Source organism: Paramisgurnus dabryanus, chromosome 2, assembly GCF_030506205.2.
Source record: "Paramisgurnus dabryanus chromosome 2, PD_genome_1.1, whole genome shotgun sequence".
NCBI classification, from domain to species: domain Eukaryota; kingdom Metazoa; phylum Chordata; class Actinopteri; order Cypriniformes; family Cobitidae; genus Paramisgurnus; species Paramisgurnus dabryanus.
The window spans coordinates 41,268,786-41,381,756 of NC_133338.1; the positions used below are offsets into that span (position 1 = coordinate 41,268,786).

The window sequence follows — 112,971 nt, forward strand, 5'->3', positions numbered from 1 at the left end:
CCTGATGCATATTTCACTTGCTCAATTAGATTTCTGCAGACTGAAGTGAAATTCGGGGAGTCCCCACCTCTCATGAAGCCGAGTCTACTGTTATGCAAATACTTGAGTTTAAACTATCGGTCTGTTTGCTTTTGAAATCTAATGCTGTTTTATATGAGGCAATTGTTTTATAGGGATTATTGGTTGAAAATAATATAAACACAAATTATTCTCATTTGTTGCTGCAAATGAGAATGTCACATTTGCAAAACAGACTGTGTATTTTTATTTCATTGTTATTTTCTTCCACAGTCTATGCAGTGTTGTAGATCGTATGATGTTGAAAGACTGTTCTTAGCTGCAGGGTAACCATGAGGAACCAAGCTGCAGGTCATAACATCAGCGTGTTGAAAAGTCAGAACAAGTGACCGAGCTTCAATCACCTGTCCAATTCCATAATCCACGACGGTTCTCACAGGCAAAATGACCAGTTAGTCGCTGAAGCCTTACTTTCTTATCACAAACTTTTGTTCCTTTTCATTCACAATGTCCTAAATCACTCTTGCTTATACTGTTAAATGAATTGTTTGAAATAATGGAATAAAGTAAAACAGAATTATGATACATACAGTAGTTGACTGTTATTAATAATACTGTATGTATTAATATAAAACATCAAAAATATTCTGCTAAATTTGATCAATTCTAAAAAAAGTAAAATTAAAAATATATGATAAATTAATATGTTTAAACTGAGCTTACTGTATGGTTCTTTAAAACCTTTAAGACTGTAATCTCTTTTAATAAAAGCGTCTGCCAAATTAGTAAATGTAAACTTTTACTGCAGAACAAAAAAACTGTACAGTGTTAGACAAACATTTTGCACAATGACTACTGGTGGTTTTGTCATTGTACAGTCACAATAATCTATTAACAGTATTTTATGCTATTCCATATCTGTGCACAGCAAAAGCACGCAGCCTGTCTACACTGTACACTGTAAAAAGTAACTTTACAGTAAAATTTTGAGTAAACACCTCAAAATTTTAGTTTTTTAACTAACATTTTTCATCTAAAGTTGAATAAACTAAAATTTTTTAGGTGTTACCAATTTAAGTAATTTTTTAAGTTTATCCAACTTTTCACTTTTTACAGTGTAAAAAAAATCATTGATGCACATTTTTAAGTTTAATCTATTAAAAAATATATATAATTAATTCATTTTCACTTTCTTGACTAGTGAGGAGTCTTGACTAGTGCTATAAATTAAACTTAATATAACTTAAGCTAATTCAACTTTATTTTTATACCTAGTGAAAAACGTTTAAATGAATTGTAAATTCAAGTTGATTAAAAATGTAAGTGCAACAAGAATTGTTTTCAAAGTGTACAAACAGCATGAATAAAACCAACAACTCTTCTAAGGAATGCATGTTGAGACATTTGCCCCCGGCTCTGTTGATACTGGAGACAAAAAGTAAACCGTTGAGTAACTGCTCCTTAATGTTGTCACTCACAAATATAGTATATGAGGGTTGGGAATGACGCCTTCCCAACTGTGATTAAGCAGTAGATATGCCGAGAGTTAGAATTTATGTGAGGTCAAATTAAGGACTTTTATGATATTTTGTTGATGACACATATGGATTTATCAAAAATTCAGACCGAGTTTTGAAAACTTAAGAATCAGTCTAGTGTGAATCTCCAAAAAGTGTGTGCCATGCAGTGAACCATCATTCTTCTGGTAAGACTGAATTCAAAGTGACAGATCCTGAGGGTTTTATGTGTGTTGTGAATGTGTGTCTTGATTCAAGATGAATTCTGAGCCCGGCAGGCACAGCTGTACCAAGCTTGAGACGATAATGGAGATAAAAGACAGAAATAATGAAAAGTGCTTGAAGAAATTCATATAGACAAAACATACAAAATAAAATTATGCTTTACTTTGTAAATATTAAGTAAGTAGTTAAGTTATTTACAAATATTAGCATTTTATAATTTGGATTTTTTTAGTCTTTCCAAATGCTGCATTTAATTTTGTAAAGTTGTAATAACAAAAGTCAAACAAGTTGATTTTTCTCATGCTTTCTTTTAATTTTTTTGCAGATGATCTGCAGAGACATATTGCATTTAGGTCTAAATATGTCAATTGAGTTTCTTGTTACTTTTTTTGAGGACCATTTTAAGAGTACATTTAGTATTATGCAACCTTTCTATCGCCTCTACAAAGTGTGGCCGATCCAGTAACTGACACACAACTGTATTTAGCCCCGGAACAAGAATTTAAAGCTTCATTTAGCAGCACCATTTTTTACTGTTTATACAGATATTAATCTCAAACAAACATAGCAGAACAGTTTGAGGTAGCTGTCTGCACTTGTTCTCCAAATATGTTTCCTGATCACAACCTCCATCTCAAAACCAAAGCAAAAATTGATTACCAAATTTTTATTTTAAAACTCATCTCATTTTAATGACCTCGGGCATTCACACTTGGTCTTTCTTGTGTCTAAAAGAGAACAACAATCTCATGACAACTTTTATGTAATTCACTCAAGTGCCTTCACAAGACTCATTTTGTATATATATTTAAGTGTGTGTGCTGCTTATAGACTTGAGCATATGAGTTTGCAGTTTCTGTGTGTGTCATTTATCACATCAGACTCTTATATTGCCTGGCCCCTCCACAGTCAGTAGTGGCAGATGGGGCTGGACTGCAAGGAAAAAGACTTCCTGCTGCGTGTCCATTCTCACAGTTGAGTTGTGGGGTGGCAGAAAGCACGTCGCCTGCAAACCCCTGCATCGCAGCACATGGCGAGGGACTAAGCGTACAAAGTCCAGATCCTCGCAGGGGCCCACTGACCAGGGGCCGGTTGTTCTTGTTGCATTCCTTCACCTCATCCTCCTTCTTCATGCTGTCTCCCTGCACTAGTTCTCCGTTTTAAGACTCCATTCATGCTCTAATCGCTTGTACAATGGACTCGGGCCAGGCCTCTTGCCGTCTTTGATTGAGCTAAGAAATCACATCCTGTCAAATGTAAATCAAAGAACAGCTCAGTCAGTAATAATATGTGGGCCATCTGTTCCTCAGAGAAGTAAAAAACTGCATCGGAATTAAAACAATCTCTTGGAAAATTCGTAACTACTTTTGCTTATCGGTATGAATTTGTACAAACTCTAGTTTGGAATTACTGTGAGATCAAGCATATCAGAAAGGTTACAAAAAATTGCGTTTGAGCAATGTTAATGCATTTATTACCAATATATTAAACTATAAGTGTACACTCTCAGAAAAAAGTAACATGAAAAGTTGTCACTTTTTAAAACGTGCACTTTTGTATGTAAAAGGCGCATATTGGTATCTCTAAGGTACCTCTACATTTCTGAACCTACATGGTACATTTTAGGACCTTATAAAAGGTACCGTCCCAGTAATAACTTTTGCACCTTTTTTGGTATATACTGTCACAAACTCCTAATGAGTCCAAACGTCAAAAAAATCAGTCTATTTACATGTTTTCTATTTTAGATGAGGGAAACATGCATGTACTATGGATGCGACAAAAAATGACAGGTTTTTGGGAGACAGCATACTTTGTAGGAAATATATAAATTAAATGTCACAAACCAGAAGCAATAATACCCAACAAATGGAGAAAGGATGGCTTTTCAAAAAACATTTAACAGTCATTTAATTTTCACACATGAAGAAGAAACAATGTTATTGATGTGACATTTCTCGAACACTCAACACACTTTCAGAAAAAGGTAAATGAAGGTACAAAAGTTGTCACTGAGATGGTACCTTTTCAAAAAGTACACTTTTGAACCTAAAAGGTACATATTTATACCTCTAAGGTACACTCTGGTACCTTAGAGGTACATACCGGTGTTGGTTCCCAAACATGATAAACGCTCTTTAAAACACAAATTAGTTTCCACCAAAATCAGTATTGTATCAAGTCAGTATTAAAAAGTAAATTCTTAATTTTACGCAAAATCCAATATCCGCGGTGTTATTCTGTCATCTTTTCTCCCTTTTCCCCAAAACGTGATAAACGCCAGTCATCCTTTTCTGCAGAAAGCAATAAATCCACTCAACAAATCACAGCACACCATTCCACGGATTGTAAACAACAATGGCGGCACGTTGAATACACACAGAATCCTAGTTTCATCATCTACTTTGTATTTCGTGATCAACAAACAAACAAAAACAAAATAATACTTGATGGCATTCATAAACCTGTGGTGGTTTTCTGTGGTGAGGAAGAAACGTAAGCCACTCGGCCGACGAAAAAATCTCGGCTGTTGCTTGTTCTCACATGACCCTTGTTCTCACATGACCGCATCAAGCTTCTGTCATGCTAACACATTGACCCCAGGGGATCTTATGAAAAACTTTCCGCGTTCACGTGCGCTCACCTCCTGTCTGTAAACAGCGAGAATGGCAAACTTTTCTGCTGAATTGACAACCTGCACAGGAACCACAAAAGGACAGACATATTTTATAACAACAACAGCAAAAACTGCCTGGATCAGCAAGAGCAAAAACCCAAATGAACATTGGTAACTTTACTGCTTTACCACGAGATGCAAACCGCTGCAGGAGGCAAAGGGTCTGAAAGGGTCGTTGCAGAGTTTATTTTGGTAAGGTAGGTACGCGATATGTTTGTATTGAGATGGATTTAGATATTCTACTTTGATGAAACGGTGCGTTGCTTATGAAATTTGTGTTCGTTTACAGATTAGCGTAACGATATAGTTAATACGCCTACACAACCGAAAGTGTGCTTTAACTAATTCTGACGTAAACCAGTTGTTTATGTTGGTTATTTTGGAAATGTTATTCACTTTGTACTGCAAAGTTTTCTCACTGGTGAATGAGACATGAGATGTGACCGTCTGATCTGTGCATGTTCATGTGTTTGACTTTGGATGGCGATTTGACTGGAGGGTGGGATCGTGATTTCATTGCTAGGCGCTACCGTTAGCATTGTGTATACAAGTAGTCAACTAAAATAATATAACATGGCAAAAATGAATGCACATTTATATATCGATTCAATAGATTTATAGCATTTTGAAAAAAAACTTGTCATGGATTTATTGCATTTTGCGGAAAAAATAATCAGTTTTTATAATAAATCTTTGAAAATCAAATTATGGATTTTTGAGTGTATAGAGAAACTTAACTATGGAAGATAAAAAATCTTTAAAAACTTTAACTGTCTAGACTTTGCAATGGTATTTAAACCACCAAATATCAGTATAGTTAAAAAAAAAACTTTGGGATAAAACTTTACTTTTCTTTAAAAGGTTGACATTATGGAATTGCCCATTTAATAGTAGCAGGAAAAACTTGCTGACTGAATGTAAAAAAATTGCTGACTGAATTTCTATTTATTTGGAGCTCAACTGTTAGATGGCGGTAGAAACAGCACAAAAGAGAAAAACTCACATATTAATGTATATTCACAGTAAGCTTTTTGAATAGAAGTGTTTTCGCCAAACGTATAAATGTATGCTGCATTCAAGCATAAAAGTGCCAAAAACAGACGTTCAAGGATGAGCATTCTCTCCTTTGATCTTCCACCCAAGTTCAGTTCAAAACAAACTCACACACAGGATCCACCCTTCTTTCCTTGGCCGACCTGACACTCTCTTCCTCTTCAAATGACACTCCTTCTTATGTTACTCTTTACATCTCTCCATTTTTGCCTAGTGTGGCCCAGACACCATGCGGTCTGGATGCTGTCTGCTTTGCGCCTTCTTTAAAGGCCCAGTGAATCTGCAGAATAACGGCTATTGTGTTTCCCTATTGATCCCTGACCGGCCATATTGAGGCCCAGCAGGATTTCAAAGGGACAAAAGCAGTGTACTGCATTGTCCTGTCCTCTAAATGAAGAAGTCCATCCTCCTACGGAGAACAGTCCCTGGAAATGTCAGCAGAGGGAAGTTCTATGGGGGATGAAGCCAAGGGGGAAATGGTTAATTATTAATACACCAATACAGCTCTTTAACCAGTGCCTTACTCCCTGCTAATTTCTTCAATGACAACGGAATCTCTATTGAGTTGCACAGATGTTTCTCCAACAACAGTAAAGTATTGAAAATGAATGGAGATTCTCTCAGTCTTCTGACGAAAACAGTATTGCTTATTAACCATAAGCTGTAAGTAGGCCTTGAAACGTCCTTTATTCATATAGTGACTCAGTATTTTACACTCAAGGTCTTAGTGCTCTTCTTACTTTAAATATGTTGTAGCCAATACAATAAAAGCTATGTAAACTTAATTAGGAACAGGATAGCAGGAAGGTTTACCCTTGTTTGGTGCTGTAAGCCCCTGGGGTAGAGAGCTCACTGCAGGTGAAGTTGTTAAGGAAGTCACATTCATTCACAAAACCCCTATGAAGCAATTGTAAAATGTACCACATCAGTGGTGTAATAGTTAAGTACACATATTTGTGTTGTTTAAGTCGATCCCAGAAGGTAGAGGCTGCTTTTTCATAGCTCCGAAAAGTGCAGACTTTGGTATTTCTGCAAAATCTGGCAAAACCTGAGACATTGTAAGACCTTTTACTTTGAGTTTCTACAGAAGACATGTGACACAAAACCATAAGTTGTAACACAAGCCAACAATACATTGTATGGGTAAATAATATTGATTTTTTAATGCCAAAAATCATTAAAGAAATTAAGTAAAGATCAGGGGCCGTATTCACAAAGAATTTTAAGGCTAAAAGTAGCTCCTAACTGGCGAATTTAGAAGCAACTCCTAAAAATAATAGGCGTGTCACTCCTAAATTTAGGACTCCTAATTTTTTTCACTAAGAGTAATTCACAAAGCATTTTAGCCCTAAAAGTAGCACCTAAGTCTGGGACAGCTTAAAAGAAGTCGAGAGGACTCCTAACTCACTAAGACCTATTCACAAAGGATCTTAAAATGTCTTAGGTTCTGGGGCCGTATTCACAAAGAATTTTAAGGCTAAAAGTAGCTCCTAACTGGCGAATTTAGGAGCAACTCCTAAAAATAATGGGCGTGTCACTCCTAAATTTAGGACTCCTAATTTTTTTCACTAAGAGTAATTCACAAAGCCTTTTAGCCCTAAAAGTAGCACCTAAGTCTGGGACAGCTTAAAAGAAGTCGAGAGGACTCCTAACTCCCTAAGACCTATTCACAAAGGATCTTAAAATGCCTTAGGTGCTGATCCTCCTTAACATGGACAGTTTCACCAACTCAAAAGCATTGCACATACTTAAAAGCACACTTTAATGTAAGCATATTGTTTATAACATTTGTTTCATAATTCATTACATTCATGGCAAGCAGGAAGTTTTTTAGAATTACATGAAACAATAATGAAATTAAATATTTAATATATTATAGGCACACCTGTTGCCATGCTAGTCTGTTTAAAGGCTGCAATCTCAACCCTCTACCGCGATTGTAATGTCTCGCATTCGTCCGGGGTCCGCGACATAAGCGGGAATGTTGCATTGATCTGCAACAAATCCTCTCCCCAGTGATGCGCGGGTTGATCCGAAATGAGCGGATGCATGCGGTCACCCGCGGTCACGAGTCATCCAAAAATATTTTTTATGATATTCGGGTCGCGTTCGGTCGGGTCGTTTGAAATAAAGATGGCAATTAACTATTAAACAATTACTACTTAAAAAAAATGCTGGCCAGGGAGCGGGTCGGTTACACTATTTATTTTTTTATTTTTTGCGGTCCGAGTTGCGGGCGGGTTAGTTGAAAACGATGGTCGGGTGCCAGTTGTTTTGTACATTGACCCGCGCATCACTTTCTCGCATGTCTCACGCTTAGTTTTGCTTGATATCTCAGTGCCGAATTTCCCTTTTATTACGTTTCTTTTTTCCAGCACCAACTGGGCCAGCAGCAAAACTGATCCTGCATCCATTTGGGCTTTCTTTTTCGTTTTGGCGAGTTCCACCATCATTTATTTATTACATTGGGCAGGCTTCTTTAATATGGGCAACATTTCCTTGCTTTAAGTAGTCTATTTAGGCTAATAGGATGTACATTAATCAAGCAAGTGTTAATGCAATGTCGTTTTATTATTAGGCAATTGGCGGTTTTCATTTGTATTAGGCTTGATTTAATTTAATTTAATTCACGACTTTTCTTTTATATATGCATTTCGATGGAATTACTATTATTATTATTTTGTAAAGGACAGACATATTTCGATATTGTAATTCCATGATTTGGTGCGTCTGTGTTATGTTCCGCATGACAGCCCCTGTCATCTAACAACCAATCACCGTGGTCATTGCGAGGCAGCTCGTGCATGAGAATTGACGTCATCCGTAGCAACGAAGACTCACTCTTAGTTTAGGAGTTATCATTTTTCCTTACTAAAAGTAGGTCTGAAAGGCGTTGTGAATAACTTTTAAGAGAAAACTCCTAGCTAAAATCTTTTAGTGCGATTTAGGAATACTCTTAGTGATAAGATAAAATGCTTTGTGAATACGGCCCCTGATCCTCCTTTACATGGACAGTTTCACCAACTCAAAAGCATTGCACATACTTAAAAGCACACTTTAATGTAAGCATATTGTTTATAACATTTGTTTCATAATTCATTACATTCATGGCAAGCAGAATTACATGAAACAATAATGAAATTAAATATTTAATATTATAGGCATACCTGTTGCCATGCTAGTCTGTTTAAAGGCTGCAATCTCGACCCTGTACAGCGATAGTAATGCATACCACCGCCTCTCGCAGTCGTCCGGGGTCCGCGACACAAGCGGGAATGCTGCATTGATCTGCAACAAATCCTCTCCCATCAGTAATGCGCGGGTTGATCCGAAATGAGCGGATGACTGAGGTCACCCGCGGATTTTTTGCGGTCCGACTTGCGGACGGGTTAGTTGAAAACGTTGGTCGGGTGCCGGTTGTTTTGTACATTGACCCGCGCATCATTGTCTTGCATGTCTCACGCTTAGTTTTGCTTGATATATCATTGCCGAATTTCCCTTTTATTACGTTTCTTTTTTCCAGCACCAACTGGAACAGCAGCAGTAACTGATCCTGCATCCAGTTGGGCTTTCTTTTCCGTTTTGGCGAGTTCATAATCCACCGTCATTTATTTATTACATTAGGATTCTTCAATATGGGCAACATTTACTTGCTTTAAGTAGTCTATTTAGGCTAATAGGATGTCAATTAATCAAGCAAGTGTTAATGTAATGTCGTTTTTAATTATTAGGCAATTGGCGGTTTTCATTTGGGTATTAGGCTACCTTGATTTAATTTAATTTCATTCACGACTTTTCTTTAATATATGCATTTTGATGGCATTACTATTATTATTTTGTGTAGGACACAGACATATTTCAATGTTGTAATTCCATTACATTTGGTGCGTCTGTGTTATGTTACGCATGACAGCTGTCATCTAACAACCAATCACCGTGGTCATTGCGAGGCAGCTCGTGCATGAGAACTGACGTCATCCGTAGCAACGAAGACTCACTCTTAGTTTAGGAGTTATCATTTTTCCTTACTAAAAGTAGGTCTGAAAGGCGTTGTGAATAACTTTTAAGAGAAAACTCCTAGCTAAAATCTTTTAGTGCGATTTAGGAGTACTCTTAGTGATAAGATAAAATGCTTTGTGAATACGGCCCCTGATGTTCCAAGATATTTTTTACATTTCCTATTATAAATACATCAAAGATGTATTTAGCATTAGTAACACAGTGGCAAGAAAAAGTATGTGAACCCCTAGGAATAAATTGGTTTTCTACTGTGATTTGGCATAAAATGTGATTTGATCCTCATCTAGGTTGCAACAATAGACAAACACAATGTGCATAAGCTGACAACTAGGGCTGGGTATCGATTCAGATTTTCCAGATTGATTCGATTTCGATTCACAAGCTATCAAATCGATTCGATTTCGATTCTCGATTCATTTTTCGATTCCGGTTCTTGGGCCGGATTTTATACTCAATTCTCGATTCAACTCAATGAATATAGATTTAATACAAATACTATATTAATAAAAAGAACAGTGAACTGCAGGTTACAAGTGGGTAATTAATAAAATCGATGAAGCACTTGAAACCGCCATTTTAAGCACTGAATGAATGAATGACAGGTTCGCCTCCTGCTCCTTGATAACATCACGAAAGGCAAAAAAGAGGGTGACATCTACTGAAGAAGACTAGTAATTCGATTAATGTTTATCTTTTGTTCAATGTTTGCAGAAATAAATATGAAAGAAAAAAAAATCGATTCTGCTCTTTGAGAATCGATTCTGAATCGACCAGGTTTTAAAAAACGATTAATCGAAAAATCGATTTTTTTGCCCAGCCCTACTGACAACACACAAATAATTAGTTTCTTTTTTGAAAACACCCATTAAACATTCACAGTGCTGGAGGAAAATGTAAGTGAACCCACAGACTAAATACTAATGAATGCTAATTTGTGTCAGAAGCTGGCAAACTGGAGTCCAATTAATAAAATGAGTTAAAGGTGTGGTTCAGTGAAACTTTGATTGATTAAAAGACATTCAAACATTTTAAGATTGTTGTTCTCAAGAAACTTCAGCTCGTATGAACCATGCCTCTCTAAAGATATCCAAACAAGAGTGGTTGCACTCCTTAAGGCTGAAATGGGATACAAAACAATCTCAAAATTTTTAGACATCCATCAGTCTACAGTTAGACAAATTATCTATAAATGGAGACAGTTTAATACTGTAGCTACCCTTCCTAGAAGTGGGCACACAGTCAAGATGACTCCAAAGGCACAACACAGAATACCCAATGAAGTAAAGAAGAACCAAGGAGTTACAGCTAAAGTCTTAAACACACCATTGGAACTAGCACACATCCCCGTTAATGAGTCTACCATACGTAAGTCCTTGAACAGGCATGGTCTATGGCAGAACACTATGGAGAAAACCACTGTTATACGATAAACATTTCTGTGAGCCTGAAGTTCACAAAAGAGCACCTTGGCAAACCCCAGTGATACTGGGAAAATATTTTATGGACTGATGAAACAAAAGTTTAATTGCTCGGGAAAAATACTATGGCGCAAAAAGGGCACAGCTGACCACCAGTAAGCATCATCCCCACAGCGAAGTATGGTGGAGAGAACATTATGATTTGGGCATGCTTTGCTGCCTCAGGGCCTGGACTACTTGTAATCATCTAAGGGAAAATTAATTCTCTAGTTTAACAAAATATCCTACAGTATAATGTCAGGGTGGCTGTCCGCCAGTTGAAGTTGGTTAATGCAGCAGGACAATGACCTTATGCATCAAAGTAAATCTACCACAGACAAAAAATGCGTCATTTGGAGTGGCATCGTCAAAGCCTAGACCTTAACCTGTGGAATGACCTCAAGAGAGTGGTTCAAACCAGACATCCTACAAATGTGTCGGAGTTGAAGCGGTTTTGTAAAGGGGCATGGGCAAAGATTCCTTCTTAACGATGTGGAGGTCTGATTCAGAACTACTGAGAGGGCTAGCTTCAAGTAATTACTGCCAAAGAAGGTTTAACAAACTATTAAATCCAAGGGTTCACTTACATTTTCCTCTAGTACTGTACATGTTTAAATGTCAATTGGATACATTTCAATTTTAAAAATGTACCCTTATGACTGGTTTTATAATCGTGGGTTACATATGTGAGATCTACTAGAATGAGAAATCACACCTTATATATACATATGTATGTATGTATTTATATTGGGTGCAGTTGTAATAAAGTGGACGTGAGCAAATACCTATAGTTGTGAAATGCTATCTCACCAGCGTCCTTCTCCTATGAGTGCTCATTCTGTGCTTCTCTAATGAACTTGCGCTTTCAATCAGCCTAATCCCTCTATTCAGCTGGAGGGTCATTTGGTGCAGATGCACTTCCAAGCCTTTCCAAAGTTTAATTAAACATTCCCCAGTTTCAGCCAGACTGCCCTTCTCCCCGCTGGCCCATTCAGAGCATTGTGAGAAGTAATGGCGTCCTTGTTTGGTTTAAACCGGTACCCCAGGCCCTGTGGCTCTTTGGTAAAGAGGATGCTGTGCTTCCTCATAGTCAGAGGTGGTGGGGAGGTTTAATGAGTCTGAGGCAATGATCTGCCCACGACAATGGAGTTTTATTTATGCTCTGGTGTCACATAACCACACGTGTGTCCTTCTGGAGGTTCAATTAAAACTGCACCCTTGCTAAGCTCCATTGGGCGCCATTTCAGTAACTTGTGCCCAAAATGAGAATGGAGTTAATGCAACTTAAATTACTTTACTTAACTTCTTAATTTACATGGAGAATGGCGATAAAAATGTTGTTAGAATGTACTGATAGAAACAGATCTTAATACTAAGATTTTCCCAAGCTGTATGTTACGCAAATACATACAATTCATTATAATCTTTAAGTAGTAGTTTTTCAAGTATGAATTTAAATGTCTGTAATCTCCTTGCCATCTGGCCATGTTAATTTAATGCCTGACTATTATGGAGATGATAGGACAAAAGTCAGGCTTTTGTTCAGATCACTGATGAGACCAAAATCTTTGTTTTTTCTTTTATCAACACAATTTCTTATCTCACTTCACCAGCCCTCTATAGTGCAGAACAGATACGGCTTTTCCCTGACCATTTGAAAAGCGCTGCTGCATGAGAGCTTCTTTGTGGGTCAGTTGATTCTCCCCTCATTGTTTGTTTGCTTCATTTTCTCTTTAACTAGATTTAATGCGTTTGCCTTAAGGTTTTTTGGGGGGGTGGCTGACACTTTGCAAAGGTTGAGTGAGACAACCCGACTGGGTCTCTTGGGGCTCTGGTTGACCGCACAGGTCTGCAACCATATGGAAAGGGTCTGACAATCAAATTACCTTTGTCTTCGTCACTTTCTCCCGGTAAATAAATAAAAATGGTCTTTTATGCAGACTGACTGTTAAGAGGTCGGCAGGCCAGTGCCGGGGTGAGATTCCATGGACGCTAATTAGCAAATTAAATAATTGGATCATCTTTCTCACATCTTTCAGATGCAAAGAGTGACGGTATGTCTAAAGGTTAAAGGGGCTTTTTGATCCGAACAGAATAATCCAATCATTTCTCTGCTGCATTCACATTTCTTAAATAGTCACCCAAACTATAAAACATTCGATCCTATAGAACCACTGAAAACAGATATAGCTATTTATGTTTGAATAATTACAAAAAAATAATAGAAAAATTTAAAAATAATAATAAAATGGGAATTAAATTTAAAAATGTCAAAAGCAAGTCAAAAACATTTGCAAATTCTCTGTCAGCTAGTAGCCCCAGCTCTGAGCATATAAATACCTCCTTTTTCCTTTTGGCCTTTGGATGAAAATGTGAAAGGTGAATAGTTAAAGGCCATGGGTGGCCAATTAGAAATGGTAAAGGGAAAGGTCTCTTTGTATAGTTGTCCCCCTACCTAACTCCCCCTTTACACTTTGTCTATGCATCTTTATAACACTCATACACCAATAACCCAATTACTACACAAAAAGAGAAGCAGGCAAAAAGCCTGCTGAATGTTTAGAAATGCAATGTAGTCTTTGACAGTGGAGGGCACAAAAACCTTATTATTGTCTTTTGGATTGCAGAAAAAGCGACATTTGGGAATACACTTAAACTTTTTTTCTAAATTTAGGATATATATTTTCCCCTCCCAGATATTCATGTATAGATTTATAGTTTATAGATTTTGAAATGTTCATGAAAAAATACCTCCACCTAAACACATTTGAAAACGTTAGTAATGATAAACTCCAAAAACATTGTTGTTGTCTGTGACATATTTAGTAAAATCTTTCAAAGTACATGAGTGATTTTGAAAAGTTTTTGAGACGAAACCCCGAATCTTTGTGTCAGCATGGCAGTGGGCTTGACTTTGGGGGGGCTCTTTGTTGGACTGGGGACAAAGCTTGCACAGAGCAAATCCCCTCAACTACAAAGAACATGATTAGCATGAGAAAACGTTTAGTTGAGGAACCATCGCCAACCAAGGGATGATGAAGGACTGTGGTTTTTAGCAGTTCTTGCAGGATGGCATCATGCATTGGAACTTAGAAATTCCAGATTGCAGCCACATAAGGTAAACAGAATAATGTGATATTTATGCACGCAAAAGCATGCACATGCACCATCCAACTCATGCATTCTCAGTCTGATAAGCTTTAAAAATATTTCAATGAAGAGTTTGGTTCCAACTCGAGATAACTCGAAGACTTGTATCAAAACATGTTTATTATCACGTTATCGTTTTTTTATTGTGTTTTATTGTGCTACTTAGCTGTATGTTATTAGTTAAGAAGCTGTATTTTATCAGTTATAAATTAAAACAAACCAACTGCATTTTGAGTGATTTAATTGAAATGCGCATTCATAAAACAAGATTAAAAAAACGGAGATTATCTCATTTTGGAACCAAACTCTTCATATATATATATATATATATATATATATATATATATATATATATTAAACAAAGAAACTTATGAGGGCATGTTTTTTATGATTAGTTCACCCAAAAATGAAAATTCTATCATCATTTACTCATTCTCATGTTGTTACAAACTGTATAAATTTCTTTGCTCTGATAAACACGGAGGAAGATATTCTGAGAAACGTTTGTAACCAAAACCAGAGGCCCCACTGACTTTCATAGTATAAAGTTTTTTCCTACTAGATAACTAACAATACCGCATTACAAACTCGCACAGCACATTGACAGACAGAACTGTGTACTACTACTATGCGAACATGACAGAACAAGTCTCTATTTTGGGTATATACAAAGTCACGCAGAATCTTGAATTAAATCTAAATACAAACCTGTTTTACTCAAAATCCTGTCAACTTCAAATAAAATTCCAGGATGTTGATTGCCCTGTTATGGTTTACAACAAAACTGACATTTATGATCAAGTTCAACAGATTACACTGTGAGTTGAAGTGTGGAAATGCTGAATGACACAACACAAGTATTTCAAATCTAAAGTTATATGCTATACGTGGAAGGTTATCTAGTATTTTCACAACATCAAAAGTTAATCCTTCTATTAAGTAACTTTAGGTTTAGTCTCTTGACCTGTCAGCCTCTGTTATTTTGTCTCCCTGAGGTGAAAAAGGAAGTGTCCCAGCAAGACAATTTTTCAGCCTATAACATGTTTTTCACACAGTCCTGTCGTCTTGGTGTGGTTGCCCAGCAAGTGCTCAGTCAGGAGTGGCTATTGGGGAGTACATTATCCCTAAAGTCCACTGTGGCTCCATAAAGGGGATTCCAAACACTGCTGAGAGTAGCCACTGCTCTAAGTCCCCGAGATGAGAATTGTGGCCCACAAGTCATGTCCCCATACCATAGTTCTGGGATTAAGTGGGTATAGGCCCTGCTGTTCCACCTCCTGGCCCGCTCTGTCCTCTAGTCAGGGACTAAGGGACTCCCTTTTGTCCCTGATGAAGCCCTTCTCAGCTGGGGGAGCAGAGATTCTTTGTGTGCCCATGGGCAGGAGAGAGAAGGGGCCACAACTAATGAGAGATGAGAATTACGCGTCTAAAGCCTCTCATCTTTGACAAGCCCTCTTGAATCTCCCTCTCTCATCAGGCCTTAGCGCTCCCGCAATAAGGAGATAATTACACCGCTGTTTGGAGAGAAAGGCACCTTAGGCTCAGCCGGAGGGAAGGAGGTCACAGGATGACCCTAGCGTGCAGCCAGTGTGACCCCTGACAGTAGGCCGCAAAGATTTGTCTATGGTTTACAGCACTCCGGAGGGCTGACTTCTTTCCCTAAGGACAGCATGCCGTAGATACCATTATTATCAATTGTGCCAGGTGGCTATGAGGTCAGCTGACCATTTCATTGTTTTAGAATTAGTTTTTTATTTTTGTGTGAATGGTTTGGCCCATTGGTGAAACCCAAAATGACATAAATTAGGAACAGCAGATAAAAAATGATCTAGACTGTAACTATAACAGTCTAAACTAATGCTGTGATCCTTGAATACACCGTCAAGACACTTGTTACATAGATTTTCAATATCATGATTTAAAACAAATTTACCTAAATTTGTAGTGCTTCCCAATAAAAAAACATTTAAAACAAATGATCACAATAAATAGATGTACTGTTACATTTGTGCATTTTGCAGACGCTTTTATCCAGCAATGTACGGTACATTCACGTTATACGTTTAAATAAATATCTGTGCATTTCAAAGACATTCCATTGTTTGGAACTCCCTAAAGTAATAAAAGGTTGACTTCCTATGAATTAAATGGCAGACAGCATGGATGGGGTGAAGCTCTCTGAGCTTCTGAACATCACAGATGCCCTGGCACCTCATTTATTATCATCAGGACCAATGGGCCTTGCTGCATTGTGTGTATAACTCCAACTGAGCCAGTGCACTTTGCCTAGCAACATGTATCCCTGCAGGCCATTCCAGTTCAATGCATGCCCTGGACTATGACCTCCATCACACACACGCACGCATGCACGGTGACACAGCATACAAATGTAACTCCTCAACACGCACTACAAATGTTATTCAATTCAGCTGGAAAAAACACAGCACTGGTCTGAACAATAAATCGAGAACACATTATTATCTTTATATAGCTTATTATAAAACAAATAGTTCCGGTTTTGAATGCTGGCTGTTCAGTATCACATTTCAGCCACAATAAAATATATAGTGAAGATTACGATACAAAACAGTTCACCTTTTGTCTATCACTGTAGACTGTACACCACCCAAATCATATTCTTCTGTAAGTGACAATATTTTTATTACTCGATTCAACCTTGTATTTCCACATTCATTTTAAAGATTAGTTATGAGCTTAAATTTTGTTTTTCCTTTTTCCCACTCAATCATTCTTATAAAAAACCTGACAACAAAAAGAAAAATTATTACTCTCTCCCCTACATTCACTCTCCCTTTCTTCTTTTTGCATTCATCACAACTGAAATCACTTTATCTTTTGCGTTCGCTCCACTTAATAATATTAGTTAATGAGAGGCGTCATGCTCTACAATACTGAATAATATAACCCCATCAACCCTGCTTTACCTCTGGTCCCTCACGGCCAGTTCTTTTCACATCGCTCGCTCTTTCCTAAAGGACAGCTGCAGCAGGACAAGACAACCATAGCAAATCCTGAAGAAAGCTTTATCAGAGCGGTCATGAAAGAGGCCAAACTAGATTTGCCTACCAGCCAATCATACAGCCTCTCGGTTTATACCCGCACACAAACGCTGAATTACAAACGCTCCCGCTAATGTGACTGTGTGCCACTATTCTATTTGCTCTCCTCCCTGCACAGCGGGGTTCTTGTATTGGGATGCAGCGTAATTTGAGGTTGTGGCCCCTGCTGTCGGAGTGGCACATGCCCGCTCAGGAAAGGGCGTGAGGCTGGCGGGATCCCCGCATTCCTCACGGCTCCTTCTGAATGGATGTCCACTTTAGCAACAGGGAACAAAAAAGGGGGAAATCGAAAAATCGGCTACTCGTGGGTTTGGAGTGATAAAAGATCAGTTTAACGTTGCCTTTAAACCAGTGAGGCAAATACAGCGTAATACTACAATAGTGTTTTTACTATTGTGTAATTTAACCACGAAGGGGGTATACCTAGAATAACAAAGCTGAATGATGCATCCTAATATGAATAGCCACCTTGCCTTGTTTGTGTCTAAAATTTCAATACTAATCATGAATTTGATAGAGTGCCAGAATAGCACCGACTCAAGAGGGACAGCAGCACAATAACCTTCACACCGCTGTATGAAAAGTACTTTTCATCTTAAAGCTGCTGAATTGTAAGACACTGTCAAAGGCTCCCCGAACTAAGACTCTTCAACATCAATGCATCACTCTGTGGACATTTTGGATGCCGTAAAAGAACGGCCACTCTGACTGTGAATGGACACCAGTTTATTGTTGTGGTATCAGCGCAATGGGGGGCAGGCCTTACCAACCCCTCAGAGAGCCTCACACAAGAGATGCTGCTGGTGACCAGAGAGAAGAGGGCTGGTGAGGGCGGGTCCGATGCCTCAGCCCAGACACTCCCTTTTTTCTCTGTTCCTCCCTGGTTACATTGTGCAGGGGGCCCAATGACGACAACACAAAAGCGGGCCGCGGGCCGGGTGGTTCGAATTCCATGCGAGTGGAGTGTGTGCCGCCCCGAACCCTTCTCTTGTTTTGGGGAGAGGGCGGCGGAGGACTGGGGGGTGTCAGTGTGACGGATGGGTTGCGGGTTGCTGGCGCTTTTGTGGATGGCGGTGTGTGTCTGAATGGGGACGTGCAGCCTCTGTCTCAGAGTTTCTAGAGCCTGAGGCTGGGTGTGTGGCGGGTGTAACGGGGGATTTGATTAAGGAATAGAGGAGAAAAAAAACTTTCAAGCTTTTGGATAGAGGCGAGAACACAATGAGCAAGACTGAGTGAGCATAGCTGCCTAATATTAGCGTGAGGCACCGCATTAACGGCCTGCTGTGATGGGAATATAAAGATACTGAGCAGTTTAAAAATAAAACTGAAATATGAATATCCACTAATATATGTTCAATAGAAGTAGCCATTTAGATTGTATTTTAGAAAACAATGTCGATAACAACTTGTCGAAAGTGTCTTACTTAAACTTTATCTTTCCAGAAAACACATACATGCAGTATATACACTGGAAAAATTAGAGACCACTCCAAATTTGCATTTAGTAAGCATTTCTATATGGTAGCCATTCAATTCCAGTGTCTGTTAAATTCCAACAAAAGCAAACCTCAGGAGTGGCATAAAGTCGCCCAACAGCAATGTGCTAAGAAGCATGAAAGCTGCGATCATTGTGTTATTTAAATTTAATATGATCATTGCATTATTTGAGGTCTGAAAACATTGTGTCTTTTTCACTATTTTGACATGTTTTTCAGCTTTCATTTTCAATAAAAAAAATATATTTCTGTTTGGAATTGGTAGGAATGTTATTTGGTATTTTCTCAGTACAGGAACAAAAAATGGAACAAATGATACTGTTACCTAAATAGTACATTTAATTAAACTAAAAATAAGTGGGCTCCTAATATTTACTACGTGTGTTCATGTGTGTACCTACTTAACTATAATTTGGGGACAAAAGTGTACAAAACCTGACAAACCTGGGCAAAACCTCCCTTTGGGGGTGTCCTTGTTTGTAAAAATGCAAAAATTGTAACTTTTTTCTTTTATTTGTAAAAAGCCCAGTTAAAGTCATTTCTTTGTGATTTATAGTAAAGTAAACCGTACATAATGTAAAGTACATTCTGTGTAAATATAACCTTGATATCTATATTGACAAGGCCATGGTAAATATTTAAAATGGAAATGAAATCAAAGATTGAAATCAAATTGTGATGCTCCTAATCTTAAAATTAGATCAGACTTTAGGTAGACAGGCAAGTCACATTTATATATAAGCGCTCAGTCAGTATTGTAAAATTACAGAAAATAATGTATTTTTGCATCATGGAAAATTTCTGTAATTTATTGTGCCCGTTATTTTACGGTATTTTTCCGGAAAAATACAGTAAAATAACGAGCACAATAACTTAGAGAAATTTTACATATTTTCTAACCATTTTCGCGTGGGTTTGGGGTTAGAACTGTAGTCTGTAACATAAAAAGACATCCTAACCCAAACCCAACTCTAACCACAATTTTTAAAAATCCAGAAAAAAATTGTATAAACCAATAGTTAAAGTGACATCTCAAACCCCAAATCTAACCCAAAACCCATGCTAAAATGGTTTAAAAATAAGAAAAGCAGCTATTTAACACGTTATGTGTCATTTTAACACATTATGTGTTGAAAATAACACAAATTGTGTTGTTCGAATAATAACTAAGATGTGTCTGTTTTGGGACAACGCATTTAGTTTGTTGATTGACTGATTGTGTTGTTTTTAACACATTCGTTCTTAGAGTGATGTTTAAAAAGGCCTTTACATTGGATATTCAAAATATATATAAAAAACGCATTTCAATCTTAGCTTTTAACCATATATCACATTCTACATTTTCAATGCATGGACAGAGAGCGGTAATGAGATAACATTCATCTGCCTGCATACGTAATGGAACAATTCACAGATGAATAACATAAGCTCCCCATTGCTTAATAAAGGAGTGCTTCTCTGGCCTTGTCCCTAGTGCAGAAGTCAATGGGAGAACACAACGGCATGCATACTAATAATGAACCCACATCCCTGGACCCTGGGACTTTTTGTTCTGGGATCCTTAGCCACTGTTTGAGCCTCTGTGGATGTCTCTCTCTGAGGGGAGATGAAACCATCAGAAGCCCGGTAGCTCTGCAGGGATGACAGCAACCAGAGCAGATCACCTCAGACTTCTGATAGTTTGATGGGCGGACGATTAGCATTTCCTGCTTGTAATCTTTTGTCCGACAAAGAAGGGAAGGTATGTTTGCTGTTTTGCCAAGTGAAAGTGTGCCACTCACTTGCTATTTCCCTGTGGGGGATCTTAACCAGCACAAAAAGTTCTGCCTAAGCTCACAGAGTTGGAAGAGAGCTACGTGTTTGTTGTTTTGATGTAAAGGAGATTTGATTAAGAGAAAGGGAAGTCTGCTTTTAACATAATAACAACAGAAACAACAGGATAAGTGACGCTTACCAAGTCAAAGCATTCCAAAGTGGAAAGTGCATGGCTTATAAGAGTCAAGTGTGCATTAGAGGCATCTTCAAACTCTATGACTTTTTCTTATTAATACAGAAAGATGTAAGGCAGAAGAAATAAAATTATGGGTCTGGAACATAAAATTAAATTATTTTAAGGTATGCATTGGAAATGTGTTAAATAAAGTGTTTACATCTGTGTCCCTATAAGACTGCTGACAGCCCACTGAACAGGATGCCTGTAGCATGGTAGGTTGATGGGCAGGTGATTTGCATTTCTTCCTTGTTCTCTTTTGTGAAGTAGTAAAGTATGTTTGCTGTTTGGAAGAGTGAAAATGTGGTCCATACTGACTGTCCCACAGTGGGGGGTCTTACCCATTACAATAAGCTCTGACTGAGCATATAGACTGCCCTGGCACACAGGGAAAACAAAATATTTGCATCACCTGGTGCTCTAAGGCATTTAATGCAGGAGGATCAGCACTCCTGCGGGAATTACTGAGGCATTCCCTTGTTAAGAGATTCCTAAGAGCAAGGTGCAATGGGTTATAAGCAAGAGGAGGGGGTATGGGGGATAAAAAGCACATGATAATACATTCCGATCTGATCTTTACACATTTATAACTATAACTAATTGTTTATAAATGTATAAAAAGCTTCACATTAGTTCTTACTAATAGATGATATACTGATAATGCTAAAGTCAATATGAACTTCTTTGTATTATATGAACTCACAGTTAAGATGGAATAAATGAAAAGGCAATAAATCAACACTGGTAATAATAATAATAATAATAATAATTTTGAGACATTAGTGAAGTTACTATAAAGGGATAGTTCACCCAAAAATGAAAATTCTGTCATTTACTCACCATCATGTTGTAAAAATCTGAGTTTATTTACTCTATTTAACACAAAATAAGATATTTTGATAAATGATGGTAACCACACAGTTGATGGTACCCATTGACTTCCTAGTAGGAAAAACAAACATGGAAGTCAATGGGTATACCATCAACTTACCATCTATGATCAAAATATCTTCTTGTGTTCATCACTTTCATATTCAGTGTAAAAATCCTTGCTGCCTTAATTTTTTTGTTGAATCAACTCAGATTCAAAAAGTAATTTCAACTTACTATTATTTATCTTGACAAGAGAGGATTTGCTACAACTTATAAAATGAAGTTGACTTTTTTCTATATTTATAAGTTGTAACAACTCGTCTATAATCAAGATAAATAATAGTAAGTTAAAATATAAGGCAGCAAAGACTTTTTTAAAAACAAATGGTGCTAAATAGCACTAAAATTGGTTCTTGGCTCGTAATCATAGAGGAACCATTTTAGTGCCATAGCACCTATAAAGAACCCAGTGGCGGCTTGTGACTGCTCATCCGAGGGGCGCTAATTCAAAATGAGTGTTCGGAGTGTCGCGTGTTGCTTGCATTTTCAAAATATGTGTTTGTTGCGTCATGTAAACCATGTGCATCACGTGTTTTGTCAAAATAAGTGCCTGCTGCACACGCATCAAAACCGTTTATGATAAAAGAGACGCTCACGTTCACAAAATACACGCAAGACACTTTCTTAACAGTAAAGTCTGATTATGCATGAGATTATGCGAGTATCTGGCAAACGCGAGCGTCTCTTTTATCATAAACCCTTTAGACGGATCTGCAGCAGGCAATTATTTTGAAAAGACACGTGATGCACACAGGATCTCTCAATGCGCAGAACACATATTTTGAAAAAAGGAACCACACACATGACGGGCTACATACATGTTGTGACGAACTTCGCATCGAGCGCCCTCGAAAAAAGAAGTCGCTGTCCGCCGCTGGAAGAACCATCCTGGGGTGATATAGCACCACTTTAGCACCACATGGTTCTACATAGCACAATATGGTTCTACACAGGTACTTCACTATGCTATACGGTGGTATATGGCACTTAAAATGGTTCCTCTATGATTACGAGCCAAGAACCACTTTTAGTGCTATTTACCACCGTTTGTTTTTAGAGTGTAGGTTTAGAACAACACAAGGCAGAGAAAAACATATTGACAGAACTATCCCTTTAACAGTTATTACACAGGGCTAAAATAAAATAAGGTAAAATACTTTAAGTTAGTTCCAAAACTTTTTGTAATTTTAAACTTTTATTAAGCTTATAAATAAAAAGAACCTAAGGATATTGCACTTGTCTCACTTGATAAATGCATTCTTTGATTAACCAATTTTACTGTATCGTGTTTTATTATTGTAGCAGCACTGTGTGACCTTTAACAGATTACTTAATTAAAAAGCTGTACAGAATAAAGTGTTTAAAAAAATGCTTAATGATCTCCTCCTTTACTTTTTAGCAGACTGGCACATGAGTGCAAGTCAGGTCACCAAGCCTCCACCATTTATGGAGACTAAATTATACAAGAGTGCCACCTGGTGGTTATATAGAACCAATTGCTAATCATTGGATTATGTGGCTTAAACAAATATAATAATCTTTAATTCCAAAGTGTTTTATGACAGAAATTATTACTATTATCTCTTAATATCTGTAAGAAATGTATATATTCCAAGCTATTTTTGTTGACAGAGCGAGATCATAAAACCATTAAAGCCATAACTGTATACTCCTGAAAGAAAAGAGATGACTTGATATTTTTCTGTACTATTAGAATGTAGGAGGAAGTTCTTGGGGCTGGTGTAGTTTAGTGAAAGAGCCATTTCTCTTCTGTACTGAATGTGCTTTGAGATCAGTGAAGAGAAACATGGGGAGGGAATGCTGTGCCATTCTTCCATTTATTTTATGGCTCTTCCGTTTTCTTCAGTGCGGTGGGAAAATGGGGCCTGGGGAGAGACTGGGAGAAAATGCCAATTACTTCAGGCATGCTACGAAGTACTTTGGCCTTGCTTCTGTTCCTCCATAGCAACGTATATGAATTGAATGTGTGTACGTGTGTGTTTTGCCACTGTACTACAAACAGTACGTCAGTGAACAAATTTCACTATGTGTCTTTACTCTAAAGTCACTTAGATTAAAGACGCAGATACATTTTGGCTAGTTTACAAGATTAACATTGCAAGATAGAAATGAAGAAAAAATGTAATACTTTCCCTGAACAAATGTCCAGCAGCGTGTTAAGATAATACAATTACATCATGCACCATTTCTTTTTTTACATGAGGTAGGCTCCTTTAAAGCTCTAAGAAGATGCCCAAACCCCTGATCAAAGAAAAAAGAAATTCTTTATATAGTAAATGGAAAATGGAAGAATAGTAGGTTTTGATTAGCATGACACAGGTTAAAATGTAAACCCTGCAGCAAAACTGCAGCTGAAAATGACTGATCACTATCCAGTTTCGGTGTATAAAAAAAGAGCAGTTTTACGAATTTGTCATAGGAGAAAGGTTATAGGACTTGACTGAAACAGTATGAGGGTGGGTGGATGATAAAAGATGTGATTGTGTCCATGAATCCATAATTTGGCAACACAGTTTTAGAGAAACAGCTCTTGACCTCTAAAAAAATAAAAAACACATTTTTAGAGATATGTATTCTTCAAGGTTGCATTTAAAATCTATTTGGTTCAAAAACCTGAGTGGGCACTTAATGTCTGATAAACAGAGCTATTAAATATGAAGTCCACATTTACGCCCACCTTCCTGTTCTGCATCTCCCACACCTGTTTGATAGATGGTGCATGATGATCTGTCTCAAACTTTGCACACTTTCACTTTTTCCAACTTGTCATTATTATAAATGGGGTCTATTTGGTTCCATCAGTGCTTGCAGAGCACAAGGAATAGAAAGCTTCTTCTGTGGATGCTGGGTACATTATTTGTGCTCCACAGTGAGGAAAATGGGTTAATATTTTAACCATATATGACAACCTCCTACAGGGAATGGCTTTCATTTTTGTTGCAATTGGAAAAAATGGCGCCTGCAACCTGCGCCATATATCACTGTTGAAAAAGCCGTGGCGGCAAGTAAACTTCAAACTTTAATTTGAATAAAAAAATAAGGCCCTGTCTCTAAGGCCATTAAATAATACTTAATATTACCACAGAATCAGTTTTCAGTAGTAATGTTTTTAAGCTTCACTTTCCAACTTTGAAAATGCCTTGTTTTAATCAAATAAAGCCCAAAACGGCATTCTTTGTTGCAGCTAGATTTAACACTATATGCAACACCAGGAAATGCACATGCAGTATTGTTAAAATATATAGCGAATGCACTGCAAGTCATATTAAAGTGCCTGCTAAATGTACAGGTAAATGTTTAAATTCATGTACATGTTTTATTACAATAGGCTTCTATTCATAATATATGTGTAAAAGCAAACACATTTAACTCAAGTTGTGATGTGTTACTGGTATAAAAACTGATTTATTAGACAGGTGCACGGTTCATCTGATCTAAACCTTCTCTTGTGCTTAACTTTTGATCTCTACTCAGTTATATTCAGTTAATCCTTTGATATACCGTACATTTTATGACTCCTAATACCAACATGACAGATACGAAGGTAATTGAAGGCGTCTGTTCAAGAAATGTATGTAAAAGGCTATGCTCTATGTTGGTGATCCAGATCCCTCAAGAGCTTAAAGATGCTGATGAAAGCTGCAAATGCCTTTAAAAAACCAAACCCTACTTAACACAGACTATGAAAGGACAAAGAGTGTCTGGGGGAAATGTAGAAAACCACACATCTGCCAGATACCAGTGTTTACTTTTACTCTCTCACCTTATTACCACAGAATGGTTATTTCTTTGACTCAAAAGCAAGATATTACATTTTAAATGCGAATTGTTGCCACTTTTGGTTTGGCACACAAGTCATGATTTTATTAATGAATGCTATAATGTTTAGTGACAGCCCTTCCAGCCTGCATCACATCTGATTTATGGGATAAGCTGGAAGCAGAGATAATTGGCAGGTTTGATAATATACTGTGTAAATGAAAGATTTCCATATCCTGCAAACAATATGCTTACTTTATTCAGCCACTAAATATAAAATAAAAGCAAGTGTTAATGTTTTGGAAGGAGGAACTGATAATAAATAAAAAACATGGAGATCATGTGATTTCACAATCTAAAATAATGCTTTCAGGTATTTTTCTCTTCATCTAATAGTGTTTATTGGTAAGAAAAATAGTGAATATATGACAAGAAAGGATTATTTTATTAGTATTACAATAAGCAGCCACAGTAAGTCTATTCAACCACTGCTAGGATCTCACAGCACACCACTTGCTTTGATACTGCATATTTTGATCAACACCACAGGATGGCCGGCATATCAAAAGGAAACAGAAGATAATATTATTCACTTTCTAATTACTTTCCACTATGTTACCTTTATACCAAGATATGGGGTCATATTTTAATATACAAACTAAAACTTTTTGCTGCATACAGTAGCCTATAAAATCACATGTGAAGGACATGACAACAAAGTAACACAATACAAGCTCACAAATGATATCTACGTGATCTCGGTGCATTGTTTAATATGTTTGTGTACTACATTAATCCTGTTCTGCAGTGTAAGCGAGTGCCCGTCAGACAGCGAGCCCAGTTCGCGTGCAAACGGTTCTCTCGTGCGGTACAGTTCAAAGAGCAACTTTGCGGCATTCCCGGAGCGCTTCATCTCAGCTATGCGTCGCGCTGTACTTCTCCTAAATATACACGACGAACTTAACAGTATTCTGTGGTAACTTTCCCACAGCTCGAGCACTCTGTACCCGTGAATAAGCCCTGCCTCGTTGTCAATGAAAACCAAATCTCCGTTCAAAGTCTTCAGAAGGTTATTAGTTGTCCTCTCCATTACGCGCGCGTCCCACTGGAGGCTGAAAATGTGACTTACGATGCGGTCGAAGTTGGCTGTTAAATAATCAAATAAAATCATATCAGTCCATTGCATCAGCTCTACAAGATTTGGTATTGTCATATTTGATACACTCTCGGGGGTGAGTTGTATTCCTTGTGGTTTTCGTAAAGGTAACGGAATAAACACTCCAGTAACGTTCGGTATGAACTTTGTGAGAGACACAATTGCATTTGGAGACCATTTCAGCGCCACGATGTTTTCCCTGACGCTTGCCCACTGCTCACCAGGTATGCTTAATTTGGAGAGAGCCAACGGCGGAAGATTGGAAATCCCAAGTAATGTCGCCAGATAATACGACAGGGTTTCGCCCAGAACTTGATCCGGGTCGATGCCGTATCGCACGCACGCTCTGGTACCATCAGCGAACGTGGCTAGACGGTTGGTGGGTCTGCCGCAACCCGCTTCAAGTAAAACTACACGCGCGTCCCGAACCTGCGCTCTCCAGTTCCGCTGATGCTCCTCATTGAAAACAGTAGTGGAAAGACGGTCCAGCCATGCACTCCAGAACACTCGGTGTTCAGTAACGTTATCCAGTTTGTTTGCAGAGGAAGATTTTAAACTTTTTTCAACGCGCAACCCTGCACTCATTGCCGTGTGCTTTTGGTTATTTGCACTCGAAAATAAAATTTCAGGACCTCCAGGCTGTTCAGTGCGTTGTTGGACATAAAACAATGAAAAATCCAACTTTATATGCCCTATACAGGTAAATAATCCAAGACATATACACACTGACGCGCACAGTTTTACCTTGCTCATGATTTCAAAACGCATTTTAGTCCGTTTCGATCGCTGGCCATCGCTTTCCATTTGCAACTTTTAAATTTATTATCGTTTCAATACAATCATAATTAATGCTGATAATGGTAATACGCTCCTCTTCTGGACTGCGTCTCCTGCCTCTCATCCTCAACACTTTCTGTGTTCACTACAGCTATAGTTGCGTAGATGCAAGTCATGTGACCGAACCATGAGACTTGTCAAATGCCCTTTCTAATTTACCAGAGGAAATAGCAAAGAGCAGAGAGTGATGTAAAATATTTGCACCAACATCTTTAACTCTTTTTGCGTGTTTTTCATATAATATTTACAAATTTCCGTGACACAATGCATTAATTAAAAAAAATCTACAAAATATTCCTGCCTGTGTAAATGAATGTCAAGTAGCTTGGTGCTGTTGTTGCAAGCACCCAGTGCCAGGATAGGTTGAAACAGCACATGGGGTATGTGATAATGAAATGAATAAATTATATTTGGTCTTGTCCTATAGTTAAGACTTCATGAATACAAAATTTTGTATCTTGTACTATATGCCCATTAAATGCATATTGATGACCCCCCACCCCAGAAATAGCCTGTGCTATTAAAAATCTACCATCTTCTCATCTCAACTTCATGTTTTAATATAAAATACATTTACGTTAACAAAAATATCACAATTGCACTTCTATATCAAGTTTTTGTAGGTAGTCACACTGACAAGGATGTTTGCACTTTTCTGAGAAATTACTTCGCAGTAATATTGACGGAAGTTTGCGTGAGAGGGGGAGTAGTCAGGAGTGATGATGTTACTTCGCGCCGAGGTCGAAGTGCAGCAAACTAAGTGCTTTTCCACCATATAGTTCTCATTTTTTATCCGCTTAAAAAATATCACCACGCTCATGTAACAGTCTTTAAATAGGGAAAACATGAAAGTGTTTGGTGGCATCTAAATTCATCTCTGTTTGGATCCTAAGGAATGATTGGGGCTAGGCTAAATGCTAACACAGTCACGACGCTCTGTACAAAGATTAAGTGCACGCATTGAAAAAAAGATAGGTATGTATTAATTCATCTAAGCTGAGGTAAGAACATAGTAAAATATTGAAAAACTGTGGTGTTTTCCTTTAATGCACTGCAGACATACAGCTGGTCAGCTTATGTTCCCTAAATGTCTGGCATTGAACATGAAAAACTGCAGGTGTTGTGTCTAAATCCTCCCCCAGCAACCATTCTGTCACTCATCACTTGAACGGTCACATAATGATTTTTTGAGCTCTGCACCTGCTTAGAAAACCAGCATATGTTGTGCTGTGAACACTGTGATCTGTGAAATTAGGCTGTCAGCGTTGTGGAACTAAGCTGGGGTGCGTTTCCCAAAAGCATCGTTGCTAACCTGTTAGCAACTTAGATGGTTGGCAATGGGAAATTGCATTGCAACCAACAAAGTTGCTAACATAGTTAGCAACGATGCTTTTGGAAAACGCACCCCAGAATGGTGATGTTATATTGTATTGCCAGGTTGGCTCAGAGATGTGTTGGCTTGAGAAGGTTTCCTAGGTTGAGTCGCATTTGGTGTTCTTTCATTCTAGCTTTCATTTAAAGACAACATTTCTTTGTGTAGATTCAGTGTATCATATACACAGCAAATGTACAGTAAAGTGATGGTCTAGATAATTAGGTTGTGCTGTATAAGAAACAAAGAGTGACGCAAGGATCCTGAAACCCCAGTGAACGTCTCTAGATAGATACTACTGCCCTTCAAAGAACCTTGAAGGATCTGAAGTGTAGTTCCCATGATGCCCATTACAGAGAGTATAGACAGAAGGTTCTGGTGACTCACCGCTGAAGGCAGCAGACAGGTTAGGCAGAATGAGGACGGCTAATCCAGAGGCAGCGCTTGCCAGCTGCAGGGATTCAGTGACGAAAATCAGTACAGCCTATGTGGGCGTTTCTGAAGCCAGACTGTTTGTCATCCAGCAGGTTCCTCTGTAATAGAAAAGATCTGATAAATAACCACTTCAAGTTGTTTCAGAAAACCAATAAAAGTACACATTACTGTAAAAGTTTTTTCTCTTCAGACTGGTGATAGTTAACAAGTTTGCATTCGAGCCGAGACTAACTCGTTTAGTTGTCCTTGGACCAAATGTTTTGGTATGGATCCAAGCGCGAATGCTGTGTTCACATATGTGTAAACAAACCAAAACAATGGAGAAAACGAATGAGGTACCGAAACAAATGCTCCGGTGTGAAAACGTATTATAATGAAAATCTCCATGGTAATATAAGTATATGAAGGTGGTTTTATGTAATGTTGGCAATCAATACAGAAAATATGCGTTACTTTGTAAATCCAATTACCCTTTGTCTGCATACCCTTTGGTTATATAAAAAAATCGTTCTTCCCTCATAAAATGTTGTTTATCTTTCCCTAGCTACAACTCCCTTGTTGTTAGCTCCTTAGAAATTTTTTTAAATACTCTTACAGTTTGCCAAATGAATAAATCTAAAATGAAGAACAGTGTGATAGATGGTAAATAATATAGTCAATGAACACCGTACAAAGCAATGAAGTTTCAGTTTAGATCAGTCATCATGGTCCATTGTAAAAGCATGTTTTAGGGACCATGGTCCAGAATGGCCATGAATGTTTTAGAGCAAAGCCCTTTCCCCTTCAGACTGCCCTCAAGCGCACAAATATGCTAAACAGAAAACACCATCATCAGCCGTGCTGCTGCTATTAATCAGTTGTTGACTAGTTCAAAAACAACCAGAGGCAGTTTAGGTTTTCACCACATTATTACAGTCCCAAGCTGTCATATTTCAAGTATAAATTCAATCATTCAGACCATGATTGATGGGGAACTGTATAAACTGTAGCTGTCCATGAACAGAAATAATATGTTTTTGGTCATCAAAATGATCCCTTAAATAGGTTCCTGTGTCTAATGATATTGGTTTTGTGCGTTAGAAATGTATTTGCGCATACACAAGGTTTTAAGCGCATTGTGAGGACAAATTAATCAAGAAGAATGAACCCCCTCAATGTGGTTTTGGCTCTGTTTTCACATCATTCTTTTCTACTGCTCTTTTTCTAGTGTTGATACTTTACATTTATGCACTGGGCAGACACTTTTATGCAAATCACCTTTCAGTGTATTCTTTCGAATTTTAATTAGTATGCGTGTTCCCTGAGAATCTAACCATGATCTTGGCAATGCTGATGCAATGTGCTACCATTTGAGCTACAGAAACACTGTACAACTATACAGAATAGTTTCTTAATAAGACTGACAGAACTGCATTCTGAAGACCTATAGGATTTCTTTTTAATCTACAAACAATCGTCAACAAACATGCACTTTAAAAAATATTTGTTGGTTCAACTTAAAAAGTATGTTACCTGTTGCCCTGAAGTTTTGAGCTAATTCAACTGTATTAGTTAAAGGTAGGGTAACAGATTTGATCCTGAAACATTTTTAGTTATGCTGTGTTAAGCTATCACTGTGTTAAGTTGTTTAAATGTATTTGTAGAAATTTATGTCATATATGAAAGGCGTAGGACCAAAAAATCTTCAACCAATCATAGATTTCGGTCCAAACGGACGTTTCCTTTTTTGTCCCTCATACGTAAGCGTAATTTGAATGCCCACCGCGCAGCTAGTCCACGCAGACACCATACGTCATCGGCACGTTCACGTGCGCTCACCTCCGGTCTGTAAACAGCGAGAATGGCAAACTTTTCTGCTGAATTGACAACGTACACAGGAGCAACAAAACGAAAGACATCTTTTATAACAACAACAGCAAAAACTGCCTGGATCAGCAAAGAGCAAAAACCCAAATTAACATCGGCAACTTTACTGCTTTACCACGAGATGCAAACAAGTGCAGGAGGCAAAGGGTCTGAAAGGGTGGTTACAGTGTTTATTTTGGTAAGGTAGGTACGCGATATGTTTGTATTGAGATGGATTCAGATATTCTACTTTGATTAAACATGTGTTGCTTATGAAAATTGTGTTTGTTTACGGATTAGCGTAACGATATAGTTAGCCTACTACGTCTACAAAACCTAAAGTGTGCTTTAACTAATACTGATGTAAACCAGTTGTTTATGTTGGTTATTTTGGAAATGTTATTCACTTTGTACTGCAATGTTTTCTCACTGGCGAATGAGACATGCGATGTGACCATCTGATCTTTGCATGTTCATGTGTTTGACTTTGGATGGCGATTTGACTGGAGGGTGGTCAAAATGTGAAACCCTACCTCGAACTCTTAAAAGATTGTGTAAAAAATGTGTCAACTAATATTCTTAAGTTGAATTAACTCCAGGAAACTTGCATTTTTAAGTTGAACCAAAAGTGTGGAATAATGTAAAAGTATGTGCTGTGTGTGCATAGACATGTGCACTACTTTTAGTGTGCAAAACTGTATAATTATTTTACTTTTTTTAAGGTTTTATATGAAAATTTGATACATCTTTTTCCACTCTATTTCCACAAAAAATGTTGTTAAGTCACTTGTTTTACCATCTAGATTATTAAAAGCCTGTTTTTCCATTTCATAATGCTTTCGTTAATCATCACAATCTAAAGTGGAGCGCTTCTCTACATTCAGACAGAATATGTGTATTTGGGAAACTCCGTCTCCAAGGCAATCCAAAACAAATGAGGGAAACATTTTCCCATTTACTCTGTACTGCACAACCATTCTTCCAAACTACAGAATACATTCAGTTAAATCTGCCCTCAAACGTAAAGCACTAAACATTCTTCTCGTATCAGAATTAAAGGTTTCAGCAAAAAGTCTATAATGTAGGTAAAGAAATGTAAAACAGAGGCATGGTTTAGGGATATCTCATTAAAAAGAGCTCTCATAATGAAAACACTGAAGAAATCTTTGAGTGAGTCATTTATTACATCTCTAAATTCTGTTATCTACCTAATCTAACCGATGAAACCACATTAAATACACAGACGTTTAAAAGTAATTATAAAGTACAGTGAGCAATTATAAAAGTCTTTGACTGTTTCAGAGTCCACTTTCAGTTTCAAGCTGTTGCAACAACTTGGTTTGTTTACAGATCAGTATAGACAAAAATATTTTGAAGTAACTTAGTAACAGTGTCTAGCAAAAATAAAAACATGACTTTAGTAAGAGAAGGGGTTAAAGATTTCCCCTTGCTCTGAAGCAAAGTTATTACAGCATACCAACATTTCTGAAGAACACAGTCAGAGCAGTGCAACAGACTGTAAATTAGACAGTGAAAAGAAAGACAGCAAGAAAATAGTTTAAGGAGGAAGAAAGGAAACTGTGTTAGAGAGAGGGAGAGAGAGAGCAAGGGGGAAAAGAGAGAGAGAGAGAGTGGGGGTTCTAATCATTGGCCTCATGTTGCATTAGCTCATTTGACACAACAGAAGTGTTGGCGGAAGAATGTTATTTCCCACAGGCCAGCTGGCCATGAACACAGGGATATGGATGTCCCCTAAGCGTGGATACCGCTCTTGTTTGCTCCCTATCATTCTTTATCTTCTTCAGCTTTTCAGCACCGGGGCATCTTGGCAAAATGGTAAGAGTGTTGCAAGAACTGTGTTCTACTGGAAAATTTGCTTTAAAGTGTAAATTGGCTGTTTCTCTCACACAGAGACTCCGTTATTGAGATGTACAGTCAGTGTAATTCAAATACCACAGTGACTGGAAAAATATTTATGTGACCGTTTAGTCTTTTAAAAGCTCAATGTTTAAAGCTTAATGTTGTAAAACATTATAATCTGCCATACAGATTCATTCTTTAAAAGTATGTAAGAATTTTTACTTTTAGAGACTTGTCAATCTCATCAAATGTTTATCTTGGGTGGCCAAGAACTGAAAATACAACTAATACAATTTATACTGTATGTGTTTGGGGTAAAGGGGTCATATTTACAATGCATTCAATGACCATCATTAGAAAAACTAGTAACATGAGCTTAAAGCACATAAACAGCTCTTTCTACATACCTTTATTCACACTAATGAGAAAAACAGACATTAGATACAGTCAGGTCTGCTACACTTAACTGAATGACTAAGAGTAAGAATCAGTAGGGCAAGTTAAAGTTATGCCATTGTTCCACACTTATCACCATCACACATCTCCTATCTACTACATGATGGGTCATAAGAGATCCCAGACTATAATTATAAGGTAAACAGATGTATGACAAACGCATTATAGAACCTGTTGTGACATGGCGAAGCACTTGAAGGTGGATGTGTAGCTGTCTAAACAACATGTCAAAATGTCAGATAAGAGAGGATTTTCTTCTGGCACAATATTCCCTCACATTCCATCACAGCAGCATTTGCAGACTGCTTTTAAAAATAATGATTTTCCATTACTGAGCTTAACTATACTTTAGTGACTTATTCTTCAAATGACCATCTGCAGAAATCTTGCACAAAGAACACGGCACACTAAACATCAGTCAAACAGGAATTCAAAAAAGGCATTACATTTGCTGAGCTGTTCTGCACTTGATGTAGTTTTTAGGTTTCAGGAGGATAAGTGCCCAGGCCGACAGTGGAACGCCATGTGCCGTACCTGCTGCGAGTATGAGCAGATTGCATGTAAGTGCCCATCTCAGGGAACGAAAGTGGGTTACACTGTACCATGCTGTCGAAATGCTCTGGATGAGTGTGACCCCTGCATCCTACACCAAGGTATGAAGGAACACATCTAACTAAATTTAAAACTCTAGAGATTTCAGCTTATATAAGGCATGAGGAGCTTCCGTTCTGACATATATTGTGTTTATGCGTTTTTCATACAAGCAGCACATGGTTTATACTCACCATGTGCTGCTTTCATAAACCTTGTCATAAAGAGTTTCTATATTTATTAAGGCTGCAGCATTTTTGACAACTGCAAGAGCTGCAATAATGGCACCTGGCAGGCCAAGGACGATTTCTATATTAGAGGGCAGTACTGCACAGCGTGTCGTCGAGGGTGGTCTGGTGGAGATTGCCTTAGTAAGACTTTTAATCTTTTCCAGAATCACACATGTATACATATTATATATACATAAAAATAAATGTTCACAATACAATACATTTAGATACACGTTCCATTCATTTTAGCATGTGGAGAAGTTATACATAGACCACATGGCCATGTAACAATGGAGAGTTATCCAATCAATGCAAAGTGTGAATGGACTCTACAAGTTAACCAAGGAGCAACGATTGAACTCAGGTATTTGTAGTAAATGTTGCTAAGATGATAACTAGTTAAAAAAAAGTATTTTGACCATTCTCACTTGAATTTAAAAACATTTTAATTCATCACACATTGCTATTATTATATGTTACATGGAAGTGCGTTTTAAGTGTTCTCAACATTACCATGTTTTCAGGTTTTCAATGATCAGCATGGAATCTGACCATAGCTGTAGCTATGACTACGTGGAGGTGCGAGACGGAGACAATCCAAAGTCACCTGTGATAGGCAGATACTGCGGGGACAAAAGCCCTCCACCCATCAGAAGCTCTGGAAGCTCTCTACATATTCGCTTTGTGTCCGACGGCTACAATAACTTTGATGGCTTTTTTGCTACTTTTCAGGAAGTATCAGGTAAATATATTAATATAAGGTCATGAACATTATACCGTACCCCTAACCAAGCAAGTGGAATTTTCATGTTTCAGTGGGTGTTAATTAGGTAACATTTACAGCCGCGTTTCAATTCGCTGTCGCGAACCTTTGATGTCATCCACAGAGCGGTTCGTACAGCACCAAGCTAACGTTATTCAAGTGACATGAGACATTCAAGTGTAAATTCTTGTCATGGGAGGGGCTTCTGCGACTCCGCTGAAACTCCGCTCACTTTCTGTAATCACGTCACTCCTACAGCAAGGTCCTGATTGGTTAATCCGCCAAAGTTCATATTTTTCAACTCTGGCTTTTCCCACGGCAACGCTCAATTCACGCGGAACATGGCATCCATGCGTTCTGCGCTGCAGGATGCCTTTTTGCGTCTTTGCATTGACTTAACATGTAAATCACTTGCCGCCTCTACCGTGTCCGGTGTGAACCCTGCATTAGCATTGCATTGTGACTGAATCTTTCAAACATGGTTAGGAACGTCACATTTCCGGCTGACGTCAGAGGTATTCAGGCCAATCACAATGTACAGATTAGCTGGCCAATCAGGGACACAGAGCTTTTCAAATCCGTGCATTTCGGGAAGAGAGTGAAATCTGGAGCTACAAAAATGTACGGTGTGTGAAAAATAACGTGTTTTTCTAACCATAAACCACACAAACACATTGTATTATACCAAATACCGGTACACAAAAATCATAGTCTTTTAGCAATCAAATAGGTGCACTTTAAATAAACCAGGCTTGATGACATGTGCAACCTGCATGAGCTCCGGAGGCAGCAGCCTTCGATTGATGGCTACTGTGCTTTTTCAGAAATGTTCTGGACCCCCTTAAGATCTCCCCTTTATTTTTAAATGCTTATCTAGTGCATTTTATTATTTCACTGCTTTTCTCAAGGCCAAACACCACCTCTGTGTGTAACACCAAAGAAACCAGCGAACGGAGATCTCTTCCTCCGGTACAAAGAAGGAGACATTGTCAGTTCAGTGCAGTATATTTGCTATAAACCCTTCAAGCTCAAGGGATCATCTCGGAGGGAGTGCATGCCCAGTGGCACATGGAGTGGAACTGCTCCTGTATGCATAAAAGGTAGGTTGATGTTAGCTGCTTACAGTCAGAGCCAGGTGTGCATGTATGCCTGGGAGTCATGCTTCTCTGAACACAGATTGTCTGCTACTTTTATTGTCTTCAAAATGCATGCAAAATGTATGTAACCTATGTTTGCTAACATTGTTGTAATTCTACATTTCTGGTTTAATTACAGAATTGATCATAAAAGACTGTCCAACTGTACCGCAACTCCACAATGGATACTTCACAGAATTTACAAGCTCTGATGGCAAAATTAAACATGTGAAATTTCATTGCAACAATACCTACATTCTCAGTGGCGATTCAAAAAGAACATGCCAGACGAATGGGACCTGGAGTGGCAGTCAGCCCCTGTGTGTCAGAGGTATCACCCTATGTCATTAACAAATTTCAAATCCAGTATTAGATGCTGCCAGCTATCATCAGACTGAGAATCTCACTGTTTTACAGCTTGTAAGGAACCTAAAGTTTCAAAACTTGTGCGGCAGAGGGTTGTAAAATACCAACTTCTTTCCAGGTAGACATTTTAAAATTCTTTACGTTTATTATGCTGGTTATACTGATTTAAGACCCTGATGTTATCTCTTTTTAATTGCAGGAAAACCCCGGTCCACAAGTTATACTCCGCATCAGCACAGGAAGGGACAGAAGCAGGCTTGCAAGAGAAAGAGCCCACTGTCATCCTAGACTTGCCACCAACCTTTCATAATCTCTATAGCAGTATAGATTATGAGTGTGTCTCAAAACTTTACAAGCATTCTGGTAGTGCTCGCCGCACGTGTCTTAAGTCTGGCAAGTGGAGCGGTCGGCATTTTTCTTGTTCACCAGGTGGGGGCAGCACCAACACATTTACATCAAGGAGACCATGTTATTCTATTCAATAACCAAATTTAGTTTGAAAAAGTTTTTCCCTTTTATTATACAATCTTTAATAACACTGAATTATTTTATACCAGCCGGCACTTTATATGAAATGAATGAAAAATTATTTTGGTATAATGTACTCTAACTTTCTTTCTGTTCCAGTATGTGGTAAATTATCACTTGCCAGTCCCCAAAATTTAACAGAGATTTACTGGCCGTGGCATGCTGCCATATATACTCGCCTACACCATGTCAGTCATCTTATAGGAAGGACCAAACGGCGGGGTGACACATTTGCCATAGATGAGGATGAGGAGCAAGAGCAGGTAAAGGAGGACCAGCAATGGCAGCTTGTCTGTAGTGGAGCTCTGGTGAACCAGCACTGGGTCGTGGTGGCTGCCCACTGTGTTTCGGAGCCTGGACGGACAGAACATCTCAGTATAGATGATCTAAGTGTAGTCATGGGAAAACATGACCTCAAAGAGAGCAAGACACTACAGCACATACAGGTAAGAGCCTACCACATTCTTAAAAACCAAGCCAGTTTAGACTGTCTGATAGCCAACATCTGTGCATGTAATATTTCAGTTACTAACAACTGATGTTTAAAAGAATTCTGAGTTCTTGGAAACCCCAAAGATACATTGATACTAAATATACGCATTGCAATTTTTAGGATTTTTTATTGCTAAACACAGTCAGTGATCAGTTCTAGCCCTTCATGTACTATACTGTTTCCACACAGATCTCCCAGATCTTGATCCATCCAAACTACGATCCACATCTCTTAGACTCCGACCTGGCCTTATTAAAGCTGGTGGACAAAGCTCGAGTCAGTGAATACGTGTCTCCTGTTTGCTTGCCACATCTGCAGGGTGGGGAGGTCACCACAAAACAGGCCTTCCTCACTGGCTGGCCCATAACAGGCCAACACAGGTCAGAATCAAACGCGGACTTGGACGTAGCTCGGACTGGGCTGATAGAATTTGGCGATGTGGTAAAATGCGAAAAACAGTACAGCAAACACGGGGTCACAATCAGTATTACTGATAACATGCTATGCGGACGGCAACATCCACTCAGTCCTTCCACAATCTGCCCTTCTGAAACTGGAGGAATCATCATTGCACCCTCTGCTGATACCCAGCTTAATTTAGAACTGCAGCCTCTTTATCCCAGGAGAGCAGGGGAAAATCATTCCCATCACGATTGGGAACTGCTCGGGCTAGTGAGCTTCGGGTATGATATACAGGGATGTGATTCAAGTTTGTTTACTGTCTACACACGAGTAGCCAACTTTAAGACTTGGATTGAGAAGAACATTACATAGAGCTTTATATCAAACAGAGATTTTATATCCTTGTTCCAGATCATGGAGATGATACAGTTTTCATGTGATGTTTTTCATCTATATGACAGGATTGATTTATTATTAAGCAATATTAGGGCGTATCAAATGGCACATAGCACAATACAACAAACAAATCAATGATAAAGTGTGAAACCTGAGATTTCCCAACTAGTTTATGCCCACGCGTGCATGTGAGGATATGTTTGTGCATGGTCAGATACAGAGGTAACGTTCCATATTAATTCAGTCACAAGGTTTGCAGGCCTTAGCTTGCCATTCGCCTTTCTTTAAGTCTCACTTCCCATTGCACTTATTTTTTACACAATCAATATACTTTTGTCTTTTGTGCAGACATGTAATCCGAGATAAAAACATTTTTTATGATTTTGGGGAATACAATGTGATATGCAGCATTTTATTAAACAAATTGTCGAGTTTGTAGCCCACATGGACCAACCACGTGTAAGGCCAAAAGTTTGATAGCTCATAGTTTCTCAGATAGCAATCGACTCCGGGGTCGATTGCTATCTGGGTTGTTTCTTGCAACAACCAATTGTAATGTACAAAAATAAAACATGGTGTAAACATATAAAAAAACTGTGTGTTTTTATTCTTCTCTTGCTTAACCAACAGCTGTATAGCAAATAAAAAGATATTGGATTTTTAGTTCGAAGAAATAATTTATTATATAAATGGGCCGTTTCTCGGACAGGGTTTAGATTAATACAGCTAGTTTTGCAAGCAAACCTTAGAAAAAGCAATATTTTTTGTGCATCCTGAGACAAAGCGCAAGTGTTTTCAAATGAAGGCAGGGCCGTTCACGTTATAACGATAAATATAACGTTAACAATTACGATAACTATATTACCTCCACATTATAACGATAACGTTATGCTAATTCGCTCACGCGCGGGGCATTCGCGCAAAAACGTACCTTTAATGTAACTTTAATTTGACATTTCTTGTAATAAAAACTGTTGCAATTGTTTATGTCACTGAATATGTACGTTATGCTGTTGTTGTTGCATTCACGCAGCGGGTAACTAAACATGCAGATGTCCTCAACACGCTGCGTTTCGTGTAAATCTAGTTTGTGTAATCTAAGTTAATATCTTACCTTTTGGCGTAGTCAGTGTGGTAGAAAGCATTAGTGAATTTTACGGCAACTGCGTCAGCGCTGGATACCTGAGGTAATTTTATGTTATAGACCTTCGCATTTAGCTTTTCCACTGTCATTTTAAGTGCGCGTGCACTTGAAGTTCAAATAAATTTGATTGGCTGTCAATGGTTTATCGTTCATCAGGTGGGGAAAAATCGCTCAGAAAGTGAACCCAACGATATCGTTCGTTGTATCTTTATCGTTATGGTGTTTACTTTTGTCTGTAATATAAAACGATTTTTAAAACTATTCCAAAATATTTTTATAGTTATCGTTATCCTTTTAGTCTGGTACTATAAGACCTTTCCTGGAAACTGCCCCAAATTTTCTTATTTAAGAACACACTATAAACCTGTTGAAAAGTTGAATTGGAGGAGTTGCCCTAAAAAAAGTAATTTGAACTAAAACAAGAGTACAATTAATTAAATATTTCTAGTTCAGTCAACTTAATTTTGATTTTACTTGAAATAATTTGTAGCATAATATCAGCTGCTCTATCCAACATAAGTCCAACATCCAACTGAGAAAATATTTTCTTTTTTTAATTGATTTATATTACTTTAAGTGGTATAAATGGTATCATAACACAAATTTGTCACTACTGTGGAGAGAATTACAATAAATTGTGCTGAACAGGGTTCATGTAAGGAAACACTAATAGAAAATATAACTAGTTTTAAAAAACATGCCTTACTAAAAACATCACTTGTAAGCATGCTGAGGCAACCAAAGGGCACTGATGTATTTAAGATATGTCAGTGCAAGTTGTTTTCAGTTTGGACAGCTCTTATTTAGTCTAGGACTAGTCTAATCCCTGTCCGGGAATCGACCCCTATTGTTAGGGTGGGGGAAAACAGGCAAATGGATCCCAGTGCGGATAACAAAAATGTTTATTTAACAGAAAATGAATGTAAACAGACAATGGCACGTCTGGGCGCAAAGGCCACTCCGAGGCAGACGGCTAGGGCGAGGAGCACACACAGACACTGGGGAGACAAGCCACACACGTTCGGGCTCCGGCCAGACAAACGAACGGTGGGAGAGAGTATAGTACAACAGTTAATTAATTCCACAACACCACAAAATGTTCCACTGCTTACTGACGGGGTAAATGATCCTCTGAGGGGAAACAGGGTGAGATGAACCAATGCCGCGGTGAATACACCAGCCAAGCTGGACCGCGGCTGCAGGCCCTGAATGGGTACGCTGGACAGCGCCCAACCAACTGGCAGTCGGAGCTGAGGAGGAGAGCAGAGCAGTGGACAACTTGGAAGATAGCACTGCAGTCCTTAAACAGGAAGATGGAGAAAGCAGTCTCTATAACAGTCAGCGATCACAGAAACAGTATCTAGAGAATGATTCCTGGGCAGCAGTGAGTACAGAATAAGGGAAACAATAAATGAACAAACTAGACGTATCAAAAGCACACAACAAGACTAAACTAGAAACTAGCAAAGCTAGTAACGGGCGAGTACATACACAGTACTGACATTGACAAACTGATATTGACAAACGAACTTGCAAAGACACACTAGACACACAGGGATTAAATACACAGATCAGACGAGAGGATAACAAGCAACAGGTGAGGAAGACGAGAGGAGGCAATCACACTGAACAGGAACACCTGTGAGGGAAGCACACGTGAACCTGTAAAACACATACAAACACAAGACAACCACAGTACCAACAAGACATAACCATAAATATATTTATATATATATAAACATATATAAATATATAAATATATATAAATATATATAAATATATATATATGCATGAACAGAACACTAGACTAAACAAGACATAAAAACAAAGACTGGAAAATGCAAGGGAGCGGGGAAAAAATAACACACAATGACAAGAGAATACAAGGGAGCGGGGAAAAGTCACAAGACATGGGAAAAACGTGGTCTGATATGACAATATCAAAACCACGTTCTCCCACACAAAACATTGTACTGTCAGGACCCTGCCATACACAACTAGATATAATTACCAAACCAGATTATGGCAGAGTCCTCACAGGACCCTCCCCTCAAGGGACGCCACCTGGCGGCCCTCAAGGAGAGACACAGGACAAGACAGACTGGACACTGGACAGCACCCACGAAAACATGACAAACACTAACAAGGGAAGACAAGACAGAACAACTAGAGGATTCGGGTGGGACAACAAGAACAACAAACAAGGGAGGGGGGGCGGGGGAACAACAACGTTCACAGGAGGAGGGATGGGACTGGGAACTGGGCGAGCCTTCTGACCCCGGGGAGTAGCTGAGGGTTGGGTACGTGGAGGCCGGGCAGGCCTAACAGGGTTCCGTGGGGAGGAAACAGCTTGGGGCAAGGCAGGAACAACTAGGTCAGGGTTTACAGGCTGAGGGGAAACAGGAACAGTGACAGGGGGCGCTGCGGCCGGCAGCGGAGACGAGGCAGGGACAATGACAGGGGGCGCCGCGTCTGGCGGCGGAGACGACATGGAGACAGTGACAATGACAGGGGGCGCTGCGTCCGGCAGCGAAGACGACATGGAGACTGTGACAGGGGGCGCAGCGGACGGCTGCGGAGGCGAGACAGGAATAGTCACAGGAGCCGCTGCAGACGGCAGCGGAGACGAGGCAGAGACAATGACGGGGGGTGCAGCGGGCGGCTGCAGAGACGACACAGGATCAATGACAGGGAGCGCAGCGGACGGCTGCGGAGACGACACAGGGTCACTGACAGGGAGCGCAGCCGGCGGCTGCGGAGACAACACAGGCTGGATAGACCCTGGCTGAGGCTGCACCGGCGAAGGCAGAGGCTGCTGCTTATCAGCGGACTGAGGGGTGGCAGCTGGCTGAAGAGCGGAGGAGCCCTTCTTCCTCTTCTTCTTCTTTGGGCGCGGTGCAGTGAGAGCGATGGCAGGAGGTGGTGTGGTGGGAACGATAGGCTCGGTAGAAGACCCTTCCGATGCAGATTCCCAGGACACTCTTCGCTCTCTTTTACCCCGAAGGCTGACTGGCGGGGCGGAGCTTACCGGACTCGATGTGGAGGGCGCAGAGAACTCCTGGGTCATCACCCCGACAACACAGCCCTCCGGGATGGAAGGCAAAGGGACAGGATGAGGTGTGTCAGTAGAATCCCCTGGCTCTTCACGGTTCATCAAGTACTCCACTGTATCCGGGAAGCCCAGGGGTTTCAGGGTCCTTTGCTCTGCCGTAGTGAGGGGCTTGTCGAGGCAGCTGTTGAAAATTACCTTTAACTCTGCCTCGTTGAAGCCGGAGTACTTGGCAGATCTCAAAAAGTCCATAGCGAAATCCTTCACATTGGCCCCCTTCTGCCGGAGGCCGAACAGGACATGCGCTTGGCAGCTTCTGTAGTCAGACCAGGATAGGTCCATTTCCGCGGGATCCAGTTATGGCAAGTTCGTACTGTTAGGGTGGGGGAAAACAGGCAAATGGATCCCAGTGCGGATAACAAAAATGTTTATTTAACAGAAAATGAATGTAAACAGACAATGGCACGTCTGGGCGCAAAGGCCACTCCGAGGCAGACGGCTAGGGCGAGGAGCACACACAGACACTGGGGAGACAAGCCACACACGTTCGGGCTCCGGCCAGACAAACGAACGGTGGGAGAGAGTATAGTACAACAGTTAATTAATTCCACAACACCACAAAATGTTCCACTGCTTACTGACGGGGTAAATGATCCTCTGAGGGGAAACAGGGTGAGATGAACCAATGCCGCGGTGAATACACCAGCCAAGCTGGACCGCGGCTGCAGGCCCTGAATGGGTACGCTGGACAGCGCCCAACCAACTGGCAGTCGGAGCTGAGGAGGAGAGCAGAGCAGTGGACAACTTGGAAGATAGCACTGCAGTCCTTAAACAGGAAGATGGAGAAAGCAGTCTCTATAACAGTCAGCGATCACAGAAACAGTATCTAGAGAATGATTCCTGGGCAGCAGTGAGTACAGAATAAGGGAAACAATAAATGAACAAACTAGACGTATCAAAAGCACACAACAAGACTAAACTAGAAACTAGCAAAGCTAGTAACGGGCGAGTACATACACAGTACTGACATTGACAAACTGATATTGACAAACGAACTTGCAAAGACACACTAGACACACAGGGATTAAATACACAGATCAGACGAGAGGATAACAAGCAACAGGTGAGGAAGACGAGAGGAGGCAATCACACTGAACAGGAACACCTGTGAGGGAAGCACACGTGAACCTGTAAAACACATACAAACACAAGACAACCACAGTACCAACAAGACATAACCATAAATATATTTATATATATATAAACATATATAAATATATAAATATATATAAATATATATAAATATATATATATGCATGAACAGAACACTAGACTAAACAAGACATAAAAACAAAGACTGGAAAATGCAAGGGAGCGGGGAAAAAATAACACACAATGACAAGAGAATACAAGGGAGCGGGGAAAAGTCACAAGACATGGGAAAAACGTGGTCTGATATGACAATATCAAAACCACGTTCTCCCACACAAAACATTGTACTGTCAGGACCCTGCCATACACAACTAGATATAATTACCAAACCAGATTATGGCAGAGTCCTCACACCTATGACATTTTATTAACAAATATTTAAGTAGTTAAAGTTCTTATCAGTTTTTATTCCGTGAAAAAGCATAAATAATCAAAATATTCAGGCATTTATGGGTATTCCTTACAATGTACTTATCATTTTAAGTTAATTTCACTTAAATTTTGTAGTTGAATTGTATAAGTTTTTCTAAATATATGTCAAAAATATAAATATTAAGCGATGTTTACTTTTTTAGGTAAAGAAAATATCTGGGTTAACAGTGCATGCTAAAAATGCTTAAAAAATGCTTATATAATTGTTTCCAAGACATATTGTACCCACTTGTGACAAATTCACTGTGAGACAAGTAGCTGCAGGTTCCCATATAAAAAAAATTGTGGACAATAACAAAGTGTAGCAACGTGATGCTGGGTATCAACTTTGAAACTGGAGTTGTGCTGACTCAAAACTCCTCTCAATGATGTTGTGAAACCCACTAATCTGCTACTACCTGGGCCCTGCAGGGTAAATAAAGGCTACTGACCTCATGCCCGTGGGTGCTCGTATGTGTTTCTGTTTGCTATTGTTACGAAGCATATTTACAGAAAGTGTGTGATAGTTAAAAGTGAAAGGGGGGTTATAAAACACTTCTCTCAAAGCTAAGCAAGTCTGGGCAAAGCTGCTTGGTTAAACCTGTTTGCTGATAGAACTTTCCTCTAAGATAATTCAGAGGAACAATAAAAGATTTTTTTTAAAGATTGATTTATTAACTTATCCAACAGATCTGACTTGAAAGGTTCTTTCTGTGCACCTGCATTCTGTACAACTGCATTTCATCGTGAAGGTGAGTCACCAATTTGATCTATTATATAATGGAGATATGAAGGCATTACCCACAGCTGTCTCCTTTTGAAAATAGCACAGCGGTCTGCTTGAATGTGCTTACAATTATGTTGATTCATGCCTCACTAATAGTTTTCAAAACGCACTTGTTGAGAATTTTGAAAACTGTGTAAGATAAGAAGGCCTTTTTCAGTTTTGATTATCAGTGAATAATTTGGAAATTATTTAATGCAGACATTTGATGTGATGACTAATGTGAAACATTTGCAGTGTAGTGGGAGGTGAAGGGAGTGGCTTCATTGAAATCCCACAAAATATAGGCTGCAGGATACATTAATGAATATATTTGACCCAGCGTGTGAAAAAAGTATTTTTTGTAATTTATCTACATAAAATCATAATACAAAGAACTTTAAAGGATATTCTGTGAAAATGGTCCCATTCTTTCTCTGTTTTTGAAGCTTTGATTGTGTTTACAGTGCGCAATATAACTTGTGTTCATGTTTCACATGTACAAAAACGCTGTTTTCACTGTCCTAAAAACGGGCTGTCTTCCTTGTTCTATAAAGTCCCTCCTTCAGAAATAAGTAACGAGTACTGATGTAGCTTGTTTAGTGTGTTGTGATTGGATAGCAGCTTAGCTTGGCGTTATCAAGTATGACAACGCTAAATTCCACTGTTTTTGAAATACGGTGTTTTTTTTTCACTTCCTGAAAAGTAACAGTTTTGGACATACGTAAGTTTCATCGGGCAGCGACGTTATGCTACTTTAGTAGGGATTTCACAGACAAGGTCACAAATGAAAATATTAAAATACTAAAAATTATTTAAAATCTATTAACTATTTTTCTGCATCATTTTAGGTTAAATTATTGTTGTGTGAGGAAATTTATATATATTTAAGGTAATGTGAATGGTTACTACCTTTTGTTTTTCACCATAATAATATTTATTCATTACCTGTATGTACTGTAACATAAGATGATCCTTTATCATTGAAGTGACTTCAGGAATGTTGCTCCCTGATCAACATCTGTTTCAGATGTCAAATAACTGACCTGTGGTGCTGAGACATTTATATTTTGCTACCAAAATATTTATTAAAACATCCTAAAGGCTTTCATTTTGCTATATAACATATAACATTTTTGAAGATAACATACACCCATCGCTTATAAGCCATCACATGTTTGTGTTACCTAATCACACACATTTCAGTCACATTTGCACACATACACCTCAGGTCTTTAGTTGAGTAATCTGTTATGGATTTGACACTATTTCACTGACTTGATCTGTTCAGAAACATTCAGAGAAATTAAATAATTTATTATCTAATTCTAACATCAGTTTTTTCAGCAAATGTTTCAGCAGATGCATGCACATGCATGCAAGGCCAAATGATCAAAGCCTTAGTTTTCCAATGCAATGTTATGCATACAAATATATTTTATATCTGTGCACATGCAGGGCTTTAAAGTGCCCAACTGTGTACATGAAGTACTCAACCGAGTGAGTGTGTGTATGTGTGTGTTTGAACTATGTCTATGTACTGTATGTGGGATTAGAAAGGCTTAGGACAGATTAGTTAATTATAGACACCTGTCTGCTAAGCATAGAGACCGGTCAGGTGGATGAGCTTGAAGAGTGTACTGGACAGCAGTCGACATCGTCCAGCATGACAGCAGATGTGATATCATGTGCCCGTGCACATTCCCTGCATGTGGCCACACATCACCTTCTCCCTTACAATCATAATATAGTGAGAGGGTAGCTAACCCACAGATCCGATGCAGGGATGTCTGTAATGTCTAAATATGACTTCTTGTCTATATTTAAATACACTGAAAAAAATGATTCATTCAATTTACTTCAATTTAATTTTTTTAAGGTCCCAATCAATTTAAGCTGCATTTAAAAAAAATATTAGAAAATATAAAAAAAGAAATACAAAACAAAACAAAAAACTTTTGTTTAAATGTTGCTTAAATAAATTGATTGCAACCGCTTACCTTAAAAAAATTAAGTAAATTGAATTAATACTTTTTTTCCGTGTATGGCCTAGAAATAACAGACCAGTTTTATTCATAAAAGCGATTGAATGGCTTTCATATCATTTAGTTGACTTGAACATTATTACAAACCTGAAGATCACAAAAACACTGTTATGTTGGCTCTCTGATCGGATTGGATGGATCTAGTAGATGAACGAAAGCCTAAAACTTAGAGGTCATTAGAAACCCCTGCCGTGCTATTGCATGCTTGCAACGGAAAGGTCAGCATACTGTAAGACAACATTCTCGTAAATGATGCAAAGTTTAGACCATAGAAACTCAGAAAATATAAGCTTTATTTATTGCATCACCCTTCTATGAGTTGGGTTTTGCAACTGAAATAACTACATAAAATATATAAATAAACACAGGGTATTTCGGTTGATAGAGCATTACATTAGCACCGTGGTTCTCAACGTTATTCCTGGAGGCCCACTGCTCTGCACATTTTGTATGTCTCCTTTATTTAACACACCTTATTCAAATCATCAGCTCATTAGTAGAGATCTCTATGAAATGAACTGATTGTGTCAGATGAGAGAAACATACAAAATGTGCAGAGCAGTAGGCCTCCAGGAACGGAGTTGAGAAGCACTGCATTAGCAGCACCAAAGCTCATGGGTTGATCCCAGGGAAAAATGTATACCGGCACTGTACACTGAAAAACATATGCATCATTTTTGTCAAATCAACATATATTTTTATGTTGCTTTAACTTTAAAAAAAATTGTTAAACAATTTCAACTTGATTTTATAAGTTATGTCAACTTTTCACGGCCAAAACCTAAAATAATAGGTTGAACTGACTTCCAAAACCAAGTTGTTTTAACTTCATGCTGCATTTTTTACAGTGTCGCCTTTAAAGCATCTGCCAAATGCGTAAATGTAAACTGAGATCTCAATTACAATGTTAAATTTACCCATGCATCTTCAGCTTTGTTGGACCATTTCTTTTGGGTGAATTCACTTGGGTGAATATTGCTGGCCAGCTTGTCTGAATCTGCATTTCTGCCATGTATCAGTCTTTGATTTCATTCACTCATTTCAGAGATCATTAGTGAAGATCAGATCCAGGGAATGAGTGGAGGGTGATCAATGAGACGGAGAGGACGAGGAGTCTCAAGCATATTAGCTGCTACTTAAACATAATCTGGGGGAAGACTCCTCCCTGCCATTGCACCGAGAAGCCATTGCCGGCACCTCTTTGCCCATTTCACGAGTACTAATGGTGGGATAAGACCAATTCAAAGAGAGTGGATTGTAACGGGAATCATCTATCCATCAATTTGATTACATACAGCTTTGCAAGCAAGTTTCGGTGATTGCATTAAAGTAATCACTACTGCTGTCCATCTTGTGCTTGGATTTTTTAAATTGCAATTCCTAATGACCTGGACTGGATTTCCTGATGGATAAACTTTAGATCAACAGTCTCAATTTCATCCGTAGCCATTCACACAGCCCATGGCTGCATAACAGACTATTCTGAAAAACTATTTTCTTTTATTAACTGCAATACAACAGGTAAGATGGATTGATCAAAAACCATGATATTGCAATGTTAGGATTTTTGTTTTGGAACTTTTGACTAGCTCTACTCTTATAGATACCTAGTTCATTTTAAACTTTATTGTTAAGTGTCATCTGCAAAGCTAAAAATCTTAAACTTCGCCCATATTTAATACATTATGGACACTGCAGGTATCAACATCTCTTGAATTTCCTTTGCATTTTTTTCAAACATTGCTACATTAATTCAATGACTTTATTTCTAAAGAGAACCAAGGGCAAAGTACCTCAGCCTGTAAATTACTGACACAATGTCAATGAATCCTTGCTGTTATATAGATAGGCTTTTATTGACAAATTTAATGTAGCCACCAATATGAGTGATGATGTATTTATGTATAGCCTAAGTGCAAAGTATCTGCAGCCTTGTATACAGTAGAATTACGTTGTTGTGTGCTGTTGGCAAAGCAAGAGTTTTGAACAATTTAAAAGGTGCAGAAATGCTGTTATTTACAATTGTCAACACTAGTTAACATCTTGACTACTGCAATGACTGCAGGGCTCAGATGGCTAAAATTAACCAGTTAGCAGGCTGAGCATCTTAGACAGCCTCTGATTTCCTTGGCATCATTTAGCTTTTTAATCTTGTTCAGATGAGCCTGATGCCAACACTAACAGTTCACAATGTACACACAATGTACACACACAATACAAGACATTATGTAATTGCAGTATACTTTCCTTTTGTTGGTTTTTCTGTTGGAACTTGTGGAGTAGTTGTGTTTATAGGTTTTGCTGTGTGTGTGTGTGTGTGTGTGTGTGTGTGTGTGTGTGTGTATATATATATATATATATATATATATATATATATATATATATATATATATATACACATATATATATATATATATATATATATATATATATATATATATATATATATATATATACATATATATATATATATATATATATATATACATATATATATATATATATATATATATATATATATATATATATATATATATATATATACATATATATATATATATATATGTATATATATATATATATACATATATATCATCATCATCATCATCATCGCCTGTCGTCTCGTCTGAGACATAGGCCACAAACAAAGTCTCTCCAGGCGTCTCGGTCCTTGGCCAGTCTTTCCAACTGTCCCCAATTGTGACCACTCTTTTTGGTATCTGCCTCCAGCTCCCTTCTCCAGGTTATTTTGGGACGACCTCTTTTTCTCTTGCCTTGTGGATTCCAGGTAAGGGATTGTCTGGTGATGCTGGAGGCTGGCTTTCTGAGGGTGTGGCCAATCCATTTCCATCTGCGTTGACAGATTAATTCTTCAATGGGTTCCTGTTGAGTGCGTCGCCAGAGCTCTTCATTGGTGATGATATTGGGCCAGCGGATTCTGAGGATCTTTCGGAGACATGAATTGATAAATGTCTGTAGCTTTTTTAAGCCAGCTGCTGTTTTTCGCCATGTTTCTGCTCCATACATTAAGACAGGCTTCACAGTGGTGTTGAATAACCTGACTTTAGTCTTGAGGGTCAAGTTACTACAGGACCAGATCTTTTTCAATTGGTTGAAAGCAACTCTTGCCTTGCCAATTCTTGCTTTTATGTCAGCATCAGTCCCTCCTTGTATGTTGATGATGCTTCCGAGATAAGTGAAGCTTTCCACTTCCTCCAGAATCGCCCCCTCTAATGTTATAGGGGAAGTGCTTGATGTATTAACTTTTAGGACTTTGCTCTTTTCTCTATGTATGTTCAGGCCGATGCATGCAGAGTAATGTGCTACAGAGCTGGTTTTCTCTTGCATTTGTTGCTGTGTATGTGAGAGTAGGGCCAGGTCATCTGCGAAATCCAGGTCATCAAGCTGTTTCCATAGTGTCCACTGAATGCCATTTCTCTTCTGCTCTGTAGACATTTTCATGATCCAGTCAATGGCCAACAAGAATAAGAAGGGTGAGAGCAAACAGCCCTGTCTGACACCAGTCTGTACTCCAAAGGCCTCAGTTGTTTGTTGGCCATGAACAATTCTGCAGGATAGTCCTTCATAGGAGGCCTTGATTATATCTGTTAATTTTTGTGGTACCCCGTAGTGTCTTAACAGTTTCCACAAAGTATCTCTGTCGACACTATCAAAGGCCTTCTCGTAATCTATGAAGTTGATGTATAGTGATGAGTTCCACTCCAGAGATTGTTCCACAATAATTCGCAGTGTTGCAATCTGATCGGTGCAAGATCTATCTTTTCTGAAGCCTATATATATATATATAGTACTGTTGCATGCATTTGCTTAATTACCACAAGGTTATGCAACCAAACAAGGTTATCTCTGTTGGGGAGGGAGGGCTGACTTCTAAGAGCCTTTTAATCCAGACTGCACTAAAGCTACTCATGTCATGTGATATGACTGCCTTTAGTATTTGACGGACAGCTAAAGATAATGACAGAATGGTCATGCACTATGGTATCTACACACAGAACTATAAGGTGCCATAAATACCTTGAGAGTACCATGCAACCTGTCCAGAATACATGGCATGTGCATTTTGTTTTATATCATTAATTCCTACCCAAGTACTCAAAATTCCAACAAGCCTTGAGCCTGTTGCTCAGTTAGCACTTTTCTATAGTTTACATTATAGTTATGGTTCATCAGCACTGACCTGTAAAATACATCTCGATAAAAACCTTAGATGTAAGGTTATGAAATGAATTAATTTAGCATCAAATGGTCATGGAAGGAGTCACAAACATACCTTGCTCTGTATACTTGTGCTCGATTAGAGGTTTTATATTAACATGTATGCTTCTTTTTTTGCACCAATGCTAACAGAATGCAGAAGCAGGTGGAGATCAGAATGCATGAGAATCATTTAGACCCTCCTCCAGCAAGTGAGAAATCTACGTGTGGAGGCATCTGTGACAAATTCATAAAGAACTTGCTACTAACACTCACAATTCTTGGCAAGTTACTGTACATGTTCTCACTCCTTACTTAGGCGTCAGATGAGATGCATTTAATTATTTGCATTTGTATAGAAAAAGATAGACTTCATAAATATTTAGAGTTTAAAATATGTTTTGGAGCACAACCCTACCTTATAGCCACCTTAAAAATGACCAAACAAAAGTATAAAATAAATACATTACTAGCAAGTGGAGTTGTTTTCTATAGCCATCATTTGAAGCTGCATAGCTATTCAAGAGTGAGCTAAATCGAAGACATATTTTATTTTACAATAATTACTTTTTTTCTGCCCTTGTATTGTAACTTTGCATGCAGTATTTACTTGCTGTAGAGTGTAGAAGGAAAATGATGCCATTTAATTGCACCACTAATCATAAGAGGTCAAAAATCTAATCATTTCTAGGCTGATAATGCCTAGGCATTTATTTTGACAAAACACACAATGCACATGGTTCACATGATCCAACAAACACATTTTGAAAACACAAGCAACACACAAGACACTCCGAACACATATTTTTAATTTGCGCCCCTCAGAAGAGCAGTCACCAGCCCCCACTGCTTGCCAAAAGGTTCTTTAAGATGAAAAAGGTTCTTCTGATTATAAAATTTATAAAATAAATGGTTCTTTAAAGAAGGAACCAAAAAAGGGTATTCGATGGCATCACTGTGCAAGAACCCTTTTAAGCACCTTTATTTTTAAGAGTGATTGTGCTGACAGCTCATACCCACTATCCACAAAGCAATGACCATTCACACTCCCAAAACCACATCTGTGTGACTTCACCTATGACTTTGTCAAAGTTCACAGTTACTGTATATTTGGCATTTTTAGTAAACTGTTCAATTGCTGTATTTAAATGTAATGATTCTCTGTGTGTACTTCAGGAGTGATTACAGGCTCAGTAGCTGGTATTTTACTGCGGTACGCATCTCCACTCCCCGCTGATATCATTATGATCATTGCCTTTCCTGGTGATATTCTTATGAGGATGTTGAAAATGGTGATTTTACCTCTAATCATCTCAAGTTTGATCACAGGTACTGTTATTACACTTTGCTAAACACCTTCAACCATCCTAGCAACACAATACAGCTATACTATCCTGTATGCATGCAGTCCCCTCCAAAAGTTTTGGGACATTAAAGACAAAATTGCTCTGTTTGCTATGAACACAAGAAATATCTAAGATTAATAAAAGGGAAAAGAATATCATATTTGATAATGTTTCGAAACACAAATGCTTTTCCCACAAAGAAAAGCAACCTTTTATCATGACTTATATGTTGTCACAGACTGAGAATGCAGAAAGTGATGGATCAAACTGATACTACACATTCTCTGCTTTTCATGTGTGAACAATAAATGTGTCAGGACAAAGCTTATCACTTAACACTTGGAGACAGTAGTCTATATGCTTATGTTAGAAATGAGAAATTCAAATCCAAACGTGTTGTTCCGGTGAGTTGGTAATTTGCAAATGTTAAAATAAGTTAAAAACAAAATGTGACATTCTGTACTTTTGTTTTTATATTCACATTTCAATGTTTAGACATTTCTTTACTCCACAGCAAACAGAGCAAGCTTGCCTTTATTGTCCAAATGCTGGTAAACCTTACAAAATATAGCAATGTGAGGAAATAGCAGAAAATCAAATGCATGTTAAGAAATGCTATTTTTTAATTTATAGGATTAGCAGGGTTGGATGCAAAGTCCAGTGGTCGTCTGGGAACAAGAGCCATGGTGTACTACATGTCTACCACTATCATCGCAGCCGTGTTGGGGGTGATCTTGGTTCTGCTCATCCACCCTGGAAACCCCAAACTAAAGGCAAACCTGGGAGAAGGGAAAAAGAACGACGAGGTGTCCAGTTTAGATGCCTTCTTCGATCTCATCAGAAATCTGTTTCCAGAGAATCTCGTTCAGGCTTGCTTTCAGCAGGTACTTCCTATGTTTATTTCGAGTGAGAAAAGTAATTTCAAACACTTTAACCGTAAATTGTATTTGTAAAGCACCCATTGCTTAATTTGCTCTTTTGGTTATGTAGATCCAGACTGTTACTAATAAGGTAGACATTACTCCTCCACATCCAACTCGGTTTGGACGAAATGTCACCAAGGGTGCAGCAAAATATGTGATCAAGAAATCTTTACAATTCAAGGGCGGCATGAATGTATTGGGTAATAACAGGCTTCGATTTTGCATGGAAATCCCGTTTGTATTTATATTTATACATGTTAACGTGCCATCCATATGTGTTTTTATAGGTCTCATTGGGTTCTTTGTGGCATTTGGGATTTGCATGGGAAAGATGGGAGAAAGAGCCAAGCTGATGCTCGACTTCTTCAACGTCCTCAATGAAATCGTTATGAGGCTTGTCGGCATGATCATGTGGTCAGCTTTTATGATTCATAATGACTAGAGTAGTTTACATGAGCTGTTATCTACCTTCAGTAATGTTGATAATCCGGACATTGGCTGATATTGACTGTAACATCAGTGTGTAAATGAAGTAAATTTACCATGAATGACAGTATGTCTTATCTTATGGCCTAGTCATTTCTACCTTTATTTACCTGATACATTTAATCTACGTCTTTGTTCTGTAACAGGTATTCCCCCGTTGGTATTGCATGTCTTATCTGTGGAAAGATTATTTCCATTAATGATCTGGAAGTGGTTGCCAAGCAGCTGGGAATGTACATGGTCACTGTCATCATTGGACTTATCATTCACGGTGGCATTTTCCTACCATTAATATATTTTGTAATTGTTCGGAAAAACCCGTTTTCGTTCTTTATTGGAATTTTCCAGGCCTGGGTCACTGCTTTAGGAACCGCGTCTAGGTAAATGATATAATATTTTCCTCTGATCGTTGCACTTTGTGTTTACTTTGAGTAGTTTTGTAGGATACACATTTAAGTAAGTTTAAGATAGGTAAGAGTGGCACTTGAATCATTCATTTAGGTTGGAAAATGGCTTATTATGACAAGAACGGGTCTGATGTTTGATATGCTTCTTTTGCAGTGCTGGGACATTACCTGTAACTTTTCGCTGTCTGGAGGAAAATCTAGGCATTGACAAGAGGGTAACTCGATTTGTACTACCTGTTGGAGCAACAATCAACATGGACGGTACCGCGCTTTACGAGGCCGTGGCGGCCATCTTTATTGCTCAGATGAATGGAATAGAGCTTGATCCTGGACAGATTGTTACCGTCAGGTAAACCCAAATGCTTACTGTACATAGAATACAGAAATGCATATTAATGTAAAAAATACAGATGTGTCGGATGTACCTGTTGTTTGGCTTATCGAATGATAATGGCAATTACACCCATTTATAGTTCTAAAAGAGGATGAAAATTACTATTATTTTGTTATTATGTATTACTCTTAAAGCTCGTAGTCAAATTAAATGTGTGTTTATTCTTTCACAGTCTTACAGCTACCCTCGCGAGTGTAGGAGCAGCCAGTATTCCCAGTGCTGGCCTCGTGACTATGCTACTAATCCTGACTGCTGTGGGATTACCAACTGAAGACATCAGTTTGCTAGTGGCAGTTGACTGGTTACTGTAAGTTAGGCCAACCTCTCCTTTTAATTGTTATTTTAACGCTGCATATGTTTTCTTAAGTAATTGTTGGCACAGGGGTATAAATTGTTTCTACTTTTACATTTTATGACACATTCATTTTTATCATGATAGTACAAGCCCTAATAGCATTTTGAGTATTTTAGCTTTAAGCAATGTGGCACCTGTCTTTGTTTCTCTTTTGCCTTATTAAACAGGGATCGGTTTCGAACATCAGTCAATGTTGTCGGTGATTCATACGGGGCTGGGATTGTGTACCACCTCTCCAAAGATGAGCTCGACATGTTCGATGCCCAGCAGATAAGGGCAGATGACTTTGAGATGGCCAAGACGCAATCCTTTTTTGAGAATAACACTAACCATGGTGTATATGCATCACACAACTCCTATCAGCAGGTCCCAGTAGATGACTGCAAGGTACATTTCAGACTCACAGACATAGAAACTTGTATGTAGATGCTTTTTCATTCCCTTACAAGCATGTACCATATTGATTTCTTTTTATACTTTTGTATTCTGGTCTTGATGGGGATGCAATAGATTATCTAAAAGGAAGGAATACATAAATGTGTTTTTATTTATTTGTGCTGGTGAAATTGCCGTTTTTGTACAGGTTTCAAAATCGTATCCATATCCTTCCAAATATTTAAATATGTAGACTATAAGTACTAAAGCTGTTTATGGCTGAAAATGAAACATGAGACAATGGATACAGTTTATTAAAATGCACCTCATTTTTTCAGGTGACAAAGGCTGCTAGTAGAACACATTGTAAAAACTGCATTTGTTGTAACTTTTTTTTTTCGATTTCCATACCTCTTTTTCACGGCAAATAAGTAGACGTTTCACCCTGTGTTTCATAAATGCATAGGTTTGTGTGATAGCAACCATGCAATTTTTGAACAACACCCTTTAGAAGATTAGCTTTGGGCAGAGATTTGTTTATATTTATAGTATACATAAATAGATATAAAGTATAATCAAAATGATTTTCTCTATCTGTATTCAGTCTTTCAGCATTCTTTAAGGAATCCCGCTGAAGCTTTTTTGTTGATCTGTCTTGTGGTGGGTACACTTCTGTGAATTTGGATATAAATTGTGCTGTTAAATATAAAAAAAACTTGGACTCTCTGCTCCAAACCATAAACAGTTTAGTTAGGAGCATTATGACTGTGCCTTGGCCCAACAGTTAGTTGTCCCTGATAATTGCTTTCAGGTAACCTTGACCTCAAATGGCTCCCCTGTCGAGTTCTCACTTGTTGAGGAGGAACCATGGATACGCGAGTAACACAGCACACAGATCCAGCTCCGCCTTATCCTGACTCCCACAAGCTTATCCTTTTGGGTGAAAACCAAATGCAAATATTATACTTATATACAAATTATGAGCAGTCAGACGTTACCACAAAACTTTCAAACGCACAAGCACTGACTTTTGTATTAAAATCTCACAAAGGGAATGTAGATAGGAGCAGTTCTATTGATGGTTTAGCTGGAGTGGATTGACAATAAAAATTATATGCAGGTAGGAGGGGTCTTGGCATAAAAGCACATTATTATTGGGTCTTGGGTTCGATGATCAGTCAGAAAAGCTTCTGCCTTAAGGCCTCTCTAAAACATGAAAGATCAAAATGGCTTATTGCATTCAGCCTGAGACCCCAGATAGACTTTACTTACTTGACTCTATACTATAGAATCACCGCTTGTGGAAGACGGAGAGAAGTGCAGGTTGTTTGCTCAAGACACTTGGTGACACAAGATTAACCCTTTGATGGCATCACTCCAGATCAGCCACTTATAAGAGCTTACCAAAGTACTTAGAGGTTCTGAAATAGTGGTTTCACTTCAAATGCTGCCATTTATTTTTAAACGCTGTTGGACGTAAATTCAACGTAAGCACTAACACAGCGTGATCAGGTATGGAGTGTATGACATTGACGCTGTTGTTTATCTACAGGGACATTTGGTTTATATAGAACCTCTTGAGGCTATACATTTCTATGGAAATCTATAAAATACAACAAAGCAGGTTTGCATTTATATATTTATAGGTGTACATGCATATGTCAGAGCACATCTAATCATTTTGTTCGTGTTTGAAAGAAGGGACTTTGCATGCTTTTACTGTACGTTTGTGTAGGTACTGTATGTGTTCAGTGTGCGTTATAATTTATTTATGTATTAAGTTACAATCTTGCCTTGAGGACACACTGCAGAACTATGCAGATGGAAAACTACATGACATTCTTGTATGACTATATTAACATTCAAAGCTATCAAATTTCTCCTGCATATTCCTGCAGATATTCCACTAAGTCCCTGATTTATTTGGTAGATTACCTGATCAACATTCCACTTTTTGCATCAGTATCTTTTTATTGAAGTGCCTCCTTGCACTTGTGTAAATAAATACATTTATGGTATATTGTCATATTTAAGATATATTTTTCATGCAAACTAAACAATAGTATAGATTTTCTATAGATAGAATTCAATTTAGTATATTGTTATTTTACTAATTTAAATTTAAGTAGCTATACAATATTTAAAATATATAATGTATATTATATGTGTTGTTAAAATGTATTTTTAAATGTTTTGCTGGGATAATGACATTATGTAACTGCTACTGCTCTGTATATAGGGCAAAAGGTACACACAGTATAGATCTATAATAAAGCCACGGTACAACAACTTGATACAGTTACTGACTTATAGTTATAAGCTATATTTAGATTAATTATCCACTGTAATATTTGAATTTGTGCAACACTTCTTGAGACATTGTACATCTTGAAATTGTGTTCACTTTTTAAATGGGTCTTTTTTCCATTTTCTATAAAACACTAAATGTAAATAGGCAATGCTTCTTGTCTTTGTGGTCTACTTCCTCTGTTTCATTTTCACTATTTTGTTAATTGAAATACATAAAAATAATTTTGCTATTTGTAGTGCTCACATTATTAAATGATGTGACTATATATAACTCAAATGTAATTTTTAATCAATCTTTACAAATACATGTGTTCACAAATGTTCTTAAAAAATATTAAATGACTGTTAAAAATGGAAAGATTTATAATAAAATATTTTACCATGACAATACAAACCGGATGTTTCTTGAAGAAAGGGGAAATTCTCTAAACCTTATTTAAAAATCAATCATATCTCACACAGTACATAGTACTTACAAGTGCAGGTTAAAAACCACCATAAATCTGCATGTTTTCTCACCACATTATTCAAAACCATCAGTAAATAAGAAACTAAGTATTGAAAATAACACCTTAGAAATGGACCGTGCCGTTAAAAGAAATGTTAAAAAGGATAAAAAATACTTAGGCGACATAACGAAAATTGCAATTGCACTAAAAATTGACTCTGGGCAGAAAAACATAACATCAGTGCAATTAAAAGGTACTGCAGAGTACACAGTATCAAGTTCTTTGATACTCAAGTTCAGTCAAAGCTTAGGCTTCCCATGTCCAGCATTTTCCTCCAATGGCTTCACCTGTTACATCAAATACTCTTTCTCATGCTCATCCAGACTGTTAGCTTTAATGTCCTGAGTTTTATCATTCTCCAGGTTTGTAATGTTCATCAATGTCACTATCTCCTGCTCTTTCTCTGACAGTGGCAAAGTTGCTGATTTACTGTAATGTTCAGGCGTGATGTTTTTGCTCTGTCTTGGCCCGTACCACCTACAAAAAGAAAGGAGTTACAGTAAACTCACTGATCTGAAGCCAGAGTAAAATGGCTGATGACAGACGTGTATTCAAAGAACAAAAAACTAAGCAAACTTACTTGTCCTTAGTGGCGATAGCAGCAAATATGCAGAGTATGGCACCAACAACCACACAGGTTGCAAAGATTACCAACCAGGCTGCAGAAGGAAAAAGTGATGACGATAAATTAATTAAAGATCAATTAACAAATTTATACAACATTTGACAAATGAAGAGCCATGAACTTGCCTGGTGTTCCCTTCCCTTGACGACCGGATGCTGTAGAAGGTGGATCAGGATTCCTTTCTCCTATATTTCCTTTGGGAGATACATTTCTTGTTAGAAGTTGCGTACTACATTAATCATGATGATGATAATTTAAAAATGGTTACACTATATTTCGATAGTTCACTTTAGACATTCTACGATTTATAAATAACTTTGCAACTACATGTCAACTAACGTAAAGGACTTGGTAGGATAGGGTTAGCAGAATAAGTTGACATGTAGTTGTAAAGTTACTTACACTTTAGACAGAAATCATCACAATAAAGTGTTACTAGATTTAAGCAGACAGTCTAGTCTAGCCTGATCTCACGCAAATTTATACATACTGGCTGATTCCCTACAAGGTGAATTGTACAAAAACATCTGATTATCAGAAAATGCAAAAATGAAACCACTCCCCAAATCACACCCTTAAGCCTAATGTCATGGGCGAAAGCAAATCGTAAAAAACATACGAAAGTGGTTGTACAAATTAGTCACCTTGTAAAATACATATGAATTGCCATAATAAAGTGTTACACATTACATTTGACTAGAAGTAGGCTATAAAATGAATAAATATTCAAATCATGATTAGTAGGGTATGTTTTGGGGGAGCTTAATGTGTAAAAATGGATCCTAATCTAGACACATATTTTTCATTGGTATCATGATGGTTTTTAATGCAAAATCATGTGGTTCTGTGGTAATAATATGTTCAGATCCTCACCTGCGCGAAATGTTGGATTGTTTTTCTGTTCTGGACCATCTTTAACTTCATTTAGTACCTCTTCATTAATGGTTTTGGTCACAGCTGTCTCTGTATTGGTCGGCGATGTTGTAAATTGAGTCTCAGAAACTATATTGGTCAGAGATGTTGTAAATTGAGTCTCAGAATCTATATTGGTCTGCGATGTTGTAAATTGAGTCTCAGAAACTATATTGGTCGGCGATGTTGTAAATTGAGTCTCAGAAACTATATTGGTCAGAGATGTTGTAAATTGAGTCTCAGAAACTATATTGGTCGGCGATGTTGTAAATTGAGGCTCGGAATCTTTTGATATTATCCCAGGAACTAATCCTGATCCACTGCCCTCTTCTTCAGGAAATACACTGGGAACAACAGAGCTTCTCCTAAAGCGGAACTTGTTTGTAAAACCTGTGGTGTCTTCTATGTCTGTCTTTGCCACAGGTTCCTCTGATGCAGGCATTGTTTCCTCTGGCACATTTCTAGTTTTCTTTTCCAATTCTACAATGAAGCCTTCAATAAGAGCTTCTTCAAGAACATCTTCATTTGTTTTTTCAACTTTGAAAAGAAAGAAATATCAAAGATTATTGCCAGAGATCACAAGTAATATATAAATTAATAAAATATGATTTATATACTGTTTCTAAATGTATTTCATTAAAGCAAAATATAGAAACAAAATGTTGAATTTTAAATGCTAAAAGAATATTTTACCCAAATATCTACAAATCTTTTATGTTTTTTAAATCTGTATGGTCTAAACTTTTTTATAACAGCAAAGATTTTTTAACAGTGTAGGTTTCACTTTATTAGCATAGAGCAGTGGTCTCCAACATGGTGCTCGTGGGTTACCCGCACGTAGGCTGTGAGTTGCCCGCCAAAGCACATTCTATCAAAAGCCTCAAGTTTTATATTTATTAATTAAATATATTTTATATAATATCTTATTTTATGTATGTATGTACATTTTAAACAAAAGTTAAAACATTAAAGGGACACTCCACTTTTTTAAAAATAGGCTCATTTTCCCAGCTCCCCTAGAGTTAAACATTTGATTTTTACCGTTTTGGACTCCATTCAACACTTTTAGCATAGCTTAGCATAATCCATTGATTCTGATTAGACCATTAGCATCAAGCTCAAAAATTACCAGAGTTTCAATATTTTGCCTATTTAAAACTAAACTCTTCAGTAGTTACATTGTGTACCAAGACTGACGAAAAATTAAAAGTTGCGGTTTTTCTAAGCTAGGAACAATACTCTCACTCCGGCGTAATAATCAAGGACTTTGCTGCCGTACCATGGCTGCAACAGGCGCAAAAATAGTACTTTTGGTAAATTTTAATAGCTGGGGACTATTTTCGGGCACTATGTAATATCATTAATAAAATATCGGAACTCTTTGGTCATTTTTAAGCACAATGCTAATGGTCTAATCAGATTCAATGGATTATGCTAAGCTACACTAATAGTGGTAACGCCAGACCCGGAGATCGGCTAAATGGATTCCAAAATGGTAAAAATCAAATGTTTAACTCTAAGGGAGCTGGAAAATTAGTCTATTTTCAAATACTCTCATTCCGGACTTTGATGCCTTACCATGGCTGCAGCAGGTGCAATGATATTACTCAATGCCCGAAAATAGTCCCTTTGGTAACTTTTAATAGCTGGGGACTATTTTTGGACACTGTATAATATCATTTATAAAATATTGAATTTCTTTGCTCATTTATGAGTGCGATGCTAATGGTCTAATCAGATTCAATGGATTATGCTAAGATATGCTAAAGTGGTACCGCCAGACCTGGAGATCGGCTTAATGGATTCCAAAATGGTAAAAATCAAATGTTTAACTCTAGAGGATCTGGAAAATGAGCCTATTTTCAAAAAAAGTGGAGTGTCCCTTTAAACAAAAATGTTTTGAGTAGACTATATATTAAATAGTAGCCATCCAGATTATTTTATCCATTGTGGTAACCCTTGCTCACATAAAGGTTGGAGACCACTGGCATAGAGTCAGTGTATAATCAGGTCAAGTCTAAACTGTCGGATGAGCAATAAAGCAAGAAATCACTTTCTTTAAAACAATAATCAAAGCTCTGCTACATAGTCGTTAGTTCAAAGGTGTCTCAACAATGTATGAGGTTACATTAAAGGTATGACTAATCTCCTGAATTAGGCGAGGTTGGATAATGAACAATGAAGTGTATGTCTCCATACTTGCTTGAGGATGATACACACCCCTCAACCTACGATGAGTCTTTCCCAGTAAAACTAAAGCACTGTGACGGTTGACTTTCCAGATAAGTAAACTTACTTGGAACCAGATATTCACTGGTAGATATTACTGACTTTACAGCATCTTGACAGTTCAGATAAAAAAATCATAAAATCTTCTTTGAACATTTTCTGGTTTCATCGGATTAAGAATTTTTACATGGCACCCTCTTCACACTCACCTGATGGGTTAAAACAGTACACATCAGAAAGATATGTTGCTGCTTCAGAATGAAAGGTCACATCCGTTGAACTGGAGTCACAGTTTGGACCATTAATGTGCGGCAGAAACGCCACCACTTTTCCGTCAATCCAACCATATCTAAACAAAGGTGAGTTCGTTTATAAATCAAGTACTCCCACGAGGCAATCTGAAATGTGATACTTTTATGTCTGAACATGACAGTTTTCTCCCTCTGGGCTAAGACTGTTATACAGTTTTGTTACCTGCATGTTCTCAACCCATTTTTATAAGCTTCATTGACCTGCTCCAGTGTTGCCAGTTTATAGCTTAAACTCTGACACAATTCCAAGGCCTGCTGGAAAGTCAAAGAATAATTGCTGGTCCTTTCAACATGGAGCACACCAGCAAAACTGTATCTGCCACCCTGCCCTGCCAAGAGAGAAATGAATGTGAATATTCATTAACAGGAATCTTTATGCATACAATTTTTCCATGTATGATAAAACCAAAGATTACGTGGAAAATGAGGGACCGATGTAGGCTCTGTCTGCGAAGGAAGAGCAATTCGCCAGCAACATATTATTATGTATCATTATATAAATATCTTAATAGGGTGATGATTCATTGCGTTTACAGACATAAGGACACATCTGTAACGCATCTTTTCAAATAACCTACTTTAATAGGTAGCCATTTTAAGTGCTCTATTCGTGGAACAAATGATTATGGTATACAGGGAATACGGATGTACGGTATACGGATCTAGATGAACATTAGAGGTGGACTGAATATAAAAGTTACTGAAATGAAAGTTATATTACGTTTTTTATAAAGAAGTCCATGTAAACATTGTAGGAAAATCCACATTATTAATCATATACAAATTTATTTCAGCCGCATTTAGAGATGTACATTGACTTTAACAAGGTTGGCTTTAATTCAAAACCATGACCAAATTTATATACAAATAATGTAGTGGATGCACAAAAGAAAAAGAAAACAGATATGATATTTTTGATATTCATTAACAGCCATTTGTAACCCTGTCTGTGAAATCCAAAAATATTGTAATCCAATAATGCGATTAGGAGCATCGAAGTTTGATATCACTCATTGATTTTACTTTTGTAGGATGATTTTAAGTAGAAAACAGAAATTCTTTTTAGATGGGTTTTTACAAACTGGTTCAAATGTACATTTACTCAATTTCAAATTCACAGCTTTTAACAATGTACGACCAAGCGTTTTCCTGCAACCAAAGTTATTTCTATACTATAAAATTGCCTTAACCTCATACAGGAGCCTTAACCAGGAATACAATCTGTAAGGTTACACATCAAATCTAAACACCAAATCTAATCTTGAGATTAAGAGGTAATATATTAAGCATCACTCACCATGAATTGGGCCTGTATGAAATAAAGCTGGTAAACCAGTAGTAACCATAAAAAGTAGCAAAGTCCGCATGGTTAGTATTGTGTATAGGGACCAAAAAAGGAAGCTGTATCTGATTGTTGGAGTCGATGTTGAGGCAATAAATGATTTGGTTCTCTTTGATTTTCTTAAATGTGCTTCACTGCTTTTATATACTCAGACTAAAGTCCTTGGTGACACACTCTTAAGTCTGAGCTATGATGGGTGGGGCTATAAAGCACCTTCACACCCTCTTTATTGTCTCTCATGCTTCCTTATTCTGTGTGTATTTTTGCAGCCAAAATTGACATTCTGTGTACATTTAAACACAATATGCCCTTTAAGATAAATCCACATACAGCGCTAGACTGTTACAAAACTCAGTTGATATACAAAACAGTTTGTGTTTGCTTTGTGTGCTTCCTGTAAGTGCATGCTGTTTGGTTTGGTGGCACTATTTGTACTGTGTCTATGACTTAACATCAGACCACTTGTTAGACCAACATGTGTTCCGGTAAGACACTGTGTAAAGTACAAACATAAACATATTGTGTTTTATTTCATATAATGTTTATTGTAATTATTTATCATTTGCTAAATGAAAAAGCTGCCTGGAGTGTAATGACTCATTGAGAATATTGCAGTGGCGTGGCTGACTCAGGTGTGTGAAAACTTTCCTCGCCCTCATGTGTGCCGATACATGTCCATTTCCTGTTTCAAGCGGGAAAAGGCAAGGTGGCCGCAGAGTTAGATTATCACAGATTACACTATTGCTTTTCATGTTGGATCTTGCTGAAACAAAGCAAAGAAGAAACAAAGTATTCTATTCATAATAGGTTACTTGTATCATTTATGACTCAATGAAGAATAGAATTGATTTGGGGGAAATAAACCTCATAAAAATAGTTCCCTAACAATAAGTAAAACGTACATTTTAAAATACATTTAAATTTTGAATACAATTTTGAACATGTATTTACATTGTTATCGTAAACTAAGTATATCGTAAACTATAAGAAAACTAGAAATAAGTTTGCAATAAGTTTCCAGTGTTTGGGGATATTCAAAGTTTAAATGGATAGTTCGGCCAAAAATGATATTAAACCCATGATTTACTCACCCCCAAGCTGTCCGAGATGCATATGTCCATAGTTTTTCAGACAAACACATTTTCAGATATTTTAGAAAATGTTTTAGATCTTTCAGTTAATTAAATGTGAAGTTACGGGGTCCACATACTTCAAGTCCAAAAAATTTGCATCCATCCTTCACAAAATAAATCCTAACAGCTCCAGGATGATAAAAAATGTCTTCTAAGGGTAATCCACGCAGTGTTGTTGTAGAAATATCCATATTTAAAACTTTATAAACGAAAATAACTACATTCCGGTAGCGCCGCCATCTTGGACTCATCTGTATTCAAGAGAGAGTATCAGCATAGTGTACGCACTTTTTTTAGTGACGTATGACAAATTTCGGAGGGCGGGGGCATAGAGCAGCAGCAGAGAAAGCTCTGTATGCTGCGTAAAGCTCTCATCTTGAATACGGACGCAACTAAGATGGCGGCATTACCGGAAGCGAGTTATTTTCATTTATAAAGTTTTAAATATGGATATTTCTACAACACCACCGCGTGGATTACCGTCAGAAGACCTTTTTTATCATCCTGGAGCCGTTTGAATTTATTTTGTGAAGGATGGATGCACATTTTTTGTGTACTTGAAGGACGTGGACCCCGTAACTTTTAACTGAAAGATCCTAAACATTTTCTAAAATATCTGAAAATGTGTTTGTCTGAAAAACTGAGGACATATGCATCTTGGACAGCTTGGGGGTGAGTAAATCATGGGTTTAATATCATTTTTGGCCGAACTATCCCTTTAATGAAATTGGTATTGAGCAGTGGTTGGTGAATGCTCTTCCGAGGGGCGCAAATTCAAAATTGTTCGGAGTGTTATGTTTTGCTCGTGTTTTCAAAATATGTGTTTGTTGCGTCATGTGAACCATATGCATCACGTGTTTTGTCAAAATAAGTGCCTGCTACACACGCTTTAAAACTGTTTATGATAAAAGAGACGCTCACGTTCACAAAATATACACAAGACATTCCCTTAACAGTAAACTCTGATTATGCATGAGATTATACGATTATCTGACAAACGCGAGCGCCTTTTTTATCATAACTCTTTTAGTGTCTGCAGCCAGCCCTTATTTTGACAAAATACATGATGCACATCACTCGACGCACCGAACACATATTTTGAAATGACGAAACACACACACGAAGGGCTACATACACGTTGTGACGAACTTCGCATCGTGCGCCCTCGAAAAAAGAAGTTACCGGCCGCCCGCCACTGGTATTGGGTATCATTCCTTACATGGAAAAATACTTTGGTATTTAGTGAACTGTAGTCAAATCTATGTATACTATAGTATTTTTAACCTTGCCGAAGTAAATGTAAAGTATTTTTTATCAAGTTTACTAGTTTATCAATTCACTATAGATTAAGGTGACCAGACGTCCCCGTTTTCCGGGGACAGTCCCGTTTTTTGGTGTTCTGTCCCCGACTGAAGCTGTCCCCGGAAATGTCCCTGTTTTACGGCATGTCCAAAACAACCAGCAAATACACTGAAAACCCCGATCAACATAGCGTTTGTAGTACCATACCGGAGCAATCATGTAATTATTTTCACCAGTAGAGGGGGCCGCAAGCTACCTATTACTTGCGCACACCATTGATTTAGTGATGAAGAATTTACTATGAGACACATGAGACACATTATCATCAATAGACCTTTCTCACAGTAACCGGAAATACGTAATCGTCGTGTAAGCGGAGTTCCTGTCAAGCGTCAACACCCTAGAAAAACATAAACCCGGGCAAGTTTAAAATGGATCAAAGAGTCTACAAAACTTCGTTAACGGATTTGCCAAATATTACATTTACGATTAATGGAGGAAAACTTTTTCCATGAAGAATTTGTCCATAAATTTCTAGGTAAGTAGAGAGCGAGTCTAACTGTTACTGAACTGTTAACTAAAAAGACACATTATAAGTCTCGCCGGATAGCCTGAATCCACTTCTGTATAACTTCACCATCAACAGGGAATTGATGGAACAGATACGGCTTTTTACATTGCCTTGACTGCGGAGGAAGTAGATTTCCGCGACGATTGCGTATTTCCGGTTATAAATACGGAAGTTGTGAGAAAGGTCTATCAAGTTATCATAACATATGAAAACAGTTATGGGGGCTTAAGATACTAACCCAGATAGCAAAAAATATCCGCATGGCTTCTATATGCCGCCAGCCCCAAGCTGTCGGCTATAGGTGCGTCCCGCTGGCGGGGATGAAACTTTTGCCGCTGAATACGTCACTCTCATTTGTTGCGAGATGCCGCCAGCATGCAGCCGGCGGACCGACTGCTTAATTTATGCAAAAGCGGCTGCTGCGGCGGTCCGCCGTCAGACCTGTTTGCGATTACGCCCTTATGACGCTTACTGCCGCCAGAGCACCGCCGGTGGTCCGCCGACTCATTGCTATATTTTGCTATCTGGGTAACTACTTATGTTAAATTAAAATAATAAACCAATGACGAACTGATCACAGTATGTTACGGAGCATTTGTTTTGTGTAGGCTAAATATGTTTACATTTTACACTATTCCTTCTGTTCTTCACGTTTACAATGTTATGAAATCAGATGAAGTAGTACCTTAGAAGTCATTTTTGATGGGGTATGTCTCTTTTGTAAAAAACGGGAAAAAATAGATTTTTAGGATACAGAAATTGTTCAATTAATTGAATTAGAAACACTGCAAAAATGACTTTCTTATTAGTAATTTTCTCTTGTTTTCAGTACAAATATAAAAAAATTCTTAAGTCAAGATGCATTTTCTTGATGTGCTTAAAACAAGCAAAAAATATCTACCACTACTTAATTCATTTTTTTTTTTTTTTTGCATGTTTTAAGCACAAATTCACTTACATTTATTTTTTTTGTCTTAAAGCTAGATTTTTCTTAGGGGATTTTGCTTATCAAGAAAATGCATTTTTTAAAGTTTTTTTTTTATATATATTTGTACTGAAAATAAGACAAAAATGCAATTAAGTAAGAAGTCCTTTTTTTGCAGTGAACCCACAACAATAAAAAGAAGAAAACTTTCCAAAAACATTTTGTCCCCGTTTTTTCATTCATGGATAACAACAAATGAGATTTTAATGATATTTTGACCATTTAACTAGGAAATGTCCCCGGTTTTCATTTAAATAATCTGGTCACCTTACTATAGATACAACTACAGAATACTACAGTATTAACAAAGTAGTACTTCTTATAATATACTACAGTAAACAACAACCGCATGGTTGTAAATAAAGAAAGCATAACCGGTTACCAAGCCTGCAGTATTTTATGTGGGTATTTCCTGAAAACGATTTTGCAACATGAAACTACTAAACGTTTACCATGCAATTTCAACAGAACTACTTTTAAAATTGTGTACTATAGCCTACATAAAATATGTATATTTGCATTGATTTTTACGAATTGATTCATATTTACCATCCACAAACAAAGCTTAAACACAAACGATTCATTTTCCGCTTTTTTTTAGAGGACTCTTATCACATAAAGGCAGCTACAATAACACTTCCGGCTTCTGTTCCAGCGCGTCAGCTTTACCAAGCGTAGCACCGAAAACCTTTAAACATTTGACAGTTAATTATAGTATTTAGACTTTGTGTCATACTTTGTTTTTATATACCTAGTGTTGTTTTAGTGTTCAATTATGTCATCGCTCATTGGCACAGTTGACGAGGAGTGCAACGGAAAAGATACAGGGGTATAACCATAAGTAACGTGTTATTCTCGTGTCCTGTTTTGCAATGCAACAAAGTCCCTTAAGCGCTCTCATTGTCATCGAATAAGCTTTTAAAATTCCTTCTTGTCGAAACAAAACCACTAAAGATGTAATTAACATGATATGTGCGGGTTAAAGTAAGGTGTTTAGACGTGCAGTAACAGATATTTTGTTATTGTGTTTTGAGGATCAGGATCCACGCGTGCTCATCCCACAACTCTGCAGACTTTTTTATGAACTGGGATGGGTGACTGGCACAGGGGGAGGAATAAGCCTGCGGCATGGGTTAGTCCTTTATTACAAATCATTAAATCGTGTTCTGCAACACTTATTTGATCTGTGCTAAAAAATATATTGAAACATCTTAAGAAATGTAATCATTTCTTTCCTCAGTGATCACATTTATATAGCCCCCTCTGGTGTTCAGAAGGAAAGAATACAAGTAAGACTTTTGTTGTTAATAGACCACAATCAAGTGTGTTGTAGAGAACTGACTGTCATTAATAACACCAATTCTGCTCCTCTTTGTAGCCGGAAGACTTATTTGTGTGTGACATAGATGAGAAGGACATCAGCTGTCCACCTCCGCATAAGAAGTTTAAGAAAAGCCAATGCACACCCCTCTTCATGAATGCCTACACAATGAGAGGTACACATTCACACACGGTGTTGTTTCTGTTTTGTAGTCTATTTAAAATAAACTGTCATCTCTTTCACAGGAGCTAAAGCAGTTATTCATACACACTCAAAGGCTGCTGTCATGGCAACACTTATGTTTCCTGGCAAGGAATTTCGCATCACACATCAGGAAATGATCAAGGGGATTCGAAAGGGAAACTCGGGCACAAACTACAGGTAAGACTTCCTGCTGGGAATTGTGTTTTTTTTTTACATGCAATTGATACCACTTTTGACATTTCACATTGCTTTTAACTATTCTTGTCAAATAAAGTATTGAATCCCAAAAGCATTATTTTTATAGTCAGACAAATTATTAAAAACGTCTCTTTTACATTACTGTATATATTCTTTCATTCAGGTATGATGACACTTTAGTTGTTCCTATTATTGAGAACACACCTGAGGAGAAAGACCTAAAAGAGCGCATGGCACGAGCCATGGAGATGTACCCAGACTCCTGCGCTGTCCTTGTCCGCAGACACGGGGTCTACGTTTGGGGAGAGACCTGGGAGAAAGCAAAAACCATGTGAGTTGGAAAAGTGAAATGCACACATCATAGCTATGTTTTGTGTGTAAATACATGATTTACATTGCAGTATGTATTATTTTTCAGGTGTGAATGTTATGACTACCTGTTTGACATAGCAATTAAAATGAAACAATGTGGCCTGGACCCTTCAGCTCTTCCCACTGAAGCTGAAGGCATTGTTTGACACATAAATCACTTCAGACAACAAAATCAGAAAGCACTGTTTTACCAAATATGATTGTGTAACATAAGTTTCCAGTACAAACAACCACATCTGGACACAGACCTATCAATCAACATGCATACAGCGCTGCTATGTGCAGATAATGTGCAAGGGACAATGTTCGGTTATCATGTGTTATCTACTTTTTTTTTAAGGGCTTAGGGCAGGGGTAGGCAAGTTCGGTCCTAGAGAGCCGCAGTCCTGCATAGTTTAGCCTAAGCACTGATAATCTAACCTGATGTCTAAATCCTAAAGACATTGATTAGCTTGTTCAGGTGTTTTTGATTAGGGTTGGAACTAAACTCTGCAGGACTGCGGCTCTGTAGGACCGAACTTGCCTACACCCGGCTTAGGGCATCATATTTTTTGAAAATGTGGGATTAAGTGTGTGATTAAGTAAACATTTGCATTGGAATGAAATTTGTTTAAGAGCTTTACAACTATACAATATATTTTTTTCAATTTTAAACAATGTCAGTAACTTGGTAATATGACACGTTCTCATGAAACCACCTGGAATTGCTAACATGCCAGTCGACAGCATTTAAATATAAATTCTGAAGGTATATCATTATAGACCAAGGTCTTGGCTGTTCAGCAATTTACCGGTGCAACCTCCCCTGTTTGTATTTTTTTCATAAAATAGGTTTTTTCCAGTTATTACTCAACGTGTACTTTAAGCCTAAATAGAAAAAGTAATGATTTTTTTGTTTAATAAACATATTTTTGTATTAATAGAGACTATTTATTTAATAACTCAACAGCACTGAAGAAACATATTGTAAGCATTTTCATTTTAAACAAATAAAACTCCGCCTGGCGGTGGTGACAATAATCTGACGGTGGTGACATTGGCCTCATTAGTCCAAAATGTATACCACTCAAGTCAATGGCTTCTTGCTTAAACTTTATGTAAATATTTGGTCCAAAAAATAACAATCCTGAGCACTGTGATGAACAAATATCAAATCATGACTTCCGAAAATACATAAAACCTGACAGAAAAGACAGAAAACCTGACGGTGGTGACAAAAACCTAATATAGATAAAAAAAAAAGTAGATGAGTTGTTCACATTAGCCATCATGTTTCCCCTCTGTTGCTAGCTACTTCAGACCTCTTCTTAAAAATACTACATTCATTTCATAATCTAATCTAATTTAATTTTTTTTACAAAGATGACTGTGTTGACATGTCATGGTTGTCACAGTAGCAGTGTCCAAAAATATGAAGAAGTTTAAGAGAAAATAGCAAACATACAGAGGAGCTTGAGTGATCTTGAAGCATGCAGTAGAGCTGAAGGTTTGAAAATGGGGTCCTCAGGAATGCAGTTGACCCTGTAGTTGTCTGATTTTATTGCTTTTTATAAATATCTGACGGTGGTGACGAATATGTGGGACACATTTTGAGCAATCACAAAATAATAGTAAATATTGTTCAAAACTCACTGTTTGTAGTTTTTAATACATATTACAATGTACTCTTTCATGTGGTAAATATATTATTTAATTCAATTATTACTTTTGGCTTTTTTAATCTAGTTGAAATGATTGTCTCTTAACCGAGGACAGCTGATTTTGTAGGCAATGGGCCAGCATATAATCATTAAATTAATAAAAAAATAAAAATAAACCTATAAAAGAACCTTGCATATGTGCAAAGGACCGCCTGTTATAACATTGATTCTTTTTCTTCATGAAAATTTTATTCATTTCCAACAGAATTAGCACTTTTCTCAGTGGGACATGTTTTTGCCAAAGTTTCAAGAATCAGTGTTAAAATTTTTTTTTTTTTTTTTAAAGTGAGTTATTTCCCTTACAATAAATATGTCATAGTCAACATGGCAAGTCAACACGCATACCATGAGCCTTTTTGCAGACCACCATGCAGTTACGCTCTAAAACATGCAAACATTAAACATTGCTAAACATTTCCAGATATCATACACTAGTCCTTGCACGATTGTATTATTTCACTACCTGTATACCTACACATAAAACATTACACAATACCCTACACATTACCCATTTTTAAGACTCAAACCCCACAGACAATTCTTGCCAGGAGGTGGCAGTATTGTCCCAGCTACTTTTTATTACAATGAAAGAATTCTTGGACAAGGGCCTGATGCAAATAAAACATTAAAGATTACTCATTCATTCACTAAGAGCATATTTAAAAACATACATGACAATTTAATATTATACAATGCATTCTGTGTTAGTGTAGGGACCTAAAGAATTGCTCTCTTCTATATGAGGGAGCTAATGCAACCATATTTTTACAGCCTTGCATTTTCAACCACGCTTCTACCCATCCATTTGCATGAACATTATTCTCAAAGGTCCTTTAAAACACAAGCTGTCTGTGCCTGCTCAAGACCAGTTAGGTCTGAACATAGCTTTGGTGATACAAGACGCCTGAGTTCCTCCATATGCTGCAGCTGCAGTTAACAGCTCTGAAGGAGTGCTGGTTGCTATTAAGCACGTTTGATCAGTCACATATGAGCTTTATCAGTGCAATCAAAATGTGATCACAATTGATGAACTTTCCTTGCAGTACTACAGCAGACTGGCACTGATCTGATTGAGACTTAACAGTGAAAAAGTGAAAGAATATTAATGTCCTGTAGACCCATAGGATACAATATGAGTTCGTAAAATCTTATCGCAGTTCTCATGAAAAAAATATTAAAATGACTGCTACATTTATGTTGTTCTAAGTCTGCATTAATTTTTTTTTTATGATAAACACAAAAGAAGATATTTTGATAAATGATAGCAACCACACAGCTGATTGTAACCATTGACTTCCATAGTAGGAAAAACAAATATGATGGAATTCAATGGGTCCTGTCAACTTGTGTGCTTACTGCAATTTATCAATATATCTTCATCCTTTATCACAATACTTTCATAATATTTGTTTTCCTATAGAAGTCAATGGTTGTAATCAGTTTTGTGCTTATCAAAATATCGCTGGTTACGTATGTAACCGTGGTTCTATGAATAGTGGAAGACCGCCAGAGGCGGAACAAAGTGGAATATCATGCGCTCGCGCATTGGCTACGAGAACTTATTGATTGGCTGTCATCCCGTGACCTCATGACGCCCAAATATATATTCTATCAACGCGTCATGATCTGTCTCAATGGTCATTCTCGCAATTCCGAGTGACCGAGAACTCTGGCGGTCTTCCACTATTCATAGAACCACGGTTACATACGTAACCAGCGTTCTATTTCATACCTCCAGACCGCCAGAGGCGGAACAAAGTGGAAGACTTATACCACCAAGTCACGAGGAATAAATAATAAAGACAGTAGACAAAATCTGAACACAATCTTTATTAACACAAGTGCAATACACAAAGGCAATCCACTACACCGCACCAGGCAGCACTGCTGCAGAAACAGGTGGAAGTGGAACCACATTCAGTTTGTAAAACCTGGAAAACGTACTGGCCGACGACCAAGTGGCCGCTGAACAGATGTCAGCAAGAGAAATCCCCTTCAAAAAAGCCCAGGAGGCCGCCACACCGCGCGTCGAATGGCATCTCACAGACACAGGTGCAGACACACCAGCAGAACCATAAGCCGCTCTGATGGCATCAGAAACCCAATGTGCCAGCCTCTGTTTAGACAGAGCCGCGCCCCTGCGGCAAGCCCCAAAACGGACGAACAACTGATCCGTCGTCCGCCACTGAGCCGTCACTGAAACATAACGATGTAAGGCACGCACCGGACACAAAACCCGACGGGACTCGTCCGTAGGCTGAAAAGCAGCCAAAACCAAGGGTTGGTTAACAAACTGAGGTGACAAAACCTTGGGCAAGAAAGCAGGGTTGGGCCACAGGGTAACCCGGTCGAGTTCAGGACCCCATCTCAGACAATGATCACTCACAGAGAGGGCATGGAGCTCACTGACCCTCTTTGCAGAAACAATGGCCAGTAGAAACGCAGTCTTCATGGAGAGCCATTTAATGTCCGCCTGTTCCAGAGGTTCAAACGGCGGGGCACACAGACCCGTCAAGACCACATTCAAAGCCCAAGGTGCATAGTCCGCTCGCACACGTGGGCACAACCGTTGTGCGCCCTGGAGAAAAGCCACCACCAACTTAAGGGAGCCCACAGAAATGCCATCCAGTGGGGCCCTGTAGGCCGAAAGTGCAGCAACATAAACTTTCAGTGTAGCCGGTGAACGACTGTCGTCCAAGAGTTGTTGCAAGAAATCGAGTATGGCCGTGACGGGACAACCAAAGGGGTCAAGCGCACGCTCAGCACACCAGGCAACAAAAAGTGCCCAGCGGTTGCTGTACATTGTCCTAGTGGACTGAGCCCGGGCGTTCATAACAGTGATTTTAACTCTCTCCGAACAGTCCAGGACGTCCTGGTACCCCCCAGCGGCCATACCCAAAGTTTCAGTCGCTCTGGGCAAGGGTGCCATAGGGATCCCCCCATCTGGGACAGTAGGTCCCTCCGGGGAGGCAGCGGGCAGGCTGGCCCTGTCGTAAGTGACAGAAGAAGGTGGAACCACGGCATGCTCGGCCATCGGGGGGCTATCAACAACAGCCGGTGACTCCGCTCTCGAACCCGGTTGAGCACTGCCCATAGTAAGGCCGTCGGTGGAAAGGCATAGAGAAGCAGGTCCGGCCATTCGTGGGCTAGGGCATCCCCGCCCAGAGAACCCGTCTCGTAACGTTCGGCGAACCATAGCGGACAGTGCGTCGTCTCCCGTGAGGCGAATAGATCCACTGCCGCCATGCCGTAAACGTCCCAAATCTTCAACACAACTTCCTTGTGAAGTTGCCAGTTCGTCGGCCTCGGGCCCCCTCGAGATAGGCAATCTGCCGCAGAGTTCAGGTGACCGGGAACATGGATCGCCCTCAGGGAGAGAAAGCGCGACTCCGCCCAAGTCAGGAGCGTCCGTGTTAGGTGGAAAGACGGAAGAGACCTCGTGCCCCCCTGGTGGTTTATGTGGAACACAACCGAGGTGTTGTCTGTCCGGATCAGGACATGTTTCCCCACCAACACCGACTCGAAATGTCTGAGTGTCAGGACAAGCGCTTGTAGCTCCAGAACATTGATATGGCATCCTGTCCAGTGAGGGTCCCACAGACCACTCACTCCTCGATGCTGCCAGACGCCTCCCCAACCCGACAGGGAGGCATCCGTGGTGACCACCTCCCTGCGCGACGGGGGTGGACCCATTGGTACCCCCGAAAGCAGAAAGTCGTCCTGATGCCATTGGGCGAGGGAAGAGCTGCATTCTTCCGATATCCGTACGAGGGCCCGTCTGTTGCGAACTGCTGACAGACGTAGCGCGATCAACCATTGTTGAAAAGGTCGCAGATGGAGGAGGCCGAGACGAACCACCGAAGTAGCAGCCGTAAGTAGCCCTGCCAGTTTCAGCAAGCGGATATAAGGAAGTCTTCGTCCTAGCCGGACTGCCGATAAAGCCCGGCGAATGACCTCCTTCCTGGGCTCGGTAAGAGTAGCGCGCATCGACCGAGAGTCCAGGCACATGCCCAGGAAGTACACCGACTGGGTGGGAATGAGGTGGCTTTTCTCCCAATTGACCTTGAGGCCAAGTGCGGCTATGTGCTGAAGCAAGCGGTTGGCGTCTGAAGCAGCCTGTTCTGACGTGGCTGCGCACAAGAGCCAGTCGTCCAGGTATGGTAGGACGAAAACACCGTCCTGTAGAAGGGGCTCCAGGGCCACCTGGACACATCTTGTAAACACCCGGGGGGCCAGAGAGAGTCCGAATGGCAGGACCTTGAACTGGTACGCCCTGCCCTGAACTCTGAATCTCAGGAACTGCCTGTGCTCCACCGCAATGGGCACATGAAAATAAGCGTCTTGTAAGTCTATGGTGACGAACCACACACCTGGCATCACAGCACGAATAACGTCTGCCGTGCGTAACATTCGGAACGGTAAGCGCTTTAGGAACCGGTTTAAGCGCCTCAGATCCAGGATGGGTCGGAACCCCCCATCCTTTTTTGGAACCAGAAAATAATGGGAGTAGAAACCCCCCGAACACACTTGAGGGTCCACCTCCTCTATAGCGTCCTTCAGCAGCAATTTTTGAACTTCTGCTGTGAGGGCGAGACTCTGCCGTTTGTCTTTTATCACAGTATGGCAAAGGCGGTTGTGAGTTGGAGGTCGACGACGAAACTGCAGCCTGTAGCCATCCTTGAGCGTCCCGAGGAGCCAGCCGTTGGATGTAATGTCCGCCCAACATTGCAGCTGGGCTGCAGTGAATCCCATCGCCGCCGACCCCCGCCAATCAGCGGCGTCTGTCCGCTGGCCCTGTGCCCTTGGGGGGGGCGCTGGTATGGTGGTTGCCCCGCCTGCAATGAACGCGGGCGTGCTCCCACAGCATTTCGATGAAGCGGGGGGGCAGACCTGGCCTGCCGGCTGCGGGAGAAACGGTTAAACGTCCCTGAGGGCGTGCGTTGCGGCGTAGGGGTCTGTCGAGGTGGGCGTAAGGTTGCCGGCGGTTCCCGAAACGACGTGCGGCGCTCCACATGATGTGAGCGAGACTCAGTCACACGAACCCGCCTTTCCAAAGCCTCCTGCGCAGCCGGCCCAAACAGATGTCCTGGTATCAGAGGTAGCTGACGCAGGTTGTTGCGGCAAACTTCCGGCAGGGGTGATTGTGCCAGCCAAACCTGCCGCCTCGCGTGTACGAGGAGACCCAGGGCCCTCCCACAGTCGCTCGCGATGGCACCGAGGGCTTGCAGTGAGGCGTCCAGCATTCCAGCCGTCGATTCCTCATGGCCGGAAAAATCTGACGAAGAGTGTAACGCCAGTAATAGGTGACCCATGGAGTTGCCCACACGGCCCAGCCGAGCCACTGTGTTATACACCCTAACCAGGGCATCATCAGTACGCCTACACTCCTTATTAGGGCAGCGCACATCCTGTCGTAAGGCCTCGTCGGGTGAGACTATAAGAGACGCCACGCAGGGTTCCAATGTTGGCATAGCGCCGAGTCCCACGGCGTCTGGGGCGGACATGTCAGCTAACATACGTGAAACCCGGTCTGGTCGAAAAGACAGGGCCGACTGAAAAGCCGCCGAAACCACGTCGGCGAAATCTTTACAGTGAGGGAGACGTACCTCTTTAGCCCCGGGCACTGACCGACAAAGCAGATTAGCCGGTCCTGTGGACGCTGACGGTAAATCCAGCTCCAGTTTCGCGAGAGCCCTCTTCAGGGTGTCGCGTAATGACAGTGCCGTAGAGGATGCCTCGCTCCCCGTCCGAGGCTCGCTGCCGCACACCGAGGGTAGCGGGGAAGACCCGGCTGGGGCAAGCGTTCCATCATCCAAAGGCTGGCCAGAAGCCTCGCTGAACAGGGAGTCCGTGGCTGCTACCGATACGACGTCACTCACCTCTGTGTCAGACGTAAACGGGTGCTGATCAAAGGCGGGAAGTGAAACGTCACCCGTCGTTGGCTCCGCGCGAGCCTCCGCAGTCGCTGGAGCGGTAGCATTGGCTAACAAGGTCTGTAGTTGCTGAACCGTAGCCGATAGCTCGTCCATGCGCTTAGCCAGTGCGGAAGAGGTCTTCCGTTTAGGCTTAGGTTGCCCGCCGTCATCGCCGTGAACATGTTTACGTTTAGACCCGCTCGAACGCACGCTAGCGGGTAGAGCCCCCGACGTGAGTGAACACACGCTCGCCAGGCGTTGTTGACGCAGCTCGACCGGCATGATACTACACTCCGGGCAAGGGTTAGATAAAGCCTCTTTGAGATGTTCCATACCCAAACACGGTGGGCAAAGATCATGTCCATCCAACATGTCCATCCCGGAAAGGCATCGCGAACAGTAAGCCGTATGCTCCATAATGTCAGATCCGTAACGGAGAAAAAAACGCCGGCTGACAGCACGGGCGTAAACGAAAAGCAGACCGATACTACAGCGGGTAAGCGTGGTAGCCTCGAACGAGGGAGCCCAAAGCCGTGGGTACTCGTAGCGAGGGTAAGCGGCGCACCGAGCGAGGGGACCCTGGTAAACCAATAGGTACTCGCCGGTGAAGGTTACAATATCTGCAGCGCTGACGTACCTGTCCGAAGCTTAATAGTGTGGTATTCCGTCGAAGACACCAGCGAGGGAACCCTGGAAACCAATAGGTACTCGTAGGTGGTGTAAATATCCAATGTAGAAAAACCGTAGAGTCCAATGAAAGCAAAAACCAATCTGAGTAGTCTAATACAGCTAATGGGGAGCGAGTCGCTAAGCCCAGTAAAAGCTGCGCAAACAGACTAAAGTTCTTCGCCAAGCGAGAATGAAAAAGAGACAGATCATGACGCGTTGATAGAATATATATTTGGGCGTCATGAGGTCACGGGATGACAGCCAATCAATAAGTTCTCGTAGCCAATGCGCGAGCGCATGATATTCCACTTTGTTCCGCCTCTGGCGGTCTGGAGGTATGAAATAGAACTTTTGTATTCATCAGAAACAATGAAAATGAATCACAAAATGTAAATCTGTCTATCAGTGTCTAAGCATATGAATTAAATGCGTTGTTCACCCACACATGAAATTTCTTTCATCAGTTAATGACCCTTTCTTTACTCTGTTGAACAGAAAAAAAGATATTTTATAAATGATGGTAAGCACACAGTTGATGGTACTTAATGCCTTTCATAGTATTTGTTTACAATGGTAGTCAATGGGGACCGTCAACTGCAGAGGTTTGGTTAGACATTTTCATTGTCAGTCATTTCATATTTTAACGATAATAATAAAAAGCTTTTGTTTTCATGAACTTAAAAGACAGCATATATTAATTTGTGAAGGCAACAGAGGAACATAGACCGTGCGTCACTTTACATGTTAAAAATCACATGAAGCAGATGTGTAATAAAAGCATCAAGCCAGATTAATGCAGCAGACTCTATTGTCATTATATTTTGTGTTTCCACCTTGGACAGATGACTTCTCGTTGCAATTTTTAATTTTTCTGGAGATTAATCTCCTGCTCTTTATCACACTGGAGTGTGTTTCAAGGGTTAACTGTATTTCATCTGTATTTCATTTCATTTGATTTATTAACACAGTTTAAGAGTTGGATTCCTCATGCTAAACACAGGCAAAGTGTCAAAAAAAGCAGTTGGATGTGTGACAGAGTATTTCTGTGTTCAACAGAAACTGAAAGAAACTCAAACAGGTGTAGAACAACATGAGCTTGAGTAAATGATGACAGAATTTTCATTTTGGGTGAACTGTTCTGTTGGGGTGGTTGGCATATTTAAGAGTTTTTATTTCTTTACTTTTATATTTGTTCTGCTATCTAAGTAATCCAAAGACAAATACATTCAAATCCAGCCTAAATTAAGATTTGATGCTTGAACGTGCATGGTGGTTTCAGACTATAGAGATGAGGGGAAATGTTTCCACTTGTTGAAAACAGCAAGGAAGTATTGTAGGCAATCAGGGGGTCAAGCATGATTTGCTGTTTTTGTGTGTAGCTCCCACTGAGTACCATCTATGAAGATGTATGAATCTCTCTCTCTCTCTCTCTCTCTCTCTCTCTCTCTCTCTCTCTCTCTCTCTCTCTCTCTCTCTCTCTCTCTCTCTCTCTCTCTCAGGGAAAATTGCACTGGTGAATGGATCCAAGCAGGAGAAATGTGGCAAATCACCTGAATATCCTGGCCAAGAGATTATGAGACCACCACACCTCTATATCAAAAGGCTAAAAATGTCTGCTGTGAGTTGAAATGAAACAAAGAATTCTCTAAATGGTGAGCCACTTGCAGTGACCAAGAGCCACTTAACCCCTGTGTGTTTTTCCAACTTGACTGATAGGGGTGCACAGATAAATGCCGATATACACTAATAATACGTGGCTGATAACTATTCTTAATCGCACAGCCGATATTATTCAAAGCTATTTCATGTATTACAGCTTTTGATCAGTAAGTCCTTATTGATCTGAATCACTGTTAGTTTGAGTCGTTTATAACATGCATTTAAAAAAGCAACACTCTTCAAACGTAATCATTATACATATTCTTTATTATCATGAAAATACCTGAAAAGGTTTGAAGAACAGCAATATAAATATCCTTTAGCCATTTCCTGGAGCTGCTTCGTGTCATAGCTGCGTGTGTATGGTTCTTTGTCTACAGCGCATATTGAGTTTCTGCACGAGAGCGCCCTCTGGCTTTTGGATGTAGCGGCATTTCACCGTAATTCATTGAGAAGCAATTGTCCTGTCGGTGCACCCCTAACAGGTAATTTTGACAAGTTGTTTCTATTGATTCGAGCACATGACCTTCACTAAAAGTTTTTGGATGATTTAGTGTAGGAATTGTATAGATAGTAGGTTAATGGATGGGGTAATCAGGGGTAATCGTAAATAATCTAAATGACATTTGAAATAGTTTTAGTTTATTCACTACTGCATACTGCTTATGATTCTGCTTGTATTTTTCTAATCTATAATTTCTGCTAAATTAATATAATGTAAATATACCTGCTTAAAGGGATAGTTCGGCCAAAAATGATATTAAACCCATGATTTACTCACCCCCAAGCTGTCCGAGTTGCATATGTCCATCGTTTTTCAGACAAACACATTTTCGGATATTTTATAAAATGTTTTAGATCTTTCAGTTGATTAAATGTAATGTTACGGGGTCCACCCATAGTCCACGACCTTCAAGTCCAAAAAAGTGCGTCCATTCTTCACAAATGAAATCCAATCGGCTCCAGGATGATAAACAAAGGTCTTCTGAGGGTAATCCGCGCGGTATTGTTGTATAAATATCCATATTTAAAACTTTAATAACGAAAATAAATACCTTCCGGTAGCGCCGCCATCTTAGTCGCGTCCGCATTCAGGAGAGAGTATTAGCGTAGTGTACGCACTTTTCTTAGTGACGTATGACAAATTCGGAGGGCAGGGGCACAGAGCAGCAGGAGAGTAACCTCCGTAGGCTGCGTAAGCTCTCATCCTGAATGCGGACGCGACTAAGATGGCGGCGCTACCGGAAGGTATTTATTTTCATTAATAAAGTTTTAAATATGGATATTTCTACAACAACACTGCGCGGATTACCCTCAGAAGACCTTTGTTTATCATCCTGGAGCCGTTTGGATTTAATTTGTGAAGGATGGACGCACTTTTTTTGGACTTGAAGGTCGTGGACTATGGATGGACCCCGTAACATTACATTTAATCAACTGAAAGATCTAAAACATTTTCTAAAATATCCGAAAATGTGTTTGTCTGAAAAACGATGGACATATGCAACTCGGACAGCTTGGGGGTGAGTAAATCATGGGTTTAATATCATTTTTGGCCGAACTATCCCTTTAACTTCAGTATAAAATCTATGCATAAATTACAATATGAGTGATACTTCTGTTTTGTCAGCCACGTTAAAATGTGTTGAAATGTCTCACAAGTTGCAAGGTAGGCAATAAATACAGTATACAACAGGAAATGACCCCCCTAATGGGGTCATCTTGTGTTTAGCTATAAAAAAAATAGAAATTTGGTGCATCAGGCAAGGGCTTTGGGAGGCACTAATGGCATAATCACAATACTTTTTCGGCTATGCTTCGTCAGTGCCTAGCAGTGGAAAATCGAGTATTCAGCTCTTGCTGAGCGGCGTCTCTAGAGACATTGATCATCCCAGGTTCTTCCAAAGGCTTTGCTTGTTTTGCACACATGCTCATTTGCAGATTGATTCAGGTTCCATCGATTCAAAGCCTTGATTTAACCAGCAATGTCCTCCTCACAATTGCAAGAAAAGAGTGACATCTTTTATCCGAATATCACTAAAGTAAAACAAGCTACAACACGGATCATTAAAGCCGTTCAGATGAGTATGTGAACTAACAGGCTCAAATAATTTGTGTCCTCACGATTTGTGTTTTTATTAAAAATCTGTCACTGAGACTCTGATTCTCAGAGCAGTCAAATTGCAGGTGATCCTCATATTGCTCACATCGAGTTTAATAACCTAACGCTACATCATGGCAAGGCGTATCATATTTTACGAAGTGGCGAAATTGTACGACCACATTTGTACATTTTTGTACAATTTGTTTTTTGCCTCTGTGACGTTGGGGTTAGGGGCGAGTTGGAGATGGGCTATAGTTATCGTTATAGTTTTTTATTTTTTATGATAATTGTACGTTTTTTACGAATTAATACAAAATTAGCCAAGAAATATGTAGGAATTCTCATGAGATAATACTGAACAATCCCAATGTGCGCTGTAAACAACATCTGAGTTTTTACCTGGTTTAGAAAATAAAAAAGTAATCGAAAAAAAAATCAAAGTCTGTTTTGTCACATTATTGCATTGTGTTTTTTGCATGCTGTCTATGGAGACACAACAAACAACTGAATCATGTTAAGATAAGTCCAAGCTTTGAGGCTTTCTTAATCCAAATTCAATCTTCATGTTTTTTTGATGAGTCATTTGCATGAATCCATCTAAACAAACAAGTGCAATTACACCTTGACTAGACAAGAAGCACTAAATTTTTTTTTTTTTTTTTTAGAAAAATACTACAAAAGATTCCACAGTAAAAACTGCAATAAACGTCTCTGTATTTTAATAAAATTAAAGTGAACTGATAAGTAATCTGTGTGCTTTGGTGACTGGCCTTTTTTCCTCCTCTCTTTCTTTCTTTTATCCCCTGTCTTATACCTGCCCATTGCTTCCCTCGCAGCTCCCTTTGTATTTCTTAGAAATTGCTGGCTATTGCTGGGAGATTCCTATCAGAACAGGTTTTGAACTGAGGGGAGACACAGAGCACACCTAGAATAACAATGAGACTTTGGCTCCAGCACTAATATTAGCTTATTGAAAGAGTCCGCTAGAATGGTCTTGCCGCTGCTTTCTTTAGCGTCTGTCAGGGTGAATATTTTGAAGCTATAATAATAAAGGGTATTTAGAAAGGTTAGTCCATCAGAGAGGAGAAAATGAGTGATGTTTAAATTACTAATGTTCCCAGAAGCTGTATGAGATTTGAGACTTCTTTAATCTCTCCACAGTCTTTTAAATTTGCCTGCCTGGTTGCTTAAATTTTCTGTGTAAACTTCCAGCCAAGTTAGATTCCTCAAAACAATATTTACCGGATTACCTGTAATAGCAGTGTGATGTTATAGCTGCAATCAGTAACATTATGCCTCTTTCAACATCTCTGTTTAAACAGTCTTTAACCACTTGACATTTACTTCAAAATCAGACCAGATACTTTTAATTTCAAATAAATGTATAACTTATTACTATATGCCTTTTTTTTTTCGAACAAAGAAAAAGCCTCAATCACAATCTCTGTTTTAATCATTCTTCAGTTCACATCTTCCACAAAGTCAGATCTGACAGATTTAGACCAATATAAAATTAAAAATCACTAAGCAATTTTTACCAAAAGTTACGGCTTGCAGCCGGCCCTCCTCACTAAGCCTTATTGGAGTTTTGGTTTCTTGCCACAGTCTCCTGTACATCAACTTAGCTTAGGGTTTGGAAAATTCTGTTAATGTACAGTGCCCTATATGGGACAATAAAGCCAAAATTTGAAGATTTAAACATTAAAAGGTAAATATATGACAAAAAGCAGGGCTTTGAACCAGATTTTTTTCCCAATTGGTTCGTTCCGAACAGAAACAGTATTTTAACGTTTCTGGTTTCGCTCCTGAACCCGCTAGAACAAAAAAATGATGTTCCCGAACCGGTTAATAATGTTCCATGTCAGCTGTGGGAAATACAAATAAGTAGGCTGATCATTAGGACATTAAATTTAAATTATTAGTCTACATAATTTTACTTAAGTCTCTATCTTGTCATAAAACATTAAAAAAGGCTTCATTATGTAAGCGGCATAACTGTAATTCTAACATGCCTACATTTGCTTCAGCATTATGTTCAGCCATGTCGTTTATTGGCAAACGTTTATTGTGATGTACGGATCACAGATCAACTGCGATCCGTGGCAAGCTTCGCATTTATTCAACTTCACCGAGTCATATTGCACAGAAATCTTGTCAAAGAACAAAAAAATTAACGGTATTAACCGGTTACCATTATTTTAAATCAGGGGAGGGGAACCCTGGTCCTGGAGGGCCACTGTCCTGCAGAGTTTAGTTCCAACCCTACAGTAATTAAACACACCTGAAGCCAATCAAAGCCCTTTTCACACAGACATTCCGGAAAATACACGTAAAATGCATCCTGGATTTTCCGGAATGGTTAGAGTTTTTGTTCGTTCACACTGCCAAGATTACACGGCATCTGATGGTCCCGGAAAGACACGTGACCTGTTGAAAGTCCCGCCCTCTCTTCTGAAGTTTGCAAAGTATTTATTATTCCTCTCTCCAGAAACAACTCGCGTGCATTTTTGTTTATGATAAGACTACAAAGGAGCGCGTGAATGCACAGTTCTATGCTGGTGAATGATCTCATCTTCTGAGTGGATATTTGACGAGCTCCCTGATCTCTGCTTTAATACAGTTTTCAGACATTTCTCATCGTGATTGTTTATATGCATTTAAAACCCACACTTTAAAGAGCTGAACGATCTTGGTGGGATGACGCGCGGGTATTTTCGTTTATTATAGCTCAAATGAGCACGTGACGCGATATTCTTTTATGCTGCTTAATGATCTCCGTTTCAACGCAGTAAATGACAACCTAACTTACCTGATATCTGCTTCAGTCCAGTTTGCTGACATTTCTCGTAGTGAATGTTGTAAATCCCTAATTTTAAAGAGTTGAACCAACTTCATGTTGACACGACACGCGAGTCCTCACTACGGCACGTGCGTCATTGTTTATGCGTCTCATTTATCATTTCCTGATAACTGCTTCAATCTAGTTTGCACCATTTCTCGTGGTGAATGTTTATATGCATGTTATCTCTCATTGTAAGGAGCTGAACCATAACTTGTGTTGTGATGATGATGCGCGCGTCCTAACTTCGACACGCCCATTATGGCATTCTTGCGGCTTTCTGTTCACACAGAGGGTTACCCGCGTATCTTACTAGGTCCTCTTTCCGGCAACGATCCCTGAAGATTAACGGAACGAGTTTTTGTTCACACAGACGCTTGTCTGGCAATTTTACGGGTATTTTCTGGGACCAGAGGTCTGTGTGAATGGGGTTCAAGTGTGTTTGATTAGGGTTGGAATTACAGGCTGTTTCTCAATTCAAAGAACGGACTTGCGTTCTCGTGGAGACTGGTCTTGCCAGGCGACCTCGGAAGAACGAACTCAGAAGGTCGCGAGAACACAGAACGCACCTGTGAGAATTGAGATGTTTGCGATCTTCCTGCTGGTCACGTGACCTCCCCAGATTTCAGCGCCCAAGTCTGCACTCGATGCATCCTCGATATCAAGAACTCATCCGGGTATTTTCACGCGTCCACTCCTGTTTTAAATAAACATTTCTGTTCCGGAACATATATTTTTTGAAAGTTTCTGGTTTCGTTTCTGTTCCTTGCAAAACACCAAAAGTTTCTGGTTTTCGTTTTCGAAAAGCCTTGGACAAAAGTACAGAATATCACATTTTTTTAAAGTCACATTAAGTTTTAAAATTTACCAACTCAACAGAACATCATATTGTATTTTAATTCTTTAATCTAATGTGATCACATTGGCTTACACGTGTTAATTGATGAACTGTGTCCTGATGCATTTATTGTTCACACACAGCAGAGAATGTGAAGTATCAGTTTGATCCATTGCTTCTGCAGTGCATTTGGTGACAACACACATAAGTCAGGATGATGTTGTTGTTGTTCTTTGTTGGAAAAGCATGTATGTGTTAGTCAAATCCGACATTCTGCATTTCTGTCTCACATTCATCTTACAAATTTCTTGTCTCCACAGCAAACAGAGCAATTTCGTCTTTAATGTCCCAATGCTTATAGAGCGTACTGTAGCTTTAATTACTATATAATGGCACAGCAACAGTCGTAAAGACTTCACTATTTCATAGGAATGACGTATTTTTATAGGCAAAACCTGAAGCGAGTTAGTATTTCAGCACTTCCTGTTCCATCTTCCCGAAGTCAATGGCTTTTTTGAAAAGGGTTTTGGTTTAACACCTTGAATAAGATCTTGGGATAACACAAGCCCAAGATATTTTTATGTTTTATTCTACAACACAAAGCACAACAATAATACCCCGACATATGACTTCTTAAAGCTTTAAAGTGTCTTTTAAACAGTGGTTGGTAACAAGTTCCTACTTTAGGGAGTGTGCACACCAAAGCTTTTACGCCCGCGGCCGGCGTTTGTTTTCAATTTCCAATGGAAGCTCGGTGTCTTTCAAAAAAAGCCAGCAGCTAGCGTTTTTCCGCGCTGAAAGATGGTGCTCAGTGGTTTTTCCATGCTTAGCTCTGAGCACTGAGAATTGCAAAATATTCAACTTTGAGTGAAAAGCCCAGCTTGTCAATGTCCGTTCTTACACGGCCATCCAATCACAGTGGAGGAGGGTCGGGACAAATAGCGCAACAACCAACCGGCGCATCATACAATGACTGATAAACAAAGCAGAAGTATCACAGCAACCAAAGTGCTCAGCTGAAAAAACAGCTGGCATTCAGTGTACTCCAGGCATTTTCAACCGCGTTAAAAGCTTTGGTGTGCACAACCCTTAAACATTGCACACATTTAAACATCATCACGCATGAATATTTAAAAAACAATGCGACATGGGAACAATTCTCAAAAAACATTCATCCTCAGTGTATCAAGGAACATGTTTTTAAATGTGTTACCGGGATGTAGTTCGCTTGTAGCCGTGTCCTGTAACTTCCAGGTTGGCCTACAAAAATACGCCACCCCTGCGGCATTCACATGGATGACATATTTTTCACCCCTCCTGTATATGCAACATTGGGAAGAAGAGCTTTCCAAATATAAATTTGGATTAATATCCGTGTGGAAGATAATGTCTTTAGCTAACCTCTGCATTTAATCTTTTTCTTCACAGAACTCAATATTTCTGTGAAGGTATTTCATTATCCGTTGTGTTATTCAATAAAGAGTCATTGCATCATACAGAAATCACAGATTGTGTTCCCAGTGTTCTGCAACTGTATGCAGTAGGAGCGAGTCCTCGTGCTTGGCTAGGAAACCACTCTCATTTTGCAATGACTTTCCAGACACAGAAATAAACCAGGATTGAAATAAACCATGTGTTACATAACATCAGACAAATAAGTCTTGGTGTCTCTGTCTCTGCGCCTGCCTTCCAATTTGTTGTTCATGATGTTCTGTTAGTTTTGCTATTCACTTCTTAACAAGGACGCAGGTGCCCTGACAGAAACTCAATTCGGTACCATTAATGAGCAGATTTCCTCCATATGAAAAGCGCAGAAGTGCATTTCATGTAGGTTTTGTGCTGCAATCTATTACTGAAACGTTACACACACCATTAATAGTGCGTTTTCCCCGCATGCTAGACTAGAAGTGGTTTTCTTAAAGACCCCCTGCGAAAATCAGTTTTTTATTGTTGTTTATGTGTCTATGTGGTGTGTTTAATATGCTTTAAGACAAACCATGTGCAAATTCATCATTCAACACCATTGCTGAGTATTTTCTTCATAAAACTGGCACAGACTTATTCTGAAATTGCCTTGATTTTCTACTGTACATCACAAACTTGTAACCAATCACAACGTATAGATCAATAGTCTGAGTCTTGTAGATATTATGTATGGATGCCGCATAGACTCGGCGCTGAAAAGATTGCAGCACAGCGGCTTCATCTCTGCTTCTGTGCACGTGTTAATGCTCTAACCTGTTAATTTAAGTGCTAAAAATAGTGCTGTAAACGCGCAGTTCACATATGCATTTTATGAAACCGGACTGTATAAAGTGAAAGTTGGGTTAACTTTAAAAAATTGCTTCAGTTGGTAACACCATAGGACATTTTTTACCTAAATTTAATCACTTTAAGTTAACAACTAATTTTTTAAGTGTTACTAATTTAAGTAGGTCCAACTTTCACTTTTTACAGTGTATGAATATTTATATGTATGTATTTGGCAGATGCTTTTATCCAAAGCGACTTACAGTGCATTGCAAGCTATACATTTTTATTTTTATGTGTGTTTCCTGGGTTCGAACCCATGACCTTTTGAGGTGCATATATATGAGTTTTAAGTTATCAAATTATTGTCTACAGGAGACTTTAAAAAGACACTCCACTTAAAAAAAAGCTCTTTATGCTATTTTCCAGCTCCCCTAGAGTTAAACATTTGATTTTTACAGTTTTGGAATCCATTCAGCGATCTCCGGGTCTGGCGCTACCACTTTTAGCATTAGCACAATCCATTGAATCTGATTAGACCATTAGCATCATGCTAAAAAATAAACAAAGAGTTTCGATATTTTTCCTATTTAAAACTTGACTCTTCTGTAGTTACATCATGTACTAAGACTGACGGAAAATTAAAATATCTGCCAAAGAAAATCGCAACTTTTAATTTCCCGTATGTCTTGGAGAATGAGCATATTTAAAAAAAGTGTCCCTTTAAGTAGGACACCCTTGATCTATAATCCCTTGAGAAAGATCACTAAAGTCTTTTTTTTTCTGTGTGTTAACAGTGTCTGAAACTGCTCAGAATCACGTCTGAGGTGATCTGATTGCAAATCAAAAATGTTAAACGATTGAATATTTACGATCAGAAATCCTGTTGTGTTGGGGGAACCTCGAGGACAAACGCACACTGTAGAATGTAACTTGAATCTTAACGATACCTAATCAAAAAGCGAGCTGATGAAAGACGAAACCATAACAACCGCAGTTATGGCGGAGCAGGCACAGTCCAAAGTGAGATGGACATCAAAGGTGTAAAAAGCATTCCACAGTATTAATGACATTTCTTTATGCCCGTCGTCCGTCAGATTTGTTTAACTCGAAACTGTGAGATTTACTGTGAGATTACAGTTTGATTAACTGTGTTTTCCATCGAGACTCTCGTTGTTTGTGAAGGGAATTTTAAGATGTGTGGTGTTCTGTCATGACCATATAGCAGCAATCAACATGCTATTGGAACAAAACTGGTAAATCGTAGATTTTTTCATCATGTTTGTGGTCTCTAAGATTTAGAAAATCTGATAAAATTTTTAATATCTTTTGGTGTGGCCCTAGCTTTAGTTTTTTTAAGAACTCTCAAGCATAAATCATACTTTCTGGTTCTAGGCCTTCCAGATAGCCAAAAGTCAGTGTGGTTTGTCTCCCATTTAAAACAACTTCCTTTGCCTGAGACTGCATTTGGGCTGAATCCTGATTTTCAAAGATCTGGTTATAACATATTGATCTGAAGACTGTATATTTGGAATTTTATGAACTTTAAGACATTTCTCTGAGAAAAACAACATTCCTTTATAACAAATTATGAACCTAAAAACATTCCAGCAATTAAGATCATCATGAACTGCTGGATTACTAAGAGATCATAGCATCAGAGTTGCATTGTGACTTCTGGCAGCGACAGTATTTGCCAAGTATAGTTATTGCCTGCGGCAAACTGCACTAGCAGGTTGTGAAAATGGGGAACTCACTGACTGATAGGAAGGTGACGTAAGTTATTTGTTCCTTTGGGAGTTTCCCTCCAGAGTCCCTTATTTTTAACAACATCCCATATAGTGGCGTAGGTCTTTTAATGGGTCAGATTGTTCTCGTTTCAAAAGAGACAGATATCACTCTTGCAATAAAGAGATCAGAGCCCCTTGCTAAGCAGATACAATGTTATTGTTGTTGATCTTACCACCCTCTTTTATCTCCCCCCTGTTTTCTCCCTAATGCACTGCTATGAACAGGAAAATAGATTGTCCTAGATCTTGCAGTTTGCCAAGTCTTAATCAGACGAAACAGAGATGCTTTGGGAAGCCATTACCCTTTTATTATTTGAAAGGACATGAAGGAATGGCTACATGGGCAAAGCCCCTGCAGAGAGCTCTTCCATTTTGCCTTGTAAATCAGACAGTCCATAGAAGAAGTGTCAGAGGAGCATTGATATAGCCTTACTGTCATTAGCCTATGACCACATCACCACATATTTACTTAAAAAGCCTTCTGGGGAGTTCTGTTACACAGCTCTGCAACATAGTCCTGCATCTAAAATGCTGAGATTCATGTACACCATATCAAAGATGGAAAGGACCTCCTTAATTTTTTTCCTACATGCTGCACATGCATAAATGCTCTGATCAGCAGGACATCTTAATAAACTCCCCAAGAGAGAAAGAAATTGAAATGCAAATGTTGAATGACACCATAGTATCCTTGAAGTCAGCATTTTTCCTCTCATAATATATCATGCATATTCCAACAGAGTAAGGAGATGACTAAGCCGTTTAATTAATGACTTTGTAGGCAATTAATTCCATAGGCACATTGAGCAAAATGAACCGTTTGATATATAGTATATTGGTGATAAATATCTGATAGGACGACTTCACTGACTTTGGTTCTAGCCCAAGAGACGATCCGTTACGTGTGTTTTCATGGCTTAAAACAGAGAGCACAAACGAAAATAAATACGTCTCCTCAAGATGAATTACAAGCCCAGATCATTTCTCCCCTCGAGCCCCCTGAGATAGTGCTTACTGACAGTAGAAAGGAGTTTTTGTACTTACTGTTATGTCCACTTCATGTGGTTATTTTTATTTTTGCTTACCATGGGACTCATTCTCTTAATCTTGCCCAGAAAAGACCGGAGCAAATATTTTTTTTCGCCATATCCCTCAAAGCCATATCGCTTCTTATCAGAACATGTCCCCAAAAATGTCCCAGTCAGGGTTTTGCGTATTCCAAGATAAGAAGCCTCTGAATACTATTTAGCTAAATTAAATATGGAACGACTAACTCGGGTCTGCAGGAAAGTTATATATGGTGATTCATGATGCAACTTGGTGCTTGGCCATGGTGCTTGCAACCGTCTCACCAACTTTCATCTGCTTCTATGTCAGCTCTTAGCACTTTCTATCAAAGCTGGAGAGGAGCGAGCGAGAAGATAATTCGCATAAATCCATTTCCTATCCTTGATGAGCCAGTGAGCTTACATAATTTTTCAATTACTTCATTTGTTGTAAATAATGATGCTCAGGCACACATACACTTAGATGCTTGCAACCCAAATGAGACCAGCCTACATCAAGTGAAATGATTAAAAATGACTGTTCCATATGCATTTGTTATCTCAGCTTTCTAAACCGCTTGAATGATAATAAACAACATTAGATTAGCTGTTCACAGAGCCTTTCGTTTGCCTTATGACAGGCATATTGTCTTTGACACTGGCACATGAATATTGAACCCTTTCTTCTCTTTTTCGGTGAGCCTGACCAGCGTCTCATGTTTGCGACGGTTGGGTAGCTTTCAACGTAGGAGGACAATGAGGACAGTTTGTCATTATCAAAACAGGTTCGAGAGGAATTTAATCACAAGCCTCTATCCAATTATTAATACAGGAAAGTGTAAAAAAAAGCAAAATGCAAGCAAAATATTAATACAAGAGAGGCTGACAAATCACTCTCATTAATCAGAAAGCAGTATGCTTTCCTCTAAACTCACGCTGTGCATGCAGCCAGGTCACAGACCTCTACTGCTGTTACTGTCTTCCCGTTCAGCGAGGTGAGACCAGCCACGTGATAAAGCTTGTGGATTTAGGACTGGTGCCATTCTTTGGCTTGTGACATATTCCCTCTTTCAGATAATGAATTGGATTCAATTTGTTCCAATTTAGAGGGAACAGATCAAAAGGTGCAGAGTAAGTAGGAGAATTAACAAATACGGATGGAGTCATGAGCGTAAATGTGGGTGTGGAATGATGATATATGAGTCAGAGACACAGATAAGCAGTTTTAGCTCTTATTACCTTATAAACCTCTAACTGTGCCGATTTAATGATTAAATAATAAATGACTTTTTATCTACACTTGATTTTAAGCATATTCCTTGACTAAAATGACTATTAAATCAGAACAAGCTGTGCCTTGCAGAAAGGTTATGAGGTTTGGATATGGGATGTCATATCCAGTTAACACGTGAGATCACAAGATGATCAAAGTGAAATCACACCATTCTGTGATATTCTCACATTGTGAGTAATATGCAAGCTCATTGTGAATTCAAAATGTTGAGTTCATGGTATGAGCGCATAGTGAGTGTGCACTGTGGTTACACTTTTAGATCACTGTGACCCACATATTGTGACAACATTATGAGTATCTTGTGAGCTCATGGTGACTCAAATTGTTGACTGGGATTCATTCTTACTAAGTATTACCACACCTCTTTCGTTACAGCGGAAGAAACATAATCTTCTGAAATTCTTGTTTAATCTTCAACTAGTTCTCTGATTAGGGCCCACATTAATATGCTAGGCAATTGTTTAGTAGGTCTCCAGTAATCCATTACAATGAAACTTTAACATCACCATAGACTGTAAAAAAGATGGTCAGGTGTCCGTGACGTCACCCATAGGTTTCTGAAGATCGTTTTTGAAGCTTAAAGTAGGCGGTGCCTGCCGTCGCCATCTTGCCCGCGCGTCACCGCACATCACTCGCGGATATCCAAAAATGGGTAAAGAGGCGGGACAATAACACATTATTTCTCTGAATATTATTCATTTGCTTATAGTCTATAATACTTTTTTTCTCCCTCTGTCCTTTTCATTATTCTTGTAAGTGACTGCTAATATTGTTGACTTTCATGTTTGTATATGATTATCCTGTACTATCCTTGTAAAGCGACCTTGGGTGTTGAAAGGAGCTATATAAATAATAATAATAATAATTATTATTATTACATGGGTGAAGCGAAGGTGGTTGCCTGCTGAAACCACGCCCCCCTAACTCGACTCTAATGACAGCAGTGGCTGTTCAACCGTCAATTAAGTGGTCACGCCCTCAATTATAAGGCTTAATATAATTTAAACGGATGAGTTCTAAAAAATTCACCCCCTCACAGTTGTCATGAAGGAAAAAAATAGCAATGTAGACCAAAAAAACTTTTTGTACCAGGCTGTAAAAATATTATTTTCTACTGTAAAGCTGGGCATTTTAACTAGAAGGTCTATGGGAAATGACTTCCTTTTGGATACAGCCTCTAGTGGCCAGTCGATGAATTGCAGTTTAAGTCACTTCCGTATTGGCTTAATCGGAGAGATCGAAAGGTTGCCCCTCGGTTCATCCGCTATCTGCTTACAATTATTTTCTTCCTGACCTGATGGATCGAAATTTAGATCTCATTTTCAGAATCTCACATTTAAATTTAGATTTTGTATAACAAATATAAAATGTACGCTACACAATTTTTTGTAGTTATCTTTATTCATTATTCATCTTTATTCATCAATATAATTTTTTTAAAAATATTTTACTGTCTGCAGAATAGAGAAAAATGTCACAGAAAAAGACGCCTGTCAATGAAATTATTAGCAAAATATGAATGAAGGAAAACATTGGCTTGTAACTATTGTGCGAAGAGAAATTAACTATTTAACTGACATCTGTTTAACAAAAGAATGTGCGGACAACCGTTTTAGCATCTCCAAATACCAACCATGATGGCTGAATGTGTTGGAACACCGGGATGCAGAGACGTCAGGTTTACATGGCAGAATAATTTTTTTTTACAGTCAACGCAAAGAGAAATCAATTAAATAGGACATATCACTCAAAAATTCTGAGTAACATATCACGTAAACAAAAAACAGATTTTTTTTTTTTGGCAAACTATTTTAAACATCCGTGCAAAAAAAGAATTCCGTTGACTAACGACTGCTTCAGTACCAAACTGCTCCCAAGGGAGCCGGCTGTACAGGTGGTCAGTTAGAATGAATTAAGTGCGTATACACTGTTCTGTCAAAGGATGTTGGGAGTGGGCTAGTGCCAGACCGCCTGCTCCTGTCTAAAGTACACCAGAGTTCTGACCGCTACCGTTTATTATTTGAAAATTCAATCCTGTGCCGCATTAATCCTTATCGAGTCCTATGGGTCCTGCTGGAGAGCATAAACTATGATATGGGGATAGGGATGAAAATGAGATTGACCCTTGACTTCATTGTTTGTCAGCTCCGTCACTTTTGTTTTTCTTCTTGTGTACTGGTTGGCTATGTATGCTGAACAGCCAATCAGAAAGATCCTATTCCAAGATCAGCACCACAGCAGATTCAACATTCTGAATCACCCCCCAAAAAAGGCGACAATGATTTATTTTAGTCGATGATGTGGAACACACTGAAAAATGTCAGTCGACGCTCAAAACCTCCATGGAAGATGACTAGCAGGTTGGTGTACCTAGCTTAAAGGTTAAAAATAGGTTATAACACACAGATTAGACTAATTATCATATGCATGTTTCATTACAAGACACACATGAACCAATGAGATTTCACAATATGGACTTCTTGCCATATTTGTACTTAATAATAATAAAAAGTGATAATTATATAGCACCTTTCCAGAGCTCAAAATCAATCACAGACAAGCAAAAACGGTTGGGAAATAAAGCAAATGGAAAAAAACAATAGTTCACACCTGACAGAACAAACAAAACTAGGAAAATAGCTTATAGATTATGACATTCAGGGAACCGATGAGTCTTGAGTAATGATTTAAATTCAGAAATTTTGTAGAAACTGCGAAGTGATTGGGGTAGAGAATTCCACAGGAGGTAAAGAAAAAATCTGAGATGAGACGAGAGGGTGTAAATAATAAGATCACTTTCATATTTTGGTGAACTACTTTAAAGCCAGTACAGAGCTGTCAGAGATCATGAAAATCCATCAAATATCAAGTCAAGCTAATTTAAAATGTATTATAAGAAAGACGTACATTACCTATAATCATGTCCTCAAGAACTGGACTGCATGTCCTGACTCGCAACAATGCTACTGCTTTAATTTTTTGTTGTGTGCAAACACTGCAGGACACGCTATTATAACACTCACTAACCTCAGCTGATGGTGGAGAACATCTCTGAATCAGCATCATCCTCACACACACATTCATACAGCTTCTCTTTCATTGTGCCTCCATCTCAAATGAGATTCTAATGTGGTGCAGACCATTGTGTGGTGGGGCTTTATAGAAGTCACTGGTGCATATCACTGTTGAGTAGCTAGATAAGTCAAGAAAATCTGTTGTGGGGGAGGAAAGAAGATTGAGTCTCCAGCAGTCTGTGCTCTGTTATACTTGCGGATGTGAATTTATGTCATTTGTAGATGAAGGGACAGTGCACTTCGCATGACAAGCAGTAGACAAGCCTTGCAAATTCGCTCACATTAGGGAACACGAGCGACCTGATTTAATATTGTTAGGATTTTGGCTACCTGCACAAGAGGCTAATTTTAGCTGACACGGTTCCTCCGCTTATAAAACATGTGTGTTCACCACACATGAATATTCATTCCTGTGATATTATCATATTCTGAGCGGTGAATCATTGAGCTTCACATCTGACTGACATGAACAAGATTGAAAGTGAGGGCTCTCATGAATATTCATGTAACCCTAACAAATAAAGTAATTGTGCATAATGTCAGAGGAAGTGTTTTGTAAATGTGAATGTAAAGCAAAGGGAACACACGCAATATTATATTAACTTCAATTTGCTTTGCTAATAGGGGGCCACAAATGGTAAAGAAATTTACTAAATTAATAATACAATTATCATTGTATAAATATTTAATCATATGCTCCAGTCTAATCAGTATGCATATGTACAGGTGCTGCGTTTCACTAACCATTTGGTGTGGTGACAATTACACAAATGTGTGTTTTCACTAGCAGTGGTTATGTGTTTTGTACATCCCCAACAAGCAATTCTAAAATACATCTTATAACCGCCCAAACACAGACGAGACTTCTAGGTTTAAAAAGGCAAAATTTGGGCTATAATGGAAATTTTAATGGACACCTATTTCATTGCTAAAAACAACGTTATTTTGTGTATTTGGTATAATACAATGTGCTTGCATGGTTTATGGTTAAAAAACACATTATTTTCCACATACCGTACATTTTTAGATATCCTGCCTTCCTCAAACGCTTTGATTTTGTACAAAACTCACCGATCTTAAAGGGTTGTGTGTCTGATTTGCCGGCTAATCTGTACTTTGTGATTGGCCTGAATACCTCTGACGTCAGCCGGAAATGTGACGCTCCTTACCATGTTTGAAAGATTCGGTCACAATGCAATGCTGACGAATGCTGATGCATTCATGTAACCCTGCTGCGCGCATCAAAAGGTTTTTACGGAGGCAGATGAAGGTGAGTGGTCGCGCAATTGACAGGCGCGATTGCTCTCACACCATCGCCTTCCGCGCCTGAGCCCAAGTGAACCGCACTCCAGCCCACCACCATGAACCAGGCTTTGGGGGTCAAACGCACCCGAGCACGGTTTGGTTTGGATAGTGTGAGTACACCCTTACAGGCTGTAAGTCAAAGCGGGAGGAATTAATGACCGTCATGTCCACGTCAACAGTCTCAGGAAGTAAACTGTTGCCTACAATCCGTGTGTTTGTTGTAGTCCAAAAAAAGAGATTTATGTTGGAAATGATAACTCGTGTCATCGTTTACCTTGGGTACTCTTTGTATATCATTAACATGTACTTATACAAACTTATACACCAAAGAAAATGTAAAATCCTGAATTGGACCATAGTTGCCCTTTAATAGACATCAAACTATAGCCCAAAAATAAATGAAATGAAATAAATATGAAGTCATACACCTTGTAATCATTGTTGACTTTACTTACATGATGAAATATCTTGCAAGCTATTTTGACAGAAACAACATGCAACCAAATTCAAGTTTATTTTGGCAAGAAGTGGGATACTTATAGCCAGACTATATCAGAAACCTAGACGGTAAAATGACAGCTATTGCTTACTATGTTGAGATGGAAACCCTGTTTAATTATCCAATAGTGTCACTGTTTTGCTATATTTTATTCTTATTTTACAAATTAACATTATTAAAACATTCAGCTAAAAGTCACATACTCTATAATGATTTTAATTATTTTTCATCAATGTGAGATCTAGACAAATGGACAAATTTGAAATTCTATATTTGACTTAATTTGTATGTATTGACCGAAATAGTGGTTTGGTATTTGTGACCCACTTTGAAAATCCAGCTAAAGTCATCTTTATGTGATTTGCTGCTTCTACATAAAATCATCTACATAATATAAAGAACATTCTGAGAATATGTAACCTTTTTTAATATTGACTGAGTAAAAGATATTTCAAATGTCAAAGATAATTAGATTATGAGACTGAACCTAGATTTCACAGACAGGGTTACATTTTTTGGGTGGTATCAATTTTATATGTGTATTGTTTACTGAATTGTTCTGTAATATTTAATTTATTCCTTAAATGTAGCTAAAAAGCCAACAATAAGATGTATGGGGGAAAATTACGTACACTGTAAAAAAAATCTGTAGAAATTGCAGCTGGGTTGCCGGTAATTTACCGTAGATTTACATTTATGTTATTTACTGGCAAGAGTTTGTTCAAAGTAAAATGAACATTAAACATTTACAAGTCTTTGTCTTTACAGAGTAAAACTAAAAAAACAGCATTAAGCAAAACATTCTGGAAAACAAAATCTGAAGCAAAAACAGAAAAAGGTTGATGATGATTTCTGGTTCCCAGAATGCTTTGCATGAGGCTGTTGTTGTGTAGTTTTATTTTGTAAAGATAAAGACTTGTTAATATTTAAAATTTATTTAACTTTGAACAAACTCTTGCTAGTAAATAACATAAATTTAAATCTACGGTAAATTACCGGCAACCCAGCTGCAATAACATTGTAATTTTTACAGAATTTTTTTACAGTGTATTGCTTACATGATAACCCATATAATGTGACAACAACCCCCAACATGCAATAAATGAGTTGCATTTTGTTCCTACATAGGTTATAAAACCATATTTCAAAATGTATTGTTGGCCAACAAAAGAGTTAAAAAGCAGGAGCTCCAGGTCTTGTTTAGCAACCATGACAACACATCAAACACTGTGGCAATATCTGCAGTGTAACATCTACCCTGTTGTACTAGATTTACAGCAGCAGTGTCTGACATGGAACATGGTGAGACTAGGAAATAACAGTGTTCCATCAAAACTGTATCTTTGGGGCGCTTAAAAGCATGTGCCTAAAGCCTTGCAAAGACACACACATCCTTGCTAAAATGTAGACAGCTATAGCCTTTTCTTCTGTTTTGATTATCTTCTCCTTGCTTTCCAGAACTTTTTCAATTTATTCTATTCACTCTTTTGTTTATTATGTATTGAATCTGAGCATGTATGGTTTGAATTGTAACTAATGTGTAAATCCTATAATTAACAACCAAATCAAATGACAACTGATAAAAAACCATTGTCCTTGCAGATTTTAATTTAACAGAGTACCGATGAATGACGCAATATGATATGCGTCAGGCTGGATAAAAGCATCTTGACAGGCCAAATGGTTAAATACATATTCATGTTAATCCAAAATCACACAGACCATTTTCAGCCAAACTTTAATGACGATGTTTGTTGAGGCAGATGCTGGCAGACTGGAAGAAAAAATAAACCTGCTGTCGATAAATGCTAAAGCAAATGGAAATTCGGCAAAAATAACCAGTGAACATGTATCAAACAAGATACCAGATTATTACAGTACTGCTTTCATTGTCCTCTAAATGTCGTCCAGGATTGCTGCACTGTAAATACCAGGAAAATAAAATTCAAGTTTCTAAAGAACTGAGATGGAGATTGACCATAAAGTAGAGACAACTATAAATATGTTTTAAATGCTATAACTCTTTGATATAGCAGATTATTATAGGTATAACAAGATGAAAATTGTAGAAAAAGTTTTTATTTTCATCTAAATAAATTGTTGCATGTTTACATTAATGCATTTGGCAGATGCTCTTATCCAAAGTGACTTGCAGTGCATTACAAGGTATACATTTTTTTTAATTAGCATGTGTGTTCCCTTGGTTCAAACCCATGATGACCTTTTGTGCTGCTAATGTAATTTTCTACCACTGAGCTATACAGGAAAATGTTGATGGTGTGCTACGATTTTTCTTATTAATTTGACTAATTCCTGATCATTTCAGCGCATGACATCAGCACACTTAAATAACCAAATCCAATGATGTCATCAAAAAGCTCCCATCTGGCCATTATTTGGCTCCATCTGGGAAATGCGGCTGTGTTGTGATAGCTTATCATCCACAGATAAAAATCAAAGTGAATCAAAGCATGAGTGCTCATTTTTCTCTCCTGGGCATCTTTTCATTACCATTTATTAAGATAAAGGCTTTGTCATATTGGGATTAAATCATGACATGGGGCATTGTGCACAAATTACCATCCTAAACATCGTGATACCTGCTTAGGCTGTGCTCGTGTCTGCTGACTTTCTGAACAGAATAGCCCTCAGACAAGCTCCTAAAATTAGCCCTCTGCTCAGTCTGTCAGCCTTTGGATAAACAGGGAAAACTTTTCTTGGCAACAAACATATTTTACTGCATGTTGATCGTAAACAATCTACTGTATGTAAAACCTGAGAAGTCGGCTGAATATGAAAAACAATTAACTTTATTATACTAATTGATTTATTCTTCATTCTACAATTTACTAATGTATCTTCTACTCAACGTTTTGGAAAGCTCAGCTTATACTGTGAAATTGTTTATCATGAGCCAATGGACCAGACCCAACAGCTGTGTTTTACATATTAAAATGAAGAGTACCCTGCAGGCATAATGTGGTCTCCAGACAGAATTTGACAAAAATGCAATGGTTCTGCAAAGCGCACAGTGTTTTGAGACATCTTGATCCACAGATTCAAAGGCAGTGCACAAAATCCATTATTGTAATTTTTGCATGGCTGTTACTGAGGCCTGTCAATGCTACGGCCTGGTTTTGTGGAGATCTTTCTTCTGTGCTACTGCTGCTGCTTTGTTACTGAAGCCCTTCACTCTGTCAGAGCAATGACTTCAGCACAGCTCCTAACACAATTGTGGTCTCAAAGGCAAAAGGTTGTTGTCACAGCAGTGAGACGCAGTCACATCGTAATTCAGTCACAGCATCACAGTCGAATCCACAAACTGATATGTGCTTTAAACAACTTTTGTCCTTGGGAGGTCCTACGTGCTTGCTTTCTGTCTCCTTTACTTCTTCTCAAGTCTACCATTCTGGCAATCTTAAGAAACTCTTTCACTCTTTCAACATCATTGTTGCTCTGGCCTCCATCTTTATTTTTAATCCAAATGTTTACCCTATAACATTTATAACAAGAGGTGAACAAAGCACCACTTTAGTTTACAGCCCGCAAAGGTAAGAGTTACCTGGTACATACACAGAACAAGCGGGGAATAAGCCCCACTTTAATTTACAGCCCGCAAATATAAGAGTTACCTGGTAACTCCGTTAAACATATACAGATCAAAGAGGTACAAGTTGCTATTATTTTTATTGTGCTGTTATATTTTATTTGGCGACGTGGCTTGTAGACATCAACTGTAGGCTATACAATACACTTTCATCAGGTAAGTAGCAAATAAGAAAAAAAAAAAACATTAGACATAGACCATATTACCCATAGACGTAAGTCATACATACCACGTAATATTACAATAGGTACCATGTAGTTCTGAAATACTTAGAGAATAATTTTCCATATATTCTTACCCCCTTATTACCCCAAACTTAAAACATTGTTCACTTATAACTACAAGTACGTACTGTAGAGGTACTCTTTTGTTACAAATAGGTACGCTGTAAATTCGGTTTAATTACGCTTTACTTTGCGGGTCGTAAAATAAAGTGTTACCGAAGGTACAAAAGTTGTCACTAAGGTGGGGTGGTACCCTTTCAAAAAATACATATTCTGCAAAGGTGCATCTTAATAGTTCAAATATAAATATTGGAACCAAAAACAACAAATACATATAAATATATGTACATATTTGGATACTGTCCAACTGACAGCTTTTATACTGTACATTTATTTCTGACAGTGCATGAGGAGTTAGTAAGCTCAGCTGGTATAGTGCATAGTGGTAGCATGGTCCAACCAGACTCTCGTACATTCATTTCATTTGTACAGAGAGTCTGGCCACGCTCCATTGCAAAGCGTTACTTCCATTAAGGAGGGTCCTCTGTTGAAGTTTAAAACTATTGGATCTTTCCAGAGTCACTCAGGATCTGCCATAGGCGATCGCTAACATGTGGTCATGACGTATATCATGCGCCGAAACCGTCCGGAAACAACAAGTCAGAATAATCAGAACAACAAAACTTAGCAACCCTGCTCTTGCTCCGCTTTAACTTCTGTATATTCGGCAGTTTTGCAACAACGGACCGAATAGCATTTCTCACGTCTTTCTCCGCTGCCATTACTGAACTCAAACTGACGCACAACCTCAATGGCATCGTTCTTAGCCACCCCCCTCTGTTCGATGATTGGACCTGCAGATTTTTGCAGGAGAAAACGAAACTCTACACAGCAGTCCCAAACGTAGTACTGACGCGAAATGAAAATTAAGCGGAATCACGTAGGAGGGCGGAGCCAGGCTAGCATAGTGGTGCCACATTCACATACCTTGAACAGCACATTGGTTGCTTTGTTTAATAGAATCTACCAAATGCATAAATGTCAATAAAAAATAAAAATGCAAGAAATCTGGAAACACTTACTCAAAGGTGCCAAAGAATGCATATAATATGTTACATTGTTCTCGAAGGTATGTGGCTTTATTAAGTGTAAAAAAGGTATAACCCTAGGATTTGTCCTGAGAATTAAATGGTCTATTATTATCTTATTTAAAAGGGTCATGAATAATAATTTTGAGCTTTGCTCTTATTGGCTGTTTCTCAGAGCGGGTCATTTCAGTAGCTCTGTGTGTGCAAACCAACCCAGTCTCACAAAATTGTGTTGTATAGTCACATACATTTTTTATTCTTTTTTTGTGATATTATCACGAATTTCCACGTTTTTTTCGTGATCGTATAACGAATTTCTGTTTTCGTGTGATTATCACGTATTGGTTGCTCAACTGTTTTGTCCTATTTTCTTACCATTGTCGCTTCGGTTTAGGGTTAGATTTACATAAAATTACATCCTTACCCAAACCCAACCCTAACCCTAACGCCAGGCGACATATAAAAAAATATATCAGAAAAATAATATTTCTATATACTATATACTATTATACTATAATAATATAGTATAAACCAATACTTCGTGATAATATCACCATAAAAGAATCAAAAATGTATGTGACTATATCACAAATCACCGTGAGACTGTGTAGTGCAAACAGACATTATGTTTGAGCCTGTTTTAGACGAAGATACAGATTTTAAGGAATAATCAATTATTCAGAGATTGAAAATGTGGTTACTAGTTTGTGTTTTTCAGAGTGGACCTGCAAACATGACGCCAATAGTAGAACTAGCATATAGCATTAACTAGCATATAGCTCTAACTTCAGCTGTCAAAACTTTGATTTTAGCATTATAACAACATTGTAATTAATTTAATGTTAATGTTTGAGGCTTACGATACTTTGTCATTATTACCATACAGAACTCTTATTATTGATCTATGCCTTAGTAATACGGGTGGGACGATTACCGGTTTCACAATTAACCACGATAAAATGTCCTGACGGTTAGTATTATCACTTAAAATGTTATTATCATTACAACCATGTTTGATTACTGTGATTTTGAAAACTTACGGTAAATCCTGTCCAACCAGAATCAGGCGTGCACATGCAACATCGTTTTTTATTGTAAAAGAAGGCATTTAAGGGATAATGTATTGCATTCATTCACGGTAAACTTATTAGACAGATTTATTTATTTATTTACCACATAAATAATTTCAGGGACATGAAATTAATCAAAAATAAAACTGCAATGTTCAAATGTTTTCAGTGTGTGTTTCAGTTCTCATTTGAACAAAACCATGCTAATATTGAAAACCGTTATAACTTTGGTCACTATAATCATGATATGAAATTTTCATAGTGTCCCATCCCTATAGTAAATACAGTTTTTAATTATATGGCACCTTTAATGTACTCTATGGGAATACAATTCCAGTTTAACATTAGTATTCTTAGAGCAAGAGATTTATTTAAAATGTTATTTCATCTGATGTATGACTATATGGGGATCTAGAACAGTGCTTTTTCAAAATATCTTTTATTCAATTGCAAATGCAAGCAGTGTGTGTGCTTTTCTTAATTGGAAGCAAAGATTCAAAGCAGGTAAGCCTAATAATTCAGCAATATTTCATACAATTAAGTGATGATTTTCATTGTTTCTCTAAAGTATGCTGACATTCATCTGATATCTGTTTGTTATCAGCAGTATGTTAGTCATTTCTAGTTTGATTCTTGATTCAGGTTTTCGGTATGGCTCCTCTTCTGCTTTATTTAGACAGAAGCTTATTCACTGCTTTAGGGCGGAAGAGACAGAGAGTGATACACCTCGATGTCACCACCACAGGGATATGTTTGTTATTTCAAATATCTGGAGTTATAAATATCTGATAGCATGCTCATACATCTCAATAGCAGCTGCTTGTCAGATGCAGAAAAAAACTAAAAAGATTTTCAAACCTAGCTACTTTGATAATGACCTTTGAATAACAAAGCATCTTAAAGAAACACGAAAAATAAAGTCAGACATCCTTTAAAACTAAATTTTCTTTAAATTCATCCAAATCAAGGCATACTAAATATTAGTGCTGGCTCGTGACTGCTTATCCGAGGGGCGCTAATTCAAAAAAAGTTCGGAGGGTCATGTGTGTTGCTTGCGTTTTCAAAATATGAGTTTTGTTGCGTCATGTGAACCATGTGCATCACGTGTTTGTCAAAATAAGTGCATGGTGCACTCAAAACCATTCATGATAAAAGAGACGCTCACGTTCACAAAATACACGCAAGACACTTCTTTTTACACCAAACTCTGATTACGCAAGAGATAATGCGAGTATCTGGAAACTTGAGCGTCTCTTTTATCATAAACCCTTTAGAAGCATCTGCAGCAGGCACATATTTTGACAAGACACGTGATGCACACAGGATCTCTGGATGCGCAGAACACATATTTTGAAAAAAGGAACCACACACACATGACGGGCTACATACATGTTGTGACGAACTTCGCATCGAGCGCCTTGGAATAAAGAAGTCACCGACCGCCATTGCTAAAAATGCAAACAGAAATTCCATTCTAAGTAGAATTAATTTCATAAAGGTACTCTGAAAGGCAGAAATTGTTTGATTAACAGACATGCAAGTTATATCCTTGAAAAATCTGACAAGGTTGGAGTAGTAGTGCAGTTGTAACAAATTTGTGTTTGGCTTCTATGTAAGAGATGTCACCTATATAAAGCCAAAAGCCCTCCGAATAAAGCTTTGGGATGAGTAGACCCGCACATACTAAAATTTGCCTTCTTTTAATTGCTCAGCTTATCAAACACGATATTGTAAATATTTTATATGGTCTGTTTAAAGACATCAGAGATAAATCAGCTCTAATGGTACTCTTGGATGAGTAAATGAATAATTGTCAAAATCAATAACATTCTCCATTGTTTTTAATATTTGAAGATCACAGCTCCAAAGGGTAAGCACAATAAGCAAATGTTGGCAGAAAACAGAAAATCTCTGCATATATAATACTGCGAGCAGGGCCGTAAGCTCTCAGCTAAACTCATTTATGCTTTATACCCAGGGCTGGTAAAGGGAAATGAGCTGAAATAGTGAAAGCATATTGCACATCTTATGAACCACACAAAGTGCAACATATTGTCTCTGAGATGATTCTCCTTTAATGTATTGTTTTAGTTTTATTTCCATAAAAGCACAGTATTTTCCGAATAAAAATCCAATTGCTTAGCCGTAACAGGTTCTTAAGTGCTGGGATGTAGTAAAGATGCTCTTGCACTTTGGGAGATCTACAGTGGAGAAAAGCTTGATTGCACGCTGTCAAAAGGTTGATCCGTCAGTCAAGGTGGAGTCAAGGTCAAGGCGGTATGTGTTCACGGGAAGCTGAGCAACCAGGATACAACCAAGGGGACTTTCTTTGACACATTTGACTGCATGTGAAGAAATTATATAATTGTCCTGAGAATCACTGCATCTATCTCTGACACAGACACACTTTTGTGTGTTTTTGAACAACGGCCAAAAGAGTTGAACAGGTTTGTTTTTGCATGCAAAAGAAAGGTTGTTCTAATTTGGCCAATTAAGCTGTCTTCAGTACGTAATGACTTATAATAAGCGTTTGCAGTTTAGGATACCAGTTTTCGTCAGTTAACGATAAACACAGTAATAAAGTAAAAGAAACGTGCTCCCTGTTGTACAGGGAAAAGCACTGAGCTTTCTATTTTTGCAATTTGCAGCTATAAAGCAACCCTCTGAGCTTCCTGTAATCGTACATGTGCTCCATTTCCAACCATCTGCTTAAAATAATCCACTATCTATAAAAAATGCTGATTTTAATGCATTAATCAACCAGTCAATCACACCTGAGAACAGCGGCATCTGTGTGGTGTCTGATTTCATGCCATAGGGTACAGTATGAAGGGAATTCCCTCTGCGATCCACAGCATGGATTTACTTTTATTAAATCTTGTCACTCATTGTGTAAGGCATGAAATCATGGGTCTGTATGTCACTGATGAGTGACATCAGCAATCACCCTTCTCAAATCAAGGTGTAGGTTAAAAAGAGTAGTAAAAGTCTTATTTTATCAAAATTTTACATTGATGTAGTCACAAAGAGGCTTTTAATGTATCCAATGTATCCTTTCTTTCTTTATGTTTCGCACTAGTGAACGTTTTCTTGTTAAACTTGAAATTGTACTTTTAACACCCACATGTGCGCAGACTCATCTGTATGCAAAGGAAAGCTTGTAATCTCATGACATGTATTTATTGGCAGAGATTCAGCGTTTAGCGAGAAGTACTGTATGCTGAAATACAGGTGAAAGCCTTGTTGAAAATTTTCCAGATTTTCTCTCTGTGATGAGAAAGTTAAATGAATAAAGCCTTTACAGTTAGTTAAGATTGCCTCACCAAAAATAACGTCTTTACTGCAAAAGAGTAAAAAAAGAGTAAAACTACAATTTGGCTTTGCACATTTTTACAGAGTTTCAGAGCAGCTGCATAAATAGAGGTGACTGCTGAGCAATGGGTCTGTGGCTCAGATGCCTGTGATTTGACCTGGTTTACTTATGCTTAGGCTAAAGAGAGCAGTTATCTTCTGCCTGCACCATATGATGGCCATATGCTTTTTCCAGTAAATGCCAATCCAAAACCCTAGAGCCTCATCCGAGAGGCTGTGCTTTTTGATAGCCTACTTCACACAATTAAATGTCTAAACCACATATTCAAATGTATATTCTCTTTAATATAATCTTCATAAAAGCAGTTCCATCACAAAATCGTGCCAATTCATACATATTTTACAAGATGGCTAATTCGCATTAGCTAGTACTACCACATTCGTACATTTTTATATGATTTGCTTTCGCCCCGTGATGTTGGAGTTAATGGTGTGGTTTCATTATTGATTTTCTTTCCAATTATTGTATGATTCACTTATTTCAAATTCATATTAATTAGCCAACTAGTAAAATTGGTATTAGCCTTGTACAACCACATTCATGCATTTTTTGTATGATTTTATTTCACCCCTGTGACATTGGGATTAATGGTGGCGTTTCATTATTGGTTTTGTTTCTAATTTTTGTTCAATTTAGGCTACTTCATACAAATCAGCCAATTCGTAAAATACAAATTCCTGTAAGATCAGGCTTAAGTTCATACATGTTACTGCAAAATGCCATGATCTCAGTTGATCTTTACATTCAGTAACTTATTTGTGACAGCTATACAGGATAATGTTAAACTATTTTGTTAGGAATCATTTAGCTGGAATATCTATGCTACCCAGTCTCACGAAATTATGTACCTGTAGTCACGTATAGTTTTGATTGTTTTTCGTGATTTCGACCTCACTCTGACTGTCAGTACGGTCTAAAAAGAAATGATCACCTTCGTTCTGCCTATCACCGAAACCATATGTCAACAAAGTCATGTCCATGACCTCCGGAAGCAGAACGACCCGCATTTATAAATAGCAGAGAATGCTCTCACCTTGATCACCTCATACAAGACCCTAAGTAAGAGACTACGTATCGGGTAAAACTTCCTGATTATTTCCTTATTCGTTACATAAACGGTGCGGGTGCCTTGTGCCCCCGAGAATTGTTGTGGTTTGCGTATATTGGCTTCTGTGTTGCTGCAATGGCTTCCCACTACTGCAGGATCTGCAGCGCCTCCATGAGTTCCAGGGATGGGCACAGGGAATGTCCCTTGCTCCTTGGAGCTGCCCACGTTCAGGAAGACGTGGACAATCCTTGCAGTGCGGCCTGCGACCTCTCCAGGGATGAGCGACGGCGCAGGGCCAGCCAGGTGCGTTGCCAATTGCGTGAGGATGGGAGCGGGAGGCGACGCTCCCCGGACCAGCCGTCCCTCTCAAGTCAGCATGCGCGTAAGCACAAGCGCAGGCATTCGCATGACCGGCAGCAGGATTCCCCCCACGGGCCTGCCCAAGATGAGGCATCCAGACCTGTTATGCGCCCTGCCTCAGCTACAGTGGGGGAAAGTGGCAGCACGAAGTCGCTCGAGATTCTTACGGCTCTCCAGGCTCTGTCATGGAGGTTGGACAGGCTGGAAGGTCACCAAGACTTACAGCAGGGGGATCCCCTCTCATCCAGGCCTGAGAGCTCCATTGAAGAGAAACAACAGGACAATGTGGATGTGTTATCCCTATGCGCTTCCCAAACAGTGGTGGACAACACCACAGTTGGGGACGACCTCGGGGGGATCCGCATTCTAGCTCTGCAGGGCCAGCTGATGTCTCCATGGGGATGGGAGAGACCCCTGTCAGCTCCCTGATGTCACGGGTGCTAAGCGCTGAAAAGGTTTTGGGCCATCAGGCACTACACCTACCTCAGCTCCTGCTGGAGGTGTTCGGGAGGGCAACTCCCAGCCTGACCCACCACCTTTTATACCTGTGGCGGACGACTATGCTGCAATGCTGATGTATGGTTTGTTAGGATGGGTTAATATTTGGCCGAGATACACTGAATTCAATTTCAAATGAAGCCCTTAGCAACTGTATCCACTCACAGAAATAAATTATATATTAATTTATGGTAGGAAATTTACTAAATATCTTCATGGAACATGATCTTTACTTAAAGAACAACTATGGTCCGATTCATTACATTTCCTTTGGTTTGTAAGTGTGTAGTACGTTAACAATATGCAAAAGGTACAAACCCCAAAGTAAACGATAACACGAGTTATCATCTCCAACTTAAATCTCTTTTCTTGGACAACAACAAACACACGGAACGTAGGCAACAGTACTCTTTCTGGGCCTGTTGACATAGACAAGACCGATTATCCTCTCGCTTTGATTCGCAGCCTGTAAATTAACTCCTGTCAGCAGTCCATCGTGAGTGAATCGTCACATTTCCGGCTGAATTCAGATGCATTCAGGCCAATCACAATGTACAGATTAGCTGGCCAATCAGGGGGACAGAGCTTTTCACATCAATAAGTTTTGGACAAAATCAATGCGTTTGAGGAAGGCAGGATATCTGTGGCTACAAAAATGTACGGTATGTGGAAAATAATGTGTTTTTTAACCATAAACCACACGAACACCTTTTATTATACCAAGTACACAAAATAATTATTAGCAATGAAATAGGTGCACTTTAATATCCTAATGTATTAAACAATGTAAACAATATATTGTTGGCTATTGCTACATACCCGTGCGACTGTGGTCCATGGTCACATATTATGATAGTATCCATAAAGGTGTGTTCGATAAACTGTATTATCTTTCCTGGACAGTAACGGGGGATGAACAGTCACGGCTGATGTTTCTCACAGTCCTTCAAACAGACATTTATCAGTGAAGGGAAATGAACTGATAAATACCTTTGTGGTTTCACTTTTAGCACATAAACCAGTCGACCACAGCTTTACCTCTGACATGGAGATCAGTCTGGTGAACTTGCCTGTCTTATACTGTGCCAAATGTTTGTTTCTGTAGTGTGAATCTCTGCAGAGTAGCAAAGTTGCTTTTCATTTACCAAGAAAATAGTAGCACCGACATTCAATGACAGATAGTTATGGTTCACAAAAACATGACGCCAAATAAATTTATAATCTACAGATGTCAGTTTGAGTCAGATTCCCAGACATTATGATTGTGGCAAGTTTTGGTGATATAAAAGTTGATGCCATGATTTAATTGTCAGATCTGTGAAGTCTCTGTGTTTTTGACAAGATCTGAAACCTGAATCTAATTTCACTGCTTTCAGAGATGTAAGCTTTTATTGCACACAACCTGCTCCGTAGACAACATTGTATGCCTTAAAAACAAAACAGGAATACAATCATGATTTAAATCCTCAAATCTCTTGTGTGTTTGCATTGCCAAATTTTCATTGCTGAGCTGCAGTTTTGCTTTTATTCCTTAATGTACACTGCATAATATGAAATTTTATCTCAAAATGCACAGTAATGCAAACATTCAACTGGTATCTAGAGAATAGACAGTGATATCTCCTCAGATATGCCTATTGTGATAGCAGTACTGGGTGGGGAGCTGAATATGTAACTATAATTTCCATTCACCCGTCATTCAGCCTGGGGTCTGATTCCGCCCGCTGAGAACAATGTGTTTGTCAAATTTTGGCTCTGGGCTGCAGGTGGCTTTCTGGGACCTCGTATAAAGACTGGGAAAACCCAAATGAGATAGCGCTGCATGTGATTTAAGTGATTGAAAATCCCAAAGGTGTAAAAAGCCTCTGAGATTTTATTCCCCCGACTCGATTCCATAACAAACGTTCAGACCTCACAGATATGTTCACTTTCCTTTGGCTTATGCACAGATCATAAATAAAACGTGTGTGAATAGTGCCTCTTATTACAGTTTGCAATGTTTGCCTCTATAGAACTGGTAAAAGTGGTTAGCGCCTATGATTCAGAATAGGATCATTTGTAATCATAAATGTCTCTGACTCCCTTTCCTGAATCAAACCCAATGCAGATATGATGTATTACTTCTGTGGGGTAAGGATAAGGAAATGAGGGCATCTTTTAAAGATCCATCAGCCCATTTCAGCTCATTTAAAAAACTAAGAAGCCATCGGACGTAACGGCCGGTAAATGGAATGCAGGAAATAAAATCAGCTATTGAGCACCATACTGTAATACTATGAAATGCTTAAAGATGCTGGAATAGGCTGAAGTGTTTATGTGCCGTGCAAAATGGTAAAGCAGAGATTGCTTGGCTAAATGGGTCTATGAATATGTCATAACCTTCGGACATTTTTCTGCAGGCATTTTCCTTAAATGCCTTTGTGCTGCCTGCTCCACAACTGCAATAAAATGGTGCAATTCCACATCCGATTATGAATCACGTTTGAATTTGTCGCTTTCTTCTTTCATATATGTTACAGTAAATCAATTTACCCTGTGGTGCATTTAGAATAAATGTAATCATGATTCATGAGAAAGATTAAATATATCTGTGCTTACATGGCCATGCATTAGTTTTAGTATGTTACATATTAATACTGTATATAAAAGATACAATTTTCCTAGTATTTGCCCTGATTCTTATACTGTACATACCAGAATTTAAAGTTATTATTTTGACAAGTATCAGAAAAAAATCTGTACTCTTTTGAAAACAACCCATCTCTCAGAGCTCCACAGGCAACTCTCAAACTCTCCATGTGACAAAAATATATCTGTTGTTTAGACATTTGGGATTCAAATCCAAAGTCATATTCGAAATGATTGATGTCAATCTCAACTCACGGCATACCGCAAATTCAATCTCGCAGATCTTACAGTTCCGCATCGGTCGCTTTCCAACCCGCTCGGCTGAATTTGAAATTTGCTGTCAGTTTATGTCGATGCCATTTATCTTGAATTGTGTCACCATCGGGTTTGATCATACTGATGAAAGTGTCTTCCGTCACCAGTCTGTCCTTCCCTGTCCAGACTGAGGGGAAATGGGGGAAGAATAGGTACCTGCGTCTTGATTTAGGCACGGTGGCAGTGGGAGGACTTGACTGAGTCTCTGGACTTTCAAGAGGCCAAGGAGGAGAACATTTATCATCTAGCACTACAGCACAGCCAGGGAGTCTCTCCTCCAGCCACTCCACCCTGTGATGGATGAGCACATCACGTAGGATTCTTATTATTTCAAAAGAGGCCAAAGAAAAGGCCGACGAGTTCAAATACTGAGCGATCAGTCGCTGTGGTGGATCAGAGTTTTATCTAAGGACATAATCCATTTATAGGCAACTTACACATTTTTGAAGTGGTTGCTGGTTGGGCACAGATATTCTGTGTTGTAGGATAAGATAGAGATTGCTTCAGGAGTAAAACAAAGGTTCAGGCATGGGACAGATATTTCGAAACCAGGGGTTTCCAACCTTTGTAAGCAAGGGCTACTACAATGGATGAAACAATCTTTTTTAGTTTACTCAAACCTTTTTAGTTTTACTTGTTGATTTTATTTAGTTTTACTTGATGATATGTTTTGTCATTGTTCATAATGTTAACATACATAAAATAAGCCAAAATTAATATAAAAATATGTAATAAATAAATATTAAAATTGAGTATATTAATAAAATGTGCTTTGGTGGGCAACTCACAGACTCCAGGTGGGTGCCTGCGGGCATGATGTTGGAGACCACTGCTCTAAACGTTCCTGCTTACATTTACTTGTCGCTTATAAACCTCTGCTTTGCCACAATGGCACTTTTATGTAGTAGTAGTAGTAGTAGTAGTAGTAGTAGTAGTAGTAGTAGTAGTAGTAGTAGTAAGTGAAAAGTTGATTTGCATATTTAAATGAATATAACTCTGGCATTTTTTGAGCTAGAAGCCTAATCTTGGTCTTTTTTAAGAAGACAATTTAAGGTTTTTCACTAAAAAAATAAAATAAATAAAATAAAATAAAAAATAAATAATTAAAAAAATAATGCAATATATATTAATTTTATAAATAAAATTATAAAAATGTAAATGTTTTACAAAAGTAATAATGTAAACATGAAGCCATAAGTCTCAAGAGTTGTGATCCAAATTTCAAGTTAAAATCACAAAAATTTGGTGTCACTATTTTAGTCGATTTACCAACAAAGGCCACTATGTGTCAATGGTTTGCTGCATACTCTTGTCACAAATTATTAAATGACTCTTACTGCATTATTATTAATGCTAAAATGCTTTGAAAAATATAAACTACACTCTTAGAGCTTTCAAATGAAATATAGTTTGTCAAGATTTTTATGCTTAGACTAGGGTATTAGTGTTATAAATATATAAAAACACTGTGGTCCCACCTATGGGCCTGTGACCTTTTAGAAAATGATTCACACTATGTCAGTCTTTTCCCAAAATGATGATGATAAATGACAACTACACTCTTAGAGCTTTCAAACGATATATAGTTTGTCATGATTAGATACAAATTCATATGCAAAACACTGAAGCATTTGTAGGCGTCCCGCTGAACAGTGACATTTAGCAGGATTATCAATGTTTTAGGCGCACTCTTATAATAAATGAATCAATTACTCTCCCTACATAATTTATTTTATAAAACACTGAAAATATCTGTATTCTAGAGGCTTAGACCTTTCCAAAGATTGTCATGATTCGATAAACATTTACATCTGAAATATTGGGTGTTCCTCAGGAGGAACGGTGACAGTTAATAGGTTAAATAAAGAAAGTAAGCATATACTTACATAAATAATAACACAATGCCTAAACAACCACAAAAATATGTTTGACTTTAAATAAAATAATTATCATGGCAGCATTACTGTCTGAGGTCCTTTAGTAAGACAGAATAATTACAGTAGCACTTATGGGGTATCAGTAATACAAAACTAGATGAAGTGTGCTGTATATTCCAATTAACAA

The 112,971-nt window shown here is 38.6% G+C and overlaps 5 protein-coding genes across 9 annotated transcripts; 3 read left to right on the forward strand and 2 right to left on the reverse strand.

The window, feature by feature from the left end:
- Positions 1-25,772: 25,772 nt before the first annotated feature.
- Positions 25,773-27,536, reverse strand: fjx1 (four-jointed box kinase 1). Its single transcript, XM_065289575.2, has one exon. The coding sequence runs from the start codon at positions 27,354-27,356 to the stop codon at positions 26,145-26,147; it is 1,212 nt and encodes a 403-aa protein (XP_065145647.1). The 5' UTR covers positions 27,357-27,536; the 3' UTR covers positions 25,773-26,144.
- Positions 27,537-32,486: 4,950 nt separating this feature from the next.
- On the forward strand, positions 32,487-38,817 carry pamr1a (peptidase domain containing associated with muscle regeneration 1a). Its single transcript, XM_065289211.2, has 11 exons — positions 32,487-32,877; positions 33,834-34,010; positions 34,194-34,319; positions 34,428-34,542; positions 34,703-34,920; positions 35,850-36,041; positions 36,217-36,408; positions 36,495-36,561; positions 36,643-36,872; positions 37,071-37,417; positions 37,654-38,817. Exons 1-11 carry the CDS (start codon positions 32,742-32,744, stop codon positions 38,236-38,238), a joined length of 2,385 nt encoding a protein of 794 aa, XP_065145283.1. The 5' UTR covers positions 32,487-32,741; the 3' UTR covers positions 38,239-38,817.
- A 5,860-nt stretch (positions 38,818-44,677) lies between these two features.
- On the forward strand, positions 44,678-58,302 carry slc1a2a (solute carrier family 1 member 2a). 4 transcript variants are annotated; one of them, XM_065289209.2, is made up of 12 exons: positions 44,678-44,830; positions 51,258-51,388; positions 52,281-52,433; positions 53,084-53,334; positions 53,441-53,573; positions 53,661-53,787; positions 54,006-54,239; positions 54,421-54,615; positions 54,833-54,967; positions 55,183-55,402; positions 55,995-56,050; positions 56,202-58,302. In XM_065289209.2, the coding sequence occupies exons 2-11, from the start codon at positions 51,259-51,261 to the stop codon at positions 56,010-56,012; spliced, it is 1,596 nt and encodes a 531-aa protein (XP_065145281.1). In that variant the 5' UTR covers positions 44,678-44,830; position 51,258; the 3' UTR covers positions 56,013-56,050; positions 56,202-58,302. The 4 variants fall into 4 exon arrangements, with proteins under 4 accessions (XP_065145281.1, XP_065145279.1, XP_065145277.1 ...); XM_065289206.2 differs by lacking the exon at positions 55,995-56,050 and adding an exon at positions 47,932-48,407 and having other exon boundaries at positions 44,755-44,830; XM_065289207.2 differs by having other exon boundaries at positions 55,995-58,302.
- cd44a (CD44 molecule (IN blood group) a) lies at positions 57,969-63,776 on the reverse strand. The gene is made up of 7 exons (XM_065289210.2): positions 63,584-63,776; positions 62,450-62,615; positions 62,185-62,324; positions 59,708-60,283; positions 58,960-59,028; positions 58,790-58,868; positions 57,969-58,686 (listed from the first exon to the last, which is right to left on the reverse strand). The coding sequence occupies exons 1-7, from the start codon at positions 63,651-63,653 to the stop codon at positions 58,500-58,502; spliced, it is 1,287 nt and encodes a 428-aa protein (XP_065145282.1). The 5' UTR covers positions 63,654-63,776; the 3' UTR covers positions 57,969-58,499.
- Positions 63,777-68,238: 4,462 nt separating this feature from the next.
- apip (APAF1 interacting protein) lies at positions 68,239-70,634 on the forward strand. Of its 2 annotated transcripts, none has more exons than XM_065289204.2 (7): positions 68,239-68,448; positions 68,660-68,751; positions 68,860-68,908; positions 68,998-69,115; positions 69,186-69,321; positions 69,506-69,673; positions 69,761-70,634. In XM_065289204.2, the coding sequence occupies exons 1-7, from the start codon at positions 68,395-68,397 to the stop codon at positions 69,858-69,860; spliced, it is 717 nt and encodes a 238-aa protein (XP_065145276.1). In that variant the 5' UTR covers positions 68,239-68,394; the 3' UTR covers positions 69,861-70,634. The 2 variants fall into 2 exon arrangements, with proteins under 2 accessions (XP_065145276.1, XP_065145275.1); XM_065289203.2 differs by having other exon boundaries at positions 68,240-68,448; positions 68,654-68,751.
- The last annotated feature ends 42,337 nt before the right edge of the window (positions 70,635-112,971 follow it).

What these genes read in the sequence shown, in the direction of transcription:
- cd44a (XM_065289210.2), bottom strand. Translation starts at nt 63,653, where the DNA reads ATGCGGACTTTGCTACTTTTTATGGTTACTACTGGTTTACCAGCTTTA. An exon ending in TCATACAGGCCCAATTCATG is followed by an intron (nt 62,616 to 63,583) that starts GTGAGTGATGCT and finishes CTCTCTTGGCAG; the next exon opens with GGCAGGGTGGCAGATACAGT. An exon ending in TCAAGGGAAGGGAACACCAG is followed by an intron (nt 58,869 to 58,959) that starts GCAAGTTCATGG and finishes TTCCTTCTGCAG; the next exon opens with CCTGGTTGGTAATCTTTGCA.
- slc1a2a (XM_065289205.2), top strand. Translation starts at nt 51,259, where the DNA reads ATGCAGAAGCAGGTGGAGATCAGAATGCATGAGAATCATTTAGACCCT. An exon ending in ACTAACACTCACAATTCTTG is followed by an intron (nt 51,389 to 52,280) that starts GCAAGTTACTGT and finishes TGTGTACTTCAG; the next exon opens with GAGTGATTACAGGCTCAGTA. An exon ending in TTCAGGCTTGCTTTCAGCAG is followed by an intron (nt 53,335 to 53,440) that starts GTACTTCCTATG and finishes TTGGTTATGTAG; the next exon opens with ATCCAGACTGTTACTAATAA.
- apip (XM_065289203.2), top strand. Translation starts at nt 68,395, where the DNA reads ATGTCATCGCTCATTGGCACAGTTGACGAGGAGTGCAACGGAAAAGAT. An exon ending in GGAATAAGCCTGCGGCATGG is followed by an intron (nt 68,752 to 68,859) that starts GTTAGTCCTTTA and finishes TTCTTTCCTCAG; the next exon opens with TGATCACATTTATATAGCCC. An exon ending in TTCAGAAGGAAAGAATACAA is followed by an intron (nt 68,909 to 68,997) that starts GTAAGACTTTTG and finishes TCCTCTTTGTAG; the next exon opens with CCGGAAGACTTATTTGTGTG.
- pamr1a (XM_065289211.2), top strand. Translation starts at nt 32,742, where the DNA reads ATGTTATTTCCCACAGGCCAGCTGGCCATGAACACAGGGATATGGATG. An exon ending in CCCCTGCATCCTACACCAAG is followed by an intron (nt 34,011 to 34,193) that starts GTATGAAGGAAC and finishes ATATTTATTAAG; the next exon opens with GCTGCAGCATTTTTGACAAC. An exon ending in GTCTGGTGGAGATTGCCTTA is followed by an intron (nt 34,320 to 34,427) that starts GTAAGACTTTTA and finishes CATTCATTTTAG; the next exon opens with CATGTGGAGAAGTTATACAT.
- fjx1 (XM_065289575.2), bottom strand. Translation starts at nt 27,356, where the DNA reads ATGGAAAGCGATGGCCAGCGATCGAAACGGACTAAAATGCGTTTTGAA.